A 144,179-nucleotide genomic window follows, 5' to 3' on the forward strand; every position below is an offset into this window, starting at 1 on the left:
GGGGGGGGGGGGGGGCTAGCTTCGCGTCTCCCTGGTCTGCTGAGGGGAAGCAGCTAGTGCAGGGTTGCCTCACCCCGTTTGTAAGTAGGGATCCGATATAAGTCGGATCCATGTAACCCGGGGACTGCCTGTATTTAAAATGAAAAATACTGAGCAATCAGCTTAGAGAATCTAGGTTTTAACTGTTCCGAAGAAGCTCCTTCACTTCTCAGCTGTAAGAACAAGTGCATCTCCTGTACTTATCCATTTCACATCAGATGACTGAAGAGCATCTCATGTTATATTAAGAAAACAATTTCTGACAAACAGTTAAACAAAGATTGTCACAGTACAACAGAAGAGTCTAAGACCAATCAATTATAAGAATGTTTGAATATTTATAAGTTACACTCAAATCTATATTAAACCCTGTTTTCAAAATATAACCAGAACAAAAGCACAACAATTCTGTAGTGTACCAAGTGTATATTTCAATTTACTGTATGCAATCTAACAACAAATTTGGTCATAATTTACCAGATATACATAAATGATTTAAGTAGTAAAAGAAGATTCAGTTTCAAGAGAATAAGTTCATACCTTGAGAAAAAAGTTAATACATTAAGAATGTAAAGCCAGGTCCAGTTTAAGCATTAAGTGAGCTGTATTCTAATAAAGCAGATTTAGGTGAATTTTTTTATATATATATATATATATATATATATATATATATATATATATAAAAATGATAGAGATAGAGAGACAGACCTACCAATTGTAAACTATGGCTTTAAAGGGGATGGAAAAAATCTTTTATGCTATACTTACATATTCACAAAGCAGAACATTACTTTAAACGTTTAAAATACTTTTTCATATGATCTTTGCCCAGCTAATTTCTACTTTGGACCCCACCAGAATTACACATTTCAGTCTAGAACAAAATGAGAAGATGTATTCTTCCATTAAAAAAAAACAAAACAACAAAAAAAAAAAACTAGTTCTGTCAGGTTTATAGTGCCGTGGAAACTACCAATGAAATAACTGGATGATAAAAAGATGCATTTTAATACCCATATAGCTGTAGTTCAACTTCTCAGTCTCATCCAGCAGAAGCAATGTCTAACATTAAATCACTGTTCTACTGAAATAAAAGAAAAACAATAAAGCTTGTCTCTTTAAATACATACCAACTTTGATCAGATGGAGCACCATTAAGATTCTGTCCGTCAAAGCATAGTTCAAAGTTTTCCACACAACTAGCATAATTTAGTTACCTGATATAAAATAGGAAAATATACTCATTTTAAAATTAAAACAAAAGCTGAAAATATGGGGACCCTCAATTTTTTATACAGTACAGTCACACTGGCCTAGCTATGTGTTATGATAAATGCTGTGCATATTTATTCATTGTGACATAATATTACATCAAATGCACTGTCCAATGATCAGCTAATTTATTAGGCTATGAAGTGAAGGAGTTTAACCTAAAGGTGCAATATCCTCCCCTCCCTCAGAAAGAGGCCTGAAGTCATTGGTACAGTATCACAAGTTTAGAAAAAAAGTCCATGGCTACAAAAATTCAAGTTTCAATGCCTCCTCAAAAACTGAAGTAAAGAGTGCTGGGAGTGGAGAATTCTAAAGGGTGAACTCAAATGAATATCATTTTGCTTTTGGTTTGGTTTTGTTTTTTTAAAAACGTTATAGCAAATTAATCCATTAAACATACATAATTTAACATTAAACACTAGAAACACCCCAGAAAATACAAAAGAATTAAAAAATTAGATCATGTGTGTTCATTTTAATGAATAACAATGAGCACAACAGCCTAGTGTCTAATTCATACTTCATAACAAAAACTAGCCAAAAGCAGACATTTATTGTAAATTAACAACCAAAAATTCAGATGTCATATAATATTTCTATGACACTTTCTCCATTTTGGGGACTCTAAGCTGTGTGTTGGACTGAGGTATACACTGGAGGGGGGGAGGGAAGAGATGGTCAACAGGGAATAATGCCAACAAAGATACTTAAAACAGGCAGCAATGCCAGAAAGTGTTTAATATAGTAAAATCTGCTATGTTACTCATACTCAAATCACAATCCTCCGTAGCATTAATTTTTCCTTGTGTGATTATTTCTCATTTGGTGAAAAAGAAATCGCTCTCTTGTAAATTCAAAATTGTCAAGAAATAAAGTCAGTAAATTAATACCAATAGTATCTACTCCAGTGCTTGTCACCTAGACCACAGGCAGGCTTAAAGCCAACTGATGAGTCAATTTAATTAGCATGTTCATATGATCTATACTGCATATTTACATTACTGAGGAGTTTAGACCATTATGGGTAAGGGGGAGGCAAGAGTGGTATGGCAAAGCCCTATTCTTGGAAATAAGAGCCACTAGCCCAAATTAGCCTCACCAGTTCACTGAAACTATGATTGAATTTGGGGAAGCTGTCATGTATTTCCATAACAAGATTGTAATATTCTTCATTCATGTTGAAGGATACATGAATGTGTAACATAATAAGTACAGTTACCATGTCTGAATAGGACCCAAGTAGCTATATCCTATAAATAATAAAAAATACATTTTCTTTTGATAACTGACTAGATGTGAGGACTCTGTATAATTCAACCAAATGGTTGTATGCTTTACAGTCCTGTGCAAATATCATAAAAAATTTAATAATCCTTTTTTGCTATAAGGCTTTGACCCTACAAATTTCACAGCAACACAACTACCATCCAGCCTGTACCATATTTTGCAAGCCTTCAGTCAAAGAACTCAAATTGTTAATCCATAGCGTCCAACTGCAGCATCCTTTTAAGTATGCCTTCAGTCATCTAAAGGCACACAGACTTCCCCAGATTCATCCCATCGAGACTGGTCATTCTGTTCTTCCACATCATCAACTAATTCTTCATCAGCTTCTCCAACTTCATTTTCCTCATATTCTTCATCTCTAGGGAAGTCTGCGTCCTGCACCTGGTCTACTCCCTCTTGCCCTCCTGGTTGAGATTTATCTGCACAGTCTACACAAACTCCATAGCGTCGAGATCCATGTCTTATTCCAACACTGGCTGCTAGCATGAAGATCTTCTTACACACCATACACTTGTACTTTTTATCCTTTTTATGCACCTGAACAGGAAGAGAAATGTTACTTAGAAAGAACTTACATTTGCAACATTTGGAGAAGCCTGCTGAATGAGCAAGACTTATTTGAGACAGGTTCATGCTTTCAGGTTCTCAAGAGCTTTTGATGCAAACTTTTGCTAGCCAAATGACAACAAGTGAGGAAAAAAAAGGCCTCTGAAAATTGAGAAGCAATATTTTCATTGCCTTAGCTGTTGTCCCCTACAAATTAAGCACCTGTTGTACAGTTTTATATAGATACTTGAAATAACATCCTTCATATTACATTTTAACTAATTAGTAATTTATTAGTTGAGTAGTTGATGGAAATGCCATCAACTAGTCAATAGGCACTTCAGTGTTCCTCTTTTGAAATGTACAAGAGCTCCCCCTGAGAACTCTTGTACATTTCAAAGCTGGCATGACAAACTGCGTGCAGCCAGCAGCAAGTCCCACTGACTCTGGGCTCCATGAAGGTGCTTACCCTTTGAAATGCACAAGAGGGGTTCAGCCAGCAGGGGCTCTTATACATTTCAAAGCAGAAGCGCCTTCATGGAGCCTAGGATCAGCTGGGCACTCCCCAGCTGACCCAGGGCTCTGCATGCTTTGAAATGTCGCACTGAAGCCAGGTATCAGCTGGGGAGTCCCCAGGTGATCCCGGGCTCCGCTTGGCATTTCAAAGCAGCAGCTCTGCATGGAGCCCAGGATTAGCTGTACAGTGTTGTCCCTCTGAAATGCTACTGCGGCCTTCCAAAGCAGCAGCGCTGCGTGGACCCCGGGGTCAGCTGGGAAGGCCACTAGAATCACTAAACAAGTCACTAAAACCCACAATTTGAAGCCAGATGGAAATTCCTTGGAGGGGAGGTATTTTCCCATATAACACTTAGACCTTGATAATATGGGAATGTTAACAGCTAGTGCTATAACTAGACAAGCTGTATATTTATAATAAGAATGGCTTTTTGTTTAGTTTTAACACCTTTCCATGCAACACAATTTGAACAGAAAGAAACCAATCATAGTGGAATACCAAAGTGCCCACAGGAGGTTATAGTGATATAACTGTTTAAATTCTTAGATTATACTGAAAAAGTTTACCAATTTAATTCTTGTGTCTAGAGGACTAAGTCTAAATCAGAGTGGGTGAAAAAAATAAAATTATACACAGGGGATACAATTTCAATCCATGCGTAAAAATCAGCAGAATTATCAGATCTTTTTTCATATCTTAAGCTCACTTGGACAGGGTGGGCAAAATATCTCACCAAGCCACCGGATCCAGCCCACAGGAGCTTCAGCCAAGACCCTGCCTCTGCCCTGCACACTGCTCAGAGAAGCAGCTCTGATAGCCATATGTTTCTCTGAATGCTACGAACCTGGGAACATGAAGAGATAGAGGCTTTGCGCACTGCCCTGCCTCCAGCACAATCTTGCAGCTCCCATTGGCAAAAAATGGCATATGATCCCCGCAGCTGGCTGCTCTGCACAGCATGCAGGACCTTGGATGGCAGGGAGCCTGGCTGAAGGAACCTGCTGGGCTGCTGGCCAGGAGTTGCCCACGTAAATTACCTACCAACCATAGCCTACATCTGGCACCTCAGTCCCTCTCCTCCTTCCCTCAACCCTTTGCTCCCCCTCCTGCACCTCTACCCCATGTGCTGTCCCTCTGTAATCCAAACCCTTTGAACCTCTGCTCCCGCATCCATATCCACTTCCAGAGCTTGCGCCCCAATCCCATCTCCCGCCCCCCCGGTCACATCCAAATCCCTCAAACAGGTTACAACCCTCTTCCAGACCTTGCACCTCCTCCAGTTCACAACTCCCTTCCAGACTCTGCATTTCCCCACGAGGTCAGAATCCTTTCCTGCACCCATACTTCCTTCCAGATCCTACACCCCAATCCCCTGCCCTAGCTCACATCCTAAACTGCTTCTCTACCTTCTGCACCACTTTCCCGTGTCACAACCTCCTGCCACACCCTGCAATCCCTCTCTTGCACCGCTCTTCTAGGTCAGAATCCTCTCTGGCATCTATATCCCTTTCTGGACCCTGTACCACCCCCCTCCTGCAACCCAGCCCTCTGCCCAAGATCACAACTCCTTCCCTTCACTCAAACTCCCTCCTGGATCTGGACCACCCCTTCCTGCACCCCAATCCCTCACCCCAAGCGACCTTCTGCACCTGAACTCTATCCCACACCTCCTCCATTAATATGGAAGAGTGTGGCTCATGACCACTTACGTTCTTGGGAGTGGCCCCCCCACAAAAATTATTGCCCATCCTGGCACTAGAATATTGCCCAATACTTAGGGCAATTCAACCCATTCCTCAAATGAAATTTTCTAACTCAGGATGTTAGAACTAAGATGTTGAGTATCAATTAATTCACTAATCGAATAGTCGATGCATTCGCACAGAGCCCCAGGGTCAGCTGGGGACTCCCAAGCTGACCCTTGGGCTCCATGTCGCACTGCCATTTTGAAACGCCACTGCGATGTTTCAAAGGAACAGCACAGCATAGCTGATCCTAGGCTCTGTGTGTCACTGCCCTTTTGAAACACCACTGTGGCGTTTCAAAGCGGCAGCGCTGCATGGAACCCAGAATCCCAGGCTCCGTGTGGTGCTGCCACTTTTGAAATACCCTCCTTTTCTTCCTTCCTTGCTGCCTCCATCAGATGAAGGTAGCAAGGAGGGGGGGAAGCAACTAGTCCTTAATATCCCTAAATAAAACCAGCTGTTCACTGCAGTTGAAGTCTCGTGGTACAGAGAACATCACAACGGAAAAGATATAATTTGGTATGACTAATACAATGTTCTTTTACTCCGAGCTCAGACTGAGTCACTAGACAAGCAGCACCATATACAAGACACCTCTTTCCCATTGTTTTCTTGTTTCCCAGAATTTATGCTTTAATTTTTTTTTTTAAAAAGTTACGGCTCTGGATAAGATGGTTACTTACCTCGTAACTGCTGTTCTTTTAGAGGTGTTGCTTATGTCCATTTCACTTGGGTGTGTGCGCACCATGTGCACAACTCCTGGAAGCTTTACTCTTAGCAGTACCCGTCAGGCCAGCCAGGCAGCTCCCTAGAGAGGTGCCAATATGTCCACGCATATATTCACCTGCTGGCCCCCAACCTCGTCAGTTCCTTCTTGCTGGACATTCCGACAAAGGGGAGGTGGGAAGGATTGGAATGCACATAAGCAACACATCTCGAAGAACAACAGTTATGAAGTAACCGTCTTTTCTTCTTTGAGTACTTGCTTATGTCCATTCCACTTAGGTGATTCCCAAGCACCCCCACGGAAGCGGGGTCGGAATCCTACACTGGAACGGACTGCAGCACTGCTCTACCAACCGCCGCATCCTGTCTAGCCTGCTGCGTGATTGCATAATGGTTAGCGAATGTATGGAGCGAAGACTAAGTGGCCGCCCTGCAAATGTCTATGATTGGCATCTGCGCCAAGAACGCCGTGGAGGCGGCCAGGGCGGAGTGGCCCATGAGAGATGGCGCCAACTTCCCTTTGAAGTCATAGCATGTCCTGATACATGCCGTAATCCACGAGGACCGGCATTGAGCTAACACTGGACAATCCTGTCTGCTATAAAGAAGAAGAGCGGAGCAGATTTCCGAAATTGTCTCGTCCTTTCTAAAGGAAAGGCAAGGGCCCTTCTAATGTGTGTAATGTTTGCTCCCTCCCATCCACATGCGGTTTTGGGTAAAAAACCGGAAGAAATATTTCTTAAGACGTATGAAACAGGGACACTACTTTAAGCAAAAAGGTGGGGTTTGGACGTAGGGTCACCTTATCATATATATTAGTAGCCCAATGTTTATGACTAACGCTGAAATGATGGCTGTTCCCTTTGGGTGGCGCTGTTGCCTCCCGCCATGGTGCTCAGCTGACTTCTGCACTGCTCAGCCAGACTGCCGGAGGGAAGCAAGCGGCCGTTTGGGCCCCGCTCTTCCCAGCTGCATGGGGAGCACGGGGCCCAAACGGCCACTTGCTCCCCTGCAGCGGCCTGGCTGAGTGGCACAGAAGTCTGCCGAGCGCCACAAGGCGAAAGGGGGGGGGGGGGGGAGAGCGGTGATGTGCAGTGTGACAGCAGCTCCAGGCTCTGCCTCCGGGCCCTGAATGTCACCGGCCCTGTCCCCCTTTGCCTCCTGCTGTGGCGCTCGGCTGACTTCTGCACCACTCAGGAGCAAGTGGCGCAAGCGAACGTTCGGGATACGCGCTCCCCATGCAGCACGGGGAGCATGGAGCCCAAATGGCTGTCTGGGCTCCGCGGTCCCCCGAGTGAGAGGCAGGAGGCGGAGGAGAGCTGAGAGACTGGAGGCTCAGGAGAGAAGACCGACGTGGAGGAGAGACCTGAAAATCCTATCTTATGACGGGTTAATTGGCTAGCCCTTAGAGAATATCGTATAAGGTGGCTCCAAAGAGAGGGCTCGCAATTCCAATACCCTCCTAGTGGAGGTGATAGCCACCAAAAGAGGTCATCTTCATCTAGGACAAGTGGGAGAGAGAACAAGTAGCCAGTGGCTCAAATGGAGCCTGCATAAGGCCCCGGAACACCAAATTCAGGTCCCACTGTGGAATAGGCTGCTTAACCTGGGGTAGAGCCTATCTAGACCTTTCAGAAACAACTTGACAGTAGTGTGGAAGACAACAAAGTGTTCCCCGTCACCCTTGTGAAAGGCCACAATAGCCACAAAGTGTACCCTGACAGATGAGGTAGACAACCCCGTTGAACGACGCCAAGGAGATAGTCCAAAAAAATCAGGGGGATGGGCACCGACACACGGTGCCCCCTTTCCTTTGCAACCCAGATTGAGAACCTCCTCCACTTGGCGCAATAGGTCACCCTAGTGGAAGGCTTCCTGCTTTCCAAATGTACTTTCTTCACTGAGTCTGAACAGAGGACCTCCCGTTCATGCAGCCATGGATCTTCCAAGCCATGAGATGGAGGGACTGCAGGTTTGAGTGACACATAAGGTCCTCACCAAGCTCCTATGTCAACAGGTCCAGGACCAGAGGATGGGCAATGAGCTCCACCACTGACAGGTACTGCAATGAGAATCAGCATTTACTTTGTACCTTCTGACCCTCAGGAGCACCTTGTGAACCAAGAGGAAGGGAGGAAAAGCATATAGGAGACCCTCTGGCCACTGCATCACCAAGACATCCCCTACGGACCCCAGGTACTGTCCCCGGTACGAGCAAAACCTGGGAAACTTCGTGTTGAATCGAAGCAAAGAGGTCTAGGAGGGGAGCTCCCCACCTGCATAAGAGAGCACTGACCACTTCTTCCTTGAGAGATCACTCGTATACTGAGAATGCTCTGCCGATTTCATCTGCCAGTGTGTTGCAGGCCCCCAGGAGACAGACCTGTAGGCAACCTATTTTCTGCACAATGCAGAGGTCCTAGAGGGCTAGTGCCTCTTGGCAGAAAGGAGAAGACCGAGCACCACCTTGTCGGTTGATATAATACATTGCTGCCATGTTATCCATCAGAACAGAAACACAGTTGTCTCTCAAATGAAGGAGGAACGCCTGGCAGGCCAGCTGACATTGAGATGTAACCCCTTTTCTGCCCCAGAATACACACCTTACATCTGTAGCTCCACCAGGTGGGCTCCCCATCCGGCATCTGAGATATCCATCCCCAGTTGCGCTGGGGGGTGGGGAATGGGGGGCAGGGAGGGGGAGAGAGGGAGGTGCACTGAGCAAACAGAACCCCATCGCACACTTCACTCTCCCTCAGCCACCAATCCGACACTGATAGGACCTCCGGAGGAATGGTGACCACAGCATCTATGGGGTTGCAGGCTGGCCTGTAGACCTTTGCCAACTAGGCCTGGAAGGGTCGGAGGCACAGTCTGGCATACTGCACCATGTAAGGGCATGCTGCCATGTAACCCAACAGTCTCAAGCATTGGCTCGCCAGGCCACCTGTGACCACGAAGGCACTGGATAATTTCCTTCATGGTTTCGAAGCTGGGGCTTGGAAGGTACGCCCCACCCTCTTGCGGCGTCTAATCTTACTAATTCTATCACCTGAGTGGGTACGAGGGTCGACTTTGCTTCATTCAACAAAAGACCCAGTTGCGAAACGGTTTGCTTAGTTATTGCAATATAAGTCTGTACCTGGTCCCTGGAACAACCCAATGAGCCAATTGTCTAAATAGGGATAGAGGTGTAGCCCCCCCTCTTCCTCAGGAAGGCTGCTACCACTGCCATGCACTTGGTAAACACCTTGGGCACAGTGGGCAGGCCAAACGGCAGCACTGCAAATTGATAGTGGTCCCTCCCCACCACGAAGCGTAGGAACTTCCTGTGATGAGGGACAATATAAATGTGAAAGTACACGTCCTTCAAATCGAGGGCAGCATACCAGTCCCCTAGATCGAGTGATGGGATAAGGAACGCTAACGTCACCATTCTGAACCTTGATTTCCTTATGTAGGCATTGAGCCCTCTTAGGTCCAGGATGGGGCGCAGATGAAGAAGTAGTGGGAATAAAAACCCTTCCCCCCCCAAAAAAAAATTGACTGGGACATCTTCTACTGCCCCCAGAGATAGGAGCGAGGAAACCTGCTGTCAAAGGAGGTACTCATGAGAGGGGTCCCTGAAGAGGGACAGGGAAGGGGAAGATGAGAGGAATGAGATAGACTATCCCCTCGCCACAGTATCGAGGGCCTACCAGTCCAAAGTGATAGTGCTCCAAGAGCAGTGGAAAGGGGAGTCTGTCTGAAAAGGGGTGATCTAGTGTTGGGGCTGGTATGTCATCCTTTGGCGCACCTTCAAAGTCCCAACCTCTGGCCCTAGGACTTATTAGGGAGGTCCTTGGTTCCGGTCAGAGACCGAATGGGAGTGTCTCCAGGGACCCCTAGTGCTATTCCCCCTATTCCTGCATCTACTGTCAAACCCAGCTCCCTGATGGTATCCCCTCTGCGGCCTCAGGTTCAGCGAGCAATGCTGAAGGGCGGGAGTGTGAATCCCTAGGGACTTCAATGTTGCCCTAGAATCTTTGAGGCTGTGGAGCCTACTATCCGTCTGCTCCAAGAATAGCCCTGACCCCTTTGAAGGGCAAGTCCTGGAGCATTGTCTGCACCTCTGGGGAAATGCCGGAGACCTGAAGCCACAAACTCCTGCTCATAACTATGCCCGTGGCCATAGAATGTGCCACAGAATCCACCACGTCAAGAGCAGCCTGAAGAGCTGACCTGGAGACCACCTTTCCTTCCTCTGTGAGCTCCGCAAATTCCTGTTGAGAGTCCTGCGGGAGCTAGGCTATGAACTTATTGACTGCCACCCAAGAGTTATACACATACCTGCTGTCCATAACTTGCTGGTTCGCAGTCCTCAGCTGGAGTCCAGCCATTGCATAGGCCTTTCTCCCCAAGAGGTCGAGTTTCTTAGACTCTTTACTCTTAAGAGTAGGACCCCTTTGCCCTTGCCTCTCCCTTTGGCAGGAGGCTTGTACCACTGCTGAGCCAGGTGGTGGATGGGTAAACAAATGTTTGTGGCCTGCTTGTAGCACATAATATCACCTCTCGATCCCTTTCTGAATTGGTGGTATGGAGGCAGGGGTCTGACAGACTCTTGGTGATTTTAGCCACGGTTTTATTGAGAGGTAGGGCTATTCTTTCTGGGGCATCAGCTGTAATTATGTCCACCACTGGGTCCGCATCCTCTGAGCTCTTTGGCCTGCACCCCCAAGTTTTGGGCCAGGTGCCTAAGTAGATCTTGGTGTACCTGCATGTCCATAGTTGGCATAGCCAAGGCTTGATCTGGTGACAAAGATGAAGAGTCCCTCAGCGGAGGTGGCCCTCCTGCAGGCACATCCACTCTGGTTGGGAAGTTGTGTCGGGGCCTGGCCCAATGCAGGCGGCTGCTGCTGCAAGCAAACTGAGATCCCCACCAATCCCAGAGCGCTGGCTCTACTCTCTGACCCGGGGTCCCTCAAGAGCAGGGTAGCTGAGGGGGTAGCTCTGCGTGGCAAGTATTATGAGGCCATCACTAACCCTGACCTTGATGAGCCCTGGCGGTATGCCCATGGGGTCCAGAATGGCCACTGAAGGAATAGTTACTATTGAGATGGCCATGATTGCACCGTAGGTGGGCTGGACCTCCTTGACCGGTGCCAAGAGCTGGATCGGTACCAGGAAGTCAACCTATGTGGGGACCTTGACCTCCGCGAACTGCCAGAGCGCTGTGATGTGGCTCTAGACGATATGGATTTTACCTCTGACTAGGAGTAGTCGTCCAATGAAGACTACAGCGGTGCCGCAGCTGACACCTGGCCCTTGCTGGCTGCGCTGAGCCATTGCCGATGGCTTCTATCAGTGCTGTGCTGGTGGAGGGCATGGCCGTGGACTTCAGTGCCAAACGATACAGTGCCGGCGTCCCTCATGGATGGCCATCCTGCGCCGCTGGGGGTCAGTACTAGCAGCGTAGCCAGTGCCAGACCCAAATCTCCTCTCAGCGTCTGGGGAGGAGGTGTGAACTCAATCAGCTCCTGAGCTGCTCCAGAGTCAACAGCTGTGGGACCTCCTCCACGGACAGGTCCTTAGGTTTCTGGCTACTCACCTGCTACTTGGTCCATGCTGATGTCGCTCCTGAGATGGGGCCTTAGGTCATCCTTCTCACGGACGTACCCATGTCCCTTGTGGAGGATGATCTCCCTCTCCGCACCTTCTTGCGGGCATCCAGTGCTGGGGACTGGAAGTAGTGCTTCAGTGCCGACCAATGCTCCACGTCGTGGAGCACCTTGACGAGTGTCCAACCTCCTGCACCGACTCTGGTGCACTCCTTACCGCCAGTGTCATCTCTGGTGCCTGGGGTTGTAACGCTGATTCCATTAAGAGAAGCTTAAGTCTCGAGTTGTGTTCTCTTTTGGTCCTCAGCTTGAAGGATTTGCAAATTTTGCAGGAGTCTGTGAGGTCTTTCCCCACAAGCACTTCAGGCACTTCTTATGCGGGTCCTCAAGGGGCATAGGTTTTGAGCAGCGCGTACAAGGTTTGAAGCCCTGGTGCCCTGACATATCCCCCACAAGGGAATGTGTGTGTGTGGGGGGGGGGGGAATGAAGACAAGCTCTTTCCTAACTATTCTACAACCAATAACTCCAAACAATGAGTAACTATTTATACTAGATAAGCTAAGGGCAGGCATTCCAGCAATCATGGGGGGGAGGAGAGGGGGTGTGTGTAAGAAGGAACTGAGAGGGTTGGGGGTCAGCACGGGAATATATGCACGGCCATATCGGCACCATTCTAGAGGACTCCCTGGCTGGCCCGACAGGTACTGCTAAGGGTAAAAAGCTTCCAGGAATTGTGCACGTGGCACATACACACCTAAGAGGAATGGACATAAGCAAGCACTCAAAGAAGCAGCAATGGTTGCTTCAACACCACACAAAAAAGCCAACTAAGTTTAACAGATGCGGTGATGTTGGCAAAACCTGGAATGCCTCCTCAGAGGTACCAGCATCCACTGAAATGAATGGGGCAACTGAACTCAGATGCTCAACGACAGTATTTTAAATAATCAATATTGTTAAACAGCTTCATTGTTCAATGAAGCGAACTTAAAGGAGAGGGAGGTGACTATTAGGAAGAGGTTTACACAGGGCACCAAAAGACCCCTTTTTTAAGAACAGGGGAAGAATAAATTCTGGAGTATACTACCATTTTCCCTTCCCACAATCAAGAAGCAGCCAAGCTCAAGGAACCTATCAAAATTTAGCACAACAACATGTTACTTCTTCTCTTCCAAAGGGGAGACAAGCGCAGGAAGCCCAATAGGGCTTATAAGCTCAAACATCTCCTCAATGAGGCTCTAACCACCCAGTGGAGCTTATGTATGTATTCAGGTCATTCTCAGAGGAAGACAAGACCTAGTCTTCTCTTGCAGCGGGAAATTGGAGATGTTCAAAATGCAATCACATCTTCTGCAAGTGGTATCTCATGAGGATAGTACTTTCAAAAATACCATGATCTCTTTTACTACTGCTTTTGCTGCTTCCCTAAAGCTGAAATATTCATGTACCTAGGATTTATACAGCACAGCAATAAAAATGAAACTTGAATCGGTCAATCCCTTTTAATCTACACAGAAAAAAAATGATCAAAATCCCTGCTTTTTCATCTAATCACAGCATTTCAAGATTAGTTCTTATGGCCAGTTAATATACATGCATCCATAAAGCAGGTTAGTGAGCGAGCAAACTACTCAATCCCAATTTACGTGGAACATATGAAAGACAAGTTTTCATTTTTAGCATTAAGTTGGAAACAGGTTGGCTCACCTTAGATTTCTGAAGTACATAATACACATCATCCCATCAAATGGGCTTTGGATGAACATAGCTGCAACTTCAAGGCACTTCGGAGAAACTGACTAGCGGGTTGTCAGTTTGAGTGAAAAGATGTTATATTCAACTGCTACCTTAGTAAGTGAAGGTTTCTTTTGGTCTAATAACCATGTAAAACCATGCATTTCTGCTCTTTTGTCACTTTCTCAATCCTCCTGAAACATCCCAAAATGTACATGCCACCCCCAGGGAAGATTTTTGGAAACAAATTTCAGAGACAATAGTGAGCTTTCAAGATGGGAATTAAAGGTAGATATAGCTGTCCTGGCACTATGTAGACTCAAACTTGGTTACTTTACTGTAAAACCGATACTATTCGCATGTCAAATCTCATATGAAATCATTTCCTACCAAAGATTAAGAAACATTTGAGAGCTTTAAAAAACACAAAATGTGACCTACCAAGGAATGTCTTTTTACATGCTCTCTTCGAGTAAACAGCTTCCCACAGATGTCACAGCTAAAAGATCTAACTCCTGTGTGAATGAGCAAATGTCTCTTTAGTGTTCTTCTGTATTTGGCTACATAATTACAGTGTGGACACTTCAGTTTGTTCATGATTAGAGCAGATGAATCACCTAAAAAAAATAAAAAAAAAAGAGGCTCAGTGTTTAGTAACAGTAGAAAATGAAACAGGACTATTTTCTGATACAGTCTAGTATAACAAACAGCAAAAGGCTTTTGCACTAAACAGATGTCAAAACTACCTAGGTCAGAAATGTGTTGATCCAGGATCCGTTGACACTAGGGATATAAATGATTAACTGATCAGCATCCCAGCTGATGCATATCAGTTGCAATTAACCGGAGAGGGCTGGAGCAGCAACCCACTCAATGTGGGCAAAGGGCTGTTCCAGTCTGGAGGGGCCCACTGCAGGCAGGTGATGTTCCACCACAGCCAGAGCAGCCCCCATCCACAGCAAGCCTGGCCCAGTTAACTGATTAAATCAGATTTTACACCCCTAATTGATATTGACCAAATAAGCACAATTTGACTGAAGTGCCCATTTAATAAATGTTAGCTCCAATGGAGTCTGATTGTCATTAGGGATGTTAAATTTCAATTAATCAGCTAATCAAGTAGTTGATGGAATTAGATTAGTCAAATAGGGTGGGGAGGGGGGGAAGTTCATTATCTCACTGTGCTTCTCTCTTTGAAATGTATAAGAACCAGCCATGGCTCCTGTACAAAAAGAGAGATGCAGCAGGTTCCCACTGCCTCTACCCCTTTGAAATGCACAAGAGCCGCATGCAGTTCCTGCATATTTGAAAGGGAGACACACGCCGGGAACTCAGGCCAGCAGGGACAAAAGCAGTTCCCCTGAACCTCTTCTTCAAAATCTACGAGAGCCGCAGGCAGTTCTTGCGCATTTCAAAGAGACAGAGGCAGTGGGACCTGCTGCATCTCTCCCTTTGAAACAATCGCTCACTCTGGTCCGACTGTTGCTCTTCTCCCTTCGACATGTACAAGAACCAGCCTTGGCTCCTGTACATTTCAATCTCCACTCTTGCTGTTTCCCCATTGCCCTCTGCCTCCCCTGCACCCCACATAGACCATGCTGGGGGGAACTAGCTTTTAAGCTGGCTCCTCCCAGCACCGGCTCATGGAAAGTATTTTGATAGTGATATATTCATAGTGAATTGTATTATGATTTTAGAATCATAAAGTTACTTGAATTAATGAAGGTATTTCTTTATATAATTGCCTCCACAGAACTTTGCTTATACTCCCTTCTTCCCCTCTAATTCAGAGCTCAGATGCACTTTCTAGAGGCTATGAACAACTGGGGTATGGTCAGGAGGTTAGAGGGGCAATTATATTCTTGGGCCACTGATGGTAGAACTCAGTCAGACAAACCCACATTACAAGAAATGTTAAGATGCTATAGTACTACGTGACAGAAGGAATGGAATGGGTCTTAGGTCTCCACAGCTAGACAGAACTCAGGAACTGTTATGGGGCTGGCTATTCATTTCTTCACCCAATGAAGACATGAACACAAGACACACACAGGACTTAACTGCAACCAAAGCTTCTAAAACATTTTTTTTAAGGGCATGTGGCTATGCACCAGATGGACTCCATGGAGTCAGTATCAGGGAAGATATAGCAAATACTTGTATGAGTAAACAGAAAGTACTGCTTGTTGGTACAAAGATTTAATTAATCTATAAATGGATTTTAAGTGTTTGTAGTCTTCAAAAAATTGTATCAATAGCCAAGCACTCACTTTGAAGCATCTAAAAGATCCATAACATTAATTATAAGAATGTCACCTTTAGAAATCCTATCCCAGAACTGACTGAACTTGTACTCCTCTACATTAGGCATGTTAGTTAATGTTTATTTCTGTAAACATGTAACCCCTGAATTTTTCAGCGGTTACACGTTTACACATGGGGGAAGACAGTGCTCATAGGGCTCCCCGTGAGTACCAGTTCCTGCCTGCCCCCTCCCCGCTGCCTCTTAGGCAGCAGTGCGGTGGGGCGACGGAGGGGACGGGGGACGCGGCAGACAGCTCTGCAGAGCTAGTACGTGCAGGGAGCCAACTTGAAAGTAGGCTTCCCACGCGTACTGCCTGCCCCCAACCACCATCCACGCTGCTGCCTCTTTGGAAGGCAGCAAAGAAGGGGGAGGCAGGCAGCTTCGTAGGAGTAGGCTCCCGCTTTCCCCCTCCTTATTACCTCTAATACAGAAGCAGCAAGGGGGTGGAGTATGTGTAGTCATTAAGATTAACCGCTAAGCCCAAGCTTACTGGTTAATTGTGTAAACAACTATACACTAACATCCCTATTCCACATTCAGACAGACGTAGTCAATAGGCAGACTGCAGACTAAATTTGGAGTACTAGATGCTTTTGAATGGGCCACCAAAAAAAAAAAAAAAAAAAAAAAAAAAAGCGCCTTATTTACTTTACCACCATTACTGTTATTGAAGTGTGAAAAATGCTGTTCCAGAGTCTAGACCTTGACTATACTATGACCAAGGAATACGAACATTGACAAAAGTCAGAAAAATATCCTTCATAAAGCATTCTGAGTTCTGATAAGGGATAAAAAGGACTAAATATTATTACTCAATCTGTATGTTCCTAGAACAGCTGCTTTATTAAGAAGGGGTATGTTTCATTATTATTCTATATTCTCAAAATCTTCAGAAAGTTTGCCTACAGCTAACCCCTAACTAGATCTATGCATTGGGGAAAGAATGGGAGTGAGGAATGTTGCCCCAAGAAGGGAAAGACCACCCAACATAGGTCTCAAGAGAAGATGCTTTTAGCCATGTTGAAAGGCGATATGGATTGCACCAACCAAAACTTAACATGTTAAGTGACGCTATATTTTATCTGCATGCTAATCCATATATCCTAAATTGACACTAAGAGCCTAATGTTTTTACAAATGCTAACCGGCTAGTTTTCTGTGAGCAAAGCTACTGTGACATCGCCAAAGGGAAGATTACAAGTATCGCTACTTGTGAGTGAGTATTTATGAGTTTCATATAACCCAGGATTTTTAAAAATAAACTCAAGAAGTCTGCTGGCCAGTTCTATGCAGAGGTCAGACTAGATGATTTCAATGATCCCTTCTGGGCTCAAGCTCTATCATAACAGTGAAAGAAACAAGACCTAAAACAGGGGCTTTGAAGGGAAAAAATTACTTGCCATTTTCCCAAGCTTCTTTTGGCCAAGATTCCGGCAACAGTCCATACTTGAAGTCATTTGAAGCACCCGGCAACAATCCATACTTGAAGTCATTTGAAGTACCAGGCAACAATCCATACTTGAAGTCATTTGAAGTACCTGTTACAAGTAATGTTAACTTGATTTATACAGAATTCTACAGAAGAGAATTCTTGAAAAGTTTGTTTTAAAATATAACTTTTCAGAGAAGCTTTATGACTAAGGTTCTGCTTAACTTATGATATTGCAGAAATTGCAGATTCCAAAGTATGAGGCATCCACTGCAATTCTGACCTCTGATGCACCCTCTAAAGCCCTGGGTGGCTGACAGGAGTGAGGGGGACATTGTTGAAAATAATGGACTTTATTAGCACAAATAGGGTCCATTACCACCTATGGTCTCCACAATTTTCCATGGCTTGTTTGCAATCATCACCCCAATTTGACAATTTCATCTTGGAAGTCAAGAAGGGAGTTATTTATGAATTGATCAGAGTAAATTTATTCACCAAACTCTGGGATTTTTAGATTACAGCCCTGGATAATTTTATCCTCCCCATGCTGGGAGATTCTGCAAAAATGAATGCATTTTCATGCAACAAAATCCTTATGGGTCAGTTCCACTCTAAGTCTTCATTCCCCACACTCCCCCCGCCCTCCCACACACTTTGCCCCCCATTTACATACACCAGAAAAATCGTTAGTGGAAACTTCCAGCCACTGACAGAGCTACACTATCTCTCTCATTGAGATTAGCTATATTGACAGTGTTCCATCAGTACAATAAAGTCTACATCAGGCGAGGGAAGACAGCCTCTGTGGGCTGGATTTGGCCCGCCAAATCGGCTGATTCAGCCCATGGTCTGGGGATGGGAAAGCACGCAAAGTTTCTTCCCGGCACCAGGGGCGCATAGCACTTAGAGTGAACCGCGAGCTGTTTTGACCAGCTGGAGGTTCTTCTAAGTGCCACATGCCTCTGGCAGGGTAGAGGGCAAAGACTTGATGCACTCCCATTCCAAGGCCCTGACTGGCCTGGGGGTGGGGGGAAGTGCATAAAATCTCCTCCTGACACCAAGGGTGTGAGCAGGGGGCAAAGACTTCACATGCTCCCGCACGCCCCAGACCAATCAGGGTCGGTGGACGGGAGAACACAGGAAGCATCCTGTCCCTTCTGCTCAAGGCCCCACCCCTTCCAGGGCAGCCTGGGACTTCACATTTCTGAAATGGACCCCCTTCAAAAATTATGGCCCACCTCTGGTCTACATGATCAGTTTTGCTATCATACTTGCATTGAGCAGACAGTAAAATTCTTCTCCATTTCCAGCCAAAATAGCCATGCAGGCAAAATTTATGTAATTCAGACCATGCCATATACCTAGTGCCTTACAACAGGTGGAACAAAGTACCTTTACTTGCACGGTTATTACATGCATACTGGGGGTTGTACTGCTACATCAGGAGAGGACTGACAGTATACTTCCTTTCTGTTGGGCAAGGTATATACAGAAACATCTATCATTAATTTTTCACTAGCATGGTGTAAGTAAAAATCTAATCAACATCAGATTATATGCATCAGTTTTCTTCTGTTGCTTAAGAAGCATTATGGATTATGCTTGACAGTGGTGTGACTACAACACACACAGGAAAACTGCTCAAAGGGAGCCCAAATGAAGCTAACAGGTGTCTGAAATTTTTTTGTCATGCAGCTGGATAGCCAGGTACCAGCTACAGTCCATGTGGGATCAATCATGCAACTGATTTCAGCAATTAAGTCTCAGTAAACACAAAGCCTCAGCTCCCAGTGAGTAAACAGGAAGTTATTCTGCTGCCAACAGGATTGTCCCAAGGATTTGGTTTGGGGTTTTTGAGGACAGTGGGAGGAGAGGAGAGGAAATGAAAGGAAAGGAGAGAAGCAGAGAACTCCGACCATTTTAGTTCTCATGCCTGGCTGGTGAAGGTAAGGAAGTGGCAATGTAATTTTCCTTTGATTCCTGGAAATCAGAATGAAACTGTGCAAAAGTAGTTTTTTCAAATTTTAGATCATACCAGATCATTCCTGTGTCCATGCTCCTGCACACAAGAAGTAGTAGTAGTAGTAGTAGTAGTAAGAATTCCCTCATCTTGAAGATAATATTGTTGATTACAGTACAGGCATCTCACAATAGCTCATTTAATGAAACAAGAGACACACATAGGTTAAGTTCCTATTGCTTATGAATACGTCAAAATTCTCACACAAATAAAATCCTCCCTTTGAGGTGAAAAGTATGGAAGAATGGTGATCTATATATCCCACCCTGCGTAACTAAAAGTCTCCAGGTCTGTATTAAAACCACCACCACCACTGGACAGTGACGATAGGTAATCACTTCAAAACAGAATGGATAATTGCTATAATCCTCCTGATCTTCAAGTGTAAAAGCCAATAGGTGTCATCCAAAAAGAGAAAGAGAAAGCTTTTTTGGAGAGGCACTATGTGATCAAAGTTTTTAGCAACTCTAAACTAAAAGCCTCACATCTGCAATACTAATAATCAGGGCATGACAAACGGCAGCCCCGCAGCGCGCATACACAAGACTCGCATTGCACACGCGTCCACTGCCAGTGAATGGGGGACCGGCTGAAATGATTTGTCAAGCCCTGCTTATAATCAAACCCTGTGTCTTGAGATTGTTTACACTACAAGCCTATGTAGAGTATCACAATTGCCTTGCAAGAACCGACTAGACTAAAGGTTTATGGCAACGGTTAAGGATATGATTGTCATAAAATAATGCAGTAGATAGGGTAACTTGAAATCAGACTTAGCAATTTTCATTTTCTATATGAGACCTCCTCAGTTATAGTTTTACCGGTTCTCTGTCAGAGAGACCCCTATATAAAGGTAAGGAAACTTATGGTAGATATAGTGGACAACCAGAACACCAAAAAGGAGAACACACCATTTTTGGCTCAATTAATAATCAGCAATTAGGAGTCTTACTGCTACTAACAGGAGTGCCCAGGCCCCTTACACAATAAGAAACAGGGTCACCTGGTGCAGAGTGTGTCAAGGCATTTAGTAGGAGAATCACTGCACAAACATTTTACAATTGTGTTTTAACACAAGAGAAGTGAGCAGAAAACAGGAGACAGGCAATATGCTGCACCCGGAGCAGCCATTATGCAGTTTATTTAACTCATTAGCTGGTTTCAATTTAAAATAAAGAGGCAACTTACCTAACAGATATCAGTTACATTTTATCATAGACATAGTCGAGACAGCTTTTTAAAAGTGACTTGGAAGTGGTTTAATGAGCATTAGTAAGAAAATTATAGGCACTAAAGCCATTTGAAGAGGGTGACAAGAGACTGCTTTGTTAATGGAACAATACAGATACAAGAAAGGATAGTTAGCAGCTAGTTTGAAAAACAAACAGCATAAGGATCAGAAGTTTAATCAAGAGAAGGGAAGAGTTAGAGCAGTGGTCCCCAACCTTTTTGTGGCCAATAGCACATTCACGTTTGCAGAAGAGTGTGGCAGGCGCCAACAATTTTTCAAGGCTTATTTTATATTTGTACAGTAAAGAATATGAAAATCATATTTAATATATGAAACCTAAGATAAAAAAGGGTAATTTTACATGTAAAAGGTATTAAATTATTCAGCAGTTACTTTCACCTTATGTGAATTTGCTATTGTCATATTAAATGTGAATTGGGTAAATTGGATAGAAACTTAATTTAGCTGGATAATTTTTATGTTAATTATGTTGTAATTTTAAAACAATTCTGCATTAATAAAAGGGGGGGGATGTCCAAATGTTGAGCAAAAAAAGCACCCTCCCCCCAAAAAAAATCATGGCACCTTTAAATCTCACACTCCCCATCCCCACCATGTCTCCTCACTTTGCTCCATCAACTCCCCTGGTGCCTGCTGCCCCCCAACCTCTCACCCTCCTCTGCCGTCCTGACTCCTGCCCTTCTCACTGCCCTCAGCCTTCCTGAGACCTGCCCCCCTCCACCAGCCCTTCTCTCCCCCTGGGCCCACTCCTCCAGTAGCCCCACTCTGATCATGTGAGCTACCCCTCCTCGTCCCCTCTTCTAACACCGCCCTCTACACACCTGCCCTGCGTCTCTCCCCTGCAGGTGTCTGCCCTTCTGCTTCACCCCCAGAATCCCCTGGCACCTGCACCTTCCCTTACCCCTGCACCCTCCTGGTGCCTCCTCCTTCCCTTACTGCCTCTGCCCCCTTTGCCTTCTTTTTCCCTGATGCCCACCCCCTCACCACCCTCTGCCCCCGTTCCCCTCATGCCCCTGTGCCCTCACACATGACTTGCTCCATCCCCGCCTTCCTCATGCCCATCCCTTCTTTCAAGCCTTCTCCCAGCACCTCCCCACTCTAGCCCCAATGCCCTTATCCTCTCCTCTCCCAGCATCATCCTGTCCCCCCTCCCACTGACACCTCCACTCCTGCCCTTTTTCTCATTGTCTCCACTTGCCTCCCTCCCCCGGCACTTGTATCTCCTCCACCCTGTCCCTTGGTGCCTTCCCCTTTCTTCTCCTGACCTACCCCCCTTCCCATCAGCATAAGCCCCTTCCTCTCCCACCCTTTCCCCCTATTCTTCCCCTCCCCTCCCTTCTGCCTTCCAGTTTGCAGGGCTGGAGTCTGCTGCGATCGGGCCCCAGAAGTCCCTGCAGCCTGGGCTCCAGACCAGGTGCTGGAGCTGGGCCGCTCGGCGTTCACATCCCCGGCCCATCACAGCACTACCGCCCCGTCAGGTGCACTCACCACCATCCCGCCTCTGGCCAGGCTCTGCTCCCCCATGCCCCACTCAGCACATCTCCCTCCTTCTTCCCTAAGCCACAGCTGGCTGTTTTAAAAAACAGCGCCACAGTGCCACACCGATGTGGCACCCCCCCCCCGGTGCAGCCCTGGCTCCACCCGGGTTGACAGTGCATGCTTGCACCTCTCTCAGCCATGCCTGGTTTCCCTTCCCCCAGCCCGGTACCTTCCCCAGCTGGTGTCAGCTTGCCGGCCTCCTTGGAGTCCCTCGGCCCAGTGGGGTCTTCTGGCGGGGCTGTAAGTGCCAGCAGCATACCTACTGGCTCCGGTGCAGGAATGCGGAGCCCGGTGGCTCTGTCGCGCCAGGCCAGTCCACCCCTGCATTAGGGTGTGTCTAATGCAGACTAGGCGGGCGCGCATAAATGCTCCCGTGGGCGCCATGGCGCCCACGGGCACCACGTTGGGGACCACAGAGTTAGAGATACTAGAAAGAGAAGGGAGACATGGTCAAAGGCAAAAGGCCAAGAAAGCTATTTTTAAATTAATAGCTTTTTGAATAGATTTAAGAGGGAAGAGGTGGACATCAGTGATCAAGTTTTACTGGCCAATAAAGTGAATACGTAAAATTTGCCTAGTCTCAAGACTTCCTAGCACAGCTTATTTAGGAGACTGACCTTGACATCCACCTGAATCAGGTCCACCTTGTGATTACCTTAAGCTCCTTAATGCATTCAGTACCACGCAGTACTTTTACAGACGTTCTAGGCAACAATCAAATGCTTAAGCCAGGTTTTAAAACATATAAGATTCCATAGCCTAGAGTTATGGATCAATGTAGCTTTTGACAGAAGGGATCTTTTAAGCATATAAACCTGAGAAGTGAAGAACTTCTTTAAAGGGGGGGGCTCTAAAGTGCCATCTTGGAAGCAATTCAAGAGAGTATCTATGAAGTGGAGATTCCTTATTTCAGCAGCACAGAGCCTTTTGATGTACAAGTCTCTTAATATCCCTTTAACAGATAGGTCCTTTAAGGCAAGCACCACAGACTCACTAGTCTTTCTGAAACCTTTCAAAGACTAAGAAGTTTTTGCTGTTAGTATTCAAGAGATTTGCATTCCTTCACCTTTGTATGACAAGAAAGGCCAAACATCCTGAGTCTAGATATTTTAAGAATATAACATAACATCTTTGGTCAAAGACAGTTAGACAACAAACCACAGGTAATAAAAGGTGGCTTACTTTTTCGTCACCTTTCAGGGAAGCCAACCTTTTTCCTTTTGGAGAAAAAAATGGTGACTCTTACAACATGGCAGATCACTATGGTTTTATTGAGCTCCTATGAGGGTCTGATAAACTTCACTGACAGAGACCAGAAGATCCCACTGACAGAGACCAGAAGCTTCAGGATCTCTACCAAGCATTTATAAACCTCAACTACCCACCCAGAGAAATAAAAAAGCAAATTGAAAGAGCCAGACGAATACCTAGAAACCATCTACTTCAAGACAGACCCAAGAAAACCAACAATAGAACACCACTTGTCATCACTTACAACCCCCAACTTAAACCTGTCCAACATATTATCAATAAACTACAGCCTATATTGGAACAGGATACCATACTCAAAGAGGCTCTGGGAGACAGACCCATAGTCTCCTATAGACAACCACCTAACCTCAAGATGATTCTTACCAGTCACCACAGGACATACCACACTAATACCAACCCTGGTACCTTCCCTTGCAACAAACCCCGTTGCCAGCTTTGTCCACATATTCATTCTGCTGATACCATTATTGGACCTAACCAAGTGAGTTATAAGATCAAGAACACATATTCCTGCGCATCCAGAAATATAATCTACGCTATCATGTGCCGAAAGTGTCCGTCTGCTATGTACATTGGACAAACATCTCAGACACTTCGCCAAAGGATTAATGCCCACAAAACAGATATCAGACAAGATCACAAAGAAAAAACAGTTTCTTGCCATTTTAACCAGAAAGGACACTCTCTCAATGACTTAGCCACCTGCATTCTGCTACAAAGACCTTTTACATCTGCACTTGAAAGGGAATCCTCTGAACTGTCATTCATGTTAAAATTCGACACTTTCCAAAAAGGACTTAAACATTTGAACTATCTCACCCATTACCAAGATAGTTTCCCCAATTATCACCTCTAATACCATTAACTCACAAACATCCCACTCTCCCTACCTCTAATATCATCAATTCACAGACACTTACCTTCCTTCCTCCCCCCCCCCCCGCATCCCCCTCCTGTTCTGCAATGTGATTTGTCCTTTTCATATTTGTTCATTTTTTTAAAATTGTATCCTTTGGTGTATATGGTTGTGACTACTTTCTTCCACTATTTGATCTGAGGAAGTGGGTCTGGCCCACGAAAGCTCATCATCTAATAAACCATCTTGTTAGTCTTTAAAGTGCTACATTGTCCTGCATTTTGATAAACTTCAGTCACTTTCAGCACCAGATCCAGAGAGTAGCTGCTGTTGCCACCATTTACCACCATAAATACATACATATGGCCAGTGTCTGGCAACCTCAATACCTTCATGTTACTTTGCAGAATTAACCTTGGTACACTATAGAAGTGATCAACCACATAAAAGTTTGTCTGTAGTTTAAAATCAGTATTTGCTCACACAAGTATATGTAACAGATGAAGACCAGTGTACTCTTTTGGTCCACAGTATCAGGGTGCATTGATTTAAATTAAAGTGATTTAAATCAACAAAGTAACTGCTTTAAATCCAGTTTCCCCACTGATACTTCACACATTTCTCAAACAAATATGATTACTAGAACATGTTAATTTACAACTCCATACATCTAGGAGGGTATATTGTGTAATTTTTATTTAGGAAATAGTAAATAATATACATTATCTGTGTCAAGCTGCATATGCTGCAGCAGTACATTAGGAATCGTAAGAATTAAATCATGCAAACAATAGTACTTATTTTAAATGAAGGCAATTCAATTGCAGCAATTTCCTGAGTTGCTGACTGACAGCTGTCCTGAACTCTTCTTAAAATTTGACAATTTAAGAAGTCATCAAAACACTAAATGTACTATGTCCTTAAAACTTCTGCAACTAGCTTTCATCTTCTCCATTCCCAATGTCATTTTCATTCACAGATTGAAACAAATGAGTTTTCCTGCGTTTTCGTCTCCCAATCAATTTCTTAGCTTTGAGTGAATACTAAAATGTTAAAAATACTCTCTTTATGCCTGCAGAGGAAGCTACTGCTGTGGAAAGTTAGCTTAGCAACTGAAGGAACTTTGTTTCAAGGTGCCTGGTTAATGATTTCCACCAATTCAGGGTAGTGACTTTGTTAACATCAGAAAACATTTACTGATTAATTGGTTTTGCTTCTGCCCTAAAAATTATTATGACTGGAATAATTGAGTCATTTTGAGATGTCCATACCATGGCAGCAGCACCATCTTCAGAAATTAGGCATCTATCTTTATATCTGGGGTTAAAAATGCTAAAGAAAATTAGTTGAGTTAGTGCTTGAACCATTTGCTTCTTTACTGTGTGCAGTTTATCTTTCTGGTGAGGTATTTCTTTCATCAATATCCTTCTAAGTGACTTCCAAATTTTGGGAGAATCAGCAATTTCTCTGAAGCTTAAGGCTATGGATATATAAGTTTCACCATACTGAGAATATCTTCTACATTCCTCTAACCCAGTGTTAGATACTTTGTAAAAAAGAAACAGTGATGGACTCTCTCACCCAGAGTTCTAGAAGAACAGAACAGTTCTTAAAGTAGTATTCAAAACAATCAACCACATAATTCCATTGAATATATTGAGGGAAAATTAGTTTGGATCCTCCTATTCTCTTCAGTGAAGCTAAACCAAATGGTTATTATGAAAGTACTTTGTGTTTTATTTTGTTCATGGAGAAGACGTACTTAAGACTTAGGCTAAAAGAGGCATCAAATGGACACTGCAGCCATATATTAAGGCTCAGTCATCCATTTCTTCTAAGTAACTTCTCATCTTTGCCATATTTGCAGCATTGCCCATGAAAAAACTGCACACGACAGCTGAATTTTTGTTCAGTTTATTACAGCTTGCACTGCCACTTACAAATATTCTGTTCTGGGGCATTTCCTGATGCATCTATCATTTCTGAAAGATATGCAACCTCATCTTCAATTGTCAGACAGACACATTACCAGATCATTGGGTATATCACTCCACTTATCAAGGCTTAAACTGACAAATTTCTCAATATTTCTTACATACTGTTCAAGCCTTCTCCCCCCTCCCCCGCCCCCCACCATTTAGTCACCTTCCACCAATGTCTGCTCTACCAGGTCATAAGGACTCAATGTCAACGAATTGTTTGTTAATGCAAAAAGAAGAATTTATGGCATAAATGAGCCGAGTAACCTTTTCATCTGCAGTGTCCTGTAGGTATTTACTGGTCCTTATTGCAGACCTATCTATAGCGGTGGGTTGTGTGTTTTTTTTTTTTTTTTACACACACACACACACACACACACACTGGAGGGCCCAATTCTTTTGCTTGCTGATACTTTGTTGTCCAAAACACAGTAAGTTGTGGCACTGCTACTAAAAGTACCAATGAATGACTCTGAAGTTGTTACAGATAGACCAAGTCGCTTATGCTTAAATATCATCCTGAAACAAAGTTCAAATAGGATTTTGAATAGTCTGTCTTCTCAGTTCTTCTTACTATTAGTCATTTGATTGTTTAACATTGTTTTCTGCAAGGACGTAGGTCCAATTCCAAATTACCAAAAAAGCTAAGACTGACTATGCTTACAGTGCACTAATTTTGGAATAAGCCCCACTGACCGCACTGGCACTTCTGGTTTTTTTTTTTTTTTTTTTTGAGGAACCAAATGTAGGATGGGGTTCCCTTAGGAAAGCTGAGCTATACTTAAGACAGACTTATGGCATCACCATCTTTATCTGTGGCCATGGATGTTCCAAAGCAGTGTTTCTTAACCAGTGGTACAATTACCCTTAGGGGTACTCGAGAGAAGTCAGAGAGGAGGGGAGGGACATATGTCAACAACAGAAATTTGGAGAAAACAGAATTTTTGTTTTAAGTTTTACAGAGCTTTATTATTTTTGTACTTTATACCCAAAAATTTCACCACCCACCCGGCTACGATTAAGTTATTTAAACAAATGTGTTGCAATGGTAGGAAAAAAATTGTGTCTGAAAACTGTAGGTACTGGGGGTACTTTTTTTTTTAAGGGGGTACTTTATAAAAAAGGTTGAGAAACTGTTCCAAAGTAAGGAGCATGTATTTGTAATAAAGTAAGAAAATGACACCCAGTTACAACTAGCAATTCTAGACTTCTCTCTTACTTGAGCTTTTTATACCATGTACTTAGGTGGCATATTCTAAACTAGTTAGCTAATTAAACAAGATGCAAGAATTAGTAAAGGTAAACTTTTTTCCCCTTCTAGCAACATCCTACAAACAGCTTGGGAGTTTACTTAAGTCACACATACTAAAAGACAGTGTCTTGAAGAATGACACATTGTGAAGTGAATTATTGAAGTTACTAACCAGTTGATCCACACTGTTCTTCAGACAGTCCACAGCTTCACCTATATACAGTAAACTTCTGATAGTCCGGCGTATCTGATAATCTGGCACCCCCTGGGTCCTAAAGGTGCCGGATTATCGGAAGGGGGGGGCTATGAGGGGTCTGGGGTGGGGTGGGGGGATGCTACCCCAGACTCCCTCATAGCCCTCCCTTCTGATAGTCGGGCTCTGCTGCAGGCATCCCCGATTCAGCCACTGCTGGTCAGTTTCAGCAGCGGCTGAATCGGGGACGCCTGCAGCAGAGCAGCTGGGGTGCTGCTGGTTTGGTCTGGTAGCGCCGACCCTTGGCGCCGCAAAACCAACCCATCAGCACCCCAGCTGCTCTTGGGGACGCCTGGGGCAGAGCAGCTGAGGTGCTGCTGGGTTGGTCCCGCAGCGCCGCTCCTCGGCGCTACTGGACCAATCCAGCAGCACCTCAGCTGCTCTGCCCCAGGTGTCCCCAAGTCAGCCGCTGCTGATACTGATCAGTGGCTGACTCCAGAAAGCCAGAGGCAGAGCTGCTCTGCCCTGGGCTTTCTGGAGTCAGCCCTGCTCAGTTTCAGCAGCGGCTGAATCAGGACGCCTGGGGCAGAGCAGCTGGAAGGCTGCTGGGTTGGTCTGGTAGTGCCAAACCTTGGCGCTGCGGGGACCAACCCAGCAGCACCCCAGCTGCTCTGTCCCAGGTGTACCCAAGTCAGCCGCTGCTGAAACTGACCAGCTGCTGCTGAAACTGACCAGCTGCTGCTGAAACTGATTCCAGGAAGCTGGGGCAAAGCAGCTCTGTCTCGGGCTTCCTGGAGTCAGCCGCTGGTCAATTTCAGCAGCGGCTGAATCCGGGACAGCTGGGGTGCTGCTGGGTTGGTCCCGCAGCCCAGAGGGGCAGCTACTGGATCTATCTGGCAGCACTCCAGCTGTTCTGCCCCCTGCTTCCAAGATTCAGCGCTGGTCAGTTTTAGCAGCGGCTGAATGGGAGAAGCTGGGGGCAGAGCAACTCCAATGGTCCGGCTGCCCGGAGCACTTCCGGGTTCCTGATGGTGCTGGACCATCAGGAGTGCCGGACCATCAGATGCCGGACCATCGGAGTTTTACTGTAATTTTCTTCCAATAAACAGCTTTCCTGATATTTCTTGCAACTAGGCCTTGCATCATCTTCTTGCACAGTTTACACTTACTAGATTTTTTTTAACCGAGGAAATTAATTTCTTCAAAATATTTCCAGATAGGGTGTCTCATGCCCAGAAGCCATGACAATTTTCTATGGCAAAAGTATGGGTGAATATAGGAAGCTATGTGTATAATAAATTATGTCGTTCTTTCCTTCCCCTCCACTGTTCCTTTCTACTCTGCCTCTGTCCTTTCCTATATATAGTCTGTCTGAAAGACAGTATCTTAATTAACTCTTCTGTCTATGCTGGCCCAGCTCCTCCACCACATAAATACAGAAAAACAATCCTATCCAGACTGTCTCTTTGCACATGTGACTTTAGCGTGCTGAGAAACCAAAAGCCAAAGAACTTTCAAGAAGCAAGAGCTGATAGGCTGGACAGACTAGAGCCATTAATTCATTTTTATGAGACTGTAGGTTTAGCATATTTGAGAAGATTTAATTGTAACATTTTTTAAACAAAAGAAATGTACCATTTTATTGATAAAAAGTGTGGGTGGTTAATGTTGCTTCTGGTCACTGCAACATTTACCACCAGCCTCTCTTACAGAAGAGTAAGACTGATTGATCTTCCTCTACTTCTTTGACACAATCAGATTAATGGACTATGACTGAGGTCAGCCATGCTATATTTCCATTCCAAAACTTATGTACTTTATCAGTGCTAGAGCCAGGGAGCATAACGGCTACTAGAACATGGCAAAGCCATCAATGTTTACTATACATGTGAACAAAAAATACTTGGGAACAACTGAGACTTACCTTGAGTTAGCACTTGGTGCTCTCAAAGTCAAGACTATGACTAGCATCAGGATATTACTTTGTCAGCATAAAACTTTTGACTCAAGATGGCTGAATGATAGCTAGGGATATTTAAATTAATTAATTTTGGTAAATGTGTACTCGTTAAAAATTTCAGCAAGTATACATTTATACAGAGGATAGGGAAGGAAGGCAGTTCTGCAGGAACCAGTGTGCATGGGGAGCCAGCTTTTAAGGTAGTAGTGTGGGGGAGGAGTACAGGTAGCACCCCACAGCTGCTGCTCATGGGAAGCCCACTTAAAAGCCAGCTCCCCACACACAGGCTCCTGCCTCTCCCACTCCCCACACTGTTACCTGATACAAAGGCAGCAGTGGGGGAGGAGGGAAGATGCCAGGGGAGGGAGGGAGAAGAGAGGAATGAAATAGTGACAGTGTGGCCTCTCTAGGAAGTGCAGAAAAAATAGTTTCTTCATTTCAGTTTATTCAACTAATTCATTCAGACTAACTGGGAACTGAAAAAACAAGGAGAGCTCATTTTCCTCTTCTAACCTACGATTGAAAAAAGTAGTGAGGATGGAATTTAAAATTTTAGAATTAGGACAGTGAGACTCAAACCTATTCAATTCACTAACTACAAATAGTAGATCCTTTGATTAATCAGATTTGAAGGTAAAACATTTTAAAAACCTTTTATCCTTATATCTTCAAGTAGTTTAATTTATTAACGTGTTTGAATTTTAACTGAACTCCAATTTCCATCTTAGTATACCTGGAGACAAGGCACTAATAAAAGATGAGTAAGATACATGTCACTGTCCAGTTTCTAACCAAGAAACTTAAATAAGTTTTTTTTATATTTTGTATAGTATAACAGTGTACAGAATCACACAAATACAGGGTCACAGGGACATCAAGAGGTAATCTAGTCTGTTATCCTGCATGAAAGGAGGACCAAATATACCTTGACCATCCCTCTGCTTAAAAACCTCCAGCGACAGGTATGCTGAAAACTCCTTTGCTAATCTATTCTGATAATTAATCATTACAGTTAGAAAATTTTCCCTAATAGCTAACCCAAGACTCCCTTGTTGCAGATTAAACGAACTCCTCCTCAGCCTTCCTTGAGTGGACACGGAGAACAATTGATCGTTGCCCTTTTAACAGCCTTTGACAAAAGATGACTGAATAGGAGACCTCAAATCTTCAGCTGTTTTAAGAGTTAACATGTTCAATTTTGTTATGATTTTTAAACTGTCCACACATTTTTGTTGGTCTCCTCTGGACTCTCCAATTTCTCCACATCCTTCTTAGGATCATCCATACTAAGGATGTTAAATTTAGATCAATCAACTAATTGAACAGTCAATGCTAACTGCATCAACTATTCAATTAGCTGGTACGGGCATCTCAGCCTTTGAAATGTAGCAAGAGACCTGCCAGCTCATTACATTTCAAAGACAGAAGCGCTGCAGGGATCATGGAGCCAGTGGGGGACTGCTTGAGTCCCCCACTCACCTCCTGTTCCCATGGCACTTCTGCTTTTGAACCCCGCTATTGCTACATTTAAAAATGCAGAAGCACCACCAGTTCCCCACCTTGCTCCTGCCTCGCTCCAGCACCAGCTCTTGCTCCCACTCTTCCTGCCTCTGACAGAGGGAGCCACGTAGAGGGGGAGCAACTAGTCAAGTGGACTATCTGATAAGCATATGCTTATCCAACAGTCAACTAGTTGCTTACATCCCTAATCCCTACCCATACACAGAACAGAAAGCTGCATAGGGAATCATGAAATTTGGTGCCTAGGCAGATATGTGCTATGTATTAGCTCCAACACATCCAGCCACCCACTCCTGGCCCAGTGCTGGTCCAGCTGCCCCATACCCTGACTGCCTCCTCAGGGCTTAGCGCCTACCCTCCATTTACCAGGCAGCAAGAGATCCTCATGGGTTGGAGGTTTCAGACCGAGCAGGGGGAAGCTGTGCAGTGGGAGGCTGGAGAGAAGTGCCACTTCTCTCTAGCTGGCTGCCTGCTGCTACTCCACAATCCTTCAGTCCTCACTTCCTTTCTAGCCATGCTCCAGGTTGCCAACTCCCTCAGGCTGACCATCACTGCAGCAAATGGCGTATGATCGAATTGCTCTCTTCTCCCCGACAGCTTTAGCTTCCTCGCTCCTGAAGCGGGGTACCAGTGCTGGGCTGCATAAGGCACCAGCACTAGTAGGGATGGTCCTGATCCTTCTTCAAGTATGGCACCCAAAGCAGAACACATTTCTCCATCCATGTCTTACAAGACACTCCTGTTAATGTATTCCAGAATGATGCTTGCAGTGGGACCACACTGTTAGTACTTCTGAAAAGGGAGTGGAGGTTAAATGAAATATGAGCTATCAGCCACTTGTAGTAGGGATATAATACTCTAACCCTTTTTTCTTCTCAAATTTTATATCTTCTTTGAATTTCATCTTGTTTCTCCAATTTAATCGAGGTGCTTGAAAATTCTAAATCTTGACTTCCAAAGTACTTAAAACCCCACCCAGCTAGGTGCCAACTGCAAATTTTATAAGTGCACTGTTGTCTTAATCAAGTTTTTAATGAAATAAGTGAATAGTACCAGACCCAAAGACATGTTAGCCTGGGAGGATGTATCTTGCCGTGTCTGACAGCAGACATTTGTGCTCCCACTTTATAGTAATTACATCTGGATGACATTTCCCTTATTTACTTATGGGAATGACTTGTGAAAATGTGTCAAAAGCCTTACTAAAAAATATCCCCCCCCCCCCCCGTTTTTATCCTTACATGTTGTGCTGTTCTTTGGAACTTTGGCAGCAATTTTTTTTTGTAAGTTTCCACACCTATCATTAAAGAGCTTCTGATACAGTTATATTGGCCACTTCCCAGTGCTTTTTTTGTGAGAGTACTGCACCTCCAGTCAGATCTTATCTGGAAAGAACCAAGCATACTGGCAACTCCGTAATTAAAATAGTCTTAAAGGGGCAGTGTGTCTTAAAAGGGCAATGACAGACCCACCACCACTTTTTTTTTTTAAACAAACCAAAAAAAAGCACTGCCATGTCCAATTGTTTCTACCTTTTCTTTACATAAAAGAAGAGCAGCAAACTACTGTCTCCTTCAAAAATGCCAGATGTTTTGAACCCATTTTCCCTTAGATAAGCCCCATGAGAAGTAGGGATGTAAGATCCTGTTTAATTGGTTAACCAGGTAAAGGGGGCACACAGGCAGCAGCTGTCCTAGTCCAGCCCTGTCTGTGACTAAGCCGGACCCTAAGCCGGACCCATCGAGGACAGAGGCTGCTCTGAACACTGGAGCAGTCCCTGCCTGCCAGGTGCCCAAGCCCACTGCAAGCAATAAGCTCAGGGCCATCATGGATGACTGAGGTAGCCCCTGTCCATGGCAACCCTCCCTGTGGGACTGGAGCAGTCCCCTGCCTGCCAGAGACACAGAACTGTTCCATGCCCCACCAGTTTATCTTCTCATTAGGGATGTGAAAGATTACCTAATTAATTATCTGGCTGCTTAGCAAGTAGTAGTATCAAATCATACCGTAAAAAATATTTTCCTAAAGAGTGATTTACGTTCAAACGCAAAAAGACAGATTTCTCACCTGCTGGTTTAAAAAAAAAAGTCAATTTACATAGGTAAATAATTCTTGTAACATCACCATTCGTATTCTGAGTGTCCATCAGAACTCAAGAGGTACAGCGGCATTCAGTATTACCAGGGATCGACAATCTTTGTAATCGACTCACCCATGGCGAGTAGATTACAAGCCGGAAGAGCCGGGTTCCGGCGATATGCGCATGTGCAGAACACCGGACAGCACGGCTGGCAAGCGGGGCTCACCGCGGCTCGGCAAGCCCTGCATATTATTTAACTTCAATCCTTTACAGGAAGTCCCCGGGTTACATCAATCCGACTTAAGTTGGACCCCTGGTTACGAACGGGGAGGATAGGGGGGCGCAGCTAGTGCGGGGGGCCTCTCCCACTGTCGCCGCCTCCAGCGGCCCTTCCCCCCAGCAGACTAGGGAGACGCGAAGCGGCTTTTCTCACCGCAGAGGACGCAGGCGGCGGGACTGCGTCTCGGTGGCGAGAAAAGCCACTCCGCATCTCCCTGGTCTGCTGGGGGGGGGGGGGGGGGGGCTGCCGCCAGTGCGCCGCCGCCATCGCCCCCCCCCCTCCCCCCTCCCAGCAGACCAGCTCTGCCTCCCTGTAGTCAGCCGCTGGTCAGTTTCAACAGCGGCTGACTTGGGAACACCTGGGGCAGAGCAGCTGGGGTGCTGTTGGGTTGGTCCAGTAGCGCCGAGGAGCGGTGCTGAGGGACCAACCCAGCAGCACCCCAGCTGCTCTTCCCCAGGCATCCCCAAGAGCAGCTAGGGTGCTGCCGGGTTGGTCCCGCCACGCCAAGGATCGTTGCTACCAGACCAACCCAGCAGCACTTCAGCTGCTCTGCCCATCAGTTTCAACAGTGGCTGAATCTGGACACCGGTTCCGACTTACATACAAATTCAACTTAAGAACAAACCTACGGTCCCTATCTTGTATGTAACCCGGGGATTGCCTGTATTCTCCACTACTACTGGGGAAGTGCTACTAATCCAGAGGCACACGTCATCATGCTCCACAAAGTTCAGTTAACACTAAGTAAAAGGTATTATTCCAGAGTGACTCCCTAGAGTAAGGAAGGGAACCACAGGTCAGTCTCAATTTATCATGAGTAACAAAAAAAACCCTCACACAAGCCAAATGTAGGGTGTACTTAGATAGCAAATTGCTGACGCCAACACAATCTCAACCTTTATCCTAGTCAAGGGAAAAACCTGAGAGTTGCCTCTCCCGCATACTGTACACTTACTCTTTCAAGCTTGCGACAGGATGAGGAGAGGAGCTACAGAGTCTCCATCCCAAATCTGGACCTAGTTTATGGGAAAATATTCTCTGTATACCTACATGACATATAAAAGATCCACAGAAGTGTGATGCAGCCTGTTCAACTTGGTAAAATGTCGAGTTAAATGAGAATACTCTACGGAGAAGAAGAGAGCCTGCAAAAACATTTGAGACATCTACACAGAGAGAGGTAAAATTGAATTTATTCATTAAGATTGACTTTTTAGTACCTGATTTTGTAAAGTTGAAGGCACATGTCCCCAGTGTGCATAAGAGTTCAACGTAGCTGGTCCCCAGTAGAGTGGCTATCCCACAGTACTTGTGCCGCTTTGCATTCTGGGTTACGCTCCCAGTACACGTTGGGACCAAAACTATGCAGGAGCTGGGGGTTCTGAATATGTGTTGTCAGTATCCCATAATGAACTCATTTCATCTCTCCCGCTGTTTGAGAGCAACAGCAAACAGTGCCTTTCTCCTCCCCACCTCCTCTGTGGTTATCCCCACAGATGCCATAGCAGTGTAAGCACTGACCTCACTGCAGCTCTCATTGATCAAGGTGTTCAGCATTAGGTATCATGAGTATGTCCACAGCGTATCCAGAGTCCACCAGAACAAGAGTTAATCTCAGGAAGCCGTGAACATACACTTCTCATATGATCTAAGGATGTTAACTAACGAGTAATTTACTAGTCGAGCAGTCAATGGACTTTCCATCGACTATTCGACAGGCACTTCTGCATTCCTCCTCTGAAACGTACAAGAGCCCCTGCTGGAACCCAGCTTATTCCAGGCTCCACACAGCATTTCCGCAGAACCTGGGGTCAGCTGGGGATTCCCAGCTTTGAAATGCCATGCTAGAGCCTGAGATCAGCTGGGGAGTCCCCAGCTGATCCCAGGCAAAGTGGCAGCGCCACATGAAGAAGTACCCCGCCCCCGCTGCCTCTATCTGATGGGGGGGGGAAGGGAAGAGAGATCGACGAGTCAACAGGACTATCCAATAAGCAAATGCTTATCAGATAATTGACTAGTCCTTAAAATCCTTAATTTGATCCTCTGGAAACAGGGTTCTGGGTCTATCAGACAAGCACAGATTTGAGCATCACACAGTGATGTGGTTATGGAACGATCGGCGGTGTCTGCAAGACATCATTATTCATAAGGCCACTTTCATATACGTTTGTAAATTGCTTTCCTGCATCCCGAAGTGCAAGAATACTAGAATGAGACTGCTCTCAAAGTGGAAAAGTGTGTGGCAGTTGCCCTGTGAAAGCCTGCAATGCGACATAGCTACCGGTCAATTGGTAATCAATTTGGAGTGGGGAAATCTACAGTTGATGCTGTTGTGACCCAAGCAGCCGAGGCAATCAATACCATTGTTACATAAAGGTAGATACTCTAGAAATGTGGAGGACATAGCAGAGAGCTTTGCTGCCCTTGGGTTTTCTAACAGTTGTGGGGACAATATATGGAACGTACTGACCGTCTTGCCAATAGTTTGAAAGTTGAGCAAGAAGGCAGTGGGATTTAGTCACGTATATAATATGACTGACTGTTCCAGGGTAGACCATAAACTAGAAATCGAGGTAAAATTATAAATCTGTCAATAGTGACAATTTTTTTAAGTGCTTATACACAAATATTAGCAGTTTAAATAATAAGATGGATGAACTAGAGTGCCTCGTATTTAAAGGAGGATATTGATGTAATAGGCATCACAGAAACTTGGGGGAAGGAGGACAAATCAATGGGACAATCATACCAGGGTACAAAAATATATCAGAAGGACAGAACAGGTCGTGCTGGTGGGGGAGTGGCACTATATTAGAAAGAAATGCAGACTCAATCAAAGTAAAAACCTTAAATAAGCCAAAATGTTCCATAGAATATCTATGGATAGTAATTCCATGTTCTAATAAGAATATAGCAGTAGGGATATATTATTAGCCACCTGATCAGGACAATGGTAGTGACTATGAAATGTTAAGGGAGATTAGAGAGGCTATCAAAATAAAAAGGACTTGATAATAGTGGAGGATATCAACTGGGTACACATCACCTCAGGACAAGATGTAGAGATAAAATTTCTTGATACCTTAAAAGACTGCTTCTTGGAGCAGCTGTTTCTGGAACCCACAAGGGGAGGAGAGGCAATTCTTGATTTAGTCCTAAGTGTAGCGCATGATCTGGTCTCAAGGTAAATATAGCAGGACCGCTTGGAAATAGTGACCATAATGTAATAAAATTTAGCATCCCTGTGGTGGGAAAAACACCTCAGCAGCCCAACACTGACATTTTATTTCAGAAAGGGGAACTACATGAAACTGAGGTTAAATAAATTAAAAGGCACAGTGACAATAGTAAAATCCCTGCAAGCTGCATGGAAACTTTTTAAAGACACCATAATAGAGGTCCAACTTAAATATGCAACCCAAATTAAAAAACACAGTAAGAGAACCAAAAGAGTTCCACCGTGGTTTACTCACCAAGTAAAAGCAGCAGTGAGAGATAAAAAGACACTTTAAAAAGTGGAAGTCAAATCCTAGTGAGGAAAATAAAAAGGAGCATAAACTCTGTCAAATTAAGTGTAAAAATATAGTAATCTGTAAAGGAGTTTAAAGAACAGCTAGCCAAAAACAAAAAAATAGCTTTTTTTTTTTTTTTTTAAGTACATCAGAAGTAGGAAGCCTGCTAAACAACCAGTGGGGCCTTTGGATGATAGAGATACTAAAGGAGGACTCAAACACAATGAAGTAATTGCAGAAAACTAAATGAATTCTTCACTTTGGTCTTCATGGCTGAGAATGTTAGGGAGATTCCCAAACCTGAGCCATTTCTTTTAGATGACAAATCTGAGGAATTGTCCCAAATTGAGGTGTCATTAGACGTGGTTTTGGAACCAACTGATATACAGTTACAAGTCACCAGGATCAGATGGCATTCACCCAAGACTTCTGAAAGAACTCACATGTGGAATTGCAGAACTATTAACTATGCTCTGTAACCTATCCTTTAAATCAGCTTCTGTACCAAATAACTGGAACATAGCTAACCATTATTTTTTAAAGGGCTCTAAAGGTGACCCTGGCAATTACAAACACAAAAGTCTAACATCAGTGCTGGGCAAACTAGTTGAAACTATAGCAAAGAAAAAAGTGTCAGACACAGATGAACATAATTTGTTGGGGGGAAGTCAACATAGTTTAGTAAGGGAATCATGCCTTACCATACTACCCTTCTTTGATGGAAGTCAAAAACATGTGGACAAGGAGGATCCAGTGGATATTGTATACTTAGATTTCCAGAAAGCCTTTGACAAGGTCCCTTACCAAAGGCTCTTAAGTAAAGTACGTTGTCAGGGGATAAGAGGGAAGGTCCTTTCGTAAACTGATAACTGGTTAAAGGACAGGAAACAAAGGGTAGGAATAAATGGTAAGTTTTCAGAGTGGAGAGAGGTATCTAGTGGGATTCCCCAAGGGCCTGTCCTGGGACCAATCCTATTCAACTTATTCATAAATGATCTGGAGAAAGGGATAAAGAGTGATGTGGCAAAATTTGTAGATATTAAGCTGCTCAATATAGGTAAGACCAAAGCAGACTATGAAGCACTTCAAAAAGATCTCACAAAACTAAGTGACTGGACAACAAAATGGTAAATCAAATTTAATGTTGATAAATGTAAGGTAATGCACACTGGAAAAAGTAATCCCAACTATACATGCAATATGATGGGGACTAATGTAGCTACAACTACTCAAAAGTCAGATCTTGGAGTCACTGTGGATAGTTCTCTGGTAACATCCACTCAGTGTGCAGCAGCAGTCAAAAGAGCTAAGAGAATGTTAGAAATCATTTAAAAAAGTGACAGAGTAAGACAGAGTATCTTATTGCCTCTATATAAAACTATAGCATGCCCACATCTTGAATACTGCATATAAACGTGGTCATCTCAAAAAAAAATATATATATATATATATATATATATATATATATATATATAGCGCCATTAGTAAAGGGCAACAAAAATGATTAGAGGGTTTGAACAGGTCCCACATGGAGACATTAAAAAGACTGGATTTTTCATCTTAGAAAAGAGGAAACTAAGGGAGAATAAGATAGAGGTCTATAAAAATCAGCACAGTCAATCTGTGGAATTCTTTGCCAGAGGATGTTATGAAGACTAGGACTTTAACAGGGTTTTAAGAAAGAGCTAGATAAATTCTAGGAGGTTAGGTCTATCAATGGCTATTAACCAGGATGGGCAGGAATGGTGTCCTTAGCCTCTGTCTGGAAATGGATGACAGGAGAGGCATCATGTGGTAATTACCTGTTGTGTTCATTCCCTGGGGAAATCTGGCATTGGCCACTGTCGGAAGACAGGAACTGGACTATATGTACCTTTGGCCTGACCCAATATGGCCCATCTTATTTTCACTGCGCCTTCCCTGAGCACTAGGTCTGCACTCTCATTGGCTAGAACCTGCTGCTGGCTGCTTTTGGGGTGCAACATGGTCTGCAGTGCCAGGACAATCAGGAAGTAAGGATGTTATCTTAGCACCCCTGACCAGGAGCCACTCAAGATAGAGTCCCTCCTTTCCCAGCCCTGACCCACCCCCAGAGCTGAAGCTCTCATCCTCAGCCCCTCCCCCCCGGAGACCACACTTCAGTCAAATTATGTTGGGTCCTGGGCATCAACAATTTTCTTCAACTAGGTCATGAAAAAAAAGTTTGAAAAAAAATCACTGTGCTGCAGGGTAAGGATAGGGTCCAGAGTGACTTAGACAAATTGGAAGATTGGGCCAAAAGAAATCTGATTAGGTTCAACAAGGAGAATTGCAGTCTTGCACTTGGGTCAGAGGAATCCCAAGCACTGTTACAGGCTGAGGACTGACTGGCTACACAGCAATTCAGCAGAAAAGGACCTGGGGGCTACAGTGGATGAGAAGCTGGACATGAGTCAACAGCATGACCTTGTAGCCAAGAAGGCTAAATGGCATACAGCTGCTCCCCGACTTGCAAATGGTCAAGATACGACCGTTCGCACTTACGACCAAAGCTCCCATGGAGCGGTCATAAAGGTGGTCCCTGAGTTACGAACACGACCTGCGCTTACGAACAGCACAGTTGCATGTAACTCAATGGGATCCGAGTTACGGACCAAGTGCATACAATTCTAGACCACCACCCCCCCCCCCATTACAGGAAGGATGTGGACACACTGTAGAAAATCTAGCAGTGGGCAATAATAGTTGGGGACTGGAGCACATGACTTACGCCAAGAGGCAGAGGGATTTGGGCTCATTTATTCTATAGAACAAGAGTGAGAGGGGATTTGACAGCCTTTAACTAACCAAAGGGGGGGGTTCCAAAGAGGAGAGAGGCCGTTCTCAGTGTTGACAGATGACTGAACGAGGAGCAATGGTCTCAAGTTGCAGTGAGATTGGTCTAGGTTGGCTATTAGAAAATACTATTTCACTAGGAGGGTGGTGAAGCACTGGAATGGGTTACCTAGGGAGGTGGTGGACTCTCCATCCCTAGAGGTTTTTAAGTCTCAGCTTGAAAAAGTTCCGGCTGGGATGATTTAGTTGGACTTAGACATGCTTTTAGCAGGGGACTGGACTCAATGACCTCCTGAGGTCTCTTCCAATCCTATGGTTCTATGACTATATAGACTTTCCCTGATGGCGGGAATCCTTTGTTCAGCACCTTCCAACCCCATGAAAAAAATACTAGGTTCAACAGATTCCCTGTGCTAGGTGGCACGGTCACAAATCTTTCTAATACCAACTACAGTTTGGGTTTACAGGGTAGAGAAGACTATTCACAGGTCACTGGTTTGAGTACTGAGTCATTAAGTTTCCAGTGTATCAGTAATGGGCCTCATTAGCACATTTTAGAACTATAAGCAGATCCACACTTCATATTTCTAACTTCACATACAAGATAGATACATACAGAAAGGAAAGATATACAATCTGCTGAACCTGTAATGTTAAAACTGGTATTACATTTTTGTACAAAGCATCTTCAAGATACGCATATTCATATTCTGAAGCTAGTTTTCATAAAGCATAGGGGAAGGCTGACTGACACTGGCCACCAGGGAAACTGTCCAGAAAGATGGTTCATAATGCAGTAGCTGCTGAAAGATGCACTCCTTACCCTGGTTACACAAAGGTGGTAATCCAAAAAAGACTTCTGTTTTAAAGAGAGTGGTAGTGTAGCTCACAACATTTTAAACTCCTTTGAGCTTGTCAACGAAATGGTGGATAAAGAAAGCACAGCTCAAGTTGGTGTGGACTGCCCCAAAATACTAGTATCTAAATTTTTTTCCCCACACAAGACTATTACAAGAAGTTACGCACTCATTGGGGTAACATGCTAAAATGAACCTTTAGGACCCAGGGGGTGCCAGTTTATCAGATATGCTGGACTATCGGAAGGGGGGGCTATGAGGGGTCTGCAGTGGGGTGGAGGGGATGCCACCCCAGACCCCTCATAGTTCCCCCTTCCGATAGTCCGGCTCTGCCCCAGGCTCCCCGATTCAGCCGCTGCTGGTCAGTTTCAGCAGCGGCTGGATCGGGGACGCCTGCGGCCGAGCAGCTGGGGTGCTGCTGGGTTGGTCTGGTGGTCTCGCAGCGCCGAGGGGCAGCACTACCGGACTAGCCCGGCAGCACCCCAGCTCCTCTGCCCCCGGCTTCCCGGATTCAGCTGCTGGTCAGTTTCACAGCAGCTGAATCCGGGAAGCTTGGTACAGAGCAGCTCCAATTGTCCGGCTGCCCGGAGCACTTCCGGGTTCCCGATGGTGCTGGACCATCAGGAGTGCCGGAGCATTGGATGTCGGACCAATGGAGTTTTACTGTAGTTGGTTTTCAACATAGCAAGAGATTAATTGCAATATTCAAACTTGGGAACATCCTAAGATTGGGATTGTTTAAAATATTTACTGATTATGTAAAGGTGGGGTGAACAATGAGATGAAAAGGTTCTTGGTTAGTACAACTAAGACTAGGGACAGCTTTAGAAGGACTCCGAAGGACTGAATGAAAGAGTAGTATATTGGCAGATTAAACAAGGTTTTTCCAATGCACACTACCTCACATTTGTGGAAGAATACAAAATCTAATTACGTTGGGGACAAGGGGGAGAAACAGTGACTGAGAATCAATAATAAAAAAATTTACTTCTTGAATTCCTTAATATTTATCAAGCAATGTTGCTGTTCTCCCTCATTCTGGCAATACAGTGTGATGAGAAGTTACTCACAAATGCCCTGTTGTGGCTATCCCAATATGTGGAAAATCTCTTAACAGCACAGGCCCAGCATAGCTGGTTACCACACACCCAATGCAATCTCAAAAAGAGGACAGGTTGGAGCAAGGAGAGTAGTAATTTGTGTGTACTGTGTTCTAACCAACCCCAGCTAGCATATATGGTTGCTCACGGACCATTACCAGCTGAAAAACTTCAGCTGCCATGTCTGGGCAGGCAATTAAAGACTTATAACTTACAGATTCTCAGCTCCCCTCCCCCTTTTCTTAGGCTGCCCAAGCTGGGAGCATAAGGAAGCAGGGTCAGTCAATTCCTATCCTGTTTACCACCAGACACCAGCAACTCAACAAAGGAAGCAGACACAGCCATGTTTTTCCCCTCTCATGTAACACACTGGACAACCAGCTGGGGAGCTATTAAGCAGCTGTTCAGAGCACCCCTCTCTCCATTTACTCCAGAGAAAACATGGGGTGCAGCTGGAGGTGATTCCATCCAATACTAGCCCATTAAATTAGATAAAAAGTACCCCTCACCACACAAACCACACTGGAAGTAAAGTTCAAGGAACACACTCCTAAAGTGAAAAGTCTCTTTATGAGCCACAGGTTGAACACCACTGGTGTGAAACCAAAATACAACTTCTTTTTACATCAAATAAAGGGATGATTATTCAAAAGATAAATTACTAGAAGACATCAGCCTTCCCACCACAGGGCAACTGCTGGTTTTAAAATATTGTATGGATCAAGTTGCACATGGTTCAGATAGCTGAAGTCAGCTAACCAAGAGACTACTGTATATATGTTACAAAAAAACCCTGAGTTTTCACCAGCTGATGTTACATGGTTTGTTTTATTTTATTACTGGCTCTTAAAGATTATAGGAAGTACATTCTCAATGTGAGCAGCTTCAATACTCCGCTTACAAGTATTTTGACAGCATATATCTGCACACCAAACTGACTTAGCACTTAAACAGAGTAAGCATATTTATATTAAGATTCCCTGCAACATAGTAAGATACTGACTTTGTCTAATTTACTATTTGCTGCAGGATCTTATCTAATGCATTTTTATAGACGTGAGGTTATTCTATAATAGATAAAATGGTTTAACTCTTGGATAATTTAATATCAGTGAAATAAAAATGTACCTGGTTCTTCCTTAATAAACTGCAAATCTTCTGTATATGGGACTGATGGCTGCATCATTGAGCATTCTTCTAAGTTTTCTTCATTATTAGGTGGTATGTTATAAATAAATCTCTTTGTAGTTTGGTTTTTCCTTCTTGCTTTTCCTGGCTCTTGAACGGATTGTCCCTGTGAGGCCACGTCATTCCACACAAAAACTTTCCCTTCACCTTGAGATTCATTTTCAGCCATTTCAGGTGAACTGTCCTGAACCCAACTACAGTCATTCATTTGATAGTTTTCAATTTGGCCCTCATCAATACAGTAGCCATCGTTTTCAGTTTTTATACTACTTGCCAAGTTAGTAAGATTCCGTGTTGCCCAGAAACTAGCAACCTTCTGATCCCTTGATGAAGGCAAGCCATCTCGACTAACAGATCTTCTGTTATAATCCACTACTACAGCCTCTGGAGCTTCTGATTTAATGCTTATATTTAAGGCATCTTTAATAAAATTGCGGCAGGACTGGACCACCTCTGTCATTTGAAGATAGCTGGCCACTGACATCACTTCAATGGCATTTTGGCTTGTAAGGACAAGGTTACCAGAATATAAGAAGTCCAATATGACAGAAAAACCTTGAACAGCAACAACATCTAAATAAGTAACAGTGGTTTGGTTACGGCTTTCTTTGTTTGTAAAGCAGTACAGGGTCTTAAAGAAACGGCTGCCTGCAACCAAAATGTTCTTGTGAGCTCGGAAGACCCTCCCACTCACCACAATATTGACATCACACAGAATGCCTTTCTTCCTCTGTTCATTTAGTTCTTGCAGCAGCTGATAGCAGTAAGAGTTTTCATTTGGCCTACTGTTGTAATCGCAGAATGCCTCATTAGTCAATTCTGATGGTATTTCTGACTCCTGTAATTAGAGAAAAGAATTAGCTCAGTTAATTGCCTTCTTAGTTTTCCCATTGTTGTCAAATATGAAAATAAAATTACCTATTAATACAGAGGAAAATGGGATTTTTGACAAACAAAACATATAAAGGCAATATGCAACACAAAATGTCCAAAAAGTTTCCTTGCGTACTATTAGAAACTCATTCCACTTATAATTTTTTTCTGAAGCTGTGGGAAAATGAAGAGGTAGATGAGCTATAACTACCACAAAAATAAACGCAAGCCACTGAAGGAAGACTATTTAGTTCAAGTGTTTAAAGTGGTTTATCACAAAATGCCTGAACTAGATGTTAAGGGACTACATTAAAGTTTTAACCCCAAATTGTTCAATTAAGAGCTATGAAAACTCCCACAGTGTTTCCTCTAATTTTTCCACTCCTGGACAGAATTTTCTTAGGCACACCAATGCACAGGTCATGTGAGACATCACCTTCACATTGATGCACAGCAAAATTCACGTGGCAGGAGCAGAGCCAAGGGGGTTCTGAGTGTAGGAGGGGGCTCAGGGCTGTGGCAGAGGGTTGGGGTGCAAGGTCTCTGGCTGGGGGTGCAGGCTCCAAGGTAGAACTGCTGATGAGGAGTTTGGGGAGGGACAGTAGGGCTCAGGGCTGGGGGTTGGTGTACTGGCTCTTTGCTGGGAAGCTCAAGATGTAGGGCAAAGGGTTGGAGCCTCGTCTTACCTAGGCAGTTCCATGCTATGAATGGCATAGAGGTGCTCCCTTCCAATGGCTCTGATTTCTCCCCAAGGCCTGGAGCTATCTCCCTGCTGCAGCCCCACATGAGTCTTAATCGGGAAGCTGCTTAGCTTAGGGGAACTTAGCTCACACTACTTTAATCTTCCATAGAGGACTCAAGTAAAAATAGGGAGACAGGATTTTAACAAATTCCCAACACAAATAGAAGCAAAAATAAATACAAATGCCACCCTGCCTCCTTTGCAGTTTAGTAAAACTTTAGTCTATTATCAGTGCACCAACTGCTATGAATTTTCATTAAACAATTTTTTTAACCTCTAAAGATAAATATTTAAATAGGTAATTTTAATCTATTATATAGATGGCTTCACAGAAACTTGATGGGATAAAACAAGCAACTGGAGTATTAGTATAGAACAGCGAGTCTCAAACTGTGGGTGGGAACCTTATAGTGGGTTGTACCCAGTGTTCCTGGTTTTTTCCATCCATGGGAAGAATAATTTGTGTTACGTGCACCGCCGGTAAACACATATGCTACCAGGTGAAAGTGCTCTATTGATCAGCTGGGTGGCATCGGAATCTCTGAGTGGCCGCCCAAGCTCTCAGCTTACAGCTAACACTGATTGAGACCCTGTTTTCAACTTGCTAGGCTGAAGTCTGGGCTCTATCTCCTGGTGCCAAAGCTGAAGCCCCAGGGCTTCAAGTCTCATGTTATAGGTTCTCTGCTTCAGGTTCAGGCCTTTAAACTTTGGCTTTGCCCTCCCCGCATGAGGCAGTGAGGCTTGGGTTTGGGTACCCCCAATTGGGACAGTCAGGCTCCAGCAAGCTCAGGCTTTATCATCCCTCTTGGGGTCAGGTAGTAATTTGTGTCAGAAGGGGTCATCCAAATGATGTTTGAGAACCCCAATACAGAAGTTTTAAGCATGCTAAGGAGGACAGACAGAGGGAAAGAGGGAAGAGGTGGGGCCTTATAGAAAAAAATGAGGTTGAGATGGAAATAAGATACCAGAATTCCAACAACTCTGTAAGAATAAAAAGGGGTAAAAAACAAAGGCCATGTCATGCTAAGGTTCTACTACTGGCCAGCGAACAGGAGGAGAAGGTAGATGAGATTGGTTTTATTAGCTCTTAAAAAAACCATCGAAAGCAAAGAATTTGGTGGTGACTGGGGATGTCAGTTACCCAGACAACAAAGACTATACAGACTACAGGCAGTCCCCGACTTACGCGGATCCGACTTATGTCCGATCCGCACTTACGAACGGGGCTCTCGCGCCCCGGAAGTCGGGGCGAGAAAGCCCCGTTCGTAAGCTGCTCCGGTGCCCCTGGTCTGCTGGAGACCGTCTCCAGCAGACCAGGGGCACCGGGCGGGTTCCCGCGCTTCTGAGGCTTAGCGAGAGCAAAGCCTCAGAGGCGCGGGACCCCCCCGGGGCTGCGGCTTCAGTCCGGGAGCCTGTGGTCTGCTGGGGACGGTCCCCAGCAGACCACAGGCACCCAGATTGAAGCGGCAGCAGTGGCGGTTCCCCGCGCCTCTGAGGCTTTGCTCTGGCAAAGCCTCAGAGGCGCCCCCCCCCCCCCGCGGCGGGGTCCCTCGCCTCTGAGGCTTTGCCAGAGCAAAGCCTCAGAGGCTCTGCTCCCCGTGTCCCTGGTCTGCTGGGGAGGTGGGGGCAGCTAGTGTGCTTCCCCCTCCCCCAGCAGACCAGGCTTTTGTTTTGGACTCTGGGGCAGAGCAGCTGGGGCGCTGCCGATTGGTCCTGCAGCGCCCGCTCTGGGCACTACTGGACCAACCCGGCAGCACCCCAGCTGCTCTGCCCCAGGTCCTGATTCAGCCGCTGCTGGCCAGTTTCAGCAGCGGCTGAATCAGGACGCCTGGGGCAGAGCAGATGGGGTGCTGCTAGGTTGGTCCAGTAGCACCCAGGAGCGGCGCTACTGGAGCAACCCAGCAGCACCCCAGCTGCTCTGCCCCAGGCTTCCCCAAGTCAGCTTCTGCTGAAACTGACCAGCGCTGACTACAGGAAGCCCCAGGCAGAGTTGCTCTGGCCCGGGCTTCCTGGAATCAGCTGCTGATCAGTTTCAGCAGCACCTGACTTGGGGACGCCTGGGGTTCTTAAGTTGATTCTGTATGTAAGTCAGAACTGGCGGTCAGTTTCAGCAGTGTCTGAATCTGGACGCCAGTTCCGACTTACATACAGATTCAACTTAAGAACAAACCTACAGTCCCTATCTTGTACGTAACCCGGGGACTGCCTGTATATTGGAGAAAGCCATAAGGGGAGAAGTCATTCTAAACTAGATTGAGGAACTGATTGAGAATTTGAAAGTAAAGAGGCAGTTTGTCATAGGATAAGATCACTTTCACTCAGAATACATGATTCTATAGATGGGTAAGAGGCAAAACAGTACAATAAAGATAAAGAACTTCAAGACAACAAACTTCTGTAAACTCAGGGACATAATAGGAAAGATTCCATGGGAAACAAGCGTATGGGAAAAAATAGTTTGAGAGACGGTGTTTTTTCAGAGAAATATTAAGGACACAAGAGCAAAGTGTGTAGGGGAAAAAAGATTTGAAACTCAAAAAGAATCCTAAAAAAGCAGAAAATGTCAAATCACAATATATAGGTGTATGTATAAACACACACACACTTATCACAAGTGTTCTGGGACAAAATTAAAATGGGCAAGGCACAAAATGAGATTAAATTAGCTAGAAACAAAGCACAACAAGAAAACATTGCACAAATACATTAGAAACAAGACCAAAGACAGGGTAAAAGCCTGTTGGGGGAAGGGAAGGGAGGAGGAGGTTACTAGAGACTGGATGTCTAAGGTCAGGTCTATACTACACCTGGAAGGTCAGCTACATAAGTAATGTAATTGGAGTGGATGTATTTTAAAACTGTGCTTGGCACTGTCTCCACAGTGGGAGATAATAGGAATAGAAATGCTCTTCTAAACTTCCTATACTCCTTATGACAGTGAGGAGTACCAGCATCAACAGACATAGACAGACATACACCAGACATGCTAAATCAAACCCCAGAAGATTGACTGTCAGAGCATCAATCCTCCATAAGGAGATATGGCCTAAGATTAAAGGCCAGTGAAAGTGACAAGATGTCAAAATAGGCAAGTTAAAAATTACTTCGACAAGATAGAAGTTTTCAAATTGCCAGTGCCTGATTAAACACATCCTAGAATACTCAATGAGCTGACTGAAGGGAGATAAGCTACTAGTGATTATTTTCCAAAAGAGTCCAAGGAGATTTTAGGGGACTGAAAAAGGGCAAATGTAGTGCCCAAGTACAAAAAGGGGAAATTACAGACCAGTTAGCTTAATTTCAGTATCCAGAAAGGTAACAGGGCAATTCATCTGAAGATACCTTTAAGATAATAAGGTGATAAACAACAGCATGGAATTATCAACAAATCATGTCAATCAAAATCAGTATCTCTGACAGGGTAACTACCTTTGAGGGTGTGGGGGTGGAAGGAAGCAGTAAATCAGGGTTTCCCAACCTATGGATCAGGACTCAAATATGGGTCGCCATTACATTTCAAAAGGGTCACCAAGTGTCTCCCCAGGTTGCTCTGCCCGCCCTCCCTCCTCCCCCCATTTTTGAATTGCGTTGGGTCACCAAGTCTTCCTGAATTGTCAAAATGGGTGCCCATCTGGAAAAGGTTGGGAACCACTGCAGTAGACTGACATATCTGATGTCTTATGTGACCTACTCCTAAAACAACTAGGGAAATACAATTTAGATGGAGCTACTTTACAGTGAATGCATAACTAGTTGGAAAAAATTGTTCCCAGAGAGAGTAAGTTACTAGTGGTTCACAGTCAAGCTCAAAACACCTAACAGCTGGGGTCCTGCAGAGGTCAGTTCTGGGTCTACTATTTAGACAATGGCACAGAGTACACATTTATAAAGTATGAAAACAATACCCACCTAGGAAGGGGTTGCAAGTGTTTTGGATGACAGCATTAAAACTCAAAAAGATATGGACAAACTAGGAAAAAAATTTGAAGCAAACAGAATGAAATTCAATATGGATAAATTCAAAGTACTCCAATTAAGAAGGAACAATCAGTTGCATACATAAAATATGGGAAATAATGCTCCAAAAGGAGTACTGTTGAAAAGGATTTGGAAGTCATAATGGATGACAAGCTAAGTATGAGTCAACAGCGTACACTGTTGCCAAAAAACACACACCCCACCATATACCCCAAACAACATTCTAGGTTCCATGAGCAGGCGTGTTGTAAGCAAGTCATGAGTAATTATTCTGCTCTAATCCACACTAAATCAGGCCTCAAAAGGAGTAGTGTGTCCATTTCTGTGTACCTCATGTCAGGAACAAAATGAACAAAATTGGAGAAAGTCCTGAGAAAAGGAACAAAAATCACTGAAGAAAAGGGTTTGTTTAGTCTGGGGAAAGAGAAGACAGCAGATACAATAATACAGGGTTCAAGTATATGAAGGTGACAAAGGGGAGGAGGGAAGTAAACTATTCTCTTTCACCTCTGAGACCAGGACAAACAGCAACAGGCTTAAATTGCAGCAAGGTAAATTTAGTTTGGACATTAGCAGGGCTCGACAAACCACTGTTTCTACTTGCCCTGTGGCGAGTATATTTCAGCCAGTTGCTCCGTGCGCCTCATTCACCAGCGCTGTGCACGTGCGCAGTGCCGGTCTGGCGCAAGCGTGGTGCAGGGCTGGCGAGTTAGTTTGCGCCACAGTTTGTCAAGCCCTGGACATTAGGACAAATTTCCTTCCAAGGTGGTTAAGCACTGCAGTAAACTGCCTAGGGAGGTTGTAGAATCAATAGCAGAGATTTATAAGAGCAGGTTAGTGAACACCTGTCAAATCTAGGGATGTTACACTCCAATCAATTAATCCAATAGTGGATCAAATTCCATCGACTACTCAATTAGTTGATGGGGGCACTCACTATCCCACTGTGCCTCTGCCTTTGAAATGTATAAGAGCTGCCTGCAGCTCTGGTGCACTTCAAAGAGAGAGACATCCGGCTCCTGTGCCTCATTCTTTTGAAATGTACTTGTAAATTTCAAAGAAAGGCACAGCAGTATGGACACATCTACCTCCCCTATCCCCCACAGAGACGGTGCTGGGGGGAAAACTTGCTTTTTAGTCGCTTACATCCCTATGTACAGTAAACTTCCGATAATCCGGCATCTTTAGGACCCAGGGGGGTGCCGGATTATCAGATATGTCGGACTATCAGAAGGGGGGCTATGAGGGGTCTGGAGTGGGGTGGGAGGGGATGCCACCCCAGACCCCTCATAGCCCTCCCCTTACGATAGTCCGGCTCTGCCCCAGGCATCCCTGATTCAGCCACTGCTGGTCAGTTTCAGCACCAGGCAGCACTGCAGCTCTGAAATGCTGTATGTGGCCCGGGGCCAGCTGGGAGTTCCCAGCTGACCTGGGCTGCATGCTGCGTTTCAAAGCAGCAATACCACACAGAGCCCAGGGTCAGCTGGGGACTCCCCTGCTAACCCCAGGCTCCATGCAGCAACACCGCTTTGAAATGCCGTAGGGAGCAAGGGGCCAGCAGGGGGCTGCTTGAATCCCCTGCTGGTCCTGAGCTCCAAGCAGCACTTTCACCTTTCAAGAGTAGCAACAGGCCCTAGGGCTATTGCTGCACTTCAAAGATGGAAACACCCTTATCAACTAATTGAATAGTCCTCAAATTGCATCCACTGTTCGATTAGCCAAATCAAAATTTTACATCCCTACTACATAAATAATTTACATAATACTTAACCCTGCCAGTGCAAGGGACTGGACTAGATGAGCTCTTTCGGTCCCTTCCAGTTCCACAATTCTATGATTCTACATGGCAGCCTTCACCATTGGACATTAGCTAAGAAAAGAAGTAGAGAGAACTGAACATGTTTACTGCATGTATACCACAAAAACTCGAATTACATTTTAAAAATGTGCTATAAGGATGTATCATTGTAGTGCTGTTTAAACATGTAATGAGTGTTAATAAGTAAATGATTACATGCTTTGCATTTCTATAGATTTTTTCCATCAGGGTATCAAAGTGACTTGTAAATGTTACTGAAGAGAAAAAATGGCAATAGGTCCATGCAGATAGGGAAACCACTCAGCAGCACAAAGAATTTTGAGTTGAATTTTAAAAGAGAGAGGGTAGAGTCAGTGACTGAGGAAAAGGAGAGAAAACTGAAAAAGGCAGAGTTGGCAGTCTGAAATATTCAGGTCCTAATTTAGATGGGAGTATTGCCATGAAGAATACTCATAAGGCAGAAGCAATTTTGTAGCTAGTCACTAGAGATGTTTTTTAGGACATGGTTAATACAAATATATTTCTATTTGCCATTTAGGAAAGGGCCACAGATGTTTCAGAAGAGGCTGGACTTTGGACAAGTGATTTAGGAGGCCACAGGCTAGAATTTCAGTAATTGAATGTAAGAGAAAACATGTTATCACTGCCAACTATAATTCATTTACTGCCAAAAGGAACAATTATATAATCTAGTCTGACCTGTCTAACAGAGAACGCCACACAGTTATCCCTGTACTGAACCCAACAACTGGTGCTTGACTGTAAACCATCTTCAAATGCGAACCAATGCCTTTATGGAAGACATCAAGAGATAGATTGCCAGTTTCCATCAGAACCAAGAAACCACTCTCCCCATCACTAAAAACTCACGTATTTGGCACTAGTTTTCAATCCAATGTGGACCATGGAGAAGATGGCTGCAAGACCATAGCCAAAATCTTCTCATGAATCGAGTTTCAGCTGTTTCTCTTTAGGTAGCAGCTATTACCCCACTGGGCAAAAATGGAAGGAAAAGTGGTCTGCAGTAGTGGTTTAGACTCTTAGTGACTTGCCTGTTGGATGTAACATTCAAACAATTCTATACTTCTGTAAATCACCACCCTCCTCCTTCACAGTTGAGCTCATGGAAAGTTTGTAGTAAAGCCAAGTAGTACAACATGGATGTGAAAACAGAAGGTGGATGTTTTCTCAACTGAACCATAGTAGAGCGCACCTGTGGTACATCCATTCAATAATCTCAAAATCTTCTATCAACAGACTGCCATATCCCCCACACAGAGTACCCAACTTCTCACAGCAACTAAGCACCCAAAGGACTTGGGGACTGGAGTTTCAGCAATGAAACATGGTCAAGAAATCATATGGCACAATATATACATGAGGTAAGTTAAGAGCGATCTTAAACTAAAATATTTGTTTAGCATCTGTCTGTCTCCTGGGAGCAGGAAAGGACCCAAGACTCTTACATACATACATGCTACATGCAGTGCCACCTTTTATGAAAATTAATGGAAAAGCAGTTATTTGCCTTGCAGCATCTTTCTACTCTATACAGTTAAACTAACAATGTGAAGGACTAGTTGACAGGCTAGTCAACTAATCACTCCACCCTCCTCCCCCTCCCCCGCTTCCTCTATCAGAAAGAGGCAGCAAGGGGGAACAGGAGAGAGTACTTCAGAGCAGCAGCACTGCTTGGAGCATGGGCCAAACCCCAGGTTCCATGCAGTGCTGCCGCTTTGAAATGCTGCGTGCAGCCTGGAGCCAGTGAGGGTGTTCCCAGGCTGCACGCGGCGTTTCAAAGGTGACCCCGGGCTCCTAAGGCTGGTGCTACCCTTCAAAGGCAGAGGTGCCCTATCGACTAATTGAATAATCAATGCATTTTGCATCTAGTCAATATTTAACATCCCTAAAGTAAACACTGTTCCCAAACAAAAGGTTTCAGAAGAGTGAGATGATAGTAATTTCCTGGCCTGAAACAGTTTTCTAGGAAGAAAAGAAAAAAAAAATCTGTCTGAAATGCTTTGTTAGCTGTTTTGGTGATGCTCCACCTCACAGCTCCACTCCTATAGACCCTGCTTTATTATTCAACATTTATATTGCAAATTTTGCCTATTCAATATTTATATTGCAAATTTTGCCTATTCAGCACTACAAGTCGGGCCCTATGGTGGCAAATGCTATAGAAGATATACAAACAAACAATCACTACTTCAGAGAGCTTATTTTTAAAATGAAGTAAAGGTGGAGAAGTAATCCTTAAAACAGGGATATTGAAACATTTATGAATGAAAGACCATCTCCTATTCATGACATTCAAAGCAACTACAGTTCAAGTGGAAAAGTAATACTACTTCAACTGTTTTTCAGCTTTCAGAGAACTACTGCTTTTAACTAAAAATGTATTTCAGACTGAAAGGGAGGTTTTGTGGTGTTACCTTGCAAAGCCCAAACTTTAAAAAGCATGGGGACGAAAAAAGAGGGGAGGAAGAGAAGAGAACTAGTAGCCCTTCTCGGTTTACTGAATACAGAAAAAGGAACACACCACAGTAAAGTATTTTTATACAACTAAACAAACCTCTTCTAGTACAGGAGTCCAAATTTTTTAAACAGCCAGTTTATCCCAGGATAGATAAAAATGATTACTGATTTTTATTTAAATCACTTATTTTTCTTTCAAAAAATTAACACATTAAAACTGAAATCTGAATTGAATACAGAATGTTAAGAGCTAAACTTATTTCTTAAACGTATATGAAAATAATGCAAGCTCCATGAGCCACTGTCAAAAAACCGAGTTAAAGCTGCTTTTCTGAATCATTTCCCCCCCATCCTAACTTTTGTTCTTTATTAACATGCCACAATAGATGGTATTAAGTGCTTAGCATATCAAACTTATTTGCTGAAGTGTATTTAATAGAAGGTTGGTCTACTGTACCTCAGTAAGTCGATATAAGGAATGCAACTCCAGCTATATGAATAACGTAGCTGGAGTCAATATTGACTTATTTTTCTTGTCTGGGATAGAGTACAGGGGTCAAGTGCAGAGTCATCTGCGATCAATTTGACAGGTCTTCACTAGACTGTCCAAATTGTCTGCCGGCGCATTGTTCTCAAGAGATGTAGTGTAGATGCAACCCAAGGGTATGTCTAGACTACAAAGTTTTAGCGTCTAGACTACATCCAGTTCTGTTAACAAAGCAAGCCGCTTCGTCGACATGATAGTGTAGACGCAAAGGACAGTGTAGATGCAATAACGCCTTCTGTCGGCAGAACTCTGTCGACAAAAAGCATTATTCCTCATAGAATAAGATTTATAGCCATTGACAAAACTTCTGAGTTCTGTCGACATTATGTCAACAGAACTCAGCCGCAGTGTAGATGCAGGTATAGCTTTGACGACAAAAGTCCACTCATGTTGACAAAACCCTGTAGTCTACACATACCCTTAATGTCAGTTTCCATTCTAACATAGCTTGATCAAGATTGAGTAAACAGGTAATTATCAGTCACTATTTTCTAAAGCAGTAGAAGGTACAATCTAAATATCAAGCTATATAATTTTTTAAGTGTATACAGTTATAGTCTACCCTCCTAAGTATCAAAAAACATACCAAATCTAGTGAAAGGCTCTATTTTGTTGTAAATCAAGTCAAGATTGGTGCCTCAGTAAAGGCATAGAATCACAATATCCTTGAATATATAGCATCTGCAATTACTTGTGATGCATTTTGGCATTCTAAATTAACTCTCTCTAAAAAAGGCCCTGAAATCACTGCTCACACGAGTCTATTGCCCAACAGATCTATAGAAGTTTCCACTGCATTAGCGACCAATACCCACAATTTCCTTTCCTCACTTAACAATGGCATTATGCCATATGTTTATTAGCAACTGTTAAACATGCCCTGCAGTTGAAGCTTGTCAGCTCAAGAACACGTGGTACCTTCCCTAGGACAATGATTGAATGATCTCTTCCAGAACCCTATTCCCAATTTACAAAAACACACACACACACACACACACACACACACACACACAGAAGAAAAAGAAAAACACACACACGCATGCACACTCTAAGGCAGACAAATGCCTAGTAAATATTTAGAGCATTGGAATATTAAATATCAGGGATTTTTAAAGACATTAGTTTGGTATCAGATTATTTTAAGAGGACTAAAGAACACAAAAACAGAGATGTGATAACACACGGGAATGGAAATACAGGCAGTCCCCGGGTTACGTACAAGATAGGGACTGTAGGTTTGTTCTTAAGTTGAATCTGTATGTAAGTCGGAACTGGCATCCAGATTCAGCCGCTGCTGAAACTGATCAGTTTCAACAGCGGCTGAATCTGGACACCAGTTCCGACTTACATACAGATTCAACTTAAGAACCCCAGGCGTCCCCAAGTCAGCTGCTGCTGAAACTGATCAGCAGCTGATTCCAGGAAGCCCGGGGCAAAGCAACTCTGCCTCGGGCTTCCTGTAGTCAGCCGCTGGTCAGTTTCAGCAGCAGCTGACTTGGGGACGCCTGGGGCAGAGCAGCTCAGGTGCTGCTGGGTTGGTCCAGTAGCGCCAAGGAGCAGTGCTACGGGACCAACCCACAGCGCCCCACCTGCTCTACCACAGGCCCCAGGCTTTGCTCCACGTCTCCCTGGTCTGCTGGGGTGGGGGGGGGCACTAGCTGCGTCCCCCCCAGCAGACCAGGGAGACGCGGAGCAAAGCGACGGAGGACCCGGGGCCGGACCCGCGGCGCTTCCAGATTAGCGCCGCGGGTTCGGCCCAGGTCCTCCGCCGCTTTGCTCCCCGTCTCCCTGGTCTGCTGGCTCCCCCAGCAGACCAGGGAGACGGGGAGCAGCTTTTCTCGCCCCAGGGCGAGAAAATCCCCGTTCGTAACTGCGGATCCGACATAAGTCGGATCCGCGTAACTCAGGGACTGCCTGTATAGTGGAAAAAGCCATAATTTAATTAGTTTGGAATTGTGAATGTGATTTAGGAGATCTGACTACCTAGTAAAACCACATTTATTCTTTTGATCACACATACAAGTCAAAACAACTACAGCAGAAGAGAGCATCACAAAACAACAACAAAAAACCAATGGTTCAAGGATACAGAGATCAGTACCTTCCATCTGAAAGTTCAACCCCAAAAAACTACCCCGCAAGGGTTCCAACTTACTTCAGGAATAGTACAAATGAGGAAAAATCCTATGTTATGCTATAACTAAGGATGTTAACTATTGGTTAATTGAATAGTCAAGTAATTGCATGAAATCTTTGCAGTTACTCAACTATTCTATAGTCTCTGAGGGTGGAGCTGGTAGCCAGTGCACTCAGCCCTTACTCCCAGAGAGCCCCCTGTTACCCCACACTGTTGCCTCTAACAGAGGCAACAGTGTAGGGTGCCAAGCAGGAGCCAGTCCACAAGAGGAACTGGTTGTTAAAGACCCGCTTTACTGCCTCTGATACAGGTCCGAGCTCCTGTGGACAGAGGCTGCTGGGGGATGGCAGAACTCTGCCACAAACCAGCCTCTGGCCACCAAAGCCCGTGCTGGCTGCGGACAGAGGCTAAGCCAGCAGCAGTCTTTGTCCGTGGGGGGTCTTAGCTCTCTGTGGACAGAAGCTGCTCCAGCCTCTGCTCAGGGTGAGCTAGGACCCCACACCAACGGGATGCTCCTCAGCAGCCTCCGCCGCTCTCCGCCCCCCTTCACAGGCAGCAGTGGGTGGGGGGGGGGGGAAGAAGAGTGAGGGATACAGGAGGCAAGTAGTCAAGAAGATTAACTGATAAGCCTAGGCTTATCAGTTAATTGTATATTGACTAGTCCCTTACATCCCTAACTATAATACAAGTGTTTTCATTAGAGCGAGCATGTATGAAATTTGGAAGATTTCAAATGTATTACTACTTTAAAAAAAAAAGAGTAGTGCTGTAGCACCTCACACACACACACTTACTTTATTTTATAGACACACACACTTCCCCAGCTTTTCATGGGCAAAACCCACTTCCTCAGATGAAGGAAAATCCAATGACATATCAAGTATCAACACAAATACCACTTCTAAAAGTTACACCCGACTTACAATAAGATAGTCAAAAACTATTTTAAATTATAAAGATAAGAATGGTTGTAGGATTGCTAGAGAGGTAACATGAGGAGTAAAGAAATAAAGGCAACTGTCAAAGAAACAAGAAACTGTAGTAATTTAACAATTCAGACAAGACAATGGTGACAGAGGAACAAACCTCAAATTGCAAGACAACAGACAAAACATGCTTGAGAATTACATAGCAAAACACATTAGAAGTCTCAAAGCACTGAGTTTCAGAGAATGCTTTTACTAGACAGATAAAGATACTTCAACCTAAGGTGAAGTAAGATGCAGTTAATAGTGTATAATTCAAAAATGCTCAGGTAACTGAAGTCACTTTACCCACTTCTGAAGTGAACCGTAACACAGCAGCAGGGCATTAAGAAGTTCTTGCATATCCTATCCAACTGAAATTGCAGAAGCATCCACATTTACTTAATATGCCTGTCTTTTAAACCCTGAGGTCCTGCACCCAAATTTAGATCACTGGATTTGCCAGAATTGTCACAAATTATATAAAGAGCTTCAGTAGTCAGCTCGTGATTATGAAACCAGTTCATATCTAGCTTAAGTAGAAAAGTATTCCTTCAAAGAAGTTAGTGATTCAGTAGCATTAGTTATTCCTTAAGTGTCTCATTCATCTACGGACCAGAGTTAACCCTGCCTAGCTTTGAGAGCGCCAAATCAACATAAAGACAAACTATACAGTTGAAGGATTTTCATTTATTCTGGATGTGCCTTTAGATAAGTCTATTTGTAATAGAAACTATTACCTTTGTGCCTTACTTTAATTGTGATGAATTTACTCCACTATGTTGTTAGTTTAGCCACTATGTACAATACTGTCAGAAAATAGTGACACAGAAAATGAAGTACTCATACAGCTTTTATGTCAAGCACATGTATTTGTTGACATTTCAAACATCCTTTAGACACTTGATATAGTAAGAAGGTCTAAAGTTGTCAGTGGCCTTGCCAATAAGAACAACAGCTTGTTCTTTGAGTTGTAGGCGACACTCAGCTCATTTCAGTAGACTTCCGATAATCCGGAACCTATGGGATTTAGGTGGTGCTGGATTATCAAATATGCCAGACTATCAGGAGGTACTATAAGCAAGTAATATATATACTGTATATAAAGTGTTCTTAACCCTTTTTATTGTACATACTGCATACAGTATACTGTAACGTTTTAGTTTTTTAAAGCCTTTTTTACCCTTTTTGCTCAGTTCAGCTGCTGCCGCTGTTACCTTGTGACTCTTTTTTTGCCAAAACTCACTCACTAGGCTCTTGCCATTTTGATGCCGGACTATCAGGAGTGACGGACTATTGGATGCCGGACTATTGGAGTTTTACTATAGTTTCAAAGCATTAAAGGGGTTAGGTGGCACATTAACTTGGTTTTCAGGAAACCACGTTTATCTCCATGCAATTGCAGACTTTTTATGCAAAGTAACTGATGAAATCTAAGTCACCTATGCTGGAAAAAATTATTACAGAAAAAAGCGTATGAGCACCTCATGCACCCTCTAGATCAGTGGTCCCCAACCTTTAGAGGCTCCCACGGGGCGGGGCCACTCACGCACCAGGCGCCCAGGGGGCGGGGCCACTCACGCACCAGGCGCCCAGGGGCACGCCGGGGCGGGGATGCCGTTGCACCCGGCGCCGGCATGTGCCCCAAGGCCGGGGCTGCCCGAGCGCCTTGTGCCAGTGCCACCACCCGAGCCGTGCACCCGCATGTGCCACGGGTGTGGGGCCGCCTGAGCGCCACGCACCAGTGCGTGTCGTGCGCCTGGGGCCGGCCCAGGTTGTCGGCGGGCACACACAAATGCCTCTGTGGGCACCATGGCACCTGCGGGCACCGCGTTGGGGACCACTACTCTAGATCGGGGGGGGGGGCAAAGACATGGTTGCCGTTTGCCAGGGTTAGCCTCTGACAGGCTGCTGCCAATGGGAGAGACGCAGCAAATGGGAGCTGCAATTGCTGGGATCGAGCAGGTAAATATCGAGTTAAGTGCCAGTGAGGTAGCTAATCCTGAGAGACCACATCCAGCCTACAAGTTAATTATTTTAGGTACTAAAAATCAATGTTCTCTCTGATTGTGTTTTTTGCACATAGCTGTTTTTTGGGCACTGCTATAATTTGCCCCAGGAGAAGGAATCTTGTAAGTTTTTTTTTTTTTTTTTTTTTTAAATCAGTGCAGTTACACATTTAAATGGATACAATTTTTGCGCTCCTAAGCACACCAATTTTTGTTCATGAAATGCACAAATAAAAATAGCAATCACTGGTCATAAACTACAACCAACCATATGGCTATTGAAACTATTATATATCCCTAATGTGTGCTGGAATTAAGGGTGCTGAGTTTGCTGCTGTGCTCCCTGACCTGAAGTGGATTTTCCTCATACACAGTTCATAGTTTGATTCAGTGGTGCTCAACACCACTGGTCAAGACAGGCATATTAGACGTTCAGCCCGAAAACAGAAGGCAGGGCAGTCTGTTTACTGGAGCCAGGTGTGGCAACTGGAGCAGAATATGCCCGAATCCATCCCGGGCAGAGGTAGACTAAGGAAGCCATTTAAACTACACACGTGGGCATACAGACATGTGAAAGGATTTACAGTCTCCGCCAGCGAATAGCGGTACCCCGACTCAACATGACTCTGGCCGGGAAGGTGCCACTGTTCTCCCCCGCCCTTCCCTAGCCACTCCCAGCCCTTGTGGCGTCGTACCTGCTCTGCAGTGACCGGTTCGTTGAGGCGGTGCTCACCGGAGAGGTGGTGCCTGAGAAGCAGGGTTCGTTTGTAGTTGCGAGTGCCCTTGCAAAGTTCGTCGTGGCCCCCCGCACCGCCTCCGCCAGCCATGCTGTTGTCGGGGGCGGCGGCGGTACACCAGGCGCAAGACATGAGGCCGGTCTCCTGGCAATAGTGCAGCCATGGGAACTCCTTGAGCCAGGAGCCCTGGAAGGAGACGTGCAGCTTCTGCAGCAGGGACTTGGGCCTGGCCGCTAACGGGAAATGCTTGATGCTTTCCCCCTCCCCCGCGCCCACGCTGCTGCCCTCCGCCTCGTCCCCCCCATCGCCTCCAGATCGCCTGCTGCTGCTACAGCTGCCGCCCTCGGCGCCGCTGCCGTCGCCCAGGCTGCCCCCCTCGCCGTCCTCTTCGTCGTCACTGCTGTCGCTCAGGGAGCCCCCGTCTTGGACCAGCTCCTTGCCCTCCAGCAGGCCCTCGGGCTCCAGGCCCTCGGCGCCCTCCAGCTCCAGCTCCTCGTCCGCCCCCCGCCCATTGAAGTGCCTCCGCGGCCAGGCAGGGGCCTCGCAGCCATTGTTAGCGGCGGAGGGACCAGAGAGCAGACCTCCGCCGCCCCCCCGAAAGGCCAGAGTCCTGCGATTCCTCTCGGCGAAGATGGGGCCGCTGGCGGCCGCAGGGGAGACTGCGTCCTGGGGCGGTGGCAACAACAACAGCTCCTTCCCCTCTGCGGCGGCCTCCAGCTCCTCGGCGTCCAGCCCCTCCAGCTCCACTTCCTCGTCCGCCCCCCGCCCGTTCAGTTGCTCGGGGTCTTGCCGGGCCCAGGCCTCCGCCAAGTCACCCCCGTTGTTACTGCTCGAAGAGCCGCCTCCGGCAGCTCCCCCGGCCGCCGCTGCGGCCGCCGCGGTGACCAGGCCGCCAGCCCGGAACGCCAGAGTCCTGCGGTTCATCTCCGCGAACATGGCGCGCGCGCGCGCGCGCCCCCCGCCCACCTCGCGCCCCCCGCCTCGCGCTCTGACTCGCGCCCGCCGCTCCCCGACCAACCGCTCTGCCCGCTGTCGGGAAACGGGAGCCGGCCTGCCCAGGGAACAAAGGGAGACAAAGGGGCGAGTCCGGCCCCGGCTCTGGCCTGTACCGCCGCAGGCTCCCCACAATGGATCCGGCTCGGCAGCGCTTCCGTCCCGACAGGCCCTGGCCCAGGTCGAATGGCAAATGAACAACGGACTGCTCCCACAATGCACCGGGCAGCCACGGAGGGGGAGGGAAGAGAGCAGGCGGGGGAAAGGAGCGGGAGGCCGAACAGCTGGTGAGTGTCAGGTTCTAGTCAGCGCTCGCTGCACCTCCCACCCCGCTCCCAGCGCACCCCACCCCGCTCCCAGCGCACCCCGCGGCCCCCCGCCTCCCCCGCAGCGGGGCCCTCGCCTCAGCTGCCAGCTCGAGCCATGCGCGGCCCCTGGAGCTGGAGCCCGCCTAGGGTGGCCTAAGCATTTTGAGCCCCGTGTTGTGTCTCAGAAGGGTGCCCGCGGGGCCCTGACTTCTGGTTGTGGGCGATGGTGGCGACACCCCGCCCTCCTCCGCGGTACAGTGTGCCAGGCGCTGGTAATTGCTGCGAAATGCACTGCCCCGAGTGCCTAAAGCCTGTTGCTCTTGTGAAATGGGAATTCAAAGGAAAGGTCACCCACGTGCTGAACTGAGTGGGGATGATTGCCATGGCTGTTACATCACGCCCCGCCAATTACAGAGCGCCCTGCGTGTTTATACCTGCGCAGCCAGACACTCGAATGACAGACATTACCTGGGGTTCCAGAATCCAACACAAAGGGGAGGAGTGCAGGTCAGTGATCTCAGTGTGCACTACAGCAGGCAGTAATCATTAATAAATCTGAAAACACAAGTTATACTGGTTCTAATGATCTTGTAGCTTTCATAACAGTCCGTGCTTTATTGTATTGTTTCCTAGTTCATTCAAAGCTGACAAGTCTCAGAGAGATAGGAGGTATCTGCAAAAATAACAAGGCGTCCTGTGGCACCTTAAGGACTAACAGATTTATTTAGGCATCAACTTTTGTGGGTAAAAACTACTTTGCCACTCCCTGCATCTGACAAAGTGGAATCCAAAACTGAGCTAATGTTTCTTAATTCCTTTTTGTGTGGGTGCTATGATTATGGACATGCCCCTAAAGTTTACCCTATCTACTCTGCAATATCACAGTCACCAAATTTGTAGCCGATTCTGTTTCTTGCACAGAAACTGAACACTTGCAGGGGAAAATCATTTGTAGACTCATAATTGTGAGGAAGAAAACCCTTAAAAACAAAACCCAAAAGTAAGTTTATACAGTGAAATTTACTTGATACTGAATGCTTCATTCATTGCAGTCAGATGTTAATCTTTGCTTAATTATGGGCAAGTCTACATTTAGGCCTGGTCTACAATACAGACCTCTGTTAGTACAACTACATCACACAGGGGTGTGAAAAATCCACATCTCTGTGAAACATAGTTATACTGACCTACTACCCCCACATGGGCAGTGTTATATTGGCGGGAGAGCCTTTCCTATTGACATAACTATTGCCTCTCTGAGGCTAAGTGTAGACTACTCTTTCATCTGGAAAAGCTACTCAAATTTCGCTCCGCAATTTGCATAGCTTTTTCCCATTGCTTTTCCAGAAGAGGCTTTTCTGCCATTTGGCCCCATCTAGACAGGGCCAAATGGCAGAAAAGCCTCCTCTTTTGGCAGAGCCCTTATTCCTTGTAGAATGAGGTATATAGGGCTCCCCGAAAGAGTGCATTTGCTCTTCCGCAAAAAAAGTGGAAGAGCAAACATCTTGCCTGGCTGTGGCAGAGTTTTTTCCGGGATACCTCTGGTATCCCAGAAAAACCCACCAATTTTAAACATACCCTGAGAGGTGGATTAACTTTGCTGATGGGAGAGCTCTCTCCCTTCATCTTAAAGTGTCATTATTAAAATGCTACAGTGACACAGCTATATTGGTGCAGCTGCATCACTACAATATAGGCTTTAAGGAAGAGCACTTCTATCAGTGAAGTTAGTTCAACTCCCCAACAGGCGGTACCTATATTAGTAGAAGAAACTCTCCTACTGACATAACATCTATGAGGGGTGGAGTGAATTAGGTCAGTATAACTACATAACTCAGGGATGTGAATTTTTCACATCCCTGAGCAACGTTGTTATATTGATATAGCTCTGTAGTGTAAACAAGATCTGTGATGCTACATAAATGCCTCTCTATTACAGATCATTGTAGCAGAAGCATCCAATTGATGTGCTTGTCCCAAACTGCTGGAAACTCCATTTATCTCCTCCTCAGCTGCCAAACCTCCCATTCCCTTCCCCACAACACTTTCTGTAATGCACTTATGTTTTTAGCTGAAAATTCTGCAGCACATAGCACAGTGTTAGAGAACAGTTTTTGCTTTAAGTCTTTACTTATAGGGCAGTATCACAAGACATTTTAGTATTAAACATTTTCTACTGAAAGGTAAATACTTAAAGAGACAATTAATTAAAATTAAAGAGGCAAAATAATTAAAATACAGTCTAAAAGAATCAACTTGGCTAAATTATACAAAATCAAATAGCACCAAGAAATCAGGTATAAAAGAAAATCCAGTGGCCCTCAACTCATCTCTCCCAACTAACAAAATGGATCTGTTCACAAATGATACAAATGGTTGGGTTGAAAAAAGGAAGCCTTAGTATGAAAACTACAGTATAGGCAAATCAGAATAAATGGAAGTTATATTTTAATGAGTTAATGAATGGAAAATAGAGCACTGTTCAAACTGTAAATATTATAGATGCCTAAATAATATTCATATGCTAAAGTGAGATCATCAGAAAAATCAGTAATTGAAAATATTAACTCACTTTCTAAACTCTGAGAGGAGTAAAGATAGCATATAAGTAGAAAACCAGTTTAACCCTGTCCTCAGAAATAGTATAATAACTGAGTTCGGAAATACACTGTATTCTTATTATTAAAGGTTAAAACTCTATGGGGTCTCACTATAATTCTGTAGTTTTCTCTGGAGGAATAAATAAATCATAGAATGCATTGTCATACACCTAGGAGAATTATGGTGACTACTTGAAACCATAAGAGGAGATAGAAGAGTAGTTGAATATTGAATAGGTGACAGACAGAGAGAGGCAGGATCACATGGGTCCCAGGATGAAGAAACATAAGGTTCGACTAGCAAGGCAGGTATATAGAAGTTAGTGTATACCTTTGTATTATCACAAATTCAGATGTTGACTCAGACATTTGCAAAATGGTCTAGCTAGAAGACATAACTTTACCAGACCTTCTAAAAGCCAGTGGGAAATTTATCTTACTAAAGAGTTTACAACAATGTCTTCCCAATGAAAACATAGTTTGGAAAGGAAGACAATAACTTTCATGTATACTAAATAAAGCTGGCTGAAAATTTTTCAACAGAATGTTTTTCTCTCCGAAAATATTGTTTAACTGAATTCAAACTTCCCACGTGAACATGTCAATCTTGACAACATTTTGTTTGGAAAAAAATCAGAATGAAGCATTTTGGTAATGAGAAAACATCCCATTTTGACATTTTCAGAATGGAATTTTCAGTTTTTAATTTTGAAACAAATTCTAATTCCAAATGTATATTATTACTTGATAAATTGTAATGAACAATGAAACATTTTGATTTTGATTAAACATTCTGATTGACTCAATGGAAATGAAACATTTTGTTTGAACCAAAATAAAAATAATTCAAAAATTTAATTTTCAGGAAATTTCATAATTCAATATATCATTCTGATTCAAAACAAAAACAAAATTTTAAGTTGTGGAATCTCCTATTAAATGGGAATTATTGTTTCCAATTATCTTTGTATCGGACAAATCCCAACACAATTCAAGAAATAGTTCTAATTTAAGTTACAATGCGAAAACAATTCTTGATACCCCCCAGAGAACTGGGCCAAGATGGAAGAGCTATCAAAAGGATACTGTATGCTTCATGGCATAATGACAACAAATTCTGCTGCACGTATTTCTAAATTCTGCAGAACTCCTGAATTCTGTGATAATGTTAAATTATGATTTCTGCATTATTTTTTTCCATTAAATACCCATCATTTCCATCCTTCCCATGTCAGACACACATATAACTGTAGTTCATAGTTGAAAATACTCATAAATTTGTCAATGATTATTTACAAAAAAGATTATTTCTGATGATTATCTTTTCTATGTGTTCTCTATATATTAAAGCTATTTGGGCTTCAGTAGTTAAAATGTTGTCTGAGTGATACAGCTCAGAATCTCCTTCTTTCATCCTGTACATACCAAAGAAAGGAGGAGGATGCAAGTTTCGGTGGTTCATCTTCTCAGCACCTCGTGCCTGAGATACTACTTCTACACTAGGCAACGTGGCTGCCTGTGTTGAACATTCAGCTCCCCTTGCTCCCTGCAAACTGGATTCTAGTTTCCTGATTCTCCTTTGGCCTGGTTCTATACAACAGAATATTAAAGAGAGCGTGCACTTTAATACAATTAATCTACGCTTGTGGTTATGAGAAAATTACAGACAGGTCACAGCACAGCAGAGCTGGATGAGACAGAAAAAATGCTAGATGTTGGACTGCTGCAAAATAATGAATTCTGCAGCAAAAATGCTCAATTCTATGGTATTTTTGAAAAAGGACAGAGTCTTAGCCAAGGGCATACAGTTATGGAATCCATAAGGTCTTGAGTGAGACCCTATGTCAGCGCTGGTCTACACCCATAATTCACTGTGAAAGAATCATGGAAGAGCTCACAGCAGATCCACACAGTAGGGAACAGGAGAGAAGCTAGTCCATGAGATAATCTGTTGTTTAAATGTGGTACTCATTATAATACTGTTTGAAATCCCTTTCTTAAAATGAGGCAAGAAAACAACACAAAGCAAAATGGTTATTGATGGGTAAAATTTTTATCTGACTGAAGTCAATGGGAGTTTTGCTCTTGACTTCAGTAGAGCCAGGATTTCACTTTAAGGTACAAGGATGTGGGTGATTAAATAGAAAAACATTGGCCCAGGTCCACAGAGGTATTTTGATTCTTAATTTCTGCTGATTTAAATAGAAATTAGGACCTTAAATATCTCTGTGGCACTGGGCCACTATGTTCATTACTGAATATAGTATCACAATTTTAACCCGACCTACCTCAGTTCTGAGGAAGCATTAGCATTTCTTGAAATAATTGTATTTAAAAAAATACATGTTACTATCACTAAGAAAATCAAAACAGGTTTAACAAAATTCCTTGATTGTTGGACGAAGTCTGTTGACAGAGACAGATGCCTGGTCAGTAAGGAAATAATTCAGTACTCACGTATATGATGGGTAGCACATTGATATCTTCCTTAGAACTGCTGCTGCTACCTTATGTGCAGCCCAACTATGGAAGCTGAAGTTTTTTTCTTCTCTTTCATTTTCAAAATCCTCTGCCGTAGAAAAGACCCATGGTTTCTGATAGTATATTTCAAATCTGTGTCTCTCCTGCCGCAGTTTAGAAGCTGGTTTGGTTCTTGACATAACATAAGGCCAAATTGTGTTCTAAATAGTTGTCAAAATCCATCTGAGGTGTTTGGAAACATGTCCTCTCTTCTATCATACCACTCATCCCATATCTCATGTAGCCAGAGCGAACAATATTTTTTTCTCCTATGTCTGAAGCTATCTTTTTCCAAAGGCTCCTTTCCCTTTCCTTCCCTTCCCTTCCCACCACCAGTGGGCAGAGAACAAAATTCTGTTTTCTTCTTACATTAACTTTGTTCAATAGCTTTGTTTCTCCCCTCAACTCAAACTTGTCCTCCCCTAATCTCTCTATGCCCTTCACTTTCTCTCCCCTCCTTCTCATCCCCAAACAAAGCTCATACATGTTGGAAGAGGAGCCACAAAAAAGCCTGGTTCCTTGGACCTTGCCCTAGTCTACTACACTTAAAACTTACATAAATTTAGCTAAATTATTCAGAGCTGTGAAAAATGGCATGCCCTTTCTAATGTAGTTAGGTAGATCTAAACCCTCACTACAGATGCAGGTAGGCAGAAGAATATTTCCATTGACCTAGCTACTTCCTCTCGAAGGGGTGAATTTACTACATTGATGCAAAACTCCCTTCTATCGCTGTAGTAAGTGTCTACACTACATCGCTATGGTGTTGTAACTAGAGCCATGTCATTGGAGCACTTCTAGTGTAGACATACCCTGATACACTTCTTCTCCCTAACCGCAGTTTCTCAACTGTCATGGAATTCTACAAGCCAGTCACTATGTCCTTTTCCAACATGGAATGTCAACAGGAATTCCCAGCTCAGTGGCATAAATTAAAAAGCTCTATACTTGTTGCATCAGAATAATACTATACTCATAATTAATAAAAAGACCCATGATACTATTCAGAAGAAAATACTTGTAACTTTTAAAGTTGTTGACTGTGAAGTAGGCTGACATCCTCAGAAAAAAGACTGACCAACCCGCTGAAATGACTAAATAAATAGGACTAGATTCACTCAGACATTTTGGCTAAGGCACATTTATAGATACTTTAATTTGACCCTACTTGGGTGCAAGGAAAGTTCATATCTCTCATGCATAACTGCCTTTGCTGAATCTGTACATGTACTCCAATTGAAGCCACACTTTCCACAGGGTCTATGAGGTCTAGATTAACTCCAATTGCATATACCAGTTTGCGAGGCCCAGGGCAGCCCAATTTCGCGGGGCCCCCCTTTGCCATAGTGCATGCACAGTGGCGCCATGGTGCATGCGCAGGGCTTCTTGAAGTGCGGGGCCCGAGACGGTCGCCCCACTCGCCCTGCCCTATATCTGCCCCGACCACTAGTGGGGTAGATAAACAGGTCCCAGACTTATCTTCCATGTCATTCATTGAAAAAAAAACTACTGGACCAGAGGTATCTAGTGGATATAGTGTATCTAGAATTCTAGAAAGACCTTGATAAAGTCCCTCACCAATGATTATTAAGCAAAGTAAGTTGTCATGCGGTAAGAGGGAAGATCCTCTCATGGGATAGTAATTGGTTAAAAGACAGGAAACAAAGGGTGGGAATAAATGGTCAGTTTTCAGAATGGAAAAAGGTAATTAGTGGTGTCCCCCAGGGGTCTGTAATGGGAGTGATCCTATTCAACATGGCTGCATCTAGACTGGCAAGTTTTTCCGCAAAAGCGATTGCTTTTGCGGAAAAACTTGCCAGCTGTCTACACTGGCTGCTTGAATTTCTGCAAGAACACGGACGATCTCATGTAAGATTGTCAGTGTTCTTGCAGAAATACTATGCTGCTCCTGTTCGGGCAAAAGCCCTCTTACGCAAATGCTTTTGCGTAAGAGGGCCAGTGTAGACAACGCGGTATTGTTTTGCGCAAAAAAGCCCCAATCGCAAAAATGGCGATTGGGGCTTTCTTGTGCAAAACCACATCTAGATTGGCACGGACACTTTTCCGCAAAAAGTGCTTTTGCGGAAAAGCGTCCATGCCAATCTAGATGCTCTTTTCCGCAAATGCTTTTAATGGAAATACCTTTCCGTTAAAAGCATTTGCGGAAAGTCATGCCAGTCTAGACGTAGCCCACATGTATAAATGATCTGGAGCAAGGGGTATAACAGTAAGATAGCAAAATTTGCAGATGATACAAAATTGTTCAAGATAGTTAAGTTCACAGCAGATTGTGAAGAGCTTCAAAATGATCTCACAATACTAGGTGACTGGGCAACAAAATGGCAGATGAAATTCAATGTTGATAAATGCAAAGTAATGCATGTTGGTAAACATAATCCCAACTATGCTTATAAAATGATGGGGTCTAAATTAGCTGTTACCACTCAAGAAAGAGATCTTGAAATCACTGTGGATAGTTCTCTGAAAAAATCCACTCAATGTGCAGTGGCAAACAAAAAAAGTAACAGAATGCTAGCGATCATTAGGAAAGGGATAGATAATAAGACAGAAAATATCTTATTGCCTCTTTATAAATACATGGTATGCCCGCATCTTGAATACTGTGTGCAGATGTGGTCACCTCATCTCAAAAATGATGTATTGGAATTGGAAAAAGTTCAGAAAAGGATAACACAAATGGTTAGGGTATACAAAATCTGCAATATGAGGAAAAATTAATAAGACTGGGACTTTTCAGCTTGGAAAACAGATAACTAAGGGGGGATATGATGCAGGTCAAAATACATATGATCCCCTGGGATCAGTTCTGGGAATGGTTCTGTTCAATAGTGTCATCAAGGATTTAGATAATGGCATAGAGAGTACTCTTATTAAGTTTGCAGATGCTACCAAGCTGGGAGAGATTGCAAGTGATTTAGAAGATAGGGGCATAATTTAATATGATTTGGACAAACTGGAGAAATGGTCTGAGGTACATAGGATGAAGTTCAATAAGGACAAGTGCAAAGAACTCCGCTTAGGAAGGAACAATAGAAAATGGAAAGTAACTGTCTAGGAAGACATACTGCAGAAGGGATGTAAGGATCATATAATGCACCACAAACTAAATATGAGTCAATGGTGTGACACTGTTGCAAAAAAGCAAATATTATTCTGAGATGCATTAACATGAGTGTTGTGAGTGTTGTGCACAGAAGTAGTAATTCTTCCCCTCTACTCTGCACTGATTAAACCTCAACTGTAGTACTGTGTCCAGTTCTGGGTACCACATTTCAGGAAAGATGTGGACAAATTGGAGGGGATCCAGAAAAGAGCAACAAAAATTATTAAAGTTCTAGGAATTATGACCCATGAAGGAAGACTGAAGGAACTGGGTTTGTTTAGTTTGGAAAAGAGAAAACTCAGAGGGGACATGATAGCAGCTTTCAAGTACCAAAAAGAGGTGTTATAAGGACAAGGAAGAAAAAGTATTCTCCTTAACCTCTGATGATAGGACAAGAAGAAATGGGCTTAAATTGAAAAAAGGGAGGTTTAGGTTGGACATTAGGAAAAACTTTCTGTCAGTGTCGTTAAACACTGGAATAAAGGTTGTGACATCATCACTGAAGGTATTTAAGAGCAAGTTAGAGAGATCTGTCAGGGAGGACATGCTGCTATCATGTCTCCTCTCTGTCTTCTCTTTTCCATGAGAGCAGAGAACTGGACTTGATGAACTCTTGAGGTCCCTTCCAGTTTTAGTATTCTATGATTCTATGAAAATCATGACTGGTGTGGAGAGTAAATAAGAAAAAGTTATTTACTTCTTCCCATAATGCAAGAATTAGGGACCACCCAATACAAATATTAGGCTGCAGATTTAAAACAAACATAAGGAAGTATTTTTTCGACAACACACAGTCAACTTGCACAACTCCATGCCAGAGGATGTTGAGAAGGACAATAATTTAACAAGGTCAGTTGATTCAGGCTCTGAGACTCACCGCCATTTTGTTTTTTCCACTGTAGATGTACCCACATGTTGATTTAGGCACTTACAAGGATTTCTGTATCTAACACTGTTTCAGCAAAGCACTTAACACATGCTTAATATTTTGAGCATGTGCTTAAATCTCTGTTAAGCATGAGTTTAACTTGAAGTGAATGAGAGCATGTGCTTTAAGTTAACCATGTGTTTAAATGCTTTGCTGAATTAGAACCTCCATACAAATGTGAGTGTCTAACTTTGAAAAATAGGCTTTGGAATATGAACTGTATGTGCAGTCAGTATATTTATCAGAAAAGAAATTCTTGAATTCCACTTACTTTTCAGACTTATAAATATATAGAACTCCAAGGAAAAAAGTTATATACATTAATAGTTTAGGAATGTTGATATAATAGTGTGAACGAGCATATGCCTCCAGAAGCTTGAAGCTAAAACAAAAGACTTAAAAATGCTCAACAAAAAGCTTTTTTTTTTTTAAAGCTCATAAAAATAGTAGTTGCTGACCTTTTCAACAAATTATTTCCCATTTTCAATCAAAGTGAAAGTGTTTTTGTAATCTAAAGGATTTATTAGGCAATTTAACATGACTGTTTTGGTAAATTATTCAGCTGTTCTCATATATTGGACCTTTTTCCATTTCTTTTCTTTGAATTAACAAGGACCATTTTCTACCAAATGGAAAGCTACATTAAGAAAAAAAATGTAAAAAAGTGGATAGGCTGAAAAACTAATATTCTCGACTCTGCATAATCTGGATTCAGGCAAGGTTATGGAACTTAAAACACTCGCAGCACTGATAGATTATCTCCTCCTCTCGGTGGATAGAGGTCAGACATGCATTCTTATCATCCTTGATCTCTTTGTAGCATTCAGTATTGTCAACCATGTAATATTGCTGTCTCACCTGAGAGAAGTGCAGACATCAAGGGGTAATGACTAAAATCCTTCCTGGACGGATGCACTCAACCATTAATGATGGGAAGCTGAACCTCCATGTACCATTTTGTACCTCAAAGTAACACCTTGGAGCCCCCATATTCATGACTCATATTATCATGAGATGTTTTGAATAAAGTATTCCTTGTGAGGTATCATTTTAGAAATCTTGATCTGTTGAACATTAATACCTTGTTGGATTGTACATGCCGTGATTGTATGTGAAATTATGAAATATTTCTATATGTGCTACTGAAATACGTTGTGAGGTTAGTCTATTTAATCATAGAATCATAGAATACTAGGACTGGAAGGGACCTCGAGAGGTCATCGAGTCCAGTCCCCTGCCCTCATGGCAGGACCCAGTACGGTCTAGACCATCCCCAATAGACATTTATCTAACCTACTCTTAAATATCTCCAGAGATTGAGATTCCACAACCACCCTAGGCAATTAATTCCAGTGTTTAACCACCCTGACAGTTAGGAACTTTTTCCTAATGTCCAACTTAAACCTCCCTTGCTGCAGTTTAAGCCTATTGCTTCTTGTTCTATCCTCAGAGGCCAAGAAGAACAAATTTTCTCCCTCCTCCTTGTGACACCCTTTTAGATACCTGAAAACTATCACATCCCCTCTCAATCTTCTCTTTTCCAAATTAAACAAGCCCAGTTCTTTCAGTCTTCCTTAATAGGTCATGTTCTCTAGACTTTTAATCATTCTTGTTGCTCTTCTCTGGACCTTCTCCAATTTCTCCACATTTTTTTTGAAATGTGGCGCCCAGAACTGGACACAATACTCCAACTGAAGCCTAACTAGCGCAGAGTAGAGCGGAAGAATGACTTTTTGTGTCTTGCTCACAACACACCTGTTAATGCATCCTAGAATCATGTTTTCTTTTTTTGCAAAAGCGTTACACTGTTGACTCATATTTAGCTTGTGGTCCTCTATAACCCCTAGATCCCTTTCTGCCTTACTCCTTCCTAGACAGTCGTTTCCCATTCTGTATGTATAAAACTGATTGTTCCTTCCTAAGTGGAGTACTTTGCATTTGTCCTTATTAAACTTCATCCTGTTTACCTCAGACCATTTCTGCAATTTGTCCAGATCATTTTGAATTATGACCCTATCCTCCAAAGCAGCTGCAACCCCTCCAACCTTGGTAACATCGGCAAATTTAATAAGCAGGGCTCAACAAACTATAGAATCTACTTGCCCATGGCGAGTAGATTTCAGCCGCGCGCCCCGTTTACCTGTGGCATGCGCATGCGCAATGCGGCTCTTGTGCATGCACAGTGCGGGGCTTTCGCCGCCATTTGTCAAGCCCTGTTAATAAGCGTACTCTGTATGCCGATATCTAAATCGTTGATGAAGATATTGAACAGAACCAGTCCCAAAACAGACCCCCTGCGGAACCCCACTTGTTACTCCTTTCCAGAAGGATTGTGAACTGTTAATAACTACAGGCAGTCCCCGGGTTACGTACAAGATAGGGACTGTAGGTTTGTTCTTAAGCTGAATTTGTATGTAAGTCGGAACTGGTACATATTGTAGGGGAAACTCTAGCCAAACATTTCTCCAGAGCTCAGTTTTATTCTCCCACACCTCACTTCCCTCAGTCCTTTATTCTCAAGCTAAGGTGTCTGCTGAGAAAAGCCGCTCTGCGTCTCCCTGGTCTGCTGGGGGGGGGGGGGGGGGGGGCGCTAGCTTCGCCTGTACTCTCTGGGAACGGTTATCCAGCCAATTATGCACCCACCTTATAGTAGTGCCATCTATGTTGTATTTCCTAGTTTATTGATAAGAATATCATGCGAGACCATATCAAACGCCTTACTAAAGTCTAGGTATACCACTTCCACCGCTTCTCCCTTATCCACACGACTTGTTATCCTATCAAAGAAAGCTATCAGATTGGATTGACATGATTTGTTCTTTACAGATCCATGCTGGCTGTTCCCTATCACCTTATTATCTTCCAAGTGTTTGCAGATGATTTCCTTAATTAATTGCTCCATTAACTTTCCTGGCACAGAAGTTAAACTGACTGGTCTGTAGTTTCCTGGATTGTTTTTATTTCCCTTTTTATAGATGGGCACTATATTTCCCCTTTTCCAATCTTCTGGAATCTCTCCTGTCTTCCATGGTTTTCCAAAGATGATAGCTAAAGGCTCATATACCTCCTCTATCTATAAGGTAACACCTCCTCTCTTTTTTCCCCGCCTGTCCTTCCTGAGTAAGCTGTATCCTTCTATACCGATATTGCAATCGTGTGTATTATCCAACCAAGTCTTTGTGATGCCAACGATGTAATAGTTGTATTTATTTATTAGCACTTCCAGTTCTTCCTGCTTATTACCCATACTTCTTGCATTTGTAAATAGGCATCTAAGATACTGATTTGATCTTGCCTCCCAGTTCTGCCTGGTCCTTTCTTTCTCTTTGCTATTATAGCCCACACTGCCTCCCATTTCCGACCCATCTCCCAGGCCTCCATGTTCTTCACTTACCTGTGGGCTTTGGTCACCTGTCCCCGTCGAACCTAGTTTAAAGCCCTCCTCACTAGGTTAGCCAGTCTGTATCCATATACAGTCTTCCCCTTCCTTGAAAGGTAAACACCATCCCTGCTTTGCAGTCTTTCCTGGAATATCATCCCGTGGTCAAGGAAGCCAAAGCTGTCCTGGCGACACCATCTTCGTAGCCATGCATTCACCTCCCGGATGCACCTGTCTCTGTCTTGGCCCCTACTTTTGACAGGAAGGATCGAAAAGAATACCAGCTGCGTTCCAAACTCCTTCACCCGTACTCCCAGAGCCATGTAGTTACTCTTGATCCGCTCAGTGTCACACCTCGCAGTATCATTAGTGCCCACATGGATGAGTAGCATGGGGTAGTAGTCAGAGGTCTGGATAATCCTTGACAGTGTCTCCATAACGTCTCGAATATGGGCCCCCGGCAGGCAGCATATCTCCCAAGATGACATGTCAGGGAATTTAAGTTAGAATTTAAGTTAGAATTTAGGCAGCAAATTGCTGGCATGCAGAGTCATAAATAAGGGCCTGATCCTGCAATCTGTCAAGGACCCCTCACACTTGCTGACTTCTATGAGAAAGAACAGCAGGATCAGTCTTGAAGAAAGTCCCATAGAAGAATTGTTCAAAGAATAAATTTTCACTGTGGCAAACCAAAATATACTGACACAGAGAGAAAGAGACACGGGGGAGAGAGAGAGAGCGAGCGAGTTAAAATAAGTGCTCAAATGCACAAAACAAGGTTTAAATACTCCTCACCTTACACATCAGCATAGACTGGATTCTTGCGTTCATTAAGCCAACTTTATGCTGTACCAGTGAAGCTAAGCTGCCTTAAGGTAGTCTTAACTGGTCAATGGAATATTCCCTCTGCATAGGGCCATTTTAATTGACCAGTAGGAAATATCCCATGCCTAAGACCTCTGTAGTAATTCTTATGTCACACCTCAACTGGTCCCACTCCGTCACAAGAAAAAAGCTGGGAAAAAATAGGGGTATGACGAGGACACCTCACTATTAAGTTGATCACCCTCTGCTTGATATGCAGCTGAAGGCATTGGTAGTTGGTATAAAATAGAGCACCTGTGATGGATCCCCCCACCCCCATGCTTTATGAAATGGGCTCATGGACATGAATATAAATAACTCAAAAGTGGTTTGAGTGAATTATTTCATGTAACTCGTTGATCTTCATGTCATTACCTGCTGGTTCTGTTTATCTTACTCTGTTGTATGTATCATTTGTGTGTGTAAAATTAGACACATGGAATGGGGAATATTTTGTGAGTTTCAGATGTGTGAATGGGAGACACGGAAGGTGTTACCTACAAATTCTAGATGAGCCACTCTTAAAAAATCTTTTGTCCTTAAGACTGAGCCGTGGTTGGTAGGGAGTGGCCTCAACTCCTTAACAAAAGGAATAGGAAAGAAGAGGCCGGGGTCTTTTGGCTGGGCTGCACCTGAAGGAAGGGGCCAGGCACCGTAGGGTGTGGAAGAGAGCCCTGATTTAGAGGGGCAGCTGGAAAAGAGGTTTTCGGGTGAGATTGATTAAGTTTGTACTGAGGTTTCAGTGTAGAATTAGCCAAGTGGTTTTGTTTCTTTTGATTTGTAACCTACTTTGCTCTGCCTGTTTTCACTTATAACCACTTAAATGTTACTGCTTCCACTTAATAAAATCATTTTTATTTTCTATCAAACCCAGTGTAAATAATTGTTACTGGGGGGGAGGGGGCAACCAGTGTGCACATTCCCCCTTTCATTGTTAAAGAGGGCTTACCTAATTCTTTGGGGTTTGATTCCCATCTGGGGAGTGCTCTCTCAGGAGGCTGGGCCCTAAACTGCACTCTCCTTGGACCTGAAGTGGTTCAGTGTCTGTACTGCTTCTCCGTGGGAGCAGGGACCTCAGCTAGGGACCTTGGCTGGGGGAGACCAGCAGAGCTGGCCCAGCAGGACTGGGCAGTGAGGAACCCCAGAGAGCGGGAAGGCGAGTGGCAGTGGCTGTGTCAGCACCCCAGGGGGTCATCTGTGACCTCACTCCATCACAGCACCCTTCAGGCTTCTTTGCTTTAAGTATAGGCATGGGCTGGTGCCCAGCAAAACAGTATGCTTGCCTGGGTTATTGACTTCAATAGATTACAGTACTCACTTAGGGTATGTCTACACTACAAAGTTAATTCGAACTAACAGACGTTAGTTCGAATTAACTTTGATAGGCGCTACACTAGCACTCCGCTAGTTTGAACTTAATTCGAACTAGCGGAGCGCTTAATTCGAACTAGGTAAACCTCATTCTACGAGGACTAACGCCTAGTTCGAATTAGCTAGTTCGAATTAAGGGCTGTGTAGCCACTTAATTCGAACTAGTGGGAGGCTAACCCTTCCCAGCTTGCCCTGGTGGCCACTCTGGCCAACACCAGGGAAACTTGTCTGCCCCCCTCCTGGCCCCGGAGCCCTTAAAGGGGCACGGGCTGGCTACACAGTTTGTGCCAGTTGCAAGCCTGCCAGCACCCAGCCAGCAGACCCTGCATCTGGCATGCTATGAGCCAGCCACCTGATGCCACCCAGCCCTCCCCCTCTTCCCGGGACCAGCCTGGCGGCTCCCAGGAGCCTGCTCGGGGCCGCAAGAGGCGGGCGCCCGCTTGGTCTAGTGCGGAGATCGTGGACCTCATCGAGGTTTTGGGGGAAGTCTCCAATGTCCACGATCTCCGCACTAGCCACAGGAACGCGGCTGTCTACGGCCGCATGGCTGACAGCCTGGCTGACAGAGGCCACCAGCGGACCCGGGAGCAGGTCCGCTGTAAAATAAAGGACCTGCGGCAGTCCTACTCCCAGGCCTGCCTGCCAGAGGCCGACCCAGAGGCCTGCCCCCACTTTCACACCCTGGACCGCATCCTGGGGGCTCACGCCGTCCATGCCCCCCGAGTGGTCATCGACCCTGGGGCAGAGGGACCTGTCCTGGACACCGAGGAGGAGGAGCCGGAGGACTCCGCGAGCCAGGAGCCTGCCAGGACCCCCGAGGAACCCCACAGACCACATCTCCTGTGTCGTCCGAGGCCGGGAAGGCCTCCACCTGTGAGTACCATCATGCTCCCCTTATGTGTACGGGGGGTGGGGTGGAGAGGGAGCCCAGGGACCATGCGCCTGGGCCTTGCCCACCATGGAGCAGCAGCTGGGTGTCATGCAGGGGCCTTGGCCTTGCAGACGGGGGCTGGGTTTCACCCACCTTGTCCCCAGGGAGAACTGACCACTGCTCTTGTTTCACCACAGCCATAGCACCTGGGACTGCAGGGCGCACCACCCCGCCTGCAAGAGCCACCCGCGCCCGGGCCAGCAGGCGTGCCAGGAATGAGGAGGACTACCAGCGGCGGCACCTCCGGTTCATGGAGCAGCTGCTCCGCAACCAGGAGCACTGGGTCCGGGAGGACCTTCGGCTGCGCCAGCGGAGTGTGGATGCGCTGGAGGAGCAGGGCCGTGGCCTCAGGGGCCACCTCCAGACCCTGGTAGTCCAGTTCCTGCCTCTTCCTGCTCCGGCTCCTGCGGCTGCCCTAGCTCTCGCTCCTCCTTCCACCCCTGCTGCCCCTGCTCCCTCTCCCGCTTCCTCCACACCCCCCGTCCCTCCTGCCCCAACCTCCACACCCGCTCCTCCCCGAGGCCCCCGCACCCACAGTGTTGCGAGACGGGAGAGCCAGCCGGACCTCCAACCCTGAGCTTTCCCTTCCCTTCCTCCCCTTCCACCCCCTTCCAGCTCCCTCCTCCCAGGTTTCCCCCTCTCCTCTCCCACCCTCACTCCTCCCTCCCCCCACCCCAGTTATGTAAAATAAAGAGAGGTTTTTTTTTTTCCAAAACAGGTGTCTTTATTTGACATTAGGAAGGGAGGTTAGGGAGGGGAAAGGGGAAGGGGGGGGGGGGGTGGAAGAAGGCTCCAGTAGGGCATGCAGGGAGAGTTCAGTCCTCCTCCTCCACATGGAAGCTCTCCCACAGGGCTTCCCGGATCCGGACGGCCCCCCGCTGGGGGCGGTGCGGGGCTGAGCGTATTGGCCAGCCATGCGGTCAGCCTCAGCTATCCAGGCTGGCAGGGAAGCCTCCCCCTTTATCTCGCACAAATTGTGCAGCACACAACATGCTGCCACCACGGGAGGGATGTTGTGCTCGACGAGGTCGAGGCGGGTGAGGAGGCACCTAAATCAGGCTTTCAGTCGCCCAAAGGCCCCCTCTATCACGATGCGGGCCCTGGTCAGCCTCGCATTGAAGGCCTGGCGGGAGGGGTTGAGGTGCCCCGTGTAGGGCTTCATGAGCCAGGGCTGTAGGGGATAGGCCGCATCCCCCACCAGGCACACGGGCATGTCCACGTCCCCGATCCTGATGTGGCAGTCGGGGAAGAAGGTCCCGGCGTGCAGCCTCTGGCACACGGAGGAGTTCCGGTACACCCTGGCGTCGTGTGCCTTGCCGGACCAGCCCACATTAATGTCCATGAACTGTCCCCGGTGGTCACATACGGCCTGCAGGAGGACGGAGAAGTACCCCTTGCGGTTGACATACTGGGAGGCCTGGTGTTCCGGGGCACGGATGGGGATGTGCGTCCCGTCGATGGCCCCCTCCCCCCCCCCGCAGTTGGGGAAGGCGAGGGTGCCGAACTCCCGGATGACGGCGTCCGGGTCGGCGAGGCGGACCACCCTGTGGAGCAGCACCCGGTTGATGGCCTTGACCACCTGCGGAGAGACACAGCAAAGCGCGAATCAGTGGGGCGCCCGGGTGGCTGGGAGTGCTCGTGCCCTGGCAGTGCCCCGCGCCCCACTCCCGGGAGCAACCCCCCCGGGTAACGTGTAGTACGGCCAGGAGAGACCGGCCCCTCCAGTGCGGGGCACTTTTGCCTCCTCCCCACCCCGTCACCCCGTTTTCCCTGGGGCGGCCCATCCCCTCCTTGCAGCCCCCGTCGCCCCCGGCCCAGAGGCCGGCGAGTGCCGTACCTGCATGAGCACCGCTCCGACGGTGGATCTCCCCACGCCAAACTGGTTCCCGACGGATCGGTAGCTGTCCGGCGTGGAGAGCTTCCAGAGGGCGATGGCCACACGCTTCTGGAGGGGGATGGCGGGCCTCATGCAAGTGTCCCTTCTGCGCAGAGCAGGGGCGAGCCACTCGCAGAGCTCCAGGAAGGTGTCCCTCTTCATTCTGAAGTTCTGGATCCACTGTTAGTCTCCCCAGCGCTCTAGGACGATGTCATCCCACCAGTCGCTGCTGGTGTCCAGACGCCAGATGCGGCGGGGCACGCCGGCGCCCGGGCGCCGCCACAGCTGCGCCATGGTCCCCAGGGTGGCTAGGCGGAGAGGCAGGGGGCTGATGTGCACCAGGTGGAACCCGGCAGCCTCCAGCCATTGCTGGCAGGCTTGCAGCAGCAAGTCCATAAACTGCACCAGAAAGTGCAGGGCGAGCTCTGGCTCCATGTTGCCACCTGCGGCAGTGGCCCTGAAGGGAAGCACCGACACAGACGGGCGCAGAGAAAAATGCTTTGCTGTCCCTCGGCGAGGTAGGCAAGCAAGCGGAAAAGCTGAGAACCGGCTGTCCAGGGGGTCCCTTTAAGCACGAGCCTCAGATAGCCTCAGACAGAAGCCACAGAAAGCAACTACTGACCTGATGCCCTGCCAGAACCGGTTTCAGCCGCTCTTAAATGCGCCCCTGCGTCCAATCAGTGTGGACGCGCTAGTTCGAATTAGCAAAACGCTAATTCGAACTAGTTTTTAGTTCTAGATGCGCTAGTTCGAATTAGCTTAGTTCGAATTAACTAATTCGAACTAAGTTAGTTCGAATTAGCGCTGTAGTGTAGACATACCCCTAGTAATGAAATCAGAGATCACAATGGAGATTCTGTCTACCATGCCTAGAATTCACAGCACATTTGTTTTGTTCTTAGATGGGTTTTGTAAGAAATGTATGATGATGATGAGCATAGCAGGAATACCAAAATAGTTAAGTAGATATGATCATTGATTAGTAAATTATGCAAGATATAAGCACAATATGAGAACTAAATATGAAATATAATCTGTAATATTTATGATACCAGCAAAAAGCTATCTTGCCAGTCAGTGGTCTTTATTCCATTGCCTCTTAATCTTTCTCAGGTGGCATTTAAATAAAACTCAATTCATTACACCTCCCTTAGTTCAAAGATAGTTTTATAGCACAGTCAGCTTTTCATACAGTGTAGACTGCCTTCCCTTGTTGAATAGAATACTTCACACTAAATAAAACTGTTTATAGTTCGCTTCACTCTTATTTTTTGTTAAACAAGATATTGTTATTATTTATTCAGCATCCCTGTGTTATTCTTGCTGATACTGACTTACTTTGGAATCCTCAGCAGGTTATTGAATTTCTCTGAATTTAAGTTTAACTGTCTATAAAATGGGATTACTGACTGTGTCCAACCAAGAAGAGTTTTATGTGGCATATCTAATTAGAGCTAGATTATTTCTGTAAGTACATCTTGAAACACTGGGTCATGTGTAAGATGTACCATCCTAAGAAATACTCCTGTGTCTCAGGGACAATATATTACTTCAAAACATCATTTATTTCTTCACCTATTCCTGACTAGCTATTTTGATCAATGAGTGGATGGGGGGAGGAGGGACAGCTTGGAGTCAAGTCTGTACCCATTGTCTATTCCTCGCTGCCTCCACATGCTCACAGAGGGGATAGTAAGGGCTCTATTCCATAGACTCATAGACTGATAGACTTTAAGGTCAGAAGGGACCATTATGATCATCTAGTCTGACCCCCTGCACAATGCAGACCACAGACTCTCACCTACCCTCTCCTAGAATAATCCTCTCACCTATATCTCAGATATTGAAGTCCTCAAATGGTTTAAGGACCCCAAGATGCAGAGAATGCCCCAGCAAGTGATCCGTGCCCCATGCTACAGAGGAGGGCAAAAAACCTCCAAGGCCTCTGCCAATCTACCCTGTAGGAAAATTTGTTCCCGACCCCAAATATGGCGATCAGCTGAAGCCTGAGCATGTGGGCAAGACTCACCTGCGAGACACCTTGGAAAAAGTTCTCTATAGTAACTCCTATCATCCCACCATTGGCCTATTTACCACTGATAGTAAAAGGTCAATTAGTTGCCAAGATTACGTTATCCCATCCCCTTCATAAGCCCATCTAGCTTAATCTTTTGCCCCCACTACTTCCCTTGGAAGGCCGTTCCACAACTTCACTCCTCTCATGGTTAGAAACCTTGGTCTAATTTCGAGTCTAAACTTCCTAATAGTAGACAGTTTATATCCATTTGTTCTTGTGTCCGCATTGGTATTAAGCTTAAATAATTCCTCTCCCTCCCTGGTATTTATCCCTCTAAGGTATGTCTACGCTACAGCACTAATGCAAACTAACGTAATTCAAATTAGTTAATTCGAAATAAGATAATTCAAATTAGTGCATCTAGACCTAAAAAATAATTCAAATTAGCGTTTTGCTAATTCGAAATATCATGTCCACATTGAGTGGACCCTGAACCGAAGTTAAGGCTGGCCGGAACCAGTGCCGGCAGGGCATCAGGTTAGGACTTAGCGTATGGAGCTGCTGCCTCAGGCTAGCCGAGGGCTGTGCTTAAAGGGACCCGACCCCCACCCCGGACAGACAGTCCTCAGGGTTCCCCGCTTGCTTGTCTAACTCGATGAGGGACAGCAAAGCAGTCCTGGCTTGGAGTGCCCTGAGTACCCACACTCGGCACATCACAGCACTCAGCCATCAGCCCGGCTGCACTTGCCACAGGCTGCCATCCATGGGGGGACGGGTCAATTGGGAGGCTGTCAGGATACAGAAGGCCCTGCAGGAGAGCTTCCACCCCGAGGAGCCCGCAGAGCCACCCCTGGGATGTTTCAGCTTAGAAAAGAGGAGACTGAGGGAGGATATGATAGAGGTATATAAAATCATGAGTGGTGTGGAGAGGGTGAATAAAGAAAAGTTCTTCATTAGTTCCCATAATATAAGGACTAGAGGACACCAAATGAAATTAATGGTCAGCAGGTTTAAAACTAATAAGTGAAAGTTCTTTTTCACACAGCACATAGTCAACCTGTGGAACTCCTTGCCACAGGAGGCTGTGAAGGCTAGAACTATAACAGAGTTTAAAGAGAAGTTAGATAAAGTCATGGAGGTTGGGTCCATGGAGTGCTATTAGCCAGGGGGTAGGAACGGTGTCCCTGGCCTCTGTTTGTGGAAGGCTGAAGATGGATGGCACGAGACAAATCGCTTGGTCATTGTCTTCGGTCCATCCCCTCCGGCGTACCTGGTGTTGGCCGCTGTTGGCAGACAGGCTACTAGGCTAGATGGACCTTTGGTCTGACCCAGTACGGCCATTCTTATGTTCTTATGTTCTAAGTTCAGGGCTCAGGGTCAGGGGTCTCACTGGAACAACTTGATTTTTATGCAAACCTGCTCCTGGGTTCGCATGTGGCCTTTGGTGGCCAGGCTGGCAGCTCTCCTGCCCTAGATGGCCGCATTCCTGTGGCTAGTGCGGAGATCGTGGACATTGGAGGCCTCCCCCAAACCTTAATGGGGTCCACGATCTGCCCGCTAGACCAGACAGGCGCCCATCTTTTACAACCCCAGGCAGGCTCCTGGGAGCCGCCAGCCTGGTCCTGGGAAGAGGCAGAGGGCTGGGTGGCAGCGGGTGGCTGGGTCTGCTGGTTGGGTGCTGGCAGGCTTGCAACTGGCACAAGCACTGTAGCCAGACCGTGCCCCTTTAAGGGCTCCCGGGCCAGGAGGGGGGCAGAAGAGTTTCCCTGGATTGGCCCAGAGTGGCCACCAGGGCAACCTGGGAAGGGCTAGCCTCCAACTAGTTTGAATTAAGTGGCTACCCAGCCCTTAATTCGAACTACTTAATTCGAACTAGGCGTTAGTCCTCATAGAATGAGGTTTACCTAGCTCGAATTCAGCACTCCGCTAGTTCGATTTAAATTCGAACTAGCGGTTTGTATGTGTAGCCCCTATTAAAGTAAATTCGAACTAACGGCTGTTAGTTCAAATTAACTTTGTAGTGTAGACATACCCTAATATATTTAAAGAGAGCAATCATGTCTCCCCTCAGCCTTCTTTTGGTTAATGTAAACAAGCCAAGCTCCTTGAGTCTCCTTTCATAAGATAGGTTTTTCATTCCTCGGGTCATCCTAGTGGCCCTACTTTGTACCTGTTCCAGTTTGAATTCATCCTTTTTAAACATGGGAGACCAGAACTGCACACATTCCAAATGAGTCAAGTCCAAATGAGGTCTCACCAATGCCTTGTATAACGGCATTAACTCCTCCTTATTTCTACTGGAAATACCTCGCCTAATGCATCCCAAGACTGTATTAGCCTTTTTCATGGCCATGTCACAATGGCAGCTCACAGTCATCCCATGATCAACCAGGACTCCAAGGTCCTTCTCCTCTTCCATTACTTCCCACTGATGTGTCCCCAGTTTATAACTAAAATTCCTGTAATTAATCCCTAAGTGCATAACCTTACACTTCTCACTATTAAATTTCATCCTATTGCTATCATTCCGATTTACAAGATCATCCAGATCTTCCTGTATGATATCCCAATCCATTTCTGAATTGGCAATACCTCCCAACTTTGTGTCATCCTCAAATTTTATCAGAACACTTCCACTTTTGGTGCGAAGGTCAGTAATAAAAGGATTAAATAAGATTTGTCCCGAAACTGATCCCTGAGGAACTCCGCTAGTAACCTCCCTCCAATCTGACAGTTCACCTTTCAGTATGACCTGCTGTAGTCTCCCCTTTAACCAGTTGCTTATCCACATCTCAATTTACATATTGATCCCCATCTTTTCCAATTTAACCAATAATTCCCCATGTGGCACTGTATCAAATGCCTTACTGAAATCGAGGTAGATTAGATCCACTGCATTTCCTTTATCTAACAAATTTGTTACTTTCTCAAAGAAAGAGATCAGGTTGGTTTGGCATGATCTACCTGTAAAACCATGTTGTAATTTGTCGCAATTGCCATTCACCTCAATGTCCCTAACTACTTTCTCCGTCAAAATTTTTTCCAAGACCTTGCATACTACAGATGTCAAACTAACAGGCCTGTAGTTACTCAGTTCACTTTTTTTCCCTTTCTTAAAAATAGGAACTATATTAGCAATTCTCCAGTTTACTTCCCCCCCAATTTACTCCCATTAAGCTGTTTGAGTTTGGCTTTTACCTCGGATATGGTAATATCTACCTCCATATCCTTATTCCCATTTGTTATGTTGCCATTATCCCTAAGCTCTTCATTAGCCTCATTAAAGACTGAAGCAAAGTATTTGTTTAGATATTGGGTCATGCCTAGATTATCCTTAACCTCCACTCCATCCTCAGTGATTAGCGGTCCCACTTCTTCTTTTTTTGTTTTTTTCCTATTTATATGGCTATAAAACCTTTTACTATTGGTTTTAATTCCCTTTGCAAGGTCCAACTCTACATGACTTTTAGCCTTTCTCACTTTGACCCTACATGCTCTAACCTCAATAAGGTAGCTTTCTTTGCCAGTCCTTCCCATCTTCCACTCCCTATATGCTTTCTGTTTTTTCTTAATCACTTCTTTGAGATGCTTGCTCATCCAGCTTGGTCTAAAACACCTGCCTATAAATTTTTCCCCCTTTCTTGGGATGCAGGCTTCTGATAGTTTCTGCAATTGTAATTTAAAATAATCCCAGGCCTCCTCCGCCTTTAGATCCATAAATTCTTTACTCCAATCCACTTCCCTAACTAATTTCCTTAATTTATTAAAGTTAGACCTTTTGAAATCCGAAACCCTAGTCTCAGATTTATTTTTGTTTATCCTTCCATTTAGTTTGAACTGAATTAGCTCATGATCGCTTGAGCCAAGGTTGTCCCCTACAACCATTTCATCTATGAGGTCCTTACTACTCACCAAAACCAAATCTAAAATGGCATCCCCCTTTGTTGGTTCAACAACTACTTGATGAAGGAATTCATCAGCTATCGCATCTAAGAAAATCTGAGCCCTATTATTATTACTAGCACTTGTTCTCAAGTCTATATCTGGAAAGTTAAAGTTTCCCATCATTATGCAGTTTCCATTAGTATTTACTTCATTAAAAACATTAAAGAGGTCTCTATCCATATCCAAATTAGATCCTGGTGGTCTATAGCACACCCCAAGCACTATCTCTGGGGAGGATCTAATAGTTTTCTTCCCTAATGTGATTTTTGCCCAGACAGACTCTGTCTTCTCCATTCCATCACTTTTTATTTCTTTACAATGTACCTCATCATTGATATACAATGCTACTCCACCACCTTTACCTTTATTTCTGTCTTTCCTAAACAGCACATACCCTTCAATATCCATACTCCAGTCATGCCTAGTATTCCACCATGTTTCTGTTATTCCTATAATATCTGGTTTCACTTCCTGGACCAATAGCTCTAGTTCCTCCATTTTGTTACCTAGGCTCCTTGCATTGGTGTACAAACATCTTAATTTTTGCTGTTTGGCCTCACTCACATTCTTTACCCAATTTGACCCAGACATTGTACCTCCAATATGACTTATTAGACTAGTATTCACTCTACCCTTCCTCCTTATGTCTATTCTCCTACCTCCAGCTATAGCCTTTCTTACTTCTTTTTTCTCCCTCTCAATGCTAAAATCCAGCGTAGAGATTATCTGGACATCTCCCAACCATCTCCCCCAAATTCCTAGTTTAAAGCACTGTTAATCAGTTGTGCTAGCCTCCATCCTAGAAGTCTATTTCACTCCCTACGTAGGTGAAGTCCTTCCCGAGAGAATAGTCCTCTGTCTGTGAATGCCTCCCAGTGGCCATACATCCCAAAGCCCTCCTTATAGCACCACTGTCTGAGTCATCTATTGAGCATCATAATCCTGTCACATCTTAGTTGCCCTTCTCTAGGAACAGGCAGAATCCCACTAAAGATCACCGAAGCCTTGATTTCCTTAAGCGTCTTCCCCAGCCTGGCATAGTCTCCCTTGATTTGTTCCAGCGAGAATCTAGCCGTATCATTTGTTTCTACATGAAGGATGACCAGTGGATTCTTTCCCGCTCCCTTTAGGATCCTCTCCAACCTCACTTCTACATCCTGTATCTTAGCACCTGGCAGACAGCAAACTCGTCTATTCTCTGGATCAGCTCTGGTTACAGGCCTATCTATTCTTCTCAATAAGGAGTCCCCAATCACGTAGACCTACCTTTCCCTGGTGACAGTCCAATTCTCTGGTCTATCTCTTGTTTCCTCTAGCTGCAAATCCTTTCCATTTCTATTTTCCCTTGTAATCCTCTTCAACCCATCCTGTATCCTCCTGGTGCTCATTATTGGTGTTGTCTCCATCAACTCTTTCCTTTTATCTATGGGACTAACCACTCTTCTCTTCTTCCTTGCCCTTCCATCTTCAGTGGCCACCTGCTGTACCCCTTCCTCATTCTCCAACTCTGCATACCTGTTCTTGAGCTCTATTTCTCCTTCATTGGCCCATCTTTTCCTGTGCCTGGTTCTCTTAGTCACATGCTTCCACTGTCCATTTTCTTCGCCCAGCAGTCACCCCTCAGAGGCCTTTGATTCTGCTTCCATCTGCATGTCTAAGCTTTCCCCTTCAGCCACCTCATTCCTTTGCTCCATCATCTGCTCAAACCCCCTTCTAAACTTGACCAAAGTTTCCACCTGCATCTCCAATCCTCAGATCTTTTCTTCCATCAGCTCCATCAGGCAGCACTTCATGCAAACAAAACTCCTTTCAGGTACCCCCTCCAGAATCATGTACATACCGCAGCTACCACAGCCAATCATCCTCTTTTTGTCCTCTACTACTTGGGCCATGGCCACTGTTGCCTCTGTGTTTATCAGCCTTCTCACCTAAATCCTGTTAGGCCGGCGAACACAAAAACAAACCAAAACATCCCCACACACACAGCAAAAACAAACCCCAAACGAGTCCCACAATCCAAACTCCCCTTATAAACTCCCACTCAAACTCCCCTGTTTACAACTCTGTTTGTTGGCTTCTGTGCCGCAGCAGCTATCTGGGCTGTCCATCTCAGGCTTTGTATACGCTTAAAAGTTTAAAGCAGTGTTTCTCAAAGTGGCTGGAGAAGGGGATGGCCCCTGAAGCCTGGCTCTTTTAATGGCCTGAAGGCTACAGGGGGTTAGGTGCTGCAGGCCAAGGGCAGGCCCAGGAGCCTCGTCCCCTCAGACAGTCTGCAAGCCATAGGGGTTCACTGGAGGCCGGGGGCAGCCCCTGGATCCTTGCCCTCCCAGACAGCATGCAGACTGCAGGGAGCCTGCCCCTTCCCTGGAGTATCCCCCTCAAAGAGGCGGAAGGATGGGGGGACTGCTAGAGGCCCCCCCAAGCTCCAACCCTCCCAGACCAGCTGCAGGATAGGGGGGCAGCTGAAGGTCAGTGTCAGCCCATGGAGCCCTGCCCCTCGCAAACAGGCTGCAGTGACTGGGGGGCCTCTGCCTCAAGTGAGGCCCCGCACAACAGCTGCAGACTGAGGGAGCAGGCTGAGGGCCAAGGCTTGCCCACAAAGCCACAGCCCCCACCTGAAAAGCGCGCAGTTCCAGATTCTTCCCCACCCCATCCTGGGAGGTGCTGCCATCTGGGCAGCGTAGCCCTGGGCCCTTGAGAGAAGCTGTTGTCTGGGGAGAGCTGCCCCAACTCCTTGGGAGGAGTTGCTGCTGGAGCAGCGTCACCCTTGTTGCCCCGGGCAGCTGCTGTAAGCCCCCCACTTCCTCCCAGCCCCCTGTTCTCAGTCCCCTGCCCTGAGTCCTGAACCTTCTATCTGCCTTGACTTCTGCAAGCAAAAAAAAAAAAATTGCCTGAAACATTCTGTTTAAAATCAACAAGAAGTCCTGTTAATGTTACAGATTATCGCGGTTAGCTCCCTGAGACTATTTAAAATCAATTCAACAAAATATTAAATGGTGCATTTATTTATGGGTTTTGCAGTTCTGAAAGTTTAATCAAAATGATATTTGGCATAATTAATCTGCAAATGATGCTTCTTTTGTGTTGGAAATTCTGCTTAATGTTACAAAAAACTGTATTGGAATCATTGCTGTATGTTTCTTCATGCATCCACTGCAAATCAGTTCTACTCAGAAGAATTTTTTAAATAAGTTGAATAAATTTCATCCCAGAATTACACAGTGCTTTACAAACTTGGTGCTTGATTCATCTCTGCAATGGTGTCTTCTAACTCAGTTTCCTTATTATTGCAGAAGGCCCAATAGCTACTACATGTAACCAACCCAAAATGCAAATACGTATATAGCCTTCTGAATTATGATGATGCAAAGCACAATCTGTAGAAATAAAAACAAGGTTGAATTCCAAAGTGTTCTATTCCAATCTGACTGTCTCAGCGATTTAATATATGGCCTTGGGGCTAGTCACTGGTTGTCTTCCTCAATTTCTCCATCTATACACTGTGAATAATTTAGGGAACTGGTATAAGCTATATCAGGAAAAGAACTTTTGCCAGTACAATTGGTGTGTCTCTACTGGGAGAGTTAGCCCTGCAGCCTGCCCTGCCGGTTTCCTCAGGACAGAATAGCCCCACACCACTTTAAGCAGCTGGCTGCTCTCTGTGACTTTGCTCCAGGCACCATGGGTGAGGGGGAGGCTTTTTGCTTTCTACCCTGTCCCTCAGCAAAATCTCTCAGCTCCCATTGGCCGGATTTGCTGAAGAGTGGGGGCAGCGTGAGAAGGCTCCCCATCCCTCATGGCACCCGGAGCAGAGAGCCACAGAGAACTCTGCCAACTACTTAAAAGTGTTCTGGGGAGGAGAAGCTGCCATGGAGGGCTGAAGATTTGCCCCTGTGGTGATGGTGGGGCTTGGCTCCCATGGGGGGGCGGGGGGTTGCCTTCCCCATCCCTACTTTCACCCATTGCGTACGATGCTGGTCCCTTCCTTGGGTCAATGTTCTTTGCAATGGTGGATGTTCAATCTATGTGGATGGAAATCATTCCAGTCAGAATAGCTATCACATTTATAAGGGTATGTCTACACTACCCTCCTAATTTGAACTAGGAGGGTAATGAAGCCGGCCAGCGCCATTTTTAAATGCCGGCAGTTCGAACCCCGTGCCGCGCGGCTACACGCGGCACGGACTAGGTAGTTCAGATTAGGCTTCCTATTCCGAACTACCGTTACTCCTCGTGGACATACCCTTAGAGCCTAGAGGAAAATGAGCAGTTGCTGTGTAGATTGGGCAGAAGGAGCTGGAGAAGAGGCTTGAGAAAAAATAATTTTCTCTTTCCCTACCCTTCTCTCTGTGGGCTCTCACAGCTGCCTTTCACGAAGCAGACAAAATATTTTTTATTTTAGTCAGTTCTGGCCATGTCCCTAAGGAAACCATCTCATAATCTGTGTTAGGGTTGTGACCTTAATGAGAACCCAATGTGCCTGATTCATATGTAGGCTTTGTGCACTGATTGTCTGAAACCATATTCTGGTTAGGCCTTTTGGTAATATCAGACCTATGCTTTGAATCAGATGTGAAATAACATCACCAGCTACACTGCCATATCACTATATTTACTGTAAATAATATGTATCCATAATATAATGCTCTTCCTTTGATCTGAGTAGTGATTCTACTCTCTTCTCTGCCTAATTCACTTGGTTTTCACCCTCTTGTATCAAATTCTGCTTTCCTTAAGGCTACTCAGGATAACTGAGATAACTGGGGTAACTGCCCTCTTTACTCTCCCCTATCAGCAGCCCTGTATTTATTCCTTTGCTGTTCTCTTTTACCTTCTTAATTTATTTAGGCAGGCTGTGGGCTCTCGCATTCTCAAAAAATCCCCACCCAGTCACTCCCTGTGTAGGAACAACTGTTGCCTAATCTTACTTCCTTTTCTCTCCTATTTTAGAGCTTTCTGTTTAATTGCAACTTTCAGTCTTCCTTTCACATCAGCTCCTCCTTGATTTTCCCTTCAGTCTAGCTGTGACCCAAAATATTTAACTGAAATTGCTATTCTGTCTATATATTGTTCTCTGTTCACCCTATTTCTCTTTCATTTATCCATATTCTTCTAAACATTTCTACAGCTTTCATATTGTCACAGGCTTCTTTTATCCTTGTGTCAAACGGGGTTCTGATTTCTCACAGTTCCAGTCTTATTTTTCTAACCTTCTTAGTGGCTTAGGCTATGTGTGTGTCTAAACTATATTCCTCTTTCGAAAGAGGGATGTAAATTAGACAGATCAAAATTGCAAATGAAGCTGAGAGTTGAATTTCCCGTACTTCATTTGCATAATGGCAGCCGCCCAGTTTTTCGAAAAAAGACTTTTCGAAAGTAAGTACAGGATCTTTCCAAAAAGGGTGGGTTTTTTTTTGAAAGAACTGCATCTAGACACAGTTTTACTTTCGAAAAGCCCTTTTTCAAAAGACCGTGCAGCCTCCATTATGCAAATGAAGTGCGGGAAATTCTAATCCCGGCTTCATTTGCAATTTTGATCTGTCTAATTTACATCCCTCTTTCGAAAGGGGGATGTAGTTTAAACATACCCCCTGTCTACACTAGACAGCTTACAGCAGCACAACTATTCCAATGCAACTGCCATGCTCTAAGGCAGGGCTACTCAACACATGGCCTGTGGGCCACATGAGGCCCACGGCTCATTTGTTTGCAGCCTGTGGTGCAGTTTGGGTTTACTCAGGGCTCAACACGCAGGCCGCGTAGGAGCCAAAACAAATAAGTAGTCAGTATAATGTTCTTCAGTTGATATGCATTTTAGTAGTTAAATTCCTGGACTGTCACTGCTCATTAAAAGTGCTGTCATATGGGTGGAAATTGGGTAAATATTGCATTTTATTAATATCGTTTATCATTTAATGACTTAAATAAGGACTGAATGTTGTGTAGTCTTGCCTTAATCTTTATATTCATGCCCGTCAGTATGAAAGAAGCGATTTGCACATATTTGCATTTACATTTGGATGTATATGCAATCGCACTTAAATTGCAGCCCTTGGCATTGTTCTGTGAGTGCAGGAGCGGCCCGGAGCCAGCTGAAGCAGCTGGCGCCCTAGGCGGGGTGGTGCAATCGGCACCCCTGCCTGAACGGCCGTCAATGGCCGTGACGTCATCATCGGACGCCTGGGCCAGCGGCGCCCTATGCAACTGCCTAGCTCACCTAGGCTCACGGGCCGCCCCTGTGTGAGTGTCATTGTAGGCCCTGGAGTTGAGTAACCCTGCTCTAAGGCCTCTCGTGTAGCTGTTCCGTGCTGATGGGAGAAAGCTCTCCTGTTGACATAAGTAAACCACCCTTAATCAGTGATGGTGTCACTGAGAGAAGCTCTTCTGCTGGCATAGGGATGTGCATGCTACCACTTATGCTGGCAAAATTTAAATCACTCAGGGAAGTGTTATAAGGGTTAGAGTAAATGGGAAGTTTGCTGATTCATTGTTTCCTCTCATCAGTTCCTGGTGGCAAAGCTCAGAGCTTAAAGTAAAATTTTGTTATTGTTAGAATTTTGATGTCGTGTATAAAGGACAAGGACTGTGTATATTGTGCATATTTTGGCCTTTCTGACAATAATTTAAGGACACTTGAAGATCATTCTTCCCCCTTCTCTCCACTAGTAGCCATGAGCCTACTCATATGGAGTTTGATGGAAGTTAAAATGGTTTATCTCCCTACAACAGAAGATGGTGTAAGCAGAAACATCACCTGCCCTACACTGGGTGCATGAATGTCTCAGATCTAGGAGGTTAGCTGGTGCTCAGTGCTATAAAATACACCCTCTGCACTATCTTTTCAAATCTGGCCTGACATCTATGTTCTCCATTATCAAATAGGGAGGAACCATGAGACAGGAGATGAGCAGGACAAAGAGAACTAATGGCAATATAGAAAGAGAGCAAAAATATTCAGTCAGCCTCCTAGCTGATGTAATTTGACATAGATCCATTTAAGTTAGTTGGTACAACGACATACCTTTATTGAAGTCCAGTGGGGAGACACAGGATCTAGGATATCTGACCCCCCTCCCTTCCCAAGTCTGTTATCTGAGACATTATTATTTATAAAGCCTGATAAGAGTATATAGTAAGAATGTACAATCCCATTTATTTGGCTAACTGGTTAAACATATTCTTTAACCAGTTTACCAATTAAAGGGAGAGATGAGCCGGGGGGGCTGTGCCAGCCCAGCTAGAGCGCATCCCCATGCACTGCTGGGCTGGAGTGGCCCCTCCACTGCAGGCTGGGGTTAGACCGGCTGAGCTGGAGATCCCTGACAGAGTAGCCCCTGCCTGCAGGGTGCCCAGGTCTGCTGCGGACAGAGGATGCACTGGCTAGGATGCTGGAGCAGCCCCTGCCTGTGGAAGCCAGAGTTTGTTGCAGCATCTTGGTTGGAGCAACCCCTGCCCGGAGGGCGCCCAAGCCTGCCACAGGCTGAGGCTGCGCCAGCCCAGCCAAAGCAGCTCCTATCCACAGTGCGCCCTCCTGCGGGGCTGGAACAGCCCCCTGCCTGTGGTAGGCGAGGAGCTGCTCCAGTCCCCACTGGTTAACATTAACCGGTAAGCCTCACCAGGATGAAACTTACCAGTTAATAAGTTCAACTTTCACATCCCTTAGTACATGCCATAGTAAAGACACTTAATATAATATGGTGCCTGTCTCGGAATTTACAGTCGACATTGTCTGCACTCAAAGACAGGTGAAATCACTGTAGAACAGGAGTTTACAAAATTGCTGTGACCAGTGGAACAGTGAAACAACTATGGGGTGGTAAGATGATCAGATAAACAGCTATGCAGCAATGAGGTGGAAAAGTAAGGAGTTGGCTGCACCTTTTTCTTTATTTCTATTTTTTCTAAATGTAGTCACTGCTGCCGGTCTACTGTAAGGATTAATAATCATGCAGAATAGCCATGTCACCAAGACCAGTGGAAAGGCCTGTTCTCTTGATCTCTGGTGTTGGTTGAAGGTTATGTCACAGCTGTATTTCACTGGAATAGTTAATTATCAGAACATATTGTATCATTTCACTGGCTTAATAGGAACCAGTTAACACAGATTAATCAAACTAATTTGAGGCTTTTAGCATAAATCAACTAATCTATCAGCTTTAGCATAACTTGAGCCAGAAAGGGATTTATAACTTGGTCACAAGAGCAAAAGAAACAGCTGCCCTAGCCAACTTCCCATTCTGTGAATAGAATGGAGGATCCTGGTTTTACAATCAGAGCTAAGAAGAGGATATATGTTGGCATAGGCAAAACAATGTGTCAAAGGAAACTAATACATGTTTAGACTAAATCTCTGTTTACAAGGACAAAACTAAGGTTACAGAAACTCACAAGATTTTCATGACTGAATGAATGTGGATAAATCAGTGGTAGGCAACCTGCGGCCCGAGGGCCACATGCAGCCCATCATGATTCTATGTGAGGCCCACAAGACATTTTTTTTCCTGTTGCCTACATGGAGGGTTGCCAGATAACATTGGTTTCTGTCCACATTTTTTTTTCCTACCGGTATTACTAATATGACGCACTTAAAGCAAGTAAAGTGCATGCTGATTACACACACCGTTGCCTGTGACAGCTGTGCACTTCCTCTGCAGTTAGAGTGCTACTACGGCTCAGCTGGCACATCCCACAACTTCTAGGCATGCAAGTGCAATTAGCAAAACTAACCTATCCCAGGAGACTATCTTGGTTACGAAAATATTGTGGCCCACTGAGAGAAAGGAGGGCCACTTATGCGGCCCATTCACTAGCTTAGGTTGCCCAACAGGGAATTTTTAAATCACAAATAGCCAAAACCAGTCAAATTGTTTTTTGGGTGCACGACACGTATCTTCTAGTGTTTCTGTGAGAGCCAGCACAGAGATTCAAGCATGTGTTCTGTGGATGGGCAGGCAGGTGGGCAGGGCTCGCCTTCCTATGAGGCGAACTGAGACGGCCTCCTCAGGTGCCAGACTGTGGGAGGGCAACACTAGGATCCAGAGTGTAGAAAATTGTGTTTGCTGCTGGTGCATATGTATTCTCTCCGCTCTAGATGCACAGTACCATGAGAGGAGTAGAATAGGAAGAAGGCAGAATTGAGACCTTTCAAAGTTTTGGCCCAAGTGAGGGAGCATGGGGGCATCATTTGAGCTCCCTGCCTCAGGTGCCAAAATATTGTGGGCCGGGACTAGGGAGCTGCTCCATGTTGATGAAGTAAGCAGCTGCATCCCATACCAGCTGAAACTTCTGTGCAATCTTCAAGCATAGCTCCCTAAGCAGAGTGCATTACACATCTCAGTATGGAGGTGACCATAGCATGGATGGCCATTGTAATGTCTGTATGAAATGGGAATGGTTACAGCGGTCAGTGGTGGATTATTAAGAGCAATATATCCTAATACTGTACTGCTACTCCAGAATTCAGGGGCAATGCTGGATTTAATGTGACAGGAAGCCCACAACTGTTCTGGCAAAATTAAGTGCCTACACTCTCGTCATTGGCTCAGATACTAACTTGTCCATTTCTTTACATAATTTCCTACTCAGCCAAGTATGACTTCTGTTTTGTTGGGAATGATATTGTGGTTCACCCCCATGTAGATACCAGTCTAACCCAAGCACCAGAAAAAAAATGAAACTCTAGATTCTGCATTTGATGAAAAGATAATGTAGAGGTTAGTATTATCAGCATCTTTATGTGATGGCAGTGGAGCCTGGAACATTTCCCAGTCTCTCCTAGTGGCCTTACATATATATTGAATGGTGTATGGATTTATAACACAAAAAGGACTTTACAGGCCAAAGATCCAACATGGAAGCATCTTAAAGAAAGATGGGCAAGACCCCAGCACCACAGAATGAGCAGTAGAATACAGGCAGTCCCCGGGTTACGTACAAGATAGGGACTGTAGGTTTGTTCTTAAGTTGAATCTGTATGTAAGTCGGAACTGGCGTCCAGATTCAGCCGCTGCTGAAACTGATCAGTTTCAACAGCGGCTGAATCTGGACGCCAGTTCTGACTTACATACAGATTCAACTTAAGAACCCCAGGCATCCCCAAGTCAGCTGCTGCTGAAACTGATCAGCGGCTGATTCCAGGAAGCCCGGGGCAGGGGCTTCCTGTAGTCAGCCACTGGTCAGTTTCAGCAGCGGCTGACTTGGGGACGCCTGGGGCAGAGCAGCTGGGGTGCTACTGGGTTGGTCCAGTAGCGCCGCTGCTCCTTGGCGCTACTGGACCAACCCAGCAGCACCCAAGCTGCTCTGCCCCAGGCATCCTGATTCAGCCGCTGCTGAAACTGACCAGCAGTGGCTGAATCAGGACGCCTGGGGCAGAGCAGCTGGGGTGCTGCCGGGTTGGTCCAGTAGCGCCCAGAGCGGCGCTACGGGACCAACCGGCAGCACCCCAGCTGCTGTACCACAGGCGTCCGGAGCAAAGCCGCGGAGCACGGGGGCAGCAGGACAGCCCAGACGCACCGTGGCTGTCCTACTGCCCTCGGGCTCCGCGGCTTTGCTCTGCTTTGCTCCCCGTCTCCCTGGTCTGCAGACCAGGGGGACGGGGAGCAAAGCGGTGGAACACGCGGGCAGCGGACAGCCCAGATACGTCTGGGCTGTCCGCTGCCCGCGTGCTCCTTGGCTTTGCTCTGCTTTGCTCCCCTTCGCCCTGGCCTGCAGACCAGGGAGACGGGGAGCAAAGCAGAGCAAAGCCGCGGAGCACGCGGGCAGCGGACAGCCCAGACGCGTCTGGGCTGTCCACTGCCCGCGTGCTCCGCCGCTTTGCTTCCTCTCCCTGGTCTTCTGGAGACCAGGGAGATGGGCCCCGTTCGTAACTGCAGATCCGACATAAGTCGGATCCGCATAACTCGGGGACTGCCTGTAATAATAATCAGTGTTGGTTGATATTCTCTTGTACAGGTATAGTAACTATTTTGGTTTAATATGTAAAATTAGACGATACTAGCAGTTCGTTTACTTCCTGTAACTAAGTAGCCTTGGGAGGGGAAGAAGGGGATAGGGCTTCTGTTTACTTTAATGGGAGCCCACATGTACATTTAGCACCAAGGTCTGGCCTTTGAGATAGAGTGGAGTTCAGAACTCTGCAAATTAACATCCTGAGAAATGTAACATAGGACTTAGGGAGGAAGGGCCAATGTTACTTTAACCCCAGATTCTGAGTTGCTGGCGGGGGGAGGGGAGGAGCAAATGAAATGGTATCAAGTTATGGCAGGTTCCACATAGTTGTTTCTAGGCTACACTGCAGCCCAGAAACTCCATTCAATATGGACACTTCCTTTCTATCCATAATCCACTATCTCACCTCCACAGAATGACTATGGAGGCCTGCAAAGCGGGGAGAAGGCAAGGGGGGAGTGTAGGGCCATGATTACTTAACACGTGCCCGTTTAACATGTTTTCGCGATAGCACGTTTTTGGGGGGGGGGGACATTTTTCAAACAACACGACCCTGTCCCCGCAATAACACGATTTCCCCTAGGGCTGGCCGGCAGCTGCGTGAGGCTTCCCCTGCGTCCTTGCAAAGTGGCAGAGGTTTGTCACTCGCAGCGCCGTTCCCCGGTGACCACCTCCGGCCAGAGGGGGCCACCGGGGAACTGCGTGGCAAGTGGCAAATCTCCGCCGCTTTGTAAGCAGGCAGAGAAAGCCCCAGGCAGCTGCGCGAGGCTCCTCTTACCTCCCTGCAAAGCGGCAGAGGTTTGCCGCTCGCAGCGCCATTCCCCGGTGACCCCCTCTGGCCAGATGCCTTGCCTCCGGCCAGAGGGGGTCACCAGGGAACAGCGCAGCAAGCGGCAAACCTCTGCCACTTTGTAAGCAGGCAGAGGAAGCCCCGCGCAGCTGCCTGCGACCGGCCAGCTGGAAAAAATTAAGCTGCTGGCTGCAAAAGCCCCCTCACCTGTCCTCCCTTTCCCTTCCCCAAAGCCAAACACCTCTCCTCCCTGGCTCCCTGCTATAACCCAGTCCCCTTTCGCCCCCAACCTTATGTCCTGTCCCAGCTGCTAACAAGTGCAGGCTGGAGCCTCCAGGTACATGTGGCTCTCAGCAGCCCAACCAAGAGGGGCTGATGGGAGTATTTCTGGGTTCCAGCTGATGCCCTATTGGGAGTTGTACTCTATGCATGAGCAGATGACTACCTTGTACATGTGATCACAGCATTCCTCCCCTCACTCAAGTCACTCACATGTTTGTGTTAAACTGCAGACGTTAGATATTGTATCTTGCTGTGTGTTACTGTATCCCTTATCATGAGTGAAGAGTGTAAGGAAAGTGATACATCTGCTTTTGCAAGCAAGGAGCATAGAAAATCATTTACATTAGAAGAGAAACTTGAAGTGATTAAGCAAATTGAAAAAGGTGAATGCACTTGTGATATCTCCCACGCTTTGAATATGCATGAGTCTAGTGTGCGCACAATCCGTGCCCAAGCTGAGAAAATTAAGGAAAGTTGCAAAAATGCAACCCCAGTAAGTGTGAAGAAGGCTGTTCGTATGCGATCTAACCTAATGGAAATATGGAGAGGTGATTGTCTATCTGGATTGAAGACCAAACACAATGAAAGATGCCAGTGAGTTTGGCTCTTATTCAGGAAAAAGCCAAAGCTTTATATGATGCTGTTAAAATAGAATTGAATGAAACTGATGCCAAGCCATTTAATGCAAGTCATGGTTGGTTCGAACGCTTTAAAAAGCATTTGAACTTACATAATATAAAAATAACTTGAGAGGCTGCTGCTGCTGACATGGAGGCTGCTGAATCATTCCCAGCAATATTTGAAGCTATTATAAAGGAAGGTGGCTATTCGTCTAAACAGGTGTTCAACCTGGACGAAACAGGACTCTTCTGGAAGCGCATGTCAGCACGCACATATATCTCTCGTGATGAGGCTTATGCACCTGGTTTTAAGGCTGCAAAGGATCATATCACTGCGATGCTATGCACCAATGCCAACAGGGATTGCAAGCTCAAACCGGTAGTAGTTTACCGTTTCGCCAATCCTAGAGCTTTAGCTGGGTATTCAAAGGATCGTCTTCCTGTTGTTTGGAGATCTAATGCGAAAGCATGGGTAACTGCAAGCATCTTCACAGACTACTTCAGCAATCGCCTAACTGCTAAGCTGAAAGACTACTGTTTGTAAGAAAATCTTGCTTTCAAAATTTTACTTCTTCTAGATAATGCACCAGGGCATCCTCCTTCCCTTACTGATCTGTCAGAAAACATTTGTGTGTTATTTTTACCCCACAATACAACCTCGTTAATTCAACCTCTTGATCAAGGAGCGATAGCTGCTTTTAAGGCGTATTACTTGCGCCGTACGTTTGCTAGGCTTATAAGGGAGACAGATGGTGAGAATAAGCCTACAATCAAGGAATTCTGGAGAAAATTTAACATTAAAGATTCTATAGCTATTATAGCAGAGGCTTGGGCAGAAGTTTCATCGAGTTGCCTTAAAGCAGTTTGGCGCCGTATATGGCCTGCATGTGTTCATGAGGGAGTTTGACACTGAAATAGCTGAAGCTATTAGAGGAGGTGGATGCTATTGATGTGCAAGAGTTGCTCGCCTTTAATGGGGAGGAGTTATCTATCAACGAGTTCAAGCTTCTGGATGAGCAGCGGCTGGAAAATGAGCATGAACATGCTAAGCAAGTTGTTCAAACATTATCAATGACAGTTATGGCTGAAGCATTTAAGCTTATAAGTGATGCAATAAACATTTTTGATGAGAATGATCCTGATTGTGAATGGAGCTCAAAAGTAGCGAAAAGCTTAGAAAGCGCTATATCTTGCTACCAGGAACTTTACAATGAAAAACAAAAAGCAGAAAAGCAGCTCTCTATCAAAAGTTTTTTTCATGTTCAACCTAAAAGAAGATCATCTGATGAACAAGATAGCCCTGTTCCATCTACATCATCTACTGTTGATGTTGACAACTCAGCACCAATAGAAAATTGACTTTGACACTGTTGGAGGCAAAGGAGGAGCAAGGGGGGAGTTAAAATGGATGTGGTTCTCTTTCTCACCTGTTAATGATGTTATTTGGTTCCCTAAACGGTTAAAAGTGTTATCTGTTAACCCCCTATCCCTTCCCTGAGTGAGTGCAGAAGAATGTCTGAGGTGGACACCAGAGGTGGGAAAACTCTGAGGTAAACAGCAGGAGTAAACGACAGAGCACACAGCACCAGCAGGGAGTGCACACGGCCCCAAGAGGCCCAGAGACTCAGAAGCTGCATGTGGCTGATCCTTAAAGGAGAGCTGGACAGAGACACGGTTGGTTGACCATCAAGTGGAGCCTCCCAGAACGCCCTCTGCTCCGGTCGCCTGGCCAGTGGACCAGCTCAGGGGTCAACATGGGAAGATCAGATACCATGAACTGCCTTCTGCTTGCCTTATCATCCTGCTTGGGACTGTAAGTGTGGTTGAGTGTATGAGTAAGATTCCCCTCCCTTCCCAGTTTTAACTGAATAAACAGACCCTTTACACTCCTGTGTGGTGATCCCCTCTCCTTAGTGTTTAAAGCAGTTGCAATCCACATCCTCTTGCAACAGACACCACCGCTTGAAACACAACCCCCATCTTTTCCATTATTTTCAATGGGAAAATTGACCCCGCATAACACGTTTTTACTTAACACGAACATTTTCAGAAACGCATCTGTAGTGTTAAATGAGGAATTACTGTACTCTCCCTGAGGCTGCTGCAGACCTTTCATAAGCTCTCTATACCTTCTAAAAGACATATAAGAACAGAAATCAGAAGTGGATCCAGAGTATTCAAAATAGATAAAGCTTATTTAAAAACCTACACGTTTTCAGCCTGTCCATAGGATAAGTATGAAATTAAAGAATTAGAGCTATCCTAGGTTTGGTTAAGGAAATATATATGTGTTGTTAAAAAAACAGAGCCCTGACTAGCAAGAAGAAGGAAGATTTTGAAAATAAAAAGTTGTAAGGCCAGAAGAAATAAAGTAGGGAGGACGTCTGGTACCAAGAATAACTAATGTGATAAGGAGAAGTTTCTAAGAAGAAGGCTTCTGACAGATAGGTGTGACTGCAGATGGTTTAAAATAAGACAAAAGAAATCTGCCAGGCTAGGCTGGTCCTTCCCAACCCATGCGCTACTGTTATCTCAAAATTTAAGTCCTCTGAGAATTCAGCTGCAAAAACTGTTGGTGAGCAAGAAGGAAGGGAGGAAAGGCCTTGGGGAGAAAAAAGAGGATGGCAAATAAGAGTAAAAGCTCTCACATTGGTTTTGGCTAAAATCAGTAATGACAGCACTTGATGTTAAAGGGAATAAAAGGCTATACATCTGAAGAGTTCTCTGTCAGACCTTTCCTGATTGTGCTGGAGTGTGCCAAAATGAGATGATCACCCCTAGGTCTGGCCTTTGTATGTATACAGGCCATATGTTTGTGAATGCTTTGTTACTGTATTGGGTACAATGACTTCTTATTTTTAGGCTGCTGAACATGTTTAGAGCAACTGCATGAAGTACAATTTGGTCTATGGATTTAGGGTTGCCAGATGGTTTCAACAAAAATACCGGACACACTTGACATGCCATCACAATCTACATTACATCTTATTTAGAAAATACCGGACATTTATATTTTCTCATTTATATTTTCTCAATTTGTCAATCAGAAAGCTCAAATACTGGACTGTCTGGTTCAAAACTGGACACCTGGCAACCCTATATGGATTTAATACAGGAATTTATGCTTAAATTGGTGTTTGATGATTTCCCATATTGATAATAATAATTTCAACATATTATTGGTAATTCCAATACCAGCCTCCAAAACAGGGACATTTTAAATTGGACTCCAAGTCTGGTTGGAAGCCAATGAAAGTGTCAGATGATGAAAATGGCTTCATACAATGGAGTAGAATTCCAATGCAAATATTTCCTCTATACTTGGAATCTATTTTTAATATAGTCATTAAGCTACTCTGGATCTAAATGCTGTGTTCATAATCTTGGGAGGGGTTGTCATGAAATACTGCATGTGAGAGTCAGTCATTTTTTTCATGAATATGCTTCTATTTTCTGAAACAAAGTAGTTTAGCTATAGTATATTGTGGTTCTTCGGAAGTTTAGAGACTGAGGACCTGATAATTGACTTCATTGGGCACAAGATCAGAGTCTAAAGGTCATACTGTCTCCCACTCACTGAAGGGATAAATGGGCAGAAAAACTGTATTTTGAATCAATACAGAAGGACCATGTGGATGAGAAAGACTCCTAGAGAGGGAATGCCAAAGTCTACCACACTCACCAACAGCCCTTTTGACAAATTCCATGCTATTCAATAAATAAATGTTTTGAAGAGCAGATACTATATGGACAAGAGAACTAATACAATTCAGCCTACTCTGGATAAGAACTTTAAAGCTTTATGTAGCCAAACAGCAAGAGACTGCGAAGAAAAAATGAAGAACAGAAGGTAATGATTGATGACCTCTCTGGTATTCTAGCCAAGAATATAAAGAGCTCAGAAACAAACTGATGACCTGGAAAACAAGATCAGATTAAGAACTGTCAGGTCTGGAGGTGTGGGGGTGGGGATTCCTGAGGGAGCAAAGATACTTGAAATATTGAAATATTTTTGTCACAGTAGATTACAATGGTGTTAGGGATTAAGGATACGTCTAGACTACAGAGCTTTTCCAGGATACTGGAGGTATCCCGGAAAAGCTCTGCCGCATCCAAGTGTAACGTGTCTGCTTTTCCGAAATTTTTTTTGGAAAAACAGATGCATTTTTTTTCGGCATCCCTGTAAACCTCATTCTATGAAGAAGAAGGGATGTTCCAAAAGAGAGTTTTTTCCTGACATTAGGCCTCGTATAGATGAGCCAAATGTCAGAAAAGCTTCTTTCGGAAGAAAAGCGGAAAAAGATACACAAATTGCGAACTACAGTTTGAGTATCATTTTCCAACTTTTCTTTGTAGTGTAGACATAGCATAATAGAAAGTGTTCAGCTTCCATTCTAACATGCCTGGGACATTGCCTTTTTCAGGAACACAATCAGGCAATGCTGCAATGGCCCAATTCTGCACTCTCTTAAAATAGTTGTGCGCTAGCTGCAAGTCTCTTGTCGTCAGTGGAATTGATACTACTACACACCAGCATACCTGACAGTATGGCACTTTTGGAATTACAGCTCTTGGAATGAACAACACCCTTTTGAATACGTTAATAAATCTCCATCTAGGTTCAGGAAATAAGATGTTATACATACACACTTTGTACTTATCATCAGGAACTCTAAATATTTTACAAAGGAAGGTGAGAATCACCATTCCCGTGTTACTGATCAGGAAACTGAGGAACAAAGCAATTAAGTGACTTGACTGAGGTAATTCAGCAAATCAATGAGAGCTGAGAATAGAACCCTGTCTCCCTTCTCCTTATCTCCAGTCCAATGCTTTCTTTAAACACACAAAAACACTATGCTGTGGATTGGATAAGATTGCCACACACCCATATGATATTGAATGCAGAACCCAAAGAGCAGAAGAATGGAAAACAAAGCCATAGAATTTTACTTTCCCACATAGCTCCTATAGTCAGAGAGTTACACCTCACGGCACCACTAGAATCTAAACTAGGTATCACATATGTTGCCTTGTAGCCTCCCCTTTATCCAAGAAGGTGTCAACCTTCCAGCAACGTCTTTCCCAAATTCCGCACAAGGGCAAAGCCTCCTGTTATGTCATGGTGGGATTGAATTTTGGAAAAGAAACAAGCTGACTGAAGCAAGGTGATCCTAATGGGTAATTCACTAGTCAAAAATTTAAAAGACCTGAATACAATCCTCGGCTTGTTCACTGACTTCCACTGTGACCTTGGGCATATTGCTTAGCCTTTCTGTGCCTCAGTCTCCTGTCCGTAAAATGGGACAATAGATTTTGCTACTTCATAGCGCTTTTGTGAGGCTAAATATGTTAAATATGGTGTGGTATTCAGATACTACAGATAGAGAAACACATTCACAAAGATCCAGTTCCACATGCAAGTAGATGTGGTGAAGATTGTCTTCCAAATGTTGTTGGACTGCATAAACCCTTCCTACTCACTCATGCTAGGTTCAAATTTGGATAGAGGGGATATATGACAAAAGACAGTGTTATACTGCTGTCCTAAAGGGTTCAGAGGCAGCAGTTTATAAAGCCCATTATATATTGCTTAGCTGATGTGCAAAAGTTTTCAACCATGGTACAAAATGGCAATTTTTTTCTTTATAATTCATTTTAAAACTACCAACTGCAACAGACTACATTTCATATACACATTTCTGATTTTCTGCAGGGCTTCCTGTTGTATGGGAGATACAACATACATGTGTGAACCCCTTATGCTTAACAATCTGGCCCATTTTACCAGCTTGAACACGCTAGTTATCCTTCTCCAGATCTGAAGAAATTGGTCTAATAAAAGATAAATCACCTACCTAGTCTCTTGCTAGATACCATAATTTTAATCTAATACAGCCAAAAAATCATGAAACACCAAATGTAAACTTTCTTAAAGAGCTCAATTTTCTTTAATTATAACCTGAAAAAATATGTATTAATATTCTAAGGATATACTAACTATAGCCACAGAAATGTCATTCTTTTCAACAGACAACAAGCAACACACAATCTTAGCCGTGCTGAACACCATGCCATCCAGAGTCTCAAAAACAACCTGGACATTATTATCAAACCAGCTGACAAAGGGGGTGCTGTGGTCATTATGAATAAGGCCGACTATAACCAGGAGGCAACCAGACAACTCTCGAACACCACATTTTACAAACTTCTCTCCTCTGATCCCACCTCGGAATACCAAAAGAAACTACACTGTCTCCTTAAAAGCCTCCCCACAGCTACTCGGGAACAAATCCACACAGAAACACCTTCTGACCCCCGACCAGGATTGTTCTATCTGCTTCCCAAGATCCACAAACCTGGACACCCCGGACGTCCCATCATCTCTGGTATTGGCACGCTCACTACTGGTCTATCCAGCTATGTAGACTCTCTTCTCAAACCCTTTGCAACCAACACCCCCAGCTATCTCCGAGACACTACTGACTTCCTAAGGAAACTACAAAACATCGATAACCTCCCCAGTAACACCATCCTTGCCACCATAGATGTAGAAGCTCTATACACCAACATCCCACATGAAGACGGATTACATGCAATTAGAAACACTATCCCAGAGGACAACACTGCCAACCTGATAGCAGACCTATGTAACTTTGTTCTCACCCACAATTATTTCCAGTTTGAGAACAACTTATACCTCCGAATCAGCGGCACAGCCATGGGTACACGCATGGCCCCACAATATGCTAACATCTTTATGGCTGACCTAGAACAACGTTTCCTCAACTCCCGTCCCTTCTCACCCCTTCTCTACTTACGCTACATCGATGACATTTTTATGATCTGGACGCATGGCCAAGGAACACTAGAGATATTCCACAGAGATTTTAACAACCTACACCCCACCATCAACCTCAGCCTGGACCATTCTACACAAGAGGTCCACTTCCTGGACACCACATTACAAATCAACAATGGAAAATTAGACACCACTCTCTACAGAAAACCCACCGACTCATACAGTTACCTACATGCTTCCAGCTCCCATCCAGAACACACCATACGATCTATCGTCTATAGCCAAGCCCTTCGATACAACCGCATCTGCTCTAATCCCACTGACAGAGACCAGAAGCTTCAGGATCTCTACCAAGCATTTATAAATCTCAACTACCCACCCGGAGAAATAAAAAAGCAAATTGAAAGAGCCAGAAGAATACCTAGAAACCATCTACTTCAAGACAGACCCAAGAAAACCAACAATAGAACACCACTTGTCATCACCTACAACCCCCAACTTAAACCTGTCCAACACATTATCAATAAACTATAGCCTATACTGGAACAGGCTACCATACTCCAAGAGGCTCTGGGAGACAGACCCATAGTCTCCTATAGACAACCACCTAACCTCAAGATGATTCTTACCAACAACCACAGGACATACCATACTAATACCAACCCTGGTACCTTCTCTTGCAACAAACCCCGTTGCCAGCTTTGTCCACATATGCATTCTGCTGATACCATTATTGGACCTAACCAAGTGAGTTATAAGATCAAGAACGCATATTCCTGCGCATCCAGAAATATAATTTATGCTATCATGTGCCGAAAGTGTCCGTCTGCGATGTACATTGTGTCAGTCCCCGTAATACACGAGGTTCGAAGGGATGCCGGAAAGGATGAGACCACAACTGGGGGTTTTAAAAAGCACAAACTGATTTTATTTTGATGACGCCAGACAATCATCAGAACAAATTTTAAACAGATTGCCAGACAACACAAAACAATTCCCTGAGGCTTTTCTAAATCACAATAATTCCCAATAACTGCCCAGGGGTTAGGAACAGTTGAATTAACACTGGTATTGTCCATAGGGCTGATTATTTACACAACTTTATACCAGGAAACAGTAAAAACCCTAAACCACAACTATTTATAAACTAACTTAGTAACTTTTTAACCACTGTCACTTGACAAGCAATAAGGACAACTAAGAAATCAATTAGGATAGGGATGATGGCGGGGGTGGGGGGGATTATACCAGTTCTGAAGACAGCAGGAACACAAGTACCGGTCGCATGCTCATAAACTGTCTTCACTCGGGTCGACCAACTCGGAGTACACTCAGTAAGACTCGAGAGCGGGGGGTGCAAGGCGTCTGAGTGATCAGGCCAGGCGTTCACTCGATGCGAATCCCCAGTGAGAGAGGGGCTGCCTGCCTGTTTTATTGCCTGTGAACTTATCACCCCATAGGTTGTTTTTTGCTGCAGTGGGTGGAGTAGCAGGCCTGAGCACAAGTCAGCCCATTGGCTGATCTTTCACTGCAATGGGTGGAGCGAGCAGGGGAAGATTATTAATTTACATGCCCTTATATGGAAAACACTCCACCTCACAGACAGAGCCCCCTATACCAGCCTTAGAGGTATTACAGGCTATGGCTCCCTGCGACGGGCAGCCATTTCTGATGTTCTGTCTCGGACATGCCCCCGTGGCTGTCCGGAGCAAGCGGTAAGGGGGTTGCCTAAGGTGAGAGCGCACGTAAGGGTAATTAGCAAGAAGCCAATTGAGTAAATTGAGGTTCTGGTGAGCTGCTGTCTTCAGAAAGGGGGGAAAAGGAAGAATAAGTAACAGTAACAGGGAATGCGGAAACAACTTTGTGGATAAGAGCTTTTGCAACAGCAGTGCCCACTAAAAAGGCTAGTAACACAAGAGCACATACAATCAACCACTGCTTAATGGTGGATGCCCAAGTACGCAGTCCCCAAGAGGAAAGTTTTGTTTGCCACCAGTCCCATTCTTCCCGCTGTTCGCGAATCCAAACTGCAAGTGAGGTCAGCTGTTGGGTGACGGCTGAAACGTTGTTCCACCCGGGCTTGAAACACAACCAGTATTGGTCCTTAAACCTGGGGTCAAGGTCCTCGAGTGCCATACAAAAGTCCTTCTGCAATATAACCTGTATCATTACACGATTCTGTTCGGCATGATGAGCTAGTACAGTGAGAGCCAAATCGACTTGTCGAAACCTTCAGCGGTCAAATTAGTGAGGGCTTCGAGATTGTGGGACATTTGGTCAATCTGACATAAAATAAGGGCATAAGAAAGAGGGTTAAATTGAACATATCCCCAAACTAAAGATTCAGTGGCAGACTTAAATTTTTTCCATCTTGATGGTTCTTGTCGGCTCCGGAAGTCAAACAGCCGGTGGGGGGCTCGAATGGGTTGGTACCTGAAAAACAAAAAGGGGACAAACAACGCCCTCAAGGCGGGCTAATTAAGATAGAAGAGAAGGCCAATTGTGATGGACTAACGTAGGTTGCTTCAACGCTATTTAATCCCTGTACAAAGACTATCTTTCCAGTGGGGGTGTGGGGCATATCGGGGGGGATGATGGATACCTGTGCCCCCGTGTCTAACAAAAAGGGGATAATTGTCTCGTTTTTGATAGTCAGGTTTTGATAGGGTCGAGGGTCATTTAAATCGGGCCGAGTGACCGTTAGGCACTCGGCCTCTCCCCGTTTTTTGGCTGCGGGAGAATAGGGCGATCTTCCCACCCCAGTTTCACAGCCAAGTCTTTCTGTTGATCACTATTCATTTTCCTAATAGCTTCCTTGGTGAGTCCCTTACCCAATAAAAATCCAAAAATCTTACGCTCGATGAACGAACGCTTGGGGTATTTGGGTTTGGGTGCCATTTTAGACCCTTTCACCAGAGTAGAGGGGGTTGCAAGTAGGGCGGCCTTTAGTGTTGCCCACTTCACCCTCTCTACAGCGTCGTATAGTCGGCCAATAGGTTGTCCTGTGTATCCCCTTAGCCACAGAAGAGCCCCTGTGTCTAGATTAGGGCTGTTGTCCACGGCTAGGGTAACAGCCGCATCTTCTATGGGAATCTGAGTGGGATCATCAACAAAACGAAATGGGTTTTGTGCTACCGTCTGAACGTTAGTTAAGTTGAGGGGGTGTGCGGTGGGATCCCAGAGCAGAATAGAACTCCCAGTGATCGCATACATAAGGGTAGTGGAGTTATTCACACAATCAGGTGGCATCTGTACTGCGTGAAATCCCCCTTGTATTTGGAGGTGCGCGGCAGCTGCGGCCGTTACAGGCCAATGATTATTCGCTGCCAATACTCCCCCCATAAGGCCCCGCGACTAACTCCTGGTACGGGTAAACGTTAAGGCTTCCTCCCGGTCAACCCAGTCGCTCCCCTGTTCCAAGGCTAATCGTCCCACCCAGATTATAGGAGGCTCATCCGGACGTTGTGCAGTATCCGTGATGAACTCCTTCATTTCCGCCTTGGTTCGGAGGCGGGTCTCAGTTACCTGAGAGGTATTCCCCTGACCATCCATTTTTAATCGGGTTACGGTCACAGGAAGGGCCTCCGGTACAATCAGGTCGGGAGCTGTGGGTATGGTTGAACTCAGGGTAGTCAAGCCAGGGTAAATGTTTGGTGGGTCATGAGAGCCTTGGTATGGGGGAGGAAGTTGTGTCTCTAAAGGAGGCGTCTTTGGCGCCTGAGGGGAAGACTCCGGTTCTCCCTCCGACTGCGAGTGTGCCACCTCACGGGAGCAATTTGTAACGGCCCCATGGTAGACGGTAACTTTATCAAGGGCCGCTGCTAGGGTATTGCAGATGGCAGCCAGAACATCCTCTGATTTATAAGAATCAGGGCGTAGTTTTTTAACCTTTTTTATCCCATCTAACCTTTGGACCAATCCTATTAACAGGTGGTGTGTAGGTGATCCATGTGGGGCTCTTGGCTCGGGGGCCAAGATGGAGGGGGCTACCCCACAGAGTTTAATTACCCTGTTCACCTCTTTCCAGAGGCTAAGAGGGTTTGAATTAGGGGCTGTCTCACCCACATGAGTGAGACGCGGTTGAAGGCTATTATCGGCCGGGGTGGCCCTGAAGGTGGGGTGGCAAGTTAGCAAGCAGCCCACATCGCTCAACCCCAAAGGAATGGTGTAGGTCCTACAATCATGGCCGTGTCCTATGTCACAGACCCAGTCAAAGGTGTTAGGAGCCCCTTCACGCTGTCGAGTACAGAGCAGGTGGTATTGCAAATGATTAAACTGATCCTCCTCAGAACCTGGGGTCTCAGTTTTAGGCCAGGGGCAACTGTCAGAGTTGTCATGGTCTCCGGGGTTTCGGCATCCTGTTCGTGATGCCATGTCAGTCCCCGTAATACACGAGGTTCGAAGGGATGCCAGAAAGGATGAGACCACAACTGGGGGTTTTAAAAAGCACAAACTGATTTTATTTTGATGACGCCAGACAATCATCAGAACAAAAATTAAACAGATTGCCAGACAACACAAAACAATTCCCTAAGGCTTTTCTAAATCACAATAATTCCCAATAACTGCCCAGGGGTTAGGAACAGTTGAATTAACACTGGTATTGTCCATAGGGCTGATTATTTACACAATTTTATACCAGGAAACAGTAAAAACCCTAAACCACAACTATTTATAAACTAACTTAGTAACTTTTTAACCACTGTCACTTGACAAGCAATAAGGACAACTAAGAAATCAATTAGGATAGGGATGATGGCGGGGGGGAGGGGGGGATTATACCAGTTCTGAAGACAGCAGGAACACAAGTACCGGTCGCATGCTCATAAACTGTCTCCACTCGGGTCGACCAACTCGGAGTACACTCAGTAAGACTCGAGAGCGGGGGGTGCAAGGCGTCTGGGTGATCAGGCCAGGCGTTCACTCGATGCGAATCCCCAGTGAGAGAGGGGCTGCCTGCCTGTTTTATTTCCTGTGACCTTATCACCCCATAGGTTGTTTTTTGCTGCAGTGGGTGGAGTAGCAGGCCTGAGCACAAGTCAGCCCATTGGCTGATCTTTCACTGCAATGGGTGGAGCGAGCAGGGGAAGATTATTAATTTACATGCCCTTATATGGAAAACACTCCACCTCACAGACAGAGCCCCCTATACCAGCCTTAGAGGTATTACAGGCTATGGCTCCCTGCGACGGGCAGCCATTTCTGATGTTCTGTTTTGGACACATTGGACAAACGTCTCAGACACTTCGCCAAAGGATTAATGCCCACAAAACAGATATCAGACAAGATCACAAAGAAAAAACTATTTCTTGCCATTTCAGCCGGAAAGGACACTGTCTCAATGACTTCACCACCTGCGTTCTTCTACAAAGACCTTTTACATCTGCACTTGAAAGGGAATCCTCTGAACTGTCATTCATGTTAAAATTCGACACTCTCCGGGGGGGCGGATTGAACAAAGACCCCAACTATCTTACCCATTACCAGGATAGCTTCCCCAGTTATCACCTCTAATACCATTAGCTCACAGACATCTAAGTTTCCCCACCTCTAATATCATTAACTCACAGACACTTACTTTCCTTCCTTCCCCCCCCCCACCGCATCCCCCTTCTGTTCTGAAATGTGATTTGTCCTTTTCATATGTGTTCATTTTTTTTAATTGTATCCTTTGGTATATATGGCTGTGACTATTTTCTTCCACTATTTGATCTGAGGAAGTAGGTCTGGCCCACGAAAGCTCATCATCTTATAAACCACCTTGTTAGTCTTTAAAGTGCTACATAGCCCTGCATTTTGCTTCAGCTACACCAGACTAACACGGCTACATTTCTATTACTATTTTACAACAGACTGTGTGCTTTAAATCTAGGACAAATATACAGTATTAACACATTCAAACCAGAAGTGAAAGAAAGATTATGCACCCAGGTACGCAGCTCTAACAAGAGCTGACTGAACTGTAGCAAAAGCCAGCAGGGAGCTATTTAAAGAGCTGTCAGGACCTGGGTTGCAATAGGACAGTACCTGTAAGAAATTTTAAGTTACTTTCACTGCTGATTCAAACTAAAAAGTGTGATCTCCATTTTGAGAGCCAAAACAGAACTCTGTATCTATGGCCATTTCTCCATAGTTCCTTGGATCATGCTTCCTTTCTAGGTCTCTCACCAGACCTTGTTGCTCAATATTATGGCTATGGATATGGCATAGGAACTAACATGGATAAGATAGGTGTCTTTCTTTTGCATCAGAGAGGTATTTAATTATTAAACTGGTTACAGCAAGAATACACCAAACAAAAACTTTGAAGCCAACTGGCTGCCCAATGACCAGAGATGCATCATTTTTTTTTCTGTCAGATCTAATGTTTCTAGACAAAAAGGAGTCAAGCTTCTCTCAAATGGTCAAATAAATTATTTCAGAGAGCAGGAAAGAGGATGGATAATTTTAGAGTGCACACTTTTTTTGCTTCTTTGCACAAGCATACACATATACTGTATCTGGTTTATATGTGGGTAACAGCATATAGCTGAAATCATTGGGATAGTCAGAGATATATTTTGAGTGTGTTATTTAAGACAAAATACAGGACTATGTAGCACTTTAAAGACTTTAAAAGCTTTAAAGTGCTACATAGTCCTGTATTTTGCTTCAACTACACCAGACTAACACGGCTACATTTCTATTACTTATTTAAGACAGCGATTCTGTTTTCCTCAAGGAAAAATAGGAAACATACTGTAAAAAAGCTATGGTCCTCTAAACCCCAGGACCATTGTTTTTCTGTTTCAATTTTATGTCATGATCTAGTTCTGCGTGCTATTTGAAGTTTACATTCTACACAGTTAGTGTATGTCTACACTACAGTGTTATTTCGAAATATCTTATTTTGAAATAGTTAATTTCAAAATAAGTTATTTCGAAATAACACGTCTACACATAAAATGCATTTCGAAATAACGTTTTGCTATTTTGAAATAGCACGTCCACACTGATTGGACGCTGAATCACATTTAAGGCCAGCTGAAACCAGTTCCAGCAGGGCATCAGGTCAGTAGTCGCTTTGTGGGGCTGCTGTCTGAGGCTATTTGAGTCTTGTGCTTATAGGGACCCCCCTGGACAGCTGGTTCTCAGGTTTTCCTGCTTGCTTGCCTACCTCGCTAAGGGACAGCAAAGCATTTTTTTTTCCTCTGATTGTTTTGGTTGCCCTTACTCGGGACACCACAGCACTCGGCACCATGGAGCCAGAGCTGCCTCTGGGCACTCTGGTGCTCATTTTGGATGTCTTGATGCAAGCCTGGCAGCAAGTGCTGGAGACTGCCTGGCAGCTTCTGCAGCAGCCCAACCCCCAGGTCCTCTTTTGGACCCCCCTGGGGGCCATGGAGGAGCAGCGGCCAGACGCCAGCGTGCCCTGCCACATCTGGCGTCTGGACACCAGCAGCGACTGGTGGGACCACATTGTCCTGGAGCGCTGGCGAGATCAACAGTGGACCCAGAACTTCAGGATGAAGAAGGACACTTTCCTTGAGCTGTGAGTGGCTTACCGCTGCTCTGCGGTGATAGGACACACACATGAGGCCCGCCATTCTCCTCCACAAGCATGTGGCCATCGCCCTCTGGAAGCTCTTCATGCCGGATAGCTACCGATCCGTGGGGAACCAGTTCGGCATGGGGAGATCCACCATCGGAGCAGTGCTCATGAAGGTATGGCAGTTTCCAGCTACTGTGGCAGGGTGTGTGCGTGCGAGGAGGGGATGGGCTGCCCCAGGGAAAAGAGGGGGAGGGGGTGCAAGTCTCCTCCATGGGAGGGTTTGTCCTGTCCCAGCCACACTACAGACTGCCTGCAGTGGCCAGGATTGCAGGGAGGGGGGTTGCTCCTGGGGACGGGGCACAGGGCAGAGCACTCTCAGCCACCCTGGCACCCCAGTGACTATTGGTGGTTTTGTGTGTCCCTCTGCAAGTGGTCAAGGCCATCAACAGAGTGCTGCTCCATAGAGTCATCCGCCACACTGATGTGAATGCGGACATGGAGGAGTATGGCGCCCTGGGCATCCCCAACTGCGGGGGGGGGGCTATCGACGGGACGCACATCCCAATCTGTGTCCCAGAACACCAGGCCTCCCAGTACATCAACTGGAAGGAATACTTCTCGGTCATCCTGCAGGCTGTCTGACCACTAGGGCCAGTTCATGGACATTAACATGGGCTGGTACCGCAAAGCACACGACACGCGGGTTTACCATAGCTCCTCCATGTGCCAGAGGCTGCACGCCGGGACCTTCTTCCCTGACCGCCACATCAGGGTCAGGGACATGGACGTGCCTGTGTGCCTGGTGGGGGATGCGGCCTACCCACTATAACCCTGGCTCATGAAGCCCTACATGGGACACCTCAACCCCTCCCGGCAAGCCTTTAATGCCAGGCTCAGCAGGGCCCGCATTGCGGTGGAGGGAATGTTTTGCCAGCTGAAGGCCTGATTTAGATGCCTCCTTGCCCACCTCAACCTTCCCGAAAGGAATATTCTGCACGTGGTGGCAGCGTGCTGTGTGCTGCACAGTTTGTTTGAGCAGAACGGAGTGGCTTTCCTGCCATGCTGGATGGCAGAGGCTGAACACTTGGCTGCCCTGTATGCACATCCCCATACGGTACCAGCCAGGAGGCCCATCAGGGGGCTACCGGTATACGGGAGGCCCTGTGGGAGAGCTTCCAGACAGAGAAGGAGTGAAGTCTCCCTTGCGTGCCCCACTGGGGCCTTGTGCCTTATTCCACCCTGAGTCTACCCCTTTAAGGGCTCCGGGGTTGAACGGGGAGCAGAGGAGTTTCCCTGGTTCGGCCCAGAGTGGCCACCAGGGCACCCTGGGAAGGGCTAAAGGCCCCCTATTTTGATTTGGCTATTTTGAATTTGGTGTTATTCCTCGTAGAATGAGGTTTTCCAAATTCGAAATAAGCACTCCACTATTTCGAATTTATTTTGAAATAGCGGTTTGCCTGTGTAGACGCTATTAAAGTTAATTCGAAATAATGGCTGTTATTTTGAATTATCTTTGACGTATAGACATACCCTTAATGAAATAGCCTACAAACACATTAACTACTCATATAGAAATCATTGATACAACAATCATGTTCATCTACAAATAGGTAACAAAGAACTATTTCTTGTTCTGCCATATCTCCATGAAAGTCTATGGAGGAGAATGGTGGGAGAGATGAGTCTCCCTGTCTGCTCTGAAGGTTAACAAAGCTGGGCTCTGATGAACTGTGGACAGAGTATGCTCCAGTGTTGAAGACTCATTGTGGAGAAAGCCCTGTCAGATTCCCCTTCCTATTTAAGCTGCGGAGGCTGTACCTTGAGCACCTCCATTGGTCATAATTGTGATTACATTGCACAGGAAGAGAAGTAGTCCCTCAGAACTTTTCTACAGTTTATGGCAGTATAACTAGAGCCATATGTTTATACCAATATAGTTATGCTAGAAAATCTCCAGCTGTAGACACTGGAGTCATTGGTGACCATAGGGAGAGCTGGTAGGGACCCTTACATTTACACTTTTCCTGATAAAGGAGTCTTTCTTCCTCTACTTTGGGAAGCTCTCACACTTCCCTTGTTTGCAGGAGGAAAAATCCCCTCAGGCTACAGAAGTGTCTTTTAGAAGTGTCTGTCTCATGAAATGTAGAATTGGCCAAAATATAAAGTATTTACAAGTCGCCTTTTCCCTTCTCTCACTTGTGCCACTCAGGGTGCATCTACACTGCACCGTTTTTCTGGAAAGATAGTCCTACTCCACAAACACTAAACCCCATGCATTAAAGTTAAGCATGTGCTTTGCTGGAGTCAGGACCAAAGTGCCAAGCTCCAAAAGGGTAAAGCCAAGTTCCAAAGAGAACATAAACATGATGTAAAAATTCATTGCATCAAGTGAACAAGTTTCTATTATGTAGAAAGTTCTAAAGAGAGAACTATATTTAAGGCATCATCTCGAATAAATGTCTGAAAATGTTACCAATGAAAAACCATAGACACTGGACACTCAAGACAATGATCCATAGAAGTATTTAGGAGCTTATATCCATTCATTTAAATGAAAATTAGGCACCTAAAATATTGTTTGGAATGTAGGCCTCAGACACTATGCTCACAAGCACTATAGAAATGCTCAGATGACATCAGAAATTGTAGAAATGGAGCACTAATCATGTTTTAATCAGAACAACCATCCGATCAAAAAGATCTACCTTTCCCATATGCTGTAAGACTTGGGCACAAATAAGCATGACAAGGAAACAAGTTTGTTGTACTTGTCAAAAGAGGAAGAAAATGATATGATACTATTCAAGGATACAGTTGAAATGCTGCATAAATAAATCTATTACTTTATTAGTATTCTGGGCTTCAGTATTTGCATGCACAGCTATGTTCAATACTTACCCATTCAGCAAAGAGAATAGCTGTTAACAGCAGAAATTTAAAAATACATTAAGATACAGAATATCATCTTTAAAGATTTATATGTAGATTAGCCAAATAACTTCTTGGCCAGAGCAGAACAAAAGTAGTGCATGTCTTTATTTTATTAGGTAGACACTTCATCATGTAAGAACCCTTCAAGGTCATTTTTAATTAAACATTTATTTCTGTAGAGAGAGAAAGAGAGAATCTATACAAGATTTACAGTGTCTTGTTCAGTTTTCCTCTGTGTATTCTCAACTTTGCAGGCTGAATGGCTATTTCTCTTTGTCATTCTTCAATGAGGTTTCACACCTAGCTTTCTGATTACATTTCTGTGCTTCCCTCCTCCTGACATGAGTGCTCAGCATAGCATAGGGGACACTATAAAATGCAAGTGTCTCAGAGTCCTTTGACACTTTTCAGACTGGAATATTAGGACACTGGCTTCATCCCTTGTGTTCCTGATCGTTCAGGTTTTTGCCACACTCTTACTCACTTTTGCATAAGAAGTATTCATAGGATTCACATGGTAAGTCCTAATTTGTTTTAGGTTTAATCACTTAAAGTCTGAAGTTCAGATAGCTCATCCTATTCATTTACAACAACAAAAATTCTGATCTTGCACCAAATAGCTTCTTGTAAAACTTCTTGTGGGCCTCTGAACAAATTTGCCTCAACTTTCACTTTCTTTTGGCTGTAAATCGAACCCAACTGTCAGAAACCAATTATATAATGTTAAATTAGATTACTGTGAAAAATCCTATCAAAATAATGAGCATTTGATCTTAAGGAGAATCACTCCCAGCTGTAAGCCTTTAGATTTAGAGGAAGATATATTCTCTGAATGAACTCATATATATATATAGTATAGTTAACATTTATGGGGCCCATGTGTTCATATTTTTGTAGGAAGGGTCTAATTCTGTTCTCACAGCTGTGTAAAGGTGGAGTAATACCAGTGAAAAGTAGTTACGGCAGAATACTATTGCTAATGGAAGAAGGATGGTCCTGGGGTTAAAGCATTGGCCTGGATTCAGAAAATCCGAGTTCAGTTTTCCCTTCTACCACAGATTTCCTCTGAAATTTTGGATGAATGACATAATCTTTCAGTTAGTCTATAAGGTGCCAAAGGACTCCTCACCGCTTTTGCAGATTCAGACTAACACGGCTACCCCTCTGATACATAATCTTTCTGTGCCTCAGAGTCCCATCTGTCTCTTAAGACTGGAAGGCTGTGTCTACACTGGGCCACTTATTCCGGAAAAGCAGTCGCTTTTCCGGAATAAGCTGCGAGCTGTCTACACTGGCCCCTTGAATTTCCGGAAAAGCAGTGACGATTTACTGTAAGAAATCAGCTGCTTTTCCGGAAAAACTATGCTGCTCCTGCTTGGGCAAAAGTCCTTTTTCCAGAAAACTGTTCCAGAAAAGGGCCAGTGTAGACAGCACAGTAGTCTTTTCCGCAAAAAAGCCCCGATTGCGAAAATGACGATCGGGGCTTTTTTCCGGAAAAGCGCGTCTACATTGGCCACGGACGCTTTTCCGGGAAAAGGGCTTTTCCTGAAAAGCATCCTGCCAATGTAGATGCTCTTTTTCTGGAAATACTCATAACGGAAAACTGTTCCGTTTTAAGCATTTCCGGAAAATGGTGCCAGTGTAGACACAGCCGATGAGTCTACATATGAGGAAGGAGATATGATTTCCAGCTTTTGTAGATATACTCATCCTTGCTTTGATTGAGCTGATAATTGCAGTGTAGCCAGGGGTAGCATAGGCAGTGGCTTGGGCTTGCTGCAACACTCTCTAATTTTTTCATCTATGTGCGGAATAAATGTTGTTATCTGCATTGAGGCATGTATAGATGTTCACTACCAGTAGGCACACGTGCTGCTGGCTGTCAGCATTTTGCTAATCAGATGGATGGCATTCAGCAGGGCCGACAGCCACTACAGACTCCAAGGGGGCCGTCTCCACACCCCTGCAGGGAACAGGGCCTCAGGCAGAAGGAGAAGGGCTGGGGGCAGACAGCCCTCAGCGCCACCTGGCTCCCCCACCCCTCAGAGCCATGCAGAGCCTTTCCCCAACTGCAGAATTTCAGTTGCCCTGCCCCTGGCAGCAACCAAAAGGGGCCTAGAGCTGTGGCCGTGGCTGCTGGAGCCTCAGCCCCCTTTCTAGGGTTGCTAGATGGTTTCAACAAAAATACTGGACACACTTGACATGACATCACAATCTACATGGCATCTTATTTAGAAAATACCGGACATTTATATTTCTCATTTATATTTTCTCAATTTGTTTCCCAAACAGAAAGCTCAAATACAGGACTGTCCAGTTCAAAACCAGAGACCTGGCAACCCTACCCCTTTCCATTGCTGGGCCCCAGGGCAACTGCCCCCTCTCCTTTTCTCGCCCCAATCAACAGGCCTGGCAGCATTTGAATCTCTTCTGTGCGGCTGTCCAAGTGCACAACTTATAGGGAACACTGGCTAGCTGCCCAAGTACATATCCATCTGGAGCCCCTCCATAAGTGTTCCATAACTTCCCTGACTACATTGTTATTGGCAGCATGCTAGCTACTGCAGAGCTAGGACGTATGTCTACAGAACTTGGGAATTGCACCTCCCAGATCAAAAGTAGACATAGTTTGTATGCTTGTTAAACCAAGGACCATCTCCACGTGGGTCTGTAAAGTGCCTAGTACAACGAGGCTCTTGTTTTGCTGGCACGTCTACATTCTATTGTTGTAATACAGACCATTAATAATAATCAGGCTCTGGGTCTGAAAGCATTTTATTTTTCTAAGCAAGAAAAGTCTAAAAATAAACAAAGCGTGAACATGAGACATGGTGAACTGATAATAAATTAAAGTGTAACATAGATATGTAGAAGTGGTTTAACCCGTAGTTAAAAATGTGCTGTATTTGGCTCAGTGGAACCGACGGCTTGTACAGGCCCCATAGCAAGATGGTGGTGGGGCCCAGCTCTGCGCGCCTGAAATGGGCAGTCTAATTCGGAACCTGCTTTACCGGGGGCAGTAGGCCCTCAGTGCCATGCTCTAGGCAGTGCATTCCCATCTCCCCTAGTCCCCAGAGCCACACGGAGCACACGGCGTGGTGCTCTGCACTCCAACTGTCCCCGGGGCTCTGGCAACTGCTGCCACCACAGTAGCAGCAGCAACAGCTGGAAGTCCCGTACACTTTGAATTGCCAGGCCCTGGGGCAAATGCCCCCTTTCCACCCCCCTGTTGGCAGGCCTAATTTGGCTTGATTGTTAGAAAAACAAATACTTTTATGTTTTTTAAAGAAAGACATTGGAAGGGCAGGATTGGGGCTACACTGCTGCCCTATAACTTCCATTAGGCAGAGGTTTGTTCCTACCCATTATCCCATGACCCTTACAGTCATGAAGACTGGCCAGCCAGTCAAGAGCCAGGCCTTCAGATGGCAGCTAGTCAAGAGGCTGGAAAGCCATGACATCATTGCTGTAAACCCATGCCAGCCACACAAGTCTGAGGGCAGGAGAGCCAGTACAAATTGCCACTGGACATGGTGGAAAAAGACTCATAAGATTTAGGAAAATTTGCTTCAATTGGCTGCAACTTTATTAACAAAACAACTAACTACTCATGGCCTTGGACATGTAAATCTCCCAAGCTCATGGAAGCTTGCCTTAAACTCCTCCTCCCAAACAGCAGATGGTGCAGAAGCAGACTGGGCTCTGTGTTAGGTTAACCATTCTGTATAACAAAAGGAAAACTCACTTTGTAACGAGAGCACCCCTCCCCCATTTCAGCCTCCACTAGTCAGCTTTGCAGAATCCATGGTGGGAGAAGTTTCTCCGCCTGCCTCCTGCAGCAGGTTTGGAAGGCAGTGAACTCTACCCACCTGTGACTTAGCTTCTGGCTGTTCATTGAACAGTTATGCAAGAATTACTCACCACTAGATGCCAGTCACAAATTGCTGAGCTAGCATCCAATATACCAAGCCACACACAGAATAATTCAGTCCATGAGAGCAGGGCCAGACTAAACAAGCCCTCACCAGCACTGAACTGTTCATCTGAAAGAGATCCTGCCAGTCATAATTAATATGTATGTATCTGATGGTTTCCCTGTTGAAGTACTCAGTAAAGCTCCTCCTTTCCCTGTTGATTAATTCCAAGCTCAGTCAGCCCTGTTCCATGTAACTCCTTGATCTGCAAGGTCCTTCCTCCAGCTCCTTTTGCTTTCTTTCTTACCCACAGTTTCTGGAAAGGGCTTATGAAGGAAGTGTAGGAGAGCAGGAATGTAGTGAGAGAATTTGTGGAAAACCAGATTCAGTAGAGCTGAATTAAGGCAATCCAGGACCCAAGGCACATCCCTCCATGGTTCCATCCTACACTATGAGGAGGCAGCAAGTTTCCGAGTTGAATGATTGGGGCAGTTCTCTTGGAGCTCTTGTTTCAGGCTCTCTGCAAACTCGGGTTGACTTTTGTTACCATAGCTGCTAAGTTTTGCATAGCTCCATGTGTGACATTTTATGTACATTATTTAATGAACTAGTTACAAATAGTCTGTGTATGGCCATAAGCTTCATTTTATGGTTACTCTACCCTTCCTCAAAGCAGTGTCTGGGTTAGGATACAAAGCTACACAAAACTTGGGAGGTTGGAGGCTGGGGCAAATAGGGAATATGTGGGTGACTACTTGGGTTGGGGTAGGCAAGGAATCTACACTGGGAGTAGATTCTGGGGGTGCTTGAGCTGGTGGGTGCTGAAGGGTGTCTGGGGTCACCATCTGGGGGTACAGTAAACTTCTGATAATCCAGCACCTTTAGAACCCAGGGGGTGCTGGATTATCAGATATGCCGGACTATGAGAAGGGGGGGCTGTGAGGGGTCTGGGGTAGGGTGAGGGGGATGCCACTCCAGACCCCTCATAGCCCCCCCTTCCGATAGTCCAGCTCTGCCCCAGGCATCCCCATTCAGCTGCTGCTGGTCAGTTTCAGCAGCGACTGAATCTGGACGCCTGGGGCAGAGCAGCTGGGGTGCTGCCGGGTTGGTCCTGCAGCCCCAAGGGGAGCACTACGGGACCAAACCAGCAGCACCCTAGCTGCTCTGCCTCCGGTTTCCCCGATTCAGCTGCTGGTCAGTTTCAGCAGCGGCTGAATCAGGGAAGCCAGGCGCAGAGCAGCTCCAATTGTCCGGCAGCCAGAGCACTTCCGGGTTCCTGATGGTGCCGGACCATCAGGAGTGCCGGAGCATGGGATGCTGGACTAATGGGCTACGTCTACACTGGCATGATTTTCCGGAAATGCTTTTAACGGAAAAGTTTTCCGTTAAAAGCATTTTCAGAAAAGCGCGTCTAGATTGGCAGGACGTTTTTCTGCAAAAGCACTTTTTGTGGAAAAGCGTCCATGGCCAATCTAGACGCGCTTTTCCGCAAAAAAGCCCTGATCGCCATTTTCGCGATCGGGGCTTTTTTGCGGAAAACAGTACTGTGCTGTCTACACTGCGCAAAAGTCTTTCGGAAAAAGACTTTTGCCCGAACGGGAGCAGCATAGTATTTCCAGAAAAGCACTACGATCTTACATGAGATCGTCAGTGCTTTTCTGGAAATTCAAGTGGCCAGTGTAGACAGCTGGCAAGTTTTTCCGCAAAAACAGATGATTTTGCGGAAAAACTTACCAGTCTAGACACAGCCATGGAGTTTGTGCTGTCAGGAATATCTGGGGTATATGTGTGAGTGCTTGGGTATGGGCAACATGTGGGATACTGGGGTGGGATTCCAGGGTGTTGTCAGTGATGGATGCTGCAATATCTGGGAGTGCTGCTTAGGTAGGTATCATGTAGGAGGAGAACTGAGGTCTGTCTGAAGCCTGATAACTGGGGGCGACTGATGGCTGAGGTTTCTCTGGACAGCACGATCTGGGATCTTCCAGAGGGTCTCTTTAGAAGACAGAGTCTGTGGGGAATGTGATTCAGGGGAAGGGGTCTGTTTCCGGGAGGGCTGGGTTGATCTGGGAATTGGTTGGGCTCTCTCTGGGTGTCAGGAGTCTCTGGGTCTCACAGGGAGGCAGAGGCCTGGAATCTCTCCAGGCTGGCATTAGAGGGTCTGACTGGGGGAGGATGGTGCTAGTACTGGGCACCTCCACCTCCACCTGCTGCCGCCATCCCTTCTTTTGCTTCTAGCTGTTCTGACTCCTTTTGGGGACAGGTAGAGCAGCCAGACAGGAGGAGGCATGTGTGTGACCTGGCTCCTGTCCACAGCTCAGACAGATAGGAAATATTCTTGCTGAGATGGAGGCAGGTGAGAGGGCTGCCAGATGTGTGAGTGTCAGACAGGATGCTGACGCTTGCCAGTCCCGAGTTACACTCACATCGCCTTTCCAAGCTTTTCTTTGTATGCTCTCTATGAGCGATATAAACAGTTTTTAAAAGAAACATTGACTTTGAGTTTCAACATGTTACTTAATCTGGCTCTGATTAGCTCACTCCACAATTTCTGCAAGATGTGCAAGATGAATCCGTATCTTTCACCCATTGCAGGGTGAGGCTCCCCAATCAAAACATCTCCATCCCATAAAAATTACTGGCTCTGCCCATGTGTGGGTACCTACAAGATAAAGGAAGAGCCCTCAGGTTAATGATGTTGGTGGAATGTGTAAATTTATGCTACAATAATCTGTGCAGTATCTATGTATACATGGTCTTCATAATGGTAGAAGTCCTGTACAGACAGGGTCTTAGAAAGATGGATGACCTAAGAATCTGAGGAGCCAGGTGGGAGAACTCGTTTTACAATGGACTCAGAGCTGGAAAAGGTTGTACATTTTGCTGCTGTGTGATTTTTAACTATTTGGCATTGCATTGTCTGTCCTTCCAGCCTCAATAAAAATTTCAAAGTGGTAGAGGCCCTGAAGTGATAATGAATATAAATATCTTTTGTACAGAGAGTGCCTTTGGTGCTGAAAAATCCAAAAGCACTTAACTGGGGCTGGTCATGAACCAGAATGTCTGTTCTGCAAAAAATGCTGATATTTTCATGTTTGTGAGTAGGGGTTGAATCTGAACAAAATTTTATGAAACAAAAATTCCAAAAATTGCTATTCGGAATAATTGAAACATTTTGTTTTGACAGTGTAATACATATGGACATGTACACTATACTCATATATTCATTGCTTATATTTGCTGAAATGAAGTAAGCTTTCATCCAGAATACCAGGTGTAGTGACAGCTCCCCAGATTCTTATTTTACTTATGGGGTCTTCCTGTCTTGAGAAAGTGTAAGCATGACACATGTGAATTGGTGAGGAACTATTATTGTGTTTTCATACTTCTGTAAGTGAAGGGACAATGGGTCATAAAGCGTGGCCAAAAGACAAGAGGCCCCAATATTCAAGAATCAATTGCAGCATCTCAGCTATTCACCCAAACACAAGGAGTTAGGATCATCTTAATAGTTATCACCTTCCCCTTGTGGGCTTTCAATAAATTCAGTGACGTTTGAATGCAGTGAACAGTATCTCCTCAGGAGTCTAGTTTATTACACAGGCACCAAACACAGTGTGTTGACAAACTTCTGCTATGACTCCCCAGGCTTCTTCAGAGACTGGTCCTCTGGAGTCTCTTCCTGCTGACTCAGGGTATCTCTCAAGACCTCTTTTATGTCCACATGGTAGACTGTGAGGGTATGTCTACACTATAGTGCTATTTCGAATTAACTTAATTTGAAATAGTTAATTCGAATTAATCTAATTTGAAATAACGCATCTATACACAAAAACTATTTCGAAATAGCATTTTACTATTTCAAAATAGCACATCCACACTGAGTGGACCCTGAACCGAAGTTAAGACTGGCCAAAACCAGTGCCGGCAGGGCATCAGGTTAGGACTTAGAGTGTGGGGCTGCTGCCTGAGGCTAACTGAGCTCCGTGCTTAAAGGGACCCTACCCCCACCCCGGACAGACAGTTCTCAGGGTTCCCCACTTGCTTGTCTACCTTGATGAGGGACAGCAAAGCAGTCCTGTCTTGGAGTGCCCTGAGTGCCTGCACTCGTGATACCACAGCACTCGGCCACATGGAGCCAGAGCTCCCCTGGGCACACTGGAGCGTCTTGTGGGGTCACTGCCATCAGTCTGGCTGCACTTGCTTCAGGCTGCCATCTTGGGGGTCCATCGGGGGACTGTCAGAATCCAGGAGGCCCTGAGGGAGAGCGTCCACCCTGAGAAGCCCTCAGAGCCTCCCCGGTCCTCCCCACCGGGGGCTCGTGCCCCATTCCTCCCTCACGTCCTTCCACTTACCCCTTCCTAGCCCCCCTTCCTGATGTCAAATAAAAGACACGTGTGTTCAAAAATAGAAACTGGGTTTATTGAACAAAACTGGGGGGGGGGGTGAACCTCTGGGGAGACTGGGAAAAGGAGGTGGGAGAGGGGAAGAGAGAGGGTGAGAGAGGGGAGGGGGAAACCTGGAAGGAGGGAGCTGGAAGGGGGAAGAAAGGGGAGGGGAAGCTCAGGGCTCAGGGTTGGGAGTCTCGCTGGACCAACCTGACTTTCATGCTAACCTGCTCCTGGGTTCGCATGTGGCCTTTGGTGGCCAGGCTGGCAGCTATCCTGCCCTAGACAGCTGCGTTCCTACGTCTAGTGCAGAGATCATGGACATTGTGTGCATCCCCCCCAAACCTGAATAAGGTCCATGATCTCCACCCTGGACCAGGAAGGTGCCTGCCTTCTCCATCCCCTCTCAGGCTCCTGGGAGCTGGCAGACTGCTCCTGGAGAGCAGTGGAGGGCTGGCTGCCAGTGGCTTGCTGGCTCATGTTTTGGCGCCACTGGGTCAGGGGCCCCGGTGGCCACTGCTGGCTCTGGGCTGGAAGACTTGGAGCTGGCACAGGCACTGTGGCCAGGGTCTACCCCTTTAATGGCTCCGGGCTGGGGGAGAGGAGAGTAAGCTTTCCTGGTTGTGCCCAGAGTGGCCACCAGGGGTCCCTGGGAAGGGCTGGAGGCCCCCTACTGCGAATTAAGTGTCTACATACCACTTATGCATGTGGAAATTCTGGAGCCACTGCTGGTTGTTCCATGGCTTCAGGACAAGGTGGTCCCACCAATAGGAACTGGTCTCCCTCCACTAGAAGCGGCATTCTGTGGTGTGCAGGGGATGAAGGATCTTTTGAGGCATCAGGAGTGCCAAGGCCTGGGTGAAGAGGTTCCCCGATCCGGGTTGCTCATCATGGTCCTGAATCAGCACATGGGCTGGATCGACTGTGCCATGAGGTACAGGATGAGGCCTATGAGCCTGGCACTGCTTTGCAGCAGCTCCATCTCCATTTAATGAGTACTATAGCATCCTCAAGGGCAACCAGAGCACACAGCGTGAGTTTGGTGTCCCATGAGGGGGTAAGCAGTGGAGAAGTGGCGTGTGAGACACGGCTGTAGAGAGGAGCCCCTTTAAGCACGTGTCTCAGCAAGCAGCCACAGGAAGTATCCACTTTCTTGGTGCCTTCCCTGGAGTGCTTCTGGGGGTTTAAATGTGATACAGGCTTCAAAATACTAAAATACTTAATCAGCTTTAGGAAAAACAAATAAATATGCACATATACACATCCAAATCACTGCAATTTATGTATTGCTAACTAGTGAGTCTGTTGTGAAAAGTGATATTAACCTTACTCAGCTCTGCCAAGCTTTGGCACACATTAAATCCTGGGTAGAGGACTGGGGGAGGCAGCTAAAGTCCAAGGCATTAATTTGGGAAAACACCACAGAGTTCATAAACAAAAAACATATGTAAAATTCCCATCCTAAGTAGGTTGGGCAATGTCCTTTTCCTTTCTTGTTCTTGAGATTGCTAGACTTAATGTCCCCTCTGTCAGTCCCCATAATACACGAGGTTCGAAGGGATGCCGGAAAGGATGAGACCACAACTGGGGGTTTCAAAAAGCACAAACTGATTTTATTTTGATGACGCCAGACAATCATCAGAACAAAAATTAAACAGATTGCCAGACAACACAAAACAATTCCCTGAGGCTTTTCTAAATCACAATAATTCCCAATAACTGCCCAGGGGTTAGGAACAGTTGAATTAACACTGGTATTGTCCATAGGGCTGATTATTTACACAACTTTATACAAGGAAACAGTAAAAAACCTAAACCACAATGATTTATAAACTAACTTAGTAACTTTTTAACCACTGTCACTTGACAAGTAATAAGGACAACTAAGAAATCAATTAGGATAGGGATGATGGCGGGGGAGGGGGGGTGTTATACCAGTTCTGGAGACAGCAGGAACACAAGTACCGGTCGCATGCTCATAAACTGTCTCCACTCGGGTCGACCAACTCGGAGTACACTCAGTAAGACTCGAGAGCGGGGGGTGCAAGGCGTCTGGGTGATCAGGCCAGGCGTTTACTCGATGCGAATCCCCAGTGAGAGAGGGGCTGCCTGCCTGTTTTATTGCCTGTGACCTTATCACCCCATAGGTTGGTTTTTGCTGCAGTGGGTGGAGTAGCAGGCCTGAGCACAAGTCAGCCCATTGGCTGATCTTTTACTGCAATGGGTGGGGCGAGCAGGGGAAGATTATTAATTTACATGCCCTTATATGGAAAACACTCCACCTCACAGACAGAGCCCCCTATACCAGCCTTAGAGGTATTACAGGCTATGGCTCCCTGCAACGGGCAGCCATTGTTGTAGTTCTGACTCGGACACCCTCCACATTCCCAACCCTTCTCTGCACCCCACTCACAGTTGCTGCTTTTACTTAGGACAGACCCAGAGTTTAGAGCTGCATCTGTAGAGTTCACTTCTAGTCTCCCCCAGCATCCTACCCATTCCACTGGTCACTCGCCATCCTTCTGCCCCGCTCTGCTTGCCCATATGCTGCCATCCACTTCTAGGGTTGCCAGGTGTTCGGTTTTGAACCAGACAGTCCAGTATTTGAGCTTTCTGTTGGGGAAACAAATTGAAAAAATATAAATGAGAAAATAGAAATGTCTGGTATTTTCTATATAAGATGTAATGTAGATTGTGATGTAATGTCAAGTGTGTCCGGTATTTTTGTTGAAGCCATCTGGCAACCCTATCACTTCTGCTATCCATTTCTTCTCTGTGACTTTTGCCTATCCATCTCAAATGATTTCAGCTCCCAGTGATTTCAACTCTTAACAAGCAGGGTGAAAAAACACAACTCCAGCACAATTAACATAAGAAAGAGACACATGATAATGTCTGTTTACCTCTATTCTTTGAAGAGGGGGAGGGGGAGGAGAACAGGTCAAACTAGTCCAGGCAGGGGAAGCCAAAATAACATTCTCTTACTCCTTTCCTCTTGTAGTAAGATGAGGGCCTAAAACATAAGCCCATGCAGCACAGGCCTGGTTTGAGGCCTGAGGCCTAGTTAACAATGGGCAAAACATGGCTAACATAAAGCAAGGCTAAGCTGTGAGCAGAAGGCAGGCCCCAGCTCACAGAACTCGGCAAGAACAGGGCTGAGAGCACAAAACACTAATTGGAGCTAGGTACCGACTGAACAATAATTGGTACTGGTTATAAGTGGAAAGCACATGGTATCACTAGCTCATTAAAAAAGACCTTGATACCCAGTCTTCACAGATACAGACTCAGGTTCAAGAAAGGGTCTAAACTGACAGAATGATGGATAGAGATGATCTAATCAAACCACGTATCTAAGTAGCGTCAGAGGGTGGTAACCTGACACGTCAGCAGTGAACTGTGATTTGTTGTACCTGTATATAAGGTGGTGTCTTTGGGAAACAGCCTTTGTATGATCAGGTAGGCAGTGGAAATTTCCCACTGATTAAGTCATTCCATTGTGGTAAGTACACGTGTGTAGTGGTTCAGTAGAGTCTACTGACAACTGTTACTGTACTTCGCTCTACAATAAACCTGGCCCGGCACCTTCAATCCTTATCTGGTTTGTGGTCTTTGGGGGCCCGCTCCTCGGGGTGCCTGTCCTGTTGTTGGGGCCGGGGCTGCTCCAGCTCGGTGACTGCCCAGCCTTCGGCAGGTTGTGGGGGCTGCACCGGTTTGCGCTGGGGCCGGTGCTCCTTGACCGGTGGCGGCGGAGGTTGCCCCCAGCCTCGCTGCAGGTGGGCACTTTTGAATTGGCCCACTGATTGTGACAGGGCTCGGAGCCCCCGCACTCCTCATGATGTGGCAGTTTCTCCTGCCTCGCCCTGGCTGTCACTCTTGGCACCCGCCTCTCACGGCTACATGCCAGAGGCGGAGTCGGCCATTTGCCGGCTGTGCAGGCATGGGGGCAGGTTACAGCCCTGCTGACCTGATGCAGTGCCGCCAGGCTGTCCAGGCTCTCTGCCTGCAGCCCCGTTCTCCTCCCGCCTCCCTTTGTGGTCCGGAGTGCGGGTTGCTAGCGGCCCATCACAGGCTACTATGGCTTGATAGTCTCGTCAGTAGAAAATTAAAAATAAACAGCAGTGGCCTTGTCTAAAAAGGTTAACAAAACATAATATTAATTCTCTCTGTAATGTAATTTGCTTTGATGTGAAAATGCTTTGATGTGAAAATCATATCACACGTAAAGACAGGGCCAAATTAATTCCTCAACTCTGACTGCCCCAGAACTTTGAGGAAGCTTGGGTTCAACATATGCAGCATTATAGCAAGCTGAACACAAAGTCTGGATCAGAACGTTGTGAAAATTCAGACCTAGTTCTAGACCTAAACTGAGCCATTTTGGCCCATTTTTAGCTATGGGTCTAATCTTAGATCTTCTAGCCTGAAGTTTGTCTTCATGATGCATTAGTCTATACATACCAGAGTGGTGTAAATTCTAGCAGTCTATTATAAGGTTATTCACTAATTAGCGTGTGTGGACCCTGATGGCATGAACTACAAGTTCATTAGTGCACATTAATATAGTCCAGTACTACATTAATACTCACCAAGGAACTTTTAGTGTGTGCCAACAAAGTCCATATGTGCACACTAAAACAAACCCTGGGCGAAACACCTTCCTCAGGCCAGATCCAGCCTGCCAAGCCACCGGATCCTGCCTGTGGACACAGCAGGAGGCCTCAGACAGACTCACCTGCTTGCCCCGCCTCTGCACATGGCTCAGTAAAGCAGCTGCTGGGCCATTTGTGTTTCACAAACTGTGAGCAGAGAGGAGTGGGGAGCTCATGGTTGCTCCCGCCTCCAGCACAATCCCATTGGCTGGTTTCTGGCCAATGAAAACTGCCAGTTCCAAGAACAAGTGGTGCGCAAAGCACACCTCGCCCATCCCCTCCGGCTCTGCAGTGGCAGGGCAGGTTTCTGCCTGAGAAACATGCTGGGCTGCTGGCCAGGAGTTTTACAGGTAAATCTCCTGGCCAGAGCCTATCTCCAGCACTCCAGCCCCACTCTTCCCCACTCCTGCCCTCTATCTCCCCCACCACACATAAGCCAAACCCTCTGCCCCTCTCCCAAGCCCATACCCTCTCCTAGATACTGCACCCAATCCCCTGCCCTAAGTCACAATCCTCTCCTTCCCTAGTCACAACCCAAACACCTGCACTACAAATCCCATGCCCCAGGTCACACCTGCCTTCTTCACCCAAACGCCTTCCCAGACTTCACAGGCCTCCCTGCACCCCCAATACCTTACCCCAAGCTCCCTTCTGCACCCAATTTCCATCCCAGACCCCACACCTCCACCATTAGTAAGAAAGAGTGTGGTCCTTGACCACTTTCCAAAATCTTGGAGTGGCCCCCAGTATAAATTGTCTACCCATGCCTTCGCAGCTAGTTAAATGTGTGTTAGATTTATTTCTCCCCTACTGATTAACCTGTTTTTGCACATGTTTCTTCTCTGCTATCTTGTTTCAAACATTTTAAGAGATTAGAAATTCTGCAGAGCATTATTCGTGTATATTCAAGCTACCTTGGCATTTATTGGTTGAACTTGCTGCAATCTGTTAAACACTTGATTTTTAATTCTCAAATCGCCTTATAGATCCTGATAGAATAGGACTGGGCATGTTGTTCATCTTGGACTCTGCTGCTGGTGCCTCCTGCGAATCACTCTGCCATTAGTCTTTGGCACTGGAAGTAATTTACCACTGGAACAATTTACCAAGTGTTGTGGTAGAGTTTCCATCACTGACCATTTTAAAATCAAGACTGGATGTTTTCCTAAAAGATCTGCTCTGGGAGTTATTTTGGGGAACTTCTCTGACCTTTGTTATGCAGGAGAGCAGACTACATGATCACAGTGGTCCTTTCTGGTCTGGGAATCCACGAATCTATTAAACTGAAGCTCAGCTGAGCTGCAGCCATAAGTTTTTATTTCAAAGACTTTCTTCAGAACTCAGCAAGGAACAAACACAAACTTCAAAGGGAGAAAAAATCCTAGTTGTCCTGTGTGCCCATAAAAGCTCATGAAAATATACAGGCAGTCCCCGGGTTATGTACAAGATAGGGACTGTAGGTTTGTTCTTAAGTTGAATCTGTATGTAAGTCGGAACTGGCGTCCAGATTCAGCCGCTGCTGAAACTGACCGCCAGTTCCGACTTACATACAGATTCAACGTAAGAACCCCAGGTGTCCCCAAGTCAGCTGCTGCTGAAACTGATCAGCGGCTGATTCCAGGAAGCCCGGGGCAGAGCAACTCTGCCTCGGGCTTCCTGTAGTCAGCGCTGGTCAGTTTCAGCAGCGGCTGACTTGGGGACGCCTGGGGCAGAGCAGCTGGGGTGCTGCTGGGTTGCTCCAATAGCGCCGCTCCTTGGCGGTCTCGGTCCGCCGTCCGCATCTCCCTGGTCTGCTGGGGGGGGGGGCACAGCTAGTACACCCCCCCCCCCAGCAGCGGCTGAATCAGAACGCCTGGGGCAGAGCAGCTGGGGTGCTGCCGTGTTGGTCCAGTAGCGCCCAGAGCGGCGCTGCAGGACCAACCGGCAGCGCCCCAGCTGTTCTACCACAGGCGTCCAGAGAAAAGCCTGGTCTGCGGGGGGGGGGGGGGCGTACTAGCTGCGCCTCCCCTCCCCCCAGCAGACCAGGGAGATGCGGGTGGCGGACCGAGACGCACCGCGGTCCCGCCGCCCGGGTCCTCCGCGGCTTTGCTCCCCGTCTCCCTGGTCTGCTGGAGACCAGCAGACCAGGGAGACGGGGAGCAAAGCCTCAGAGAACGCTGGCAGTGGGACAGCTGCGGCGCGTCTGGGCTGTCCTGTTGCCCGCGTGCTCCGCGGCTTTGCTCCGCGTCTCCCTGGTCTGCTGCCGGCGTCATCAGCTTATGCACCCCCTCTTCTTAGCTTAGCACCTGTTGCACTTTTTACTTTTGCAGCTTATTATTTTTACTTACTGCATCTTTGCACCCCAATTTATGATGAGCCCAAGGTGAGTCCCTTGCTTCCCCACCCTTGTTATGGTCCTGACATATATATATATATATATATATATATATATATATATATATATATATATATATATATATATATAAGTAAAATTTGGAAGTCTTTTTTTAACTTACAGACTAACATGGCTACCCCTCTGAGACTTTCAAAGGGAAAGGAAGAGCATTTAAGAGGGTTTTTTTTGTCTCCCTTAGTCATATGACATGACCATGGTCAGCACTACCCATGACACTAACACATTACTTTGCACAGGTGTGTGACTGTCTTTGGAGATACCAAATTACATAGCATCATTGTCCCCTCTAAGCTGTGCAGCAGCACAGCTTCACAGCTGATTAATCAGCCTGGTCCAGTCAGTCAACTCCATGCATGGAGCCCTTAGCCTCTGACTGGGTGGGGCTGATTAATCACCTGTGAAGCTGTGCTGCCCTAAGCTTAGAGGGAACACTGCACATCATGTCATATTGCTAGGCCTAGGCCATGCTATGATTGGAAATTGTGTTAAAAAAGCTTGTGGCTACTCCCAGTATTCAGGAACTGACTCACCAGTGTGGAGGGCTGGGGATTTCCTCCCCCAAGAACCAGCTTCCACAAACCCTGCTGCAGACCATGCAATCTCAATGGCTGAACACAAGAGGGAACAGGAGCCAGAAGAGGAAAGGGAAGGAACAACTCTCCCAACCTTCTGTTTCTGCTTCCATCCTCTTGCCTTCAACCCAATCTCACACAGCTCCTTATCACTTCCTCTGCCTGCCCACATACTGCTCATTTCTGTAGGAAGGGAGGTGCTGCTAATAAAGGTTGTGCAGTTAGGTCCACAGTGTCCTAATATCATACTTGTAGAAACAGAACTAGCAGAATAATAAATGTAAAGTAATGCACATTGGAAAAAATAATCCCAATTATACATACAAATATGATGGGGACTAATTTAGCTATAACTACTCAAGAGAGGGATCTTGGAGTCATTGTGGATAGTTATCTGGAAACATCTACTCAGTGTGCAATGTCAGTCAAAAAAGCAAATAGAATGTTGGGAATCATTAAAAAAAGGGATAGAGAATAAGACAGAGAATATTTTATTGCCTCTATATAAACCATGGTACAACCATATCTTGAATACTGTGTACAGATGTGGTCACCTCATCTAAAAAATATATTGGTGTTGGAAAAGGTTCAGAAAGGGGCAACGAAAATGATTATGGGTTTGGAATGGGTCCCATGTGAAAAGAGATTAAAAAGACTTGGACTTTTCATCTTAGAAAACAGGAGATTAAGGGGGGATATGATAGAGGTCTATAAAATCATGATGGGTATAGAAAAAGTGAATAAGGAAAGTTATTTACTTATTCCCACAATATAAAAACGAGGGGTCACCAAATGAAATTAATAGGCAGCAGGTTTAAAACAAACAAAAGGAAGTTTTTCTTCATGCAGTGCATAGTCAACCTCTAGAATTCCTTGCCAGAAGATGTGGTAAAGACTAGGACTTCAATGGGATTCAGAAAAGAGCTAGATAGATTCATGGAGGTTACATACATCAATGGCTATTAGTCAGGATGGGTAGGAATGGTGCCCTTAGCCTCTGTCTGGAAATGGATGACAGGAGAGGGATCACGTGATGATTACCTGTAGTGTTCCTTCCCTCTGGAACATCTGGTATTGACAACTGTCAGCAGACAGGATACTGGGCTAGATGGACCTTTGGTGTGACCCAGTATGGCCATTTTTATGTTTTCATGTAATCTTATTGGGAGATAAGGCAATGTACCACGCTTATTGTGATGGCAAAATTCATGTACGGTCCCTAGCTATTAAAATTGTCCACCACACATACACACACTCATACACAAAATTCTATAGATGGGATATAATTATCAGCCTCAGCTGCTCATGCTATTCCACTGGCCAGATGGTCTAGGCAACTTGGAGGGAACCAAGCTGTGTCTGTGTGCACCAATGCTCTTCAAGGATGGTAGTAGAACTGAAAGACCCAATTCTATAGTTTTGCATGCATATTTTGATATGTTTTAGTCCATAGATCCTGTCTTGTCCCTGTCTCATACTGCCCCAAGAAAATGTATGACCATGAGTCATCAGATAATGGCAGACATGACTTTGATCTTCTTTTCTTGATGGGGCTTTTGACTCTGTTCTTTACCCATCAAGGTGGTGCTGGCAGCTGGTTGTCCAGACAGGCTGGCTTTGGGGACTGATCCCTTTACACACACACACACATACACATGCGTGCGCGCTTTTAAATCTTCAGCCGTACATTGGAATAACTCTTCCCTTTAGTTCAGAGCTGTGGGTCAGCACAGACTGGGAAGAAACTCCCTCGCATCACCCCATCTGCCAGCCAACTACATTGTCCAACTCCACCAGACAGCACCAGCAACTCACTCCCTGGCCCTCAAACACAACATTACAATTGATGTTCTGCAAGATTTTTTTTTTTTAGAATTTAAGGAAAAGAATACAATTATTAATGTATAAATATTGTGTGATTGTTCAAGGACTATTGCATTAGTTTTAACCAGTTTGTAACTAAATATTCATGTTTGGGGTCAAAGATTATTTCTGGGCCATTTTTTGAGTGGTAGACAACTCTCCCCCATAGCACAGCTGTACTGGACACTGGAACCACTTACCTGACCGAGAGTAGTCAAGAGACACTGATATAAAAGAGTTGGTCAAACTGATTTCCCCCATTCAGATAGTGGGGAAATTTTGGCTATGTCTAGACTGCAGGGTTTTTTTTCAGAAAAAGATACACAAATTGCATACCGCAATTTGCGTATCGTTTTCCTCTTTTTATTTGGAAGAGGCTTTTCCAAAATTTGGCCTGTTTACACTGGGCCAAATTTTGGAAAATCATCTTTTGGAACATCCCTTATTTCTCTCACCAAGAGGAATACAGGGATGCCAAAAGACCGTAGCCACTTTTTCAGAAACTGTTCTGAAAAAGTGGACGCGTTCCCTGGACACGACAGAGTTATTCCAGGATACTGGAGGTATCCCGGAAAAACTCTGCAGTCTAGACATAGCCTTTGACTCAATCCCTTCGGTGTTCTACTTCTGAGTGGAGAGGATTGAAAAACAATCCAGTGAAAAATATGGGGAAAACATAGTTATTAGGTTGAGTTTAAAACAAATCCATGGAGAACAAAAAAAGAAATAGAGGGAAGATAGAAATTTTAATGAAAAAGTAAATTGAATATGTAAGATGTTATGAGACATCTATTTGTACCAGTTTAGTTTTTGGCAGTTTTGTTAGTGCATAGCACAGGTTTCCCTATCGCTTTAAAATTTTGCAAGCCCAGAAAATGTAACTGGGGGGGGGGGGGGGGGGGAGACTAACAAACCTTCACATTCTACATGTGAAGGGGTATGCTTTTAAAGGTGAGCTTCCTTTGCTGAAGCCCTTTCTTCACAGTGCTGTCATGTGTTATTCTGTAAAATGTCTGTGCTGCTAGAGATGTTCTCGGATAAATCTTGTAAGTGTAAGACAGATATAGGCTTGACAGGATTCAATTTTTATAATGTTGATAGAAAGTTTCAGTTTATTTTTAAGCATTTTTCTACTTATATTTTCATGGTTGTGCAAAATTGTGGCTGTTAAGCATGGGCAGTTGCTGAAGGTAAGGCTGGGGAGGCAAGCCCCCAGCCCTAGCCCCAGCTCTGCCCCTTCTGCTGAGGCCCTGCCTCCACAGGAGCCAAGCTGCCTCCCCACCAGGAGGTAGGGCAGCATGCCATGCCCCCCATCACCACGGGGAGGAGAGGAGGGTGGGTGGGCAAGTGTGCCCCAGCCTTTTCAGCCCCAGTGCACTGGGGAAGGAAGAGGGCATATGGCTCCAGACTTCCTGGGCCAGAGCACCTGGTAGGCGTACTGGGAGCAGATAGGGTTGCCAGATGGTTTAACCAAAAATACCAAACAACCCCCCACTCCCCCCAAAAAACACCAGGTTGAGAAAAAAAAGGGGGGAGCCCAAAGTTGTTCAGAAAAAAAAAGGGACCCTGACAGCAGTTATTAAGCAAAAAGAAATAAACAAAATAAAAAATCAGCATGGACCCTTTAAGAAGAGGCTTTTTTGCTGGTGGCCATTTTGTTTTTCTGTTCCAGCAACAAGATAAGCCCCTGCAGAACCAGGTAAGCAGAGGGGGTGTCTGGGAGTTGGCCCTGGTTGCTGAGTGTGTCGTAAGGTTGCCAGGTGTCCAATATTTTCCCCTCCTGACAGGGGAAAAAAAATAAGAAAATACCGGACATTTTACCTATTTGTACCCCATTTTCCATTCATCTGAAGAAGTGGGTTGACCCACAAAAGCTCATGATACCCTTTACATTTTTGTTAGTTTCTAAGGTGCTGCAGGACCATTCATTGTTTTTTAAGTTAGGGTGCATCTACGCTGCGCCGTTAGCTCGAAATAAGCTTTTCAATTTGAGCTACACAAATTGAGTAGCTTACTTCAACTTAATTTTGAAATACTATCTACACAGTGCCAAATTTTAAAATAAAGCGCTATTCTGAAACACTCCCTTAATCCTTGTGGAATGAGGTTTACAGGGATGTCGGAATAGCAAGCCCATTATATTTCGAAATAACAGGCTTGTTTCAAAGATGCAGAATAGCTATTTCAGGATACCAGAAATATTCTGAAATAGCACTGCAGGGTAGATGTACCCTTACAGACTAACACAGCTACCCCTCTGAGACTTTTAACTAGAAGAAGCATTTGAGGTTTCAGTCAGGGACACAGTCTAGGAAAAATATGAAAGATTAATCACTTGTAAGGCAAAATGTTTAAAGGCATCTTCCTTAGCTGCTCCCTGGTATTAAATGAGAAGGGAAATAAAGATGATATCCAATACCAGTCATGAGGGGAGCACTCAACACACAATTCCTACGATCCAGGACCTCAAATGTATTTAAGCACTGTAATGGGGTGTACCAATCCCACACTGGGAAAGCTGAGCCTAACCAGCCTCACCTGGTTGAAGAAGCCCTGCCAGGCATGCTTAGGCTGCAGCCCAGGTATAAAAGCCTGGAGGGCGGCTTAGTCTGGTCTGGCTGCTGAGAAGGAAGGAGGTATTGCTTTGCGGAGACTGGTGGGAAGTAGACTAGGGAGGGATATTGTAGCCTGTGGTTCTCAATGTGTTTTGGAGGGATTCCCCACTGAGAGAGCAGTGGACTATGCCACTGCTAATAGGGCCCTGGGCTGGGACCTGGTAGAGTAGGAAGGGCCCAGGTCCCCATACCACCTCGTCAACCCCTGAGCTGGGGGACCATCACCTGTTTATTACTAACTCTGGCTGCTAGGCCACACTGCCCCAGTAAGAAGGGTGTGGACTAAAGAGCCATTTCTAGGACACATTGCCCTGGTGGGAGGCACATGGGTGGAAATCAGAGATGCATTGTAGGACATGTGGGGTTGGCCATGGTCCCAAGAAGCCCAGGGACATGACAGCTTGCCCTGGGAAGAGTATGAGTGTATCCCCCTGTGAGAGGCACCTCATTCTGATCTCCCTTTGAGGCTCTTGGCTTAAAACTGTGGGTGATTAGTCTATAGTCTTTTTTTCTATGCCCATCTTTGGTATTACTTTTTGTCTTAATATCTTCTGCAAATGGAGAACTATTGCCTTTGGGCTTAGAGATTGACTAGTCTGATTTCCCTGATATTTAATTAGCCAGTATATACAGTAATAGCACAGAAAAGGACATGAAGCAGGATGACACAATTTACAGTATTTTATGATGATATAAGCAGAGTCTGAATGAATGCATCCCTGTTAACTAGCTGGGGGGAGGGGGAAGAGATCTTGGGTGTGTTTATGTAAATACAGTATGTTCCTGTTTTGCTTAGCTTTACTAGATAGTCAGCAGATGAAGTAGTGTTTTGCTCATTATAATCAATCAACTTTGTTGGTGTTGGGTCACAAATTACGTTAGTACTGAATGCAGGGATAGTGAAATATGTTTACCGTATTTGTAATTATTGTGGGGAAAGGACTGTGCTTAACATGTCTCAAAGAACAGAGTCACTCTCGGTTTAAAGAACTTTGATAAGATAAGGGCTTTGAAAGTGAAAGGTGGGGGGAGGGTTCCCAACCAGAAAGTTGCATGCCCTCAAGTCTCTGTTGTAAGGCTGGTTCAACCTGTTTCTCCCTCTTGTTTAAAGATGATGGTGCTAAATAGGCTTCATTAGGAGTTTGCTTAAATTGCTCAATGAGAGCTGAAACTGCTTGTAGTATGACTGGATTTTGCCCAAGAGCTAAAGCCACTTGAGCTGACAGTGTTTCTCCTGTGCAGAGGTTACAGCTAAGAGGTGGATGGCAACTGATAGTGACTGACAGCCAGCAGGGTGGCAGTGGAGAGGAGTGATGTGATCTGCTCACAGGCTGATACCAGGAAATGATGAACAGCCAGTGGAGTAAGATGCCTTTGTATCCACATTTTACTATCTTCCCCCAGCCAATGTGGGAAGTGAACTCTCAACTCTTGGTCTGCACTGACCAAAGGCAGCAACTGTGAAGTGGGTGCAGAAAAGGTTTGGGCATGTGAAGGGGACTTCTGAGTTGCTAGTCTTAAGAATCTGAGGGGGAAAGAACACTGCCAACCTACTTGGGATGGGTCTTCTACTCATTGCTTGTTATGAACCCTGTTCATAGTGGGTTTTCCCCCAAATTAATGCCAAGTTACTCCCCTCCCTTTTATTAAAAATGTCTTTTCTACACTCAGACTCTATGGCTGGGAGTGGGGAAGCATTGCCTTTCAGAGGTGCCTGGGGTGGGGTGTAAATTTCCCAGGTTACTGGGTGGGGGCTTGAGCCAGTTCTGTGGTGGATTGATGAAAAGGAATCTCTAGATATTGAACCTGCCCCTGATGGCTAGTGGTTGCACCTGGCAGAAGGGTTAATATGGTCTTAACAAAGATCACGCTCCCCCATGCAGTTTTGCCCTTGTCATTTTTCTTACACATGTGGAATGCTTACAGGGATGTTGAACTGCAAGTTTTACTAGAAACAAGTTTCATATGTTTTCTCTTTTGTTGAAGTAAGATGTGCAGTTATCCAGTAAGTGGCAGCAAATGTCTTAAAGATTCATCAGCAGTCACTTAGTGTGTAGCTCCAGTGGCAATGCAGTAGAGTACTCAAATTCACAATATGATTCTACCTAACTGAAAATGAAAACTGCAGTCTTATGTATTTGCTAATGCTAATATAGAACATGCATGTCTAATTTCCTGTTGCCATAGGATCTCTATGGGGTACAATCAGGTACCAAGAAAAAAATACTCTTGTAATTCAAAAGATGCTTTAGCAACACTTTGATTCCACATATTTGTTTGAGACTAGCAAGCCTGGTTTTAGAGCTGTATGTGGAATTGAGACTGCCTATATAGGAATGATTTCTAGCAATAGATAAAGACAAGGAATCCATACTAATTCTGTTTTAAATGTACTAGCACCAGTTCAGAACATTAGAAATAGTTTTTACTATTATGTGCCAATTTTCCAAAACCAAAATCTGATTGGTCTGTTAGACCTTTTTCATGATGTCTCGTGCTGTGGAGGGAATCTCATTACTGAAAAACAAACAATTTGTACAAAGCTTATTTATATATAATGTTGATTAATGGGGAAGGAAAGTAAATGGGAGGAGTGAATAATTAGGAGAGGAAGTGATATATTAAACAAAAAGAGCCAACTTACCCTTTCAGTACTATCTGGGGGACCTCCAAATACTCTGAACTATATTGCAAAATCTAAACTGCTTGAAAGTCCTGCACTGGTATTTCTAAAAGAAAAGGGAATTGAAAACAGGAAAAAATGAAATTGGGTGTTTTGCCATAAACTGTTGCTGAAATGGCAGCTGAGCTTCTGAGGGCTGAGAGTGGAAAGAATGTGTAAAATGTGTTTTTTTTTATTTTTTTTTAAAGAGGAAAAAATGACTACATTTCAATAATAGCAGAAATGTATTTCTAACCATTTTCTCCTAGCCTTCTGCTAAAGACTTTTTCAGAATAGACAGCAGCATTAATATCTCTATCCCCATTTTGTTTTTTGAAGAATTAAAGTAGCAAGGCTTAGTTTAGTAGCAATAAGCCATGTCAGGGTTTATTTCATGGGTGGCTAGGCGCACATAGAATGCAGTATTAGCCTCCAAATGTACATTATGCTGTTTTTATTTGCTGTTGTGACTCACCTGTTGGATTTTGCAGCAGCGGAGAGTGAGTTTTGGTGGCTTTCTTTCCTTTCAAAAAAGTCCAGGAATATCCTGTGTAATTTATCAGCTGAGCGGCCTATAGAGTCATCAATGGTTCTTTGTTGTCACCGCTCCTGTTTGATGTATACAGGCAGTCCCTGGGTTACGTACAAGATAGGGACTGTAGGTTTGTTCTTAAGTTGAATCTGTATGTAAGTCGGAACTGGCGTCCAGATTCAGCCGCTGCTGAAACTGATCAGTTTCAACAGTGGCTGAATCTGGATGCCAGTTCTGACTTACATACAGATTCAACTTAAGAACCCCAGGCATCCCCAAGTCAGCTGCTGCTGAAACTGATCAGCGGCTGATTCCAGGAAGCCCGGGGCAGGTGCTTCCTGTAGTCAGCCACTGGTCAGTTTCAGCAGTGGCTGAATCAGGACGCCTGGGGCAGAGCAGCTGGGGTGCTGCTGGGTTGGTCCAGTAGCGCCGCCACTGGACCAACCCAGCAGCACCCAAGCTGCTCTGCCCCTGATTCAGCCGCTGCTGAAACTGACCAGCAGTGGCTGAATCAGGTTGCCTGGGGTAGAGCAGCTGGGGTGCTGCCGGGTTGGTCCAGTAGCGCCCAGAGCGGCGCTACGGGACCAACCGGCAGCGCCCCAGCTGCTGTACCACAGGCGTCCGGAGCAAAGCCGCGGAGCATGGGGGCAGCGGGACAGCCCAGATGCGCCGTGGCTGTCCTGCTGCCCTCGGGCTCTGCGGCTTTGCTCTGCTTTGCTCCCCGTCCCCCTGGTCTGCAGATCAGGGGGACGGGGAGCAAAGCGGCGGAACACGTGGGCAGCGGACAGCCCAGATGCGTCTGGGCTGTCCGCTGCCCGCATGTTCCGCTGCTTTGCTTCCTCTCCCTTTTCTGCTGGAGACCAGGGAGAGGGAGGGCCCCGTTCGTAACTGCGGATCCGACATAAGTCGGATCCACGTAACTCGGGGACTGCCTGTATCCAATAGAGCAGGGCTACTCAACTTGTGGTCTGCAGGCCATTTGTTTGTGGCCTGCAGTGTGATTTGGGTTTGTGGGGCTCAACATGTGGTCTGTCGGTGGGAACCTTTGAACAAGGCCTTCACTGGGAACAGGCTCTACCACAGCGAGGTCTCCCTGGTGGGGTGAACACTGAAAGACACAAGTGGATGGGCTGGTTGGAACAGATGGTTACAGGGTGTTGGCATTTCTAGCCCCCAGGGAGGAGGCGCCAGGAGTGCAGGGGCTTTGTGGTAAGTGCTGGCTGCTTAGCCTTGTAGGCAGAGCATGAGGTGCTTACTGGCTCACACTGGACACATTTGGGTCCAGCACCATGGCTGGACAGCCCTGCCTCCGTCCCACATGGTGTGACAGACTCCTGCATGGGCACCTGTCCTTTTTTGCCCTTCATGTCTGGCCTGACTCACCCAGCTGCCTGCCCATTGCAGGTTGGAGTGCTCTGGCTTGGAAACTTTCTGAGTAAAATCACTCCAAGAAAGCTTCACGCTAAATACCCAAAATACTGGTATACAACTTTTCTTTTTAAGAAGCATTAAAAACGGCAACAAAGAAGAGACGCATGTTGATGAACACAGGGTTTTCATTCCTGTTTGGAAGATGGAATTTGCTTTTGCAGAGATAAATGGAAAACCAATGTGTTGTCTTTGTCAAAAGACTATCACTGCGTTAAAACGAACCTTCAAAGGCAACATGAATCTTGAAGCTATTTGCATATATATCCACATGTGTATACAACCACACTTAAGTTACTCACAGCACATGCCAAGGGCTGCATTATTGTGGCCCCCGGGGCTTCCAAAGTAGAGTAGCCCTGCAATAGAGGAATGACAGCCATTTGAAGCACAAAGCTGTATCACCAACATGTTGAAGGTACTTAACTTGGCATTGACTCTACAGTTTCACTATTCCTTTAATAAGAGACTTAATTTAAAACAGCCCCATGCTTTATTTTTAGAGCTCCAGAGCTAAATTTACAGCTGGGTGTAGCTGAAACAGGGAGCAGGAAGGAGAGACCAGAAGGGAATTGGCAACAGCTTCCAAATGATAGCCCCATTCTATGTGCCTTTCCTCTCCTCCCTGCCCACCATGTAGATTATATCAACCTTGGAGCAGCTCTAAATAACAGTTGGCTAGAGCTCCCCAGAGGCCACTCATCAACCAAGAGAACAGCATGTTCTGGCTACACACCCTCACCAACCTCTCTTTCCCTAAAACACCCCTTGTGTTAAGCCTATGACAAGATGAGAATGCACCTCTATATTCACTCCTTTCATACTGCTATAATCTTCCTACAGAATGTCTCGTAAGATATATTGTTGGAAAACTAAGTCGACACTGGTCAATAATATTATGGTGAAATGAATGTGGCAACGTTCTGTGTAAAATTATGACTATCTATGCAGAGGTTGGTAAACAGGTCTATCCTGAAAAAAGCAAAGTGTGTTTACCTCAATTTAACTATAAAGTAGCACACATGATACTTGGGATATCAAGAGTGGGTAGACTTGTTTCTCAAAGACAAAGGACAGTCCAATGCTTTTAGCCAGGTGCCATCGAAGTTGATTGGAAATCACTGATCAAGTGACTATTCTTTGGCAATGAAAGGGGCAGAAACTGATCAATCTGCATCTTAGAAAGCAACAACATAGAACGCCTTTCACCACAAGACTGTCTCTTCCCTCATAATGGGAAGGAACTTTTCTAGGGTGACCCTTAGGAAAATAAATTTCAAAGGGTGACTTGACAATGAGAGTGAGGGGCAAAAACATCTCAACTTCACTCCCTCGCCTTAGAGGAGGGAGGAACCAGCCTTTTGACTTAGGGAGGGATCTGATGTGAAAATTTGGTCAACCACATTGCTGGGATCCTATAGTCAGTATTTTACCTGAAATCACCTCTGGCTTGTTAAATGTTTGCTACTGAATAGCATTTTATCTCTATTTCTCTTGTAATGCTTTGACTTTACCTTAGACTTGTAGTCACTTAAACTTTTTGTAGTTATTTTTTCCCCCAAAAACGAATCCAGGGGTGTATTTAAATTGAACTGTAAGGTAACATCAGGAAAAATATCAAACTGTTACAGGGGCAATGGATCTCAAATATCTGAACTGTCCAGGAGTGGGCTGAATAGTCTAGAACACACTTTTTGGGGGGAGGGGAATCCAGGACTTTGTAGGTGGGTGTTTGGGGTCACTCTGCAGTGGCAAAAAAGACTGCTGGAGGCTAGAGTGTGGCTGACATGCTGCTGTGATCAGACTTGCTGAACCAGTACTGTGGCTCTACACAGGCACTCTGGATGTGACCTACATGCTGCTAATCTGTCTCTAAAGAGCCCTGGCTGGGAGTTGCAGCATTGTGAGGCATCAAGGTTGCAGGGTAGAAGTGACACAGCCGCTCACTGGTCTGGATTACACCCAGAAATGTGATAGAAGTGGGTATAATGGGGTATATGCTAGTGTGATGCCTGCTGAGGACTGTCAGGGGAACCCACGATATGGAAAATACATGATGATTGGATCCCTTTATAACACTGGAGTGAAGCAGAGCAGACTGGTGAATCTGGGCCCCATTCAGTATTGTACATATATAAGATGACTAGCTGAGCCTATAAGCTGCTATGCCAAAATGTAAGAATCTTTAAAATTAACAAGCCACATTGTAATAGGTACCAGACAGTGTTAAATCTTGTCTCTAGTGCTTTTGCTGCAATGCAGCTTTCTATATGACAGCAATATATTTTTCCCTTCTTATGAATTCTGGGGATAAGCAGAAGAGAAACTAGAAAATTGTCCAAGCATATATACGGAGATGGAATCATAATTCACTATTTGGCCACTGCTACATGCATTCATGGTGTTGCAGTTGTTTCTGGGCCTTATGAAGTCATATGTTCTGTAAAGAGCTAGAGCTTTTCTGAAGAACATCCAAGAAAGAGCACTGTAATGTAGGTCAATTTGTGCTGCAATTTCCTGGAAACTAAACAAAACCAGCATTATTAATTTATACACTATTTCCAAATGCCCTGGTTACAAGGGTTCTGAACAGGGAGACTTGCACTAATTTAATTTTAATTCCATAGAATTAGCACTTCTGGTAAGAGTGAAGAGGTAGTTTTCTTTTTTTTAATTATAGAACTCTATCACAGGGGGTCTGTATTTTTGTCAGACGGAGGTAAAGTCTTTAGAGACTGTGTGACCCACCTGATATGGGCATGGGACCAGAGGAGGAAAACTAGTTGTTCTGTTCCCAGCTCTGGCACTAGTTTCCTTTCAAGTTTTGGACGAGTCACTTAAATTATTCATGTCTTAGTTGCCTTATCTATAAAATGGGGATAAAAATACCCATTTTAGAGGCCTACTTGAGACCAATAGCTGAAAAGTGCTAAATGAGTATTACTGGAAATGCCTTTTGATTCAACATTTTTCTCCATCTCGCCAAAATTAGTTTCAAATACCAATTTTTTTTCAAAGTAATTTCGCTCCACATTGGAGACATTTTAAAACATGTCTCCGAATGTTGTACATCGCTGTACTTAGGATAATAAAATTTCAGAGTCAGAAGAACCTGAGTTGCTTCATGGAGGCCATGTCTACATTACAAGGTTTTTGCATAAAAACAACTGTTTTTACACACAAACCAGTGGAGCAGCCACACCAAGTGTGTTTTTGTGCAAAAAAAAAAAAAAAAAAAAAATGCAGTAAATTGCCAGGACAGCCGGCTTTTGCTGGTAGAGTTATTCTTCTCCCCATGAGGAATAACTCCTTTTTGTGCTATAGCTCTTCTACAAAAAGGCATGTGTTGGATGCTCAACAGGGGTTTCTTGTGCAAAAAGAGCCTATTAGAAAAAGCACAGGTGTTCTGATGCCATTTTGTGAATGGCAATCAGAGCTTTCTTGTACAAGAACATCTATGCAGTGTGGACGCTCTTACACAAAAGCACATAAGTTTTGCGATGCACTTTTGAGGTCTGGATGTGCTTTTGCACAAGAAGCTTTTGTGGAAGATCTCTCTCCCATGGTGATCATTTTAGAATGTCTCTAATGTACCTCATGTTCAGTTTACCACAAGGTTACGTCTACACTGGCATGATTTTCCGGAAATGCTTTTAACGGAAAAGTTTCCGTTAAAAGCATTTTTGGAAAAGCGCATCTAGATTGGCAGGACGCTTTTCCGCAAAAGCACATTTTGCGGAAAAGCGTCCGTGGCCAATCTAGACATGCTTTTCTGCAAAAAAGCCCCGATCGCCATTTTCGCAATCGGGGCTTTTTTGCAGAAAACAAATCTCAGCTGTCTACACTGGCCCTTTTGCGCAAAAGTTTTTCGGAAAAAGACTTTTGCCCAAATGGGAGCAGCATAGTATTTCCGCAAAAGCACTGACAATCTTACATGAGATTGTCAGTGCTTTTGCAGAAATTCAAGTGGCCAGTGTAGACAGCTGGCAAGCTTTTCCATAAAAGCAGATGATTTTGCGGAAAAGCTTGCCAGTCTAGACACAGCCCAAGTGACTAGCAAAATACACCTCATTTGGGGGGGTGCAGAAACTATTGTGGGCCAAGGCAGTTTCTCTCTTGTTCATTAATCTGGCACACTGGGAGACTGGACTCTGTTATTTATTCATTTTCCTGTATTATCATGAAATGATCAGATACCTCCTTTCCAAACGAAAAACTTTGCACACTCAGGCAGTGTTTTTCAGCACCCTTCCTGCATTGTTGCTCAACTGCTCCCCTTCTCTGCTAATTTTCAGATAATTTACAAAAATCAGATCCCTCCCAGGCAGAGACTAATAATGACTCACGTTAATAAACCTGGCTAGTTTAGACTAATCTTGCCACCAGCTACAGTCTGCCTGCATCTGCCTAGCCACAATTAATTCAGCAAGTAACCTTTCTTCCTCTGCTCCAAACACCTACACCATTCAAACTGAGCCTCATGCATGGAAGAGAGTAAGTAATGTGTCTAGAATGGATGCATGTGTTTGCGCAGGGAGCTATGGAAACAGTGGCTGAAGGTTTCTTGTTTTAACAGGATGGGGTAATTTACATTGCTCACCAGCCAGAGTAGTAAAGGGGAAATGCCTTTCCCCAGGGGGTTCAGGTTATTAATTAACCCTCTTCTGAATTGTCAGCCAAACATAAAATAGCATGTACTGTACTCAGCCTCAGAACATGAGTGGTAAAAATTGAGGTCTCCTAAACTGCAGATCTGGCAGCCCTGTTTACCTTTTGAAACAGCCCTGTTTTTGAATTTCAAAACAGTCTTATTCACCTTTCATCAAGCTGGATTTTCTCCTTGTCCTAGGTCTTCACTCCCTAAGAGTGAGGTTTTTGGCTCTGCCAGACAACTTTGCTACTTCCTGCCTGGCATCCCTTCAGGGCTCTCTGGCCCAGCTCCACCAGGCTGCAATATAAAGCATGAAAAAATACCTGCCTGGAACAGGAAAGGAGAATTAGATTCTCATCACTGTTCAAGCTGGGGTGGGGAGAGGATTAATAAATACACTCAACCTCTCTCTGACCCTGTACCAGTCACTTTCCTGGCACTGGCATCCATTTGAGAGGATACAGTAATTCTGATGTGCTGGAACTTGGGTCACTGGGGTGTTGGTCCTTTGGGTTCTCTGGAGAAGGCTTCTGAGGTGACACATTTTGAGTTTTGTTTTCATTTCTTGATTTACAGTACAACACCAG

At 45.3% G+C, this 144,179-nt stretch overlaps 2 protein-coding genes across 3 annotated transcripts; one reads left to right on the plus strand and one right to left on the minus strand.

Moving 5' to 3' along the window:
• Positions 1-359: 359 nt before the first annotated feature.
• Positions 360-60,440, minus strand: ZBTB10 (zinc finger and BTB domain containing 10). 2 transcript variants are annotated; one of them, XM_006135274.4, is made up of 5 exons: positions 59,120-60,402; positions 42,817-43,714; positions 17,170-17,307; positions 13,906-14,081; positions 360-3,135 (listed from the first exon to the last, which is right to left on the minus strand). In XM_006135274.4, the coding sequence occupies exons 1-5, from the start codon at positions 60,095-60,097 to the stop codon at positions 2,830-2,832; spliced, it is 2,496 nt and encodes an 831-aa protein (XP_006135336.2). In that variant the 5' UTR covers positions 60,098-60,402; the 3' UTR covers positions 360-2,829. The 2 variants fall into 2 exon arrangements, with proteins under 2 accessions (XP_006135336.2, XP_075776583.1); XM_075920468.2 differs by lacking the exon at positions 17,170-17,307 and having other exon boundaries at positions 59,120-60,440.
• Positions 60,441-60,765: 325 nt separating this feature from the next.
• Positions 60,766-109,572, plus strand: LOC142827013 (uncharacterized). Its single transcript, XM_075920472.2, has 2 exons — positions 60,766-60,969; positions 102,690-109,572. Exons 1-2 carry the CDS (start codon positions 60,836-60,838, stop codon positions 103,990-103,992), a joined length of 1,437 nt encoding a protein of 478 aa, XP_075776587.2. The 5' UTR covers positions 60,766-60,835; the 3' UTR covers positions 103,993-109,572.
• The last annotated feature ends 34,607 nt before the right edge of the window (positions 109,573-144,179 follow it).

The sequence above is a fragment of the Pelodiscus sinensis genome, chromosome 2, assembly GCF_052426305.1.
Source record: "Pelodiscus sinensis isolate ZL-2025 chromosome 2, ASM5242630v1, whole genome shotgun sequence".
In the NCBI taxonomy this organism is placed as follows: Eukaryota; Metazoa; Chordata; order Testudines; family Trionychidae; genus Pelodiscus; species Pelodiscus sinensis.

Bases quoted from the DNA above. Each gene is read 5' to 3' on its own strand.
- ZBTB10 (XM_006135274.4), bottom strand. From the start codon at position 60,097: ATGTTCGCGGAGATGAACCGCAGGACTCTGGCGTTCCGGGCTGGCGGC. The intron at 17,308-42,816 runs GTACATTTTTAT...TACTTGTAACAG, and splicing joins GTTTATTAAGGAAGAACCAG to GTACTTCAAATGACTTCAAG. The intron at 14,082-17,169 runs GCAAGTAATTTT...TATTTTTTTTAG, and splicing joins AAAAGAAGCTTGGGAAAATG to GTGATTCATCTGCTCTAATC.
- LOC142827013 (XM_075920472.2), top strand. From the start codon at position 60,836: ATGATTGCCATGGCTGTTACATCACGCCCCGCCAATTACAGAGCGCCC. The intron at 60,970-102,689 runs GTCAGTGATCTC...TCTTTTCAACAG, and splicing joins CACAAAGGGGAGGAGTGCAG to ACAACAAGCAACACACAATC.